The following is a 144,179-nucleotide window of genomic DNA, read 5'->3' as shown; positions in this document are numbered from 1 at the left end:
TATCTGACGTTTCTTTGAATTGTAACAGCATGGCTTTATAATTAGGGGGAGCACCCTTCTCCCCCTTCCCTTGGACAAATTTTTTCTAGAAAAATTTGCCTTTCTATCATGGTATAGTTACACGTCTCTGTTTCTTGTTCATGCTGGTCATCCGATGTTTCGGTGCAATGGATGGTGACAGGGAACACCTGGAATGGGAGTTTTCCTCTTCCCTGACTCATATGCTGCCACTTCCTGTTTAGGGTGTCCCAGTCAGCCTGGGTGGGGTCAAGGGATGATTTGCAACAGCAGCAAGAAATGCAGCAACATAGGAGGCACTTACCTCAGCGGCATTTGCCCGTTCAGGGTACCATGATGCCCCTGGTAGAGCTGCCTCTATCATCGGTTAGGGCTGTGTGGGGAACTCTTGGATGTATGTTTAGGGTATAGGATGGTTTGGGGTAATAGTAAAGCTGTGTAGAGACTGTGTATGTGTGATCTGGGGAGAGATGAGGGGCATGAGTGACTTTGTGAGTGTACGGTTGGTGTAGCATGGTGTGGCTGGGTGGTGGACTGCTTCTGGGTGTTTTGAGGCTATGTGTGCAGGCATTTGAGAAGAGGTAGGGGTATGCATTTTAATGCTTTGTGTGTTGGATCTGTGTGTATTCAGAGTGCAGGGGTTATACACATGCTCATCCTGTAGGGTAAGAGTTCAGGGAGTGTATTTTTGATGCGGAGGAATTTGCAGAGATTGGGGTTGTCAGTGTAAATTGGGGCTGCCAGCTGTGTGTGTATCATCAGGGGATATGACAGAGGCTGTTTATAGTATCTCAAGAGGGAGATGGGTGTATGTTTGTACTGGGGGTGTGAGGTCATGATGTGTTCTGGGGGGAGTATTTAGGAGAAGGTTGGAAACATTGTGTCTCTCTGATGGTATTTTGTGTTTGTCTCAGCTTCTGAGGCATTGTACATACGCGGATGTTGACAGCTGTGTGGGGACTGTATGTGTTCTATTTGGATTTTGGGGGTTGTGTCTTATATTAAGAAGTATGTGAGTTTGGTTTGAATATATTTGGCTATTGTTGAAAGGTTTGTGTGTTTGCATTGAGGGGTTATATGGGGTTGGGTGGATTTTTGTGGGGTATGAGGATTTAGGTGTTTGATTATCAGGGGCCGTTGGGGGTGTGTTTTTGTATTCAAGACCGTGGCTGTGATTTTATTGGGGTTTGTAGTGCATGTATATTGGAGCAGGAGGGTTCTGGGCACACAGTCAGGCATCTGCTTATACGTAGGGACTTTGTGTGTTTGAGGATGTTTGGAGCTCTGTGGGGCTGTGTGATGGTGGCACGGGCGACTGTGGGCAGGTGGAGTGTGTGTTGGGCTGGAAGGGAAACTCGAGGGCCTGTTGGGGACTGTGAGGCGCCCATGTGAACTCCCACGTGGACTGACCTTTGTTCCTTCTGATCTTCTATGGCTTGTACGCATCCTGATCTTCTGTGGCAGCTACTCCCCTGGAATGGTCAGTGATACTCTGCTCATTCTTAGCCAGATGAGTCAGGAAATGTCACTTCCTCTGGCAGCTGGGTGTGCCTCTTGGAAGTGAGTGGTCCTGGGTCCAGGGTGCAGGACTGGTGGACAGATGCAGAGTGAAGCTGATTCCCCCATGAGCCCTCTCCTCAGTGAGGTGGCCAGGAGGTCAGGGCTGTATCTCCAGAAGGTCAGACATGGCCAGTGCTCTCTAGAATGTGCTGGAGAGGCCAACTCGTTGAATGCACCCTGCCAGGACATAAACAGACCCCGAGGACAATTCCTAAGGGAGAAGTCTATACCTGCCCCTCTTCCACTTTCTCCTTTGGATGGCCTCTACCACAAGGTAAAAGCTAAGCCCCCTCACACGGCCTTTCTTGGCCTGGTCTTACTGACCGGCCAGTCTCTCCCCACATCCTGGCTCACTATGGGCCCTCTGGTGATACCAGCAAGAGGGCCCCCTGCATGTCAGTTCTCACCTCCTTCCCTTGGCCCATGCTGCCCTTGCTGTTTGTCCTGCTCTTACTCCCCCAAGGCTGTTAAGTCACCCTGTCCAGGTGGGAGGGATCCATTGGAAATGCACATTTGAGTAATTACTGCATCACCTGAGTCTCCAGCATGTGCCAGGCACTATGACGCTTGCCAAATCCATAAAAACCCCACAAAGCGGATATGCTATTAGTTGCACTTTGCAGGTGATGATGCTGAGGTTCAGAGGTGAGCAACCATGACCAAGTACCCTGTATGTACCAGAATATCAATCAGACTGGTCAACGTATCCAATAAAGCCAAACATTGGTCTGATCAGGACACCTAGATGCAAGGCTGTAAAGGCGCAAAATATGTCCCAGCACAAGAAAGAGCAGTGCCAAGTACCCCAGCAGAGAAGCAGTGTTCATATCTTGCTTTCTTAATTGAAATAACTGCACATCAACCCACAATTTCCTACTCTGTTAATAGGAGAAAAATACCAATGTGCGTTGTCCTGTAAAACTACCTTAAAAGAATATGTATGATCCCGAATGCTTTAGTAATGACCCCAAATCATCATCATGAAGTTGGGATACTTCTTAAAACACTGCAAGTCTTACACACTGGCATATAGAATCTGTAAAGTCAGTTCTTTGGGTAATGATGGTAGACAGAAGTGGCCCAGAAGGACAGAAGACAGAAAATAGAGCAGAAACTATTTGTCCAGAGGTGACCATGGGTCATAGCCAAGGTTCAAGCATTACGAGGGAGGTGGTGAAAATAGTAATGGGCATAGAGTGTAATAAGTCAAGGATATCTAATGTAGTTTCTAATGAATGTTTGTGAAAGACATATAACTAAAAAGATAATAGGCTGGGAGGTGAAATAATACAAAACATTTGATATATTTTTTACAAGGATAAGAGAAGATAGAAATGAACATTAAAGAAGTAGGTCTTTAGAAATAGAAAATAGAAAAACTATAAGATGGTTAATAACCTCACAACATGATGAGGCAACTTAGATTTATTTTGTTTAAATAAATTGGTAGACTATATTTACAGTAGTTTTAAGTTTAAAGAGAATTTTTGAGCAGAGTATAGAGTTCCCATACACCCCCTCACATCTATTCCCCAAACCACAGTTTCCCGTATTATTAACGTCTTGCATTAGTGTGGGGCATTTTTTTACAATTGATGAGCCAATGTTCATACATTATTATTAACTAATATCCATAGTTTACATTACAGTTTACTCTGTTGTATATCCTATGGGTTTTGACGAATGTATGACAAGCATTGACCATTACAGTATCATACAGAATAGGTTAAGTGCCCTACGTTTTCCAGGATGTCATATAGCCGAAATCATACAGTATGTATCCATTTCAGGTTGGCATCTTTCATTTAGCAATATGCGTTTAGGGTTCCTCCATGTCTCTTCCATTTAGTACTCTTATAGCTCAAGGTGCCATAACATAATACTATAGGCTTAGTGACTTTAACAACTCACAGTTCTAGAGGCTTGGAAGTCTAAGCTCATGGTGCTGGCCAATTCAGTGCCTGGTGAGGGCTCTCTTGCTGGCTTGCAGACAACTGTCTTTTCACTGTGTCCTCACATGTTGGAGAGAGACAGAAAACATTCTCTGGTTTCTTCTTATAGGGGCACTAATAGAGCCTAATCCTCAAGACATCATTTAATCTAATTACCTGCCAAAGGCCCCATCTCCAAATACCATCACTTTGTTAGAGCTTGAATGTATGAATTTTGGGGGGACAGAATTCAGTTGACAGTCTCATTCTTCTAACAGTATAAAATATGACTAATAAAGAAAGCTCATCATTAAATTATCTCTTTTCTAGCAATACATAGATATTTACTTGCTTTTTTAAACCATTTCTATTTTTTATTTTTACATCTTTATTGGAAAATAATTGCTTTACAATGGTGTGTTAGTCTCTGATTTATAACAAAGCGAATCAGTCATACATGTACATATGTTCCCATATCTCTTCCCTCTTGCGTCTCCCTCCCTCCCACCCTCCCTATCCCACCCCTCTAGGTGGTCACAAAGCACCGAGCTGATCTCCCTGTGCCATGTGGCTGCTTCCCACTAGCTAGCGACCTTATATTTGGTTGTGTATCACAGCTTACCCTTCCCCCTCCCCATATCCTCAAATCCATTCTCTAGTAGGTCTGTGTCTTTTTTTTTTTTTTTCGGTACGCGGGCCTCTCACTGTTGTGGCCTCTCCCGTTGCGGAGCACAGGCTCTGGACGCGCAGGCTCAGAGGCCATGGCTCACGGGCCCAGCCACTCCGCGGCATGTGGGATCTTCCTAGACCGGGGCACGAACCCGTGTCCCCTGCATCGGCAGGCAGACTCTCAACCACTACTTGCTTCCACTACTCGAAAGAAGCACTTGTCTTTGCATTGGCAATGGAGTCACTAGTACATTCAAGCTCAAAACCTCATTCCAGAGTCCCATCTTGAGCATCTTTTTCCTGGGATTACTCATGCAGGACAGGAAATCTGCTTCAGGAAGTTTAGAAAGTAGTTTTTAATAAAAGGAGCTTGTTTCAAAAGTTATAAAAGCTGGAGTCAAATGAAATAGGAAGGCAACCTAGAGTTTGGAAAGACTGAATCCCCTAAGCAGAACTGTAATGAATGTAGAGACTGCTGGTGGGTGCTGGGAACATGGAGGGAGAAGCCCTTGAGCAGGAGGAATTGGACGCATGAGGGAGACGAAGCCTCAGTTGTATGTACAACTCAAAGAAAGAGGTCGTTCTGGGTTCTCCCCTATCCCCTTCTTCCAAACTCTCACCAGTCCTTCCTTTACTCAAAATTAACTGGAAGCTAGTTGTCAGTGAATCCTGGGAAACCGAGATTTCAGGAGTCAGTCCTCTAAAATAAAAATCAGAGCTGGAAAAAGAGAAATAGTCTTTAAAAATTATTAACACAAATATGCCATCCCTTTTCAATAACTTCTCACATTCCAGTTCACTTGTTCAAATACCCCACCACTATGATAGTACTTTGAAGCAGGTCTGTTTACTCCCTTGCTCTCTCCTGATACTGCCTTTGTATCTCTCCTTACTCTCTTACATTCCGATGTCCATTATCTAATAGTGTGTTTGTCCCTACCCCGTTCCAGTGTCTTTTAATTATGCTGGACCAACCCAAACCATTGCTTTCTCTTTTCTTGATCTCCAGCTTTCAAAGTCTTCCCAAGTAAAGTGTATAATAGTTTAGATTGTTTCCTTTATAAATTCATGATCACTAACCTAAAAGATCCTTTAATATTGCCCTTTAATTCTGCTACATTAATCTGGACCCATCATTTCCCACTCTCTACAGTGCGTTCTCTCTCTCTGCACTATTCTTTTTTTTTAAACATCTTTATTGGAGTGTAATTGCTTTACAATGTTGTGTTAGTTTCTGCTGTATAACAAAGTGATTCAGCTATTGCACTGTTCTTAAATGGCCATGTCCCCACCATTTGCTATAATAGCGGGAGAGGCCACAACAGTGAGAGGCCCACATACCGCAAAAAGAAAAAAAAAAAAAAGAAGGAGGAGGTTCTACCATTGTGGCAACAGGGATGAGCCTGGAGGACAATACGCTGAGTAAATAAGCCAGTCACAGAAGGACAAATACTGCATAATTCCATTTATATGAGGTATCTAAAATAATCAGACTTCCTGGAAGCAGAGAATAGAATGTTGGTTGCCAGGGGCTGGGGAAAGGGAGAAATGGGGAGCTGTTGTTCAACAGGTATGAATTTTCAGCTATACGAGATGAATAAATTCGATAAATCTGCTGTACAAAGAGTGTCTGTAGTTAACAATAGTATTAAGCACTTAAAATTAGTTAAGAGGGTCGATTTCATGTTAAGTGTTCTTACCACACACAGAAAAAATGGGACACAAGGAAGCTTTTGGAGGGGACAGATATGTCTGTTACCTTGATTGTGTTAATTGTCTCATGGGTTTATGCATATGTCCAAACTCATCAAATAGTGTACATTAAACATGTGCCATTTTTTGTGCATCAGTTGTACCTCCATAAAGCTGTTTATAAATGTTTATCTATATTTGATATCTTCACTTTATTACTTCCTTCTCATGCTTCAACCCACTCCCAAATTACTCCAATAAAAAGTTACTTCATAACTTATTTCCAAATCCATGGATGCGATGTGAAAATTTTATCTCCCAGTTACTTGACCTGTAAGTAGGATTAGCTTCTGTCTTTGAGACTTGGTTTTCCTTGACCCAAAAACTCCTCTGGTTTTCCTCTAATCTCTGTGGCAGTTCATTCTCTATCTTCTTTGCAGGTACATATCCTTCTCCTCAGACATTAAATGTTGAAATTCTTCAAAATTCGGTTCTAGGCCATTATGTCCTCTCACTCTAGAACTCGTAATATGATTTCACAGAAACACACAGCTTCAGTTATCAACTCCATAAAGTTTGGACATTTGTGTACCTGAGACCTCTAATCTGAATTCTGTAAATCCAGTTGCCTATTTAACATCTAAATCTGTTCATTAAAAATATACATAAAGGGCCTCCCTGGTGGCGCAAGTGGTTAAGAGTCCGCCTGCCGATGCAGGGGATGCGGGTTCGTGCCCCGGTCTGGGAGGATCCCATATGCCGCAGAGCGGCTGGGCCCGTGAGCCATGGCCGCTGGGCCTGCGCATCCGGAGCCTGTGCTCCGCAACGGGAGAGGCCACATCAGTGAGAGGCCCACATACCGCAAAAAGGAAAAAAAAAAAAAATATATATATATATATATATATATATATACATAAAGCTAAATACTCATGGTCTCCCTAAACTGCCGAATCTCTCCTCCTTCATTTTCATTTGTCTTAGCGTGTAGTGACACCATTCACCCAGTTGTATAAACCAGGCACCTAACAATAATCCTTGAGTTCAACCTCTCACATCAGCCACTATATCCTATCCATTATCAGTCTTATCCATTTTACCTCCTAGATACTTCCTTAATCTATCTAATGTTCTCTATCTACTCATCATTGTAAGTGGTAAATTAATGCATGAATATAAATTTCCCTGATTGCTTTGCTTGGTACCTATAGTTTTTATGGCATAAAAATTTATATAAAAAAACCCCGTTCACCTTCCCAATATCTTCCCTTCTGTTCCTCCATCCTCCTGTCCCCATGTCAAGCAAGTATACAGGACTCCCTAGAAACCTCTTCCTCAGGAAATATGCCATTTCTAAGCATCCAGGTGTGAAGGAGGAGATTACAAGGCAGTTGGAGGATTAAAAGCCAGTGAGTACAACAAGCACTGCCTGACACTACCTTGTTACTGGATAGAGCCTTGGAGCTGCACCAACTCATTAGAGGGATGTAGTTGAGAGAGATATAGGGAAGGCATATAATACGCATGGTGTATCTATCTCATGAAATATTTCAGCATCCCAAACATTACACAGGACCATTTATAAATGGGACATGAAGGTACGGGTGTCCCGGTCTCAGAAGACCAGAAGGACCTCCACAACACTTTCATGTTACAGGGTTTTTATACCACTGTGGTTGTATAAGGTACATCTAATAATGGCTGAGTCTAAATTCTCTACCTGCTCAGTTATTTAAAGAATTAAATTCATTTAAATCAAGGGAAGAAACAGTAGGTTTATAGCAGCTCATAACTGCTTGCTTTTTAAAAAAATTTTATTTATTATTTTTGGCTGTGTGTTGGGTCTTCGTTGCTGCACGTGAGCTTTCTCTAGTTGCAGAGAGTGGGGGCTACTCTTCGTTGCAGTGTGCGGGCTTCTCATTGCGGTGGCTTCTCGTTGCGGAGCATGGGCTCTAGGTGCGCAGGCTTCAGTAGTTGTGGCGCATGGGCTCTAGAGCGCAGGCTCAATAGTTGTGGCACACGGACTCTAGATTGCAGGCTCAGTAGTTGTGGCGCATGGGCTTAGTTGCTACGCGGCATGTGGGATCTTCCGGAACCAGGGCTGGAACCCGTGTCCCCTGCATTGGCAGGTGGATTCTTAACCACTGTGCCACCAGGGAAGCCCCTTAACTGCTTACTTTATGTAGAAAAGCTGTCACCAGTATATGGCAAGAACTTTTCTTGTATAATTTTCACTAACTGGTATAATACACCTTCTACAAGAAAACTGAAAAAGAATGAATTAGGGAGCAAAACATTTTTATCCTTTGAGCCATTCTGTTTTTAAGGGTTCTTGTAAGTTCCGATGTTTTATCTCTGGGAGAAAGAAAAAAAATTTTTTAATTGGAAATTTAGAGATTTTTTTTTTAAACCTAAAATGAAAGATCTTGGTAGTAATTGAGTGTATAGTATTGTGTCATATGCTTTATCATTCAATTTATAGAACTAATTGCCCATGGGTTCCTATGATAAGGGAGGAAAAATAACGGTTTTAGTCCCATTATAGATATTGCATGATAAAAGGGGAATGATGACCATCTCCATTTCCAAAGGGAGAACAGGAATTCAAAACATGCTATGCCATAAAACGTTTAATTCAGCATTTTAAAATATTTTGAGCATTTTGAACTCAGTGTTTCTGTAGCTTCTAAAAAAAGTATAATGTATATACATAATTTCCACACATTTAAAATGAGTTGTTAAATTGTTAAGACCTGACTTCTTTCTCAAAATTAAGGTATGGTAGTCAGACCTGAGAATAGCCTCCAGAGGGCGACCAAGTTTCATCCCTGCAAACAACTGCATCAAAATTTAACATTGCTTCCAACAAAAGCAAGGACTTTCTAAAGTTAAAATTGGAAAAGCCAGTGATAATAGTTAATCCTTGAAAAAATACCATGACCCAAAGTCTGAATAGCTCTGCAAATATTGGTTGTTTAAGAAGGAGACCACCGGGGCCTCCCTGGTGGCGCAAGTGGTTGAGAGTCCGCCTGCCGATGCAGGGGATACGGGTTCGTGCCCCGGTCTGGGAGGATCCCATGTGCCGCGGAGCGGCTGGGCCCGTGAGCCATGGCCGCTGAGCCTGCGCGTCCGGAGCCTGCGCGTCCGGAGCCTGTGCTCCGCAACGGGGGAGGCCACAACAGTGAGAGGCCCGCATACCGCAAAAAAAAAAAAAAAAAAAAAAAAAAAAAAAAAGAAGGAGACCACCGATAATTTGATGGTTTAGGAGAGCAAGGGCCTTTGAATCTAGACAAATCTCACAAAGCTACTAGATCAGCAGAACTTGTCATCAGTTCACGCATGCTCTAATTTTCCTGCTCACTGAAGTCTACCTATTCTAAGCACCTTGTACTAGCAGGGTTTGGCTCTTGCATTTCAACAGACGTAAGGCCTTAAACTCAAGGGTCAGCTCTACAATTGGTTGATATATTACTTTGTAAACAGAGTTTCATCTATGGAATGGGATAAATATCTTCCTTATGTCTCATTGTTTTGTGAGTATTAAATTAGATAAATATATGAAAACACTTGACACAATGACTGGTAGGTCAACTTACTTTCTGCCCATTTCTTTTGCCCTTTCTTTTTTTCTCCTTAAATTGAGAAAGATAGGATCTTATTATGTCATTCACTTCAGTGTTTCAGTGCTATATCACTCTTCGGTTACTTTTCCCCAAAGTATATTTTTAAAAATCTCACAGAAATAAAGTAGTGATTAAGTTTAAAAAATTATTTCTCAATCCCTAGACAGAAGTATATCTAATAAAAGTAGGTTTGTTAATCCTTGACTGATAATGACTAGAAAATAAAGAAGTATTTCTAATTGGGCAATCCATCCAATTGGCTCTCTCTCTTATTAAAGCTACAACACAGAGAACATTAGTTGAGTTTACCTTGTAACTGCCCTTTCTCATTATTCCTGACCTGTATCTAACTAGCAGACAATTACTTTTGATTCTTCTGATAAAGTTTCTAAAGCATTGCTTTTCTTTACTCCTATAGATCATGCCTTTATAAAATAACCTTCCTGAAGGTAATGCTAATTTTTTTTTTTTTTTTTTTTTTTTTTTTTTTTTTTTTTTTTTTTTTTATGATTTAAAAGCCACCAATTTGTTTAAGGCAATTATAGCAATGACTAAATTACCATTTTCTTTTATTTCACAAAAGAAGGGAATTTTGGTGGACTTATTGGGGAAAAAATGAGAGATATTTTTGAATTATGTTTCAAACTCTTCCAATTATTTTTTTTTTTTTTTTTTTTTTTTTTTATTTTACAAATTTAATCAGTTATACATATACATATGTTCCCATATCCCCTCCCTTTTGCATCTCCCTCCCACCCTCCCTATCCCACCCCTCCAGGCGGTCACAAAGAACCGAGCTGATCTCCCTGTGCTATGCGGCTGCTTCCCACTAGCTATCTACCTTACATTTGGTAGTGTATATATGTCCATGCCGCTCTTTCACTTTGTCACAGCATACCCTTCCCCCTCCCCATATCCTCAAGTCCATGCTCTAGTAGGTCTGTGTCTTTATTCCTGTCTTACCCCTATGTTCTTGATGACATTTTTTTCTAAATTCCATATATATGTGTCAGCATACAGTATTTGTCTTTCTCTTTCTGACTTACTTCACTCTGTATGACAGACTCTAGGTCCATCCACCTCATTACAAATAGCTCAATTTCATTTCTTTTTATGGCTGAGTAATATTCCATTGTATATATGTGCCACATCTTCTTTATCCATTCATCCGATGATGGACACTTAGGTTGTTTCCATCTCCGGGCTATTGTAAATAGGGCTGCTATGAACATCTTGGTACATGTCTCTTTTTGAATTATGGTTTTCTCAGGGTATATGCCCAGTAGTGGGATTGCTGGGTCATATGGTAGTTCTATTTGTAGTTTTTTAAGGAACCTCCATACCGTTCTCCATAGTGGCTGTACCAATTCACATTCCCACCAGCAGTGCAAGAGTGTTCCCTTTTTTCCACACCCTCTCCAGCATTTATTGTCTCTAGATTTTTTGATGATGGCCATTCTGACTGGTGTGAGATGATATCTCATTGTAGTTTTGATTTGCATTTCTCTAATGAGTAAAGATGTTGAGCATCCTTTCATGTGTTTGTTGGCTGTCTGTATATCTTCTGTGGAGAAATGTCTATTTAGGTCTTCTGCCCATTTTTGGATTGGGTTGTTTGTTTTTTTGCTATTGAGCTGCATGAGCTGCTTATAAATTTTGGAGATTAATCCTTTGTCAGTTGCTTCATTTGCAAATATTTTCTCCCATTCTGAGGGTTGTCTTTTCGTCTTGTTTATGGTTTCCTTTGCTGTGCAAAAGCTTTGAAGTTTCATTAGGTCCCATGTGTTTATTTTTGTCTTTATTTCCATTTCTCTAGGAGGTGGGTCAAAAAGGATCTTGCTGTGATTTATGTCATAGAGTGTTCTGCCTATGTTTTCCTCTAGGAGTTTGATAGTGTCTGGCCTTACATTTAGGTCTTTAATCCATTTTGAGCTAATTTTTGTGTATGGTGTTAGGGAGTGATCTAATCTCATACTTTTACATGTCCCTGTCCAGTTTTCCCAGCACCACTTATTGAAGAGACTGTCCTTTCTCCACTGTACATTCCTGCCTCCTTTATCAAAGATAAGGTGACCATATGTCCGTGGGTTTATCTCTGGGCTTTCTATCCTGTTCCATTGATCTATCTTTCTGTTTTTGTGCCAGTACCATACTGTCTTGATTACTGTAGCTTTGTAGTATAGTCTGAAGTCAGGGAGCCTGATTCCTCCAGCTCCATTTTTTGTTCTCAAGATTGCTTTGGCTATTCGGGGTCTTTTGTGTTTCCATACAAATTGTGAAATTTTTTGTTCTAGTTCTGTGAAAAATGCCAGTGGTAGTTTGATAGGGATTGCATTGAATCTGTAGATTGCTTTGGGTAGTAGAGTCATTTTCACAATGTTGATTCTTCCAATCCAAGAACATGGTACATCTCTCCATCTATTTGTATCATCTTTAATTTCTTTCATCAGTGTCTTGTAATTTTCTGCATACAGGTCTTTTGTCTCCTTAGGTAGGTTTATTCCTAGATATTTTATTCTTTTTGTTGCAATGGTAAATGGGAGTGTTTCCTTGATTTCACTTTCAGATTTTTCATCATTAGTATATAGGAATGCCAGAGATTTCTGTGCATTAATTTTGTATCCTGCAACTTTACCAAATTCATTGATTAGCTCTAGTAGTTTTCTGGTAGCATCTTTAGGATTCTCTATGTATAGTATCATGTCATCTGCAAACAGTGACAGCTTTACTTCTTCTTTTCCCATTTGGATTCCTTTTATTTCCTTTTCTTCTCTGATTGCTGTGGCTAAAACTTCCAAAACTATGTTGAATAAGAGTGGTGAGAGTGGGCAACCTTGTCTTGTTCCTGATCTTAGTGGAAATGGTTTCAGTTTTTCACCATTGAGGACGATGCTGGCTGTGGGTTTGTCATATATGGCCTTTATTATGTTGAGGAAAGTTCCCTCTATGCCTACTTTCTGCAGGGTTTTTATCATAAATGGGTGTTGAATTTTGTCAAAAGCTTTCTCTGCATCTATTGAGATGATCATATGGTTTTTCTCCTTCAACTTGTTAATATGGTGTATCACATTGATTGATTTGCGTATATTGAAGAATCCTTGCATTCCTGGAATAAACCCCACTTGATCATGGTGTATGATCCTTTTAATGTGCTGTTGGATTCTGTTTGCTAGTATTTTGTTGAGGATTTTTGCATCTATGTTCATCAGTGATATTGGCCTGTAGTTTTCTTTCTTTGTGACATCCTTGTCTGGTTTTGGTATCAAGGTGATGGTGGCCTCGTAGAATGAGTTTGGGAGTGTTCCTCCCTCTGCTATATTTTGGAAGAGTTTGAGAAGGATAGGTGTTAGCTCTTCTCTAAATGCTTGATAGAATTCGCCTGTGAAGCCATCTGGTCCTGGGCTTTTGTTTGTTGGAAGATTTTTAATCACAGTTTCAATTTCAGTGCTTGTGATTGGTCTGTTCATATTTTCTATTTCTTCCTGATTCAGTCTTGGCAGGTTGTGCATTTCTAAGAATTTGTCCATTTCTTCCAGGTTGTCCATTTTATTGGCATAGAGTTGCTTATAGTAATCTCTCATGATCTTTTGTATTTCTGCAGTGTCAGTTGTTACTTCTCCTTTTTCATTTCTAATTCTATTGATTTGAGTCTTCTCCCTTTTTTTCTTGATGAGTCTGGCTAATGGTTTATCAATTTTGTTTATCTTCTCAAAGAACCAGCTTTTAGTTTTATTGATCTTTGCTATCGTTTCCTTCATTTCTTTTTCATTTATTTCTGATCTGATTTTTATGATTTCTTTCCTTCTGCTAACTTTGGGATGTTTTTGTTCTTCTTTCTCTAATTGCTTTAGGTGCAAGGTTAGGTTGTTTATTCGAGATATTTCCTGTTTCTTAAGGTGGGATTGTATTGCCATAAACTTCCCTCTTAGAACTGCTTTTGCTGCATCCCATAGGTTTTGGGTCGTCGTGTCTCCATTGTCATTTGTTTCTAGGTATTTTTTAATTTCCTCTTTGATTTCTTCAGTGATCACTTCGTTATTAAGTAGTGTATTGTTTAGCCTCCATGTGTTTGTATGTTTTACAGCTCTTTTCCTGTAATTGATATCTAGTCTCATAGCATTGTGGTCGGAAAAGATACTTGATACAACTTCAATTTTCTTAAATTTACCAAGGCTTGATTTGTGACCCAAGATATGATCTATCCTGGAGAATGTTCCATGAGCACTTGAGAAAAATGTGTATTCTGTTGTTTTTGGATGGAATGTCCTATAAATATCAATTAAGTCCATCTTGTTTAATGTATCATTTAAAGCTTGTGTTTCCTTATTTATTTTCATTTTGGATGACCTGTCCATTGGTGAAAGTGGGGTGTTAAAGTCCCCTACTATGATTGTGTTACTGTCGATTTCTCCTTTTATGGCTGTTAATATTTCCCTTATGTATTGAGGTGCTCCTATGTTTGGTGCATAAATATTTACAATTGTTATATCTTCTTCTTGGATTGATCCCTTGATCATTATGTAGTGTCCTTCTTTGTCTCTTCTAGTAGTCTTTATTTTAAAGTCTATTTTGTCTGATATGAGAATTGCTACTCCAGCTTTCTTTTGGTTTCCATTTGCATGGAATATCTTTTTCCATCCCCTTACTTTCAGTCTGTATGTATCTCTAGGTCTGAAGTGGGTCTCTTGTAGACAGCATATATATGGGTCTTGTTTTTGTATCCATTCAGCCAGTCTGTGTCTTTTGGTGGGAGCATTTAGTCCATTTACATTTAAGGTAATTATTGATATGTATGTTCCTATTCCCATTTTCTTAATTGTTTTGGGTTCGTTATTGTAGTTCTTTTCCTTCTGTTGTGTTTCTTGCCTAGAGAAGTTCCTTTAGCATTTGTTGTAAAGCTGGTTTGGTGGTGCTGAACTCTCTCAGCTTTTGCTTGTCTGTAAAGGTTTTAATTTCTCCATCAAATCTGAATGAGATCCTTGCTGGGTAGAGTAATCTTGGTTGCAGGTTTTTCTCCTTCATCACTTTAAGTATGTCCTGCCACTCCCTTCTGGCTTGTAGAGTTTCTGCTGAGAGATCAGCTGTTATCCTGATGGGGATTCCCTTGTGTGTTATTTGTTGTTTTTGCCTTGCTGCTTTTAATAGGATTTCTTTGTGTTTAATTTTTGACAGTTTGATTAATATGTGTCTTGGTGTATTTCTCCTTGGATTTATTCTGTATGGGACTCTCTGTGCCTCCTGGACTTGATTAACTATTTCCTTTCCCATATTAGGGAAGTTTTCAACTATAATCTCTTCAAATATTTTCTCAGTCCCTTTCTTTTTCTCTTCTTCTTCTGGAACCCCTATAATTCGAATGTTGGTGCGTTTAATGTTGTCCCAGAGGTCTCTGAGACTGTCCTCTGTTCTTTTCATTCTTTTTTCTTTATTTTGCTGTGCAGCAGTTATTTCCACTATTTTATCTTCCACCTCACTTATCCGTTCTTCTGCCTCAGTTATTCTGCTATTGATCCCATCTAGAGTATTTTTTATTTCATTTATTGTGTTTTTAATTGATGCTTGATTCGTCTTTAGTTCTTCTAGTTCCTTGTTAACTGTTTCTTGCATTTTGTCTATTCTATTTCCAAGATTTTGGATCATCTTTACCATCATTATTCTGAATTCTTTTTCAGATAGACTGCCTATTACCTCTTCATTTGTTAGGTCTGGTGGGTTTTTATCTTGCTCCTTCTCCTGCTGTGTGTTTTTCTGTCTTCTCATTTTGCTTATGTTACTGTGTTTGGGGTCTCCTCTTTGCAGGCTGCAGGTTCGTAGTTCCCGTTGTTTTTGGTGTCTGTCCCCAGTGGCTAAGGTTGGTTTAGTGGGTTGTGTAGGCTTCTTGGTGGAGGGGACTACTGCCTCTGTTCTGGTGGATGAGGCTGGATCTTGTCTTTCTGGTGGGCAGGTCCACGTCTGGTGGTGTGTTTTGGGGTGTTTGCGGACTTTTTATGATTTGAGGCAGCCTCTCTGCTAATGGGTGGTGTTGTGTTCCTGTCTTGCTAGTTGTTTGGCATAGGGTGTCCAGCACTGTAGCTTGCTGGTCGTTGAGTGAAGCTGGGTGCTGGTGTTGAGATGGAGATCTCTGGAAGATTTTCGCCGTTTGATATTATGTGGAGCTGGGAGGTCTCTTGTGGACCAGTGTCCTGAAGTTGGCTCTCCCACCTCAGAGGCACAGCACTGACTCCTGGCTCCTCAATTTGGGATGATTTGTTGTCTATTCATGTATTCCACAGATGCAGGGTACATGAAGTTGATTGTGGAGCTTTAATCCGCTGCTTCTGAGGCTGCTGGGAGGTTTCCCTTTCTCTTCTTTGTTCTCACAGCTCCTGGGTCTCAGCTTTGGATTTGGCCCCGCCTCTGCGTGTAGGTCGCCGGAGGGCGTCTGTTCTTCGCTCAGACAGGACAGGGTTAAAGGAGCAGCCTCTTCGGGGACTCTGGCTCACTCAGGCCGGGCGGGAGGGAGGGGCACAGAGTGCGGGGCGAGCCCACAGCGGCAGAGGTCGGCGTGACGTTGCACCAGCCCGAGGCGCGCCGTGCGTTCTCCCAGGGAAGCCGCCCCTGGATCCCGGGACCCCGGCAGTGGCAGGCTGCACAGGCTCCCGGAAGGGCGGCGTGGACAGCGTCCCGCGCTCGCACACAGGCTTCCTGGCGGCGGCAGCAGCAGCCCCAGCGTCCCACGCCCGTCTCTGGGCTCCGCGCCTTCAGCCGCGACTCGCGCCCGTCTCTGGAGCTCCTCCACGCGGCGCTCTTAATCCCCTCTCCTCGCGCACCAGGAAACCAAGAGGGAAGAAAAAGTCTCCTGCCTCTTCGGCAGCTCCAGAGTTTTCCCGGACTCCCTCCCGGCTAGCTGTGGCACATTAGCCCCCTTCAGGCTGAGTTCTCGCCGCCAGTCCCAGTCCTCTCCCTGCGCTCTGACCGAAGCCCGAGCCTCAGCTCCAGCGCCGCCCGCCCTGGCGGGGGAGCAGACAAGCCTCTCGGGCTGGTGAGTGCCGCTCGGCACCGCTCCTCTGTGCGGGAATCTCTCTGCTTTGCCCTACCCAGGTATGTGGGGAGTTTCTTGCCTTTTGGGAGGTCCGGGGTCCTCTGCCAGCGTTCAGTAGGTGTTCTGTAGGAGTTGTTGCACGTGTAGCTGTATTTCTGGTGTATCTGTGGGGAGGAAGGTGATCTCCGCGTCGGTAATGCTAATTTTAACTACTGATCAAGATGGCCTTAATGTTTCCCTCAGTTGGCTAAACTTCAGACAGGTTTTTTCTTTACCATAGGCCCTTAACCTCCCTTTTCTGAAAACATTCACTTTAAGAAACTTGAAATTGTAAATTCTTTCTCTGCCCCTTTGAGATGTAAATTTTCTCCTAGTCACTTGATAATTTTCCAACCCAGAAATGTCTTTCTCAAGGACCTGGGAGTCAGCTCTTTGAAATATAACCTTCAAGAAAGGTACTGCCCCTAGTTCCCAGTCTCTGTGGGGAGTATAGGAGCCTAACTTTGATAAGAGCCAAAGCAAACAGAGATGGTCTAATTATATTGACCAACCTCTTCCCCAGCATCCTCTACTATTTTTCCTACAGCTCATCCTGGCATCTAAAAACTTCCGTGCCTTCCGTGCCTTTTGTTTCAGCAGAACAGAGTTCAGTCTCTCTCCCCTATTACAGAATCATCTTGAGTAAAGTACTCCTTGCCTGTTTAACCATCTGGTGCAATTTTTCTTTGACATCACTCCATCACATACTCCAAACTGCCTACCACTTTCAGATTAATCTTATAAAACTTTGTATATGTGCTGCTGAAGTGAGCACAATCTTTATAGAACTTTGACTCACTCCCTATTTCCTGTGGCATGAAGCCCACCATTCAAACTTCTCCACAGTCTTATACCTTCCAAACTCATTAGTGTTATCTTCCAATTCCTGAATTCTCTCCTCCAATAATATTAGTACATTTTCTTCCTAAACGTGGCTAATATTTCCCCATTTTGAGATTTCATGTCTATTCTAATTTTTTTAATATTTGGAAATTTTATTATACTGTATTTGCCTATAACAAATAAAATAGAAATTGTTTCAAGTCTTTGCAAATAAATTTAATACAGGGTATTAAGAACACCAGTGATGAAACTTCTGAGAAGTAAAGAAGGGCCACCTAGATAATGGAGTGATTAGTAGGAACAGGAATTTACTTTTACCCCTATGCTGGAAAGGCAAAGTTAAGGAGAGGGTTGTAAAGGAGTCCAGGGCCAGTTAAATGATCATCAATGGCAGACCATACCAGTTCTGTCTCATTGGAGTTGGAGCCGTGGAAGTTACACAGTTGCTGCTGGAGAATCTTCACAAAGTAGAGGAAGAAAGGGAGAAATCTCGTAGCTTATCCCTAAACTCCCATATACCATCAGTTGCTTCTTTTTGGCTGTGCCTGATCAGAAGTAAGCTGCCTGTATGAGTCTGCTATCATGTGATACAAAACAGATTCAAGAAGGAACAATGACTACATTCAAGAAAAAGCAGTCCAAAAGTAGTATTTTTGCTTGAATGTTGCGCAACAGTCTGTTTTCTGTATTTTTTCTAACTTTATTGAGATGTAATTGACATACGGCATTGTGTAAGTTTAAGGTGTACAACTTGTTGGTATGTTACATGTTGTGAAATGATTACCACAGCGGAGCTAGTTAACACAACTCCATTACCTCACATAAATACCATTTCTTTTTTTCCATGAGAACATTTAAGATCTACTCTCTTAGCAACTTTAAAGTATATAATACAGTTCTGTTAACTGCAATCACCATGCTGTAGATTAGATTCCCAGAAATTCATCTGCTAACTGGATATTTTACCCTTTGGTCAACATCTCCCCATTTCCCCCAACCCCAACCCCTGGCAACAACCATTCTATTCTCTGTTTCTCTGGGTTTGGCTGTTTTAGAGTCTACAATTTAGTTATATCATACAGTATTTATTTTTCTCTCTCTCACTTATTTCACTCATCATAATGCCCCAAGGATCCATAAATGTTGCAAGTGGCAGGATTTTCTTCTTTTTCATGGCTGAATAATATTCCATCAATGTACATACCACATCTTCTATATCCATTTATCCATGTATGGACACTTTGGTTGTTTCCATTTCTTGGCAATTGTGAATAATGCTGCAATGAACGTGCAAGTGCAGATATCTCTTTGAAATAGTGATTTCATTTTCTTTGGATATATATATACCCAAAGCAGGATTGCTAATATATGCTAGTTTTCTTTTTAATTTTTTGAGGAGACTCCATATTGTTTACCATAGCGGCTGTACCAATTTACACGCCCACCAACAGTGCACAAGGGTTTCCTTTTCTGCATCCTTGTCAACATTTGTTACCTCTTAGTCTCTTTGAGGTGATATCTTGTTGTAGTTTTGATTTGCATTTCCCTGGTGATTAGTGATGTAGATCATCTTCTCATGAACCTGTTTGTGATTTGGATGTCTTCATTGGAAAAAATTTTATTCAGTTCTTCTGCCCAAGTTTTAATTGAATTGTTTGAAAATCTATCTATATCTATATCTATACATCTATATCTATCTATATATCTATATAGCCATTGTATGAGTTCCTTATATATTTTGGATATTAACACCTTATCACATACATGATTTGCAAATATTTTCTCCCATTCTGTAGCTTGCCCTTTCATTTTGTTGATTGTTTATTTTTCTGTGTAGAAGCTTTTTAGGTTGATGCCGTTATATAACAAGTTGTATAACAAGTTGTATATAACAGGTTATATAACAAGTTGTATTTCTCTTGGTGATTTTAAGATTCCCTTGTTATCTTTAACGTTGACATTTTAATTTTGATATTTCTTGGTATGGATCTCTTTAGGTTGATCTGCTTTGGAGCTCTCTGGGCTTCCTGTATCTGGATGTCTGTTTCTTTCCCCAGGTTAGGAAAAGTTTTCAGATATTATTTCTACGAATGTTTTCTGCCCCCTTTTCTCTTCTCCTTCTGGAGTCCCTATAAGGTGAATGTTATTCCATTTGATGTGCCATAAATCCCTTAAGCTATATTCATTATTTTCATTCTTTTTTCTTCCTTATTCTCTGATTGGATGAGTTCCTCTGACCTGTCTTTGAGTTCACCTATTCTTTCTTGTGCTTCATCTACTATATTTCTAAGTTGAGTTATTGCATTCTCCAGCTCTGTGACTTCTATTTGGACCTTTCTTATATCTTCTGTTTCTTCGTTGAAGTTCTCACTGTTTTCATCCATTTTCTTCTGAGTTCAGTGAGCATTTTTATGACCATAACTTTGAACTCTTTATCAAGTAAATTACTTATGTTCATTTCATTAAGATTTTTTCCTGAGGTTTTATTTTGTTCTTTTTTTGGAGTATAGCCCTCTCTTTCTTCATTTTGCTTGACTCTCTGTGTTGGTTTCTATGCATTAAGTGAAATAGCCACATCTCCCAGTCTTGAAGAGCTGTGTGACAGATGAACCTTGTCATTTAACCCTGTCTACTCTTGGTTGCCTTTCAAACCTTTGTGATTGTCTAAGCAGTTTATTTTTAATAGACATGGCACACCATCCCAGCAGTTGAGGGTGTGCCAAGACAAATAAGCATCCCAAAGGGGAGGATCTCAGGCAGCACCTAGATTCAGGTTGATAGGAAGCCAGAAAATTTGGTAACAGCTTTTAAAGAATGCAAACATATTCAGTCTTGTGAGATTGCAAGTGTAAGCCCTGCTGGGCCCCAGAAGCAAGCAACCTGAAGGTGTTCCCTGGGGAGCAGTCACAAGAAAACAGTGCTTCAGATAAGTGTACAAGCTCCATTCTGGGAGATACCAGTGAACTGTAGTAAGGCACAGTGAGGGTGGAAAGATGGTACCCCCAGGCTACCTTCCCTGAGAGCACATCCGTAGCCTCTAGATGTGTGCTGAACCTGAAGCCTGCTCTTAAGTCTTGTCCCTACTAGCAAATAGGCCTTTTTCATGTAAAGGCTGGGGCTGTGTCTCAGTCTAATTTGTAATGGTACATCCTGGGGTGGTATCCTGCAAAGAACTGTCTCTCCAATTGTTACAGTCCCATGGGACCCAGAAAAGAAATCCCTGCTGGCCTCCAGAGCCAGGTGATCAAGGAGCATCCCCTGAGTGGAGGCCACAAAAACGGGATCTCCCGTCTTGGAGATTCTGGCTCTCTGGAGCACATCAGAAGGAAAGTGTGAAGATGATGCTTACTGGCTGGAGTGAGGCGGTGGGAAGAGTGCAAAGATGACACCATTTGAATAAAGGGAAAGAGGGAAAAGAAAAAAAGAAAAAGAAGAAGGAAAAAATAATATACATAGCAAGACAGAGGAAGAGCAGGGAAGAAGGAGCCAGATGGCTGGAGCACAAAGTTGTCACCTGCAGGAAAGGAAAAAGGGGAAAAAAGATGGCACCTTTCAGTTTTATCAAGGCAGAGAGAGCGCAGGAAGATGGCACCCGCCAGCCTCTGTCCCTGGGGAGTATTCCAGCAGGCCCCTGTTTCTCAGATTAATGCTTTAAAATTGGGAAGTGAATCTCTTTCACAAAAAGTCAGAGTGCTTTTCAAAGGGCTGCTTCTGCACTTGGCCCTCGGGCAGGTGAGTCTGTGCACAGGCCCTTTAAGAGCTGTTCCTCAGTTCACCACAGTCCTGTGGGTCTCATGGGATGTGCCTTGTTGGTCTTCAAAGTCACATGTTTTGGCGGTCTATCTCTCAGGTGCCAGCCTTAAAATTTGGAGTGCCCAATGTGGGGTCCAAACCCTTCACCTCTCAGGAAGAAGCTCCAGGTTTTGAGTTCCTTCCTAATTGTGTGTCTCCACACCAAGGATGGGGTTTATGGCAAAATTGTGTCTCAGCCTTTCCTACCTGTTCTGATGTGGTTTCCCTCTGGTTTTCCTGCTGTGAAGGGGTTGCTCCACCATCTTTTAGTTTTCTTCAGAGGAAATTTTTCCATATGTAGCTGTAGATTTGGTGTGTTTGTGGGAGGAGGTGGGTTCAGGATCTTCGTCTGTTGCCATCTTGAACTGGAACCTATTTAATATGTTTTAAATTTTGGTTTTCAATCGTTCAGTTTGTTACTAGTATATGGAAATATGATCAATGTTGTGTATTAATGTTTATGTATTGATTTTATATTCTGAGATCCTGCTAAAGCAAGTTATTATAATTTATTATGAGTCTACTTATACATTCCTTGGAATTTTCTATGTAGACAATTATGTCATCTGTAAATAATGACAGTTATATTTCTTCTTTTCTAATATGTATGCCTCTTTTTTTCCTTTTCTTGCTGTACTACACTAACTAGAATCTAAAGTGCTAAGTTGAAAACTAAGATAAGAGTGGACATTCTAACCTTGTTTTTGAACTCAGGGAAAAGCATTCATTCTTTCACCATTTCATGTGATGTTAGAAGTAGGTTTTTTGTAGATGTTCTTTATTAGGTTGAGGTAGTGACCTTCTATTCCTAGTTTTCTGAGCATTTTTAATGTGAAGGGGTGTTGAATCTCGTTAAATGCCTGTTCTGTATTAATTGGTGTGACAGTATGTGTTTCTTCTTTAGACTCAATATGGTAGATTACATTGATGATTTTTTACCATTGAACAAGGCTTGCATCCCTGGAATAAATTCCACTTGGTCATAGTCTATTATTCATGTGGATTCTGATGGTAGGTATTCTTGTGGATTTCTTCTAGTAGGGTAAATTATGGTTCCTCAAAAACGTCCGTGTTTAACCCCTCCTATAACAATATGTGAATGTTACCTTGTATGGAAAAATGGACTTTGCAGCTGTGACTAAGTAAAAAATCTTGAGATGAAAAGATGATCATAAATTTTGGGGGTGGGCTATATATAAACACAAAGAGCTGTATAGGAGGGCCACAGGAAGAGTCAGAGTTGGAGAGACCATGTGATGAGGGAAGCAGAGATTAAAGTGATGCACTTTGAAGATGGAAGAAGGGACTAATTCCAAGGAATGCAGGCAGCTTCTAGAAGACAGAAAGGGAAAGGAAACAGATTCTCCTGTAGGGCTTCAAAAGGAACAAGCCCTGAGACACCTTGACTACTATCAGACTACTAAGCTGCAAAAACTTTCTTTCACAAAGGGTCAGGGAGGGCTGGGAGCACATATGTGCTGCCCACCTGGACAGAGAAGGACCTGTGAGGCTGACCTACAGATTCTGTGGAGGTGGAGAGACATGAGCCCCTTTCTTCTCCAGGCTCTTTGCAGGGTCCAGCAGAGAGTCAGGCCACCTGTGAAAGCCTGCGGCCCCAGTATTGCATGCTGGTGGTGTAGGGGTCATGTTCAGGGAGTCTCTGTTGTCCTAACACCCCTGGGTCCTGGGGAAGGAATCAGAACTCAGAAGCAGGAGAAGAGCCTTTGGCCAGCAGGGAAGGGGGGTGAGGCCCAGGGCCGGTCTATAAAAGATCAGAGCATCTCAGTGCTTTAGGAGGAAGGGGCTTCAGAGGTGGGCCAGCACAGGCTGTGACAGAGGCTAAGCAGACTGGGAGGGGAGGCACTTCTGGGAGACAGCAGGGGTCTACTCCCTGCCCCTCGTTGTTTGCTCCTCTCACTCTAATGAGCGGGTCATTTCCCCTGCTCTGATGATTCGAAGTCTCTGCCGGCACCCACAGGACGGTGACTGAGGCCTCCACACTCCTCAGCATGGATCCCAGCTCCCACTCAGATCTGGGGCCACAGACACCTCTCCCACCCCCTGCTGCCCCTGTGAGCAAGCTGTTCTTGTGAAACGTGGTCATAGTTTGTTAGGAGGATCTGTTTTCTATGGGGATACAAACCAGTGTTGATACCAATACACACACATGTCCAGCCATGGGTGGAAAGGGAAGGGACAGTAGTTCTGGGGTGTCTTTGCAGACCCGTAGGCCCCTAACGCCAGTCCCCACAGCCACAGCCAGATGGGTCCTCCTCCCTCAGTTGAACGAGATGCTGCTGCACAGAAATCCCACAAGTTCCACAAAGGGGCCCAACTGTCCTTTCCCTTATACACACCTTTAACGGGTGCCCCATGAATTTCCCCACACCCATTCCCCTTGTAGCACCCTCATTAGGATTAAGAGGTAGCGGCCTCCACCACTCTCCACATTGCAATAATCCCAGTGGGACTAGAGGATGCTCCCGCTACGATGAGGCAGACAGTCCTGTCCCCATGGCCAAGATTTTTCCTCTCTGGTCAGGCCACCCACACAGGAAACCCTGGATGAGCGGAGGGTCATCCCAGCGCCGTCGCCTGGCCACTTCAGGGAAGCAGAGAGAAGCTCCATAATGACAAGGGCTGTCTCCAGGCTCCATCCTAGAAACTGGTGAGTGTCCAGAGGGCGGAAAGGCACAAAAGCAGCTCTGCCTCCCCAGAAGGTTCAGGGATGCAGCAGATGGTACAGGTGCCCCAGAAGGGCCCTAGCCAAGCAGGCGTTAGAGAAGGGCATGATGAGGGGGTCCCTGGGGCAAGTGAGAGCTGTGCGTTCCCAGGAGCAGCCTGAGGAGTCCTTGTCTATGTGGAGGAAAGGTGTGGCCACCTGTAGATCCAGAGCTCCTGTGACCTCCCTCATCCTTCCTTCCTCTCAGGATCGCTCTCTGTGGAGCAGCTCAACACCAACAAGATGACAGTGGCCTGAGAGCATTTCCCACGAAAACGATCTTTGTTCACAATTTACATACATCACTCCAAAGGTCCTCCTCCCACCCACACCTGGCCACACCCACCTCCCCCACCTCCCTAACCCCCCACAATCCCGCTCCCCCTCCCCACCCTGGTGGTCCTGCCCACCCTCCCTTCCCCCCACATCATCCAGGATCAGCACTGGGAGGAGGAGGAGCCCTAGGCTCCCCTGGAGGGCTGGCCCAGCTGTTCCCTACTGGCTGCAGTGCTGCTTCTTCCTCCACCCACGCTTCTCTGTGACAAACGGGTCACGTTTTCTCTTTCTGGTCTGTGAGGGGTGAGCCAGCCCCAGAGCCAAGGCTGGCCTCCCAGAGACGCCGAGGCCAGCCCCGGGGATGGGCAGCTTCTCAGCAGCGGCTGGGCGTCCACACAGAGCCCACTTCCTCGACTTGGGAGCGGCTGGTGGAGCTGGGCTGAGGCCTCTTCTCTGAGAGGAGGGGGCCTAAGGAGCACTCTGGGCCCCCCAACCTCCAGGGGAGGCCAGGCCTGAGGCATGCACAGGACTCTGGGACAGCCAGAAAGGCGGCAGGCTCTGCAGAGAGCCAGAGAGGAAGGCCAGGCTGGAGAGCTCCTCCTCGTCCTCACTGGACCCGTCCCTGGGCCCTCGGGCCTCCCGAACAGGAGAGGCCTCTCTGAGAAGAGATGCATCCCTGGGTCCCAGGAGAGGGCCAGTGCGCCTTTGATCCTGGGGAGGGGAGGGCCGTCCGGCCCGGAATGGAGAGACCTCCTGATGTCCTCGACAGGGAACAAAGACTTTGGGCCTACACAGGTCAGTGTCTGTTTAGATGAGCCTATGAAGAGCCTCAGAATCAATCTCTGGTGGGCAGGCTTCATCACTGACCCCTAGATGGGGGTCTTGGTCGTGCCTGTGGGCACCTTGGCTGGCGTCAGACTCAGAAGGACCTGAGCGCATTCCGGGTGCACTGTTGACTCGGGGCTGCCCGCACACCGTCGTCCTCTTTCAAGGCCAGGAGTCGTTTCTGCACCAGCTGGTAGGAGGGAGGAGGACAGTGACGACTCCACACACACGTGTGAGAGGAGGAGCACTGGGCAGTGGGACAATGGCCCTGGGGGGGAGGAGGGGACGGGCGACCCCAGGACTCGAATCCAAATACAGACACTGTGGCAGTCCTGCCATCCTCCTGCACCTGATTCCCAGCTTTGTGTCTTTCCCACCCCTCCCGGATGCCCATCCTCTCCTTCCTTTCACCCTGCACTGCACCCACCCCAAAACGGGCCCTTCCCCATGCCAGGCGTCCCAGGCAGGGGAGGGATGGACAGTGCTATGTGGCCCTCCTGTTCTGGGGCCCTACCTCTCCCCTGTTCACTGGGGTCCCTCCGTGCCCTGGTCTTCCTGGGTGTCTCTTGTGTCCCCTGTTCTACCGGGGATCCCTCCCTCCTCTGGCTCCCCTGGGTCATCTGGGTTCCCCTGTTCCCTGGATCACCTGGGTTCCCCCTCCCGTGGGGTCCCCTGGCTCCCTGAGTGTCCCTCTCCCTCCCCTGACTCACTTCTTCGGGGGTGAGCCCTTCCTCCTGCTCCAGCTCCTTCTCCAGGGCCAAGAGATCCAGCTGTGGGTCTGGGGAAAGCAAATATGCCAGGAATCCAGGGTGAATGACTGCCTCCACCTAGAACAGAAAGAAGAGGCTGTGAGCATCCTTGGCCAGGAGTGGCCTGTGAGGCAAGAAGACCAGGAGGGAAAGTGAAAAGCAGAGACCCACCCCACTCTCCTCCACAAGGCAGGGATGGTCAGCACACACACACACACACACACGCACACGCACACGCACACATGCACATACACAGTCACACACAAAAGAGCACATATACAGAGGCACAAACACAGACACAAAGGCATACACACAGATAGACACAAACATATACACACAAACATCTGCGTAAACCTCCCCTAACACCAGGCTCAGGAACAAGGAGCTGAGCTTAAGTCCCAACGGCCTGAGCAGAACCCAGATCTTGGGTGCTGAGTGTTCCATGCCCTGGCATCTTGTAGACCCCAGCCTCCAGGCCTAGCCTACTTTGGTGACAAAGTCCTCCTGGGAACACAGCTTGTCAATGTAGCTTAAGAGATCCGGGTCCGAGTAGGTGCCGTCCTCTTCCTGCTGCATCTCATTTCCGTCCTCTCCCCTTTCTCCATCTGAGTCGCCTGTGGCTGAGTGGACGGGCCCCACCAGCGCCTCCATGATGTCCATATACTCCCTCACAGCCTCAGGTGGAATCTCCTCGGGTGCCTTGGGCTCCGGGGGTCGCTGGGACCTGTGTGGCTTCGGGTGGGAGGGCTGGGCGCTGGGGCCGGACATCCTGGGAGCACAGGCTGAGGCAGAGCAGGAGGAAGGGAAGGAAGGTGAGGGGCTCCCGGTCCACCTCCTGACCACCGAGCGCACGCTGGTGAGGGCATTGTTGGGGGACATTGATGTGGGTGTGGGGGTTCAGGGCCACCTGAAACCTCATGCACAGTTGGAGGGGGGAGGTAAGGGGGGCATCTAAGAGAGTCACATGTAAGGAAGTGGGGAACCTCCAATTTTCCAGGGGTGTCCCCATCAAGCCCACTTCTTAGGCAGACTTGGTGTGCAGTCCTTTGACAGGGAGGTGTGAGAGAAGTTACAAAACTGACCAAGTCAATACCCCGTAGTGACAAAGGGCATCTGACACCCCACCCCCGCACCCCCCGCCTCGGTGGCTGTTTTGCTTGAAAGACCAGTGCCCCTGTCTTGAAGGAAAATGATCCACATGGGAACAGTGGCCAACCCTAGGCCCCTGTTACCTGTGCGTTCAACTCCAGTGGGAACCTGGGTGGCTGGCTGAAGGCCCACTTTCGGGGCTGGGGGCCCCCGAGGATCCAGCTTCGGTGGGGCTGGAGGAGGCAGGCCCTGCGTGCACTGCATCCACTGCAACTGCTGAATCTGCATCTCCTCCTCGGCCTCAAATTCCGTGAACCTGGGGGGTGACGGAGGCACAGGCCACCCTGAGAAAATGGCCTGGGTTCTGGAGCCCAACAAAGGCAGCCAAGAATGAGGGATTGGGAGAGGATGTGCCTTGGCGCTGTCAAGGCCCTGCAAGGTGCTGTCCACAGCAGAGAGCTGCTCCTGGAACTGATACAAGATCTGGGACCCTTCCTGCCTCACCAGCACTGGAGAGCATTCAACAGCATAGAGCCAGGTCGCTGCATTGAACCAGGTCAACGGGACACGTGGCTGACCCAGGGGGCACCCTCCTCATGCCCCCCATCCAGAGCCACATGAAGGGCTGACAGCCAGAGTCTGGAACAGGCATGTGTTCCCCACAGGGGTCCTTGCCCGAATCCAGGACCCTGGGTTGCGACTGAGAGTCCTGGAACATAGACCTGGAGACAGGGCTCAGGACAAGCTGGACGATGTGGATGCTGAGCTTAGAGGACAGGCCTTCCTTTCCTCTGAGAGGCGCTTGTTTGTTTGGTTTTGTTTCTTAAACCAAGGGGATTACCGTGGAGCAAACACTGGAAGGTCCAGAGACCTTTGGGCTGACGACAGCTGGCTTCCCCAGCCCCTTCAGGGATGCCAGGGTACCCACTCAGGCCACTTTTCATGAGGAGAGGGGGTCCCAAATCTATGTCAGTGGCCGCCGTCAGCCACCATGAAGGAAGCAGCAGGCTGGCGGGTGGAGCTCTTTCCCCGGCCCAGCCCATATGGCCGGAGTTGGACCCCTACTGGACTCACAGCTTCACCCTGCCCCGTCCTGAGACCTTCATGTCAGGGGAGGGCAGAGCTCCTGGTGGAGGAAGGACAGAAGACCCAAACTCTCAAGGTGAGGGAGGGGTTTCTGGAGGACTGTAGGGCCTCTGGGCTGCGGGGTCCCTGTTCCGAGCGACAGCCCTTCTCCTTTGTCCTCTCTGATGAGCACCCCCACGGCCAGACCCTGCCCTCACCCACTCGCCTCACCCTCCACGCAGCCCCTGGGCCCAGGACGCTGACTCACTTTTGCGCCATCTCGTAGTAGATCATCCGGTCAGAGTTGCTAATGTGCTGCCATTCCTGCACGGCCCTGCACAGTCCCTCCTCCAGCTTCATGGTCGGCTTCAGGTGGGCCAGGGATCGAAGCGCTGGGCTGTAAGCACTCGGGGTCAGTCTCCGTGCCCAGGTCAGCCCCCACCTGCCTGACCCCACCCGCCAATGTGGACCACACATCACTCAACACAGCATGACTGAGCCACAGGAGGGTGAGAGGCAGGTGTCTGGGACGTGGCAGAGACAAGCCTTCCCGGCTACGGCCGTCACCGCCTCACACTCCCTCGAGGATGACCATCCACTCCCAGGCCAGAGCTGGGACACTGTGCCTTGGGGAGCTCTTTTCCTCTTCAAGGCTGCCTTTTCATAATAAAAATCACTATCATCAGTGAGGCGTGGCATGTGCCAGGCAATCTGCTCACACTTCATAGATTAGCCCAAGGAGTCTTCTGCACGGTCCTCTGAGTGAAGTGTGATTGTCCCCTTTTTACGAGGGACCGCAGGTTTAGGATGGAAATGCCTGCCAGGCTCACAAATCTAGCGGGAGAGAGCCCACGCCCTTAGGAGAGCTCTACCATCACCCTGTTCCTACTGGAAGTCTCCACAACAACGAAGTCCAGGCGTGCATTAAGCACACTCCGGGGCCCCGCCCTCCTCCCCCTCCTCCGAAGTGACCTCCCCCGGCCATGTACACTCAAGTCCTGTATGAAAGGAGACGGCAGCACAGGAGAGTGTGGCATCCACTCCTTGGCTCCTCAACGTACACCACGACCCTCTCTGACTGCAAGTCGTCAGGCCATATGACATTGAGAATCATGGAAGAACAAGCTGGCTAGACTCACAGGGGGGTGGGGTCAGTCGAGATAAGGCACATTTCAGTCATGATGTCAGGGACTGGCAGGCTCGCCCGTATGGCCGACAATGTGCCTTCCCATGGCATGGACATCGCCCTCACACCTTGCTTCCAGGATCCCTAGAAACCTAACCTGCGAGTCCATCCCCAGTTCCTCTTTATCTAAGAGCTCCGATAAGCTCACGACCCCCGGAGCGTTCACTCACATGAGAAAGCAGGAAAGAGCTTCCGCATCAGGACTCTGGGGAAGGTGTCTCCGGGCCAGTGGCTTGAGGCGCTGCCACCGTCGGAAGTTACTGTACACGCTCTGGTGGTTCGAGCAGTCCTCCTGCGAGGCGTAGGGCTGGTTGGTGTCCAGGCTGCCCTCCCTGGAAGTGCCGTGTGGCCATGGCCCAGAGTTCACCGGGCGAATGTTAGGGGCCATCTGGGCAGCTGGTGGTGGAGCTTGAGGAGGAAAGCCTGGGGTCCAGCCTCCCCTGCCAGCCTGAGTAACTCCAACAGCTGGAGCAGTCACAATGGTCTCCATCGCAGGGGTGGCTAAGAATATGGGTGCAGGACATGCAGCACTCCCGCTGAGGGCCCCTGGAGCGCTCCAGTTGAGGGGGCCCTGAGGAACGATAAAGGTCGGAGTCTGGGGGGCCTGCACTGGCCTCCCTTGTGACCTGACTCGGACAGTGAAGTTGCAAGCCCCAGGGGCACGGGGGCCACAGCCACCGTTAGCCACCAAAGGCATCCTGGGGAAAGCCGGCAGCAGCAGGCCGCTGCCAGGAGGGAATGCGGGGGCGATGAGAGGTGGCAGGTGCTGCTCCCAGGGGGGCCGGTGCTGGGCGCCAGGAATGGGTGGAGGAAAGGACACTGCCATGAAAGTAGACAAGGAGGCACCGGGGTTCATGGGGACATCCGTTCCCAGCACTGCAGATGCTGTTGAGGCAAAGGAAAGGAGTGAATGGAGGAGGAGAATGGGCAAGTGGGACTGAGGCTTTCTGCGGCATCAGAGTGTAAATCACAGATGAGAGACACTTGGACAGGGGAAACTGCAGCGTGCAAATGTCTTCAAGTGATTTTCATGCCCTGACCTCCAGTTGAGAATTATTCCACTGGTGACCCCACGCCCATCCACCAAGCTCCCTGACCCCTGCCTGCCAAGAAGAAATTGCCTCAGCAAGAACTCACTTGGAGAGCCTCCCTAAGGCACACCCTGGCACCTAAGCCTCACAGGCTGTCTCCCAAGACCTGGAGCTGTGTGGACATCCGCTCTGTGAGAAATGCCCCTCGGCCGGCGTACTAGCAGGTAGGGGCCTTCTGCAAGGTAAGTTCTAGGCCCCCAAAGGCCCTTTGTGGACAGGCACTGTGTGAAATATTAGGGCCCCACCTCCTCCTCAGTCCTCCTTTTCCTGATGCTCAGTATAAACCCCCTCTTTCTTTCCTAGCCTCACAAAACAAAACAAAATGCTGGAAAATATCTCTAATGGAATCCTGATACAAACCCATGACACTGGCCCAGAAAGCACCTGCATCTCAGAACAACCCACAGCAGATACGTAACATGGGCCAGGTCCTGCCACCCCCTCCCCAGTGCCCAGAGTCACTGTCATCAGTCAGGAGTTCTGTTCCTAGGGGCTTGGGGTGGTCTCAGAAGTAGGCACGTGTCCCTTAGATTCTGTCATTTCACAGCCAGTGATGGCTGCAGAGGATTAAACAAGGGCCAGGGAATTGTCATGTTACATTGGTCGTGGGAGTACAGACCGCCTGTGGTCCTTTCCCTTCCAGCTCCCAATAACGGAGAGACAATCTGAGATGCAGGCATAAGCCAGATGCCATGGTGATCAAGTTGTCTGAAACACATCCCCGTTCAGGAGAACAAGGTACACACCACGGTGCACCTAACGAACCAGAACAGATGTCATAGGACGTTTAACAGTAACACAGAAGATCATCTGCCTGATCCTGGGCTACACTCCTTCCCCCTTGAAAAGAGGAAGCAGCCTTCATAGACATTCCACCCGAACCAACCCCACTCCACATCTGTTCCCTGTCCATGAAGGAGTGACATGAAATAGGAACAAACTCTTCCTCTCAAGGCAGCCTGAGGGTCCACCATGAGATACTGGACAAGATGAAGTAGGTCTGAAGTACTGCCATTCCACAAAAGGAAGAACAATTCAGAGCAACTCAGAACCTGAGCCCTCTGTTGCCTGAAGTTACACGTAACGGTTGCCCATCCCCTGTTGAATCCAAGGCAACAGTTACCTGAACTGAGAAGTGAGCTCTGGGCTGGGAGGAGTGGACCAGGTGTGGGCTGCGGCAGTTAGAGTAACCCCCTGCCTAGCTCTCGGAGAGGACACTTCACTGCAGCTCTGGCCACACACAGCCCCATTGAATAGTTTTCTCACCAAGACCATCTCTCCCCACGGCCCCCTGAGATACAGTATGCTCCTGTTTAAATCCCTTTGAAAGATATGGTGAGGCAAGCTTCAGGTGCCTCAGGAACACAATACAGCTCTAGGCTTTCCTCATGACCCTCCCTGTGTCACCACCAGGACATCACACACATCCTTACACACACGTTTCAAAGTGGCTTGTCTCCCTTCTAGAAAGAATCAAACTGTCTGCTGCCATCCTTTCTCCATAGCCAGGGCAATTCCTCTTGATCCACCTCCAACGACCCCTCCTCCCCAGGGCAGTCTCAGGTTTCTTCAGGCTCCCCAGTCTCCCCAGGTGAAATGTCCTTTGTGCGTCCAGTGCTCTCTTCTCCCTCTACTTCAGTCCAACTATGTGCCCACAGTTAAGTGTAACGTGTGAACCCGAAGGATGTGAGGATGGCAGGGTCTCTGAGAACACACCCCCAGCCTATAGGCTTACCTCCTATTGAAGCCATCCTGCAGGCTTGGGCACGGACTACTGCTGCCTGGAAGCCTCAATGAGAAAAGTCAAGACCAGGAGCCAGAGAGCGACCTGCTTCAGCAAACGCTCGGGATCCAAGTCAACGAGGGACACGTTTGAAAGTAAACAGGAAGATGCGGGCTGAACCGTTCTGCGGTGGGGGAGGGGCAGAGGGCACGTGGGTCGGGGTGGCGTGCGCCGGGGGGACATTCCACGAGGGATCTGGCAGGTAGGCAAGAACCGGAAGTTCCTTCCACCTCCCACAGTGGCAACACAATTGGCGTGTGCCTCTTTAGGCAGTTTATAAACTGTTGTTTTGATACACGGCACCGAGGTTGACCATGACAGCCCCTTCCTTTCCTTTCACGTCTTTATCCATCAACCTAGGTTTTTTGTTTTTTGTTTTGGTTTTTTTTTGCGGTACGCGGGCCTCTCACTGTTGTGGCCTCTCCTGTTGCGGAGCACAGGCTCCGGACGCGCAGGCTCAGCGGCCATGGCTCACGGGCCCAGCCGCTCCGCGGCATGTGGGATCTTCCCAGACCGGGGCACGAACCCGTGTCCCCTGCATCGGCAGGCGGACTCTCAACCACTGCGCCACCAGGGAAGCCCTGGAGCTTTTATAATGAAGGAAAACTTAAATGATTTGCAACCAATAACTTCATACTAGAGGAATGGTGAGGCAAAATATTGTACCCAGGCACTCGAGAAAGGCAGGCTTCCTTGTTGCTTCCTCCCTTTGTTCAGTCATTCAACCAATTATTTACAAGATTCTCACTCATAATTCTGATACAGTATTTGAAGGACTCTTCTCAAGGCCACTGATACAAAAATTGCACTGTGCAAAAATTAGCCAGTCCCAATTCTGCAATCACTTTTGTAATACTTCAAAATCCTACACCCCACAGACAGAGATAAGCAAATTAGACCAAATCTAATTTGGGAAGACCAGTCACAGGAGGGAGTATCTAAAAGTCCTTTGGATCATGATCTCTGACTATTCCTGCACAGAATTTGGGGGCGGGCATTGACTACTGACAAAAAACATCTCTGGACATGCATCACAAAACTTAGAAGACAGTTCATTTCCACTCAGTCACGAAACATTAAAGAAACGAAGAGATACCATGTTTGTGTCTTGTGGAGTTTTCAAGTCTGCACTTGGAGGCGCTTAGTGCTGTTACAGGTGAGGGGTCTTCAGAGGCATCCTGTTGAGTGAGAAATGCTCTAATCTTGCATTTGACCAGAAAGCGGATCTGATGATTGAAGTTTCTTTGGGAAGTATTACAAAGTCAGGTCAGTAAGTTGATCCCGCTACTATTTTTGTTGTTGTTGTTTTTTTATTGTCAACTGAAATTCTGCAAGATATTATAAAAAAGGAGGGAGGGAAAGTCAAATTGTTCCCATACTACCTGTTGAAATTGGCCCAGATTGTCAACTCTTTCTCAAAATTATTAAAAAAAAAAAAAAAAACCAAAACCGTACAAAGGAAACACCTGTGAACACTGAGAAAAAATATTGCAGTAGAGTAAATGCGTTGGAAAAACTCTAGGAACGGAGTCAGGAGACAGTATCTTAAGAGTGTTTCCCAGGTCTGAAATTCTTTGCTAGCATTGTTCTTTAACGGAAACTTCAGGTGTGCTAGGAAAAAGGACCTACTGTTTTTTGAAAGGCATTAACAAGAACCAAGGAACTGCAGTCCAAAAGGCATGAAAGTACTTGCCCCAATTTGAGGCTACTGTGCTTACAGCGGAGCTCTCCAGAACTCTTTGTAGCTAAGTGCATGGGTTTCACGAGTGCAATATAAAACTCACGAGTGCACATTTCACAAGAGCTGGTCTTAAGAAGAGACCGTCACGAAGGTTCCCGGCGAGGAGCGTGGCCAGAGAAGTTCCGCAGCGTGCCCGAACCTCCATTTCTCTCCTCTCCTGCAGAGACCTCCGAGGCCCGCGCACCCCGCGCCTGCACGCCCGCGCATGCCTGCGCACGCCCACTGGGGCGGGTCTCTCGGGCAAGCGGACCGCCGTCCTCCAATGGCTCCCGGCGTCTGTTGGGGTAGTTTGCTCCGGAAGACAGGAGCGCATGCGCGAGCGCGGAGGGTGGGGCCCCAATGGCTGTCCGGCGGGGGAGGGGCGTGTCATGGCGGCCTCTAGAGTCAATTCTAGGAATCCTGAGGTAAGGGGTACGGGGACTTTTCACCCCTCAGGTGTCACCGCTCTGCGCTGTTGTTCACCCTGTGGGTTATTTGTGCCCTTGTCCCTGTAAGGAGACTCCCCACAATGTGGATTCACGCCCCCATAGAGCTCGATTCCCTTGAGATGTTTACCCCAGGATTATTGACACCACTGGGGAGCCGGCTGCATGAAGGGTTCAGTGATTGCGGGGCCTACAGTGGGGGGTAAATAGCGTGTGCGAGCTATTAAACAGGTGCCGTTCTAGTCTGCGCGTTGTGAAGAGTACAAAAGCTAGAGGGAAGTTCTTGCGAGTTGAAAACCCTCATCTGGTTCCGAAGGTGTAGCTCAGGTGATTGGAAAATGAGTGAAGATGGAAGGAACACACTCATCGTTTCACTAGTGTCTTCCTTCTTATCATAAAAACATCAGTCAACACTTATGTTCAAACTGCATTCTTTTGTCAGTGATGCGAGCAACTTTGCTGAATGTGGTAATAAACATGTATTTGTAGTCTGGTGTCAAATCATGATTGATTTGCAAGCATAGATGGGGTCTGTACATATTTAATTGGTTGGTGGGAATCTGATATGTAGTCAAATATGTGGGTTGGTTTTGTCCGTGGATATTTGTGTTTGAAGGGAGGTCATGCCTGTGTTTTTGTGAAAGTGTGTAAGAGTGAGTGTTGTATTTGGAGGGTGTTGAGATGTGACGCAGGCATACTCAAGGAGTTGGTGGTTAGGTGTTTGTAATTTGGTGTTTGGGGAATATGTTTACATGTGTTTTTTTCACCCATGAATTTGGGGATTTGTGTGTGTCTCATGGTGGATTTGGAAGGATTATCTGCATATGCATAAGGGCAATGTCAGGAAAAGTAATGGTGTATATTACTTTGGGTGTCCAGTCTGTTTATTTTGTATATTTGGGGAATGTAGGCTGATCATTTGTGTATTCAGGGCATGTTGTATGGTTATGGGGTGTTTGTGGGTGTGCATTTTCAGGAGCTGTCTATGTATATTTGGATGTGTAGAGGGCAAGTCTGTGACTCTTTTATGGGGCTGGTGGATGTTGAATGTGTAGGTATGTTGTGTTTGTATGATCCTGTATTCTGCAAGATGGCAGAGTTAATTCTGTGTGAGAGGTTGGGAATGTGGGGTTATGTATACGCCAGTAGTGTGGTACTGTGTGTGTATTTGGAACAAAGGGCGTATAGGGTGACATTATTGCCTATTTGTAGTGTACTGGGTAATTGTGGTTCTATTTGGGACTTGTGGAGAGTTGTGTGTTAAATGAGTTTGTGTGTGTGTTCAAGGGGCATGGCCACTTGGAGGAATATTTGCTGAGGCTGTGCATTTGTAATTTTCAGTAGGAGCCTCTTAGGCTTATGTATTTGGGGAAGTGAGTATATGTGTATCTGATAGAGAGGTGGGGGTTCTATGTTTCTACAGGGAAGATGGACAATTGCATTTATATGTATTAGAAATATGTGATACGGGTATTTGTTAGTACTTGCATATGTGTGAGCTGGCTCCTGATAGCTAGGGATAATTTGATATATGGAAGTTGTTTCATAAATGGTTTGCTGGAGATATTTCCATGTATCTTACTTGTGTATTCTAAGCCGTGTGCGTGTCCATCATCAGGTGCATGCATTATCAAAGTTTGATCATAAGGTATGGAGTTGTTAGGAGTATTCAAAGTGTATTTCTTTGGAGAACGCTAGGGTGTTTATACATGTGTTTGGTAGGAGTAAGAGGTGGTCTGTCTATATATTCAGGGTGAGGGTAGAAATATATATATACACACACACATATACAGTTTATATGTTGGGGTAGTGGTGGGGAGCTTGTATTCTGAAGAGGTAGCATAATGTATAGTGTTTGGGAGGGGATCCATATGATCAGGGGTTAGGAATATTTGCATGTGTGTGTCCATAGGTGTGTGAGAATTGTGTATGTATATTAGTAAGAGTGCAGAGGTTGCCGGTGTTTTTCTGTTTTGAGTGTGTCTGAGCATTTGGGGTGTATACTCATGAGTAGTTTGTGGGTGTGTGTATTTGTGATTTGTGAGTGTATCAGGAGGATTAGAGTCCTCTATGTGTCTATTTCAAAATGTAATGCCTGAAGAATTTAGTGGTGTTGCTTGTATGTGTGTTCTCAGTATTAGTGAGGTGGACTTATATGTACAGTTGACCCTTGAACAACACGGGTTTGAACCACACGGGTCCACTTATAGTGGATTTCTTTTTCGGTAAATACTACAGGACTACTACAGGATCCATGGATGCAGAGCCACTGCATGGAGGGTTGGCGCCCTAACCCCCAAGTTGTTCAAGGGTCAGCTGTATTTGATAAGTATAGGTTATTTGTGTCTGTGTGTGTTTTTGAGATCCTGGGGCTTTTTGGGTATGTATTCTGCGAGATGTGAGAGTTTAGTTTGTGTGTTTGGAAACAAGTAGACTGTGTAGGTTATGTGTGTGTGCAGGAATCCTGGAGTATATGTATTTTAGGGCTGTGGGATTGCATATGGGTCTTTTTTGGGGTTGCACATGAGACAGTTGTGTACTTGGTGAGCCTGTGTGTTTAGGTACTCAGTGTGTACATCTGGATGGCATATTGGTTGCACATGTTTGTTTTCAGGCCCATGTTGTGTGTGTATATATAGTTGTAAGAGTGGAATGTGAATATTCAGGGTGAGTAAGGTTTCATCTGTAAAAATTTAGGTAGTAAGAGGTGGTCTGTTTGTGTATTTATTCAGGGTGAGGGTAGAAATGCACGTGTGTGTTCAGGATATATATATATATATATATATATATATATATATATATGTATATGTACAAACACATATGTATATCTGGTATCTTTTTGGTTATATATCTGTGGTGGGAGTTGAGGGTTCTACTTGGGGTGTAAGTGGATTCTGTGCACATATTCACAGGAAAAGGTATGGGATGTGCTGGAACTGGTTCATAGTATCTTGGGAGAGTCAATGGTGCATATCTCTTCCCAGCTCTGTGTTTAGTGATGTCAGGTGGGTAGCTTGAAATTGGTCATGCTGGGAATATTTATACCATGTAGATACCATAAGTGAAGTCTTTCCCGCCTTTCTCGGAGAGCTTTTTATCAATCACTTGCCAGCGTACCACTGATATGCATGTTTGGATGTATGTATGTATGAAGCAAGAATATTTGGGCATCGGTGGGTATGTATGGGACACTTATGTGAATTGTGAGTGGGGCATCTGGGGCTATGGGCCTTTGTATATGTGCATTGACCCTGGTAATTGTGAATCATTGCATTGCTCCTATCAGGTTGGTCTGTTCTTTAGGGCCAGAGAATCCCCAGAAATGTTGTTGATTCCCAGTAGAAATCATGCATATGGATACAGGGGTGTCTGTACCTTAGTCAGGTGGACACTCCTTCAGCATTTGTGTGGTCCTAGCATCTGGGTCCCTAGAAGGAGGGGCCTGGTGGACAGATGGCCATGCAGAGCAGAACCTTCACAGGTGTGTTGTTGGCGTGACAGGCAGCAATCAGAAAGTCATGGGGCTTCCTGGCTAGGAGGTCAGATGACCAAGGGCTCTCCCAGGAAAACCCCCTGAGAATCAGTTGGACAGCTACAGGCGTTACTGGCTCTTCTGTGGCACAGCTGACGTACAAGGACACCCTCCACATGGGGTCCAGAGCCATGTGTCCCTGAGCCCAACTGCCCCAGGGTGGTGGGAACTGTTGCGTATCAGGCTGGTCAACTGTATCACTAGGTCTCAACCAACCTGTCTCATGGAAACCTAAGACCTCACGGATAGGCAGGACCTCTAGGGATCACTGAGCTTACAAGGACAGAGGTAGGGAGGCTTTGTCACTGAGGGAGAGTTGGGGACTGAGACCTGGAGAGCCTGGGGCGTCCCACTCTGAGGAGATATGGCTCTGATGTTCCCAAACCCTTTAGACATGTTCTCTGTTCTTTTCTGAAGGCTCAAGATGCTTCTAGCAGTGGGAAGCTTATCTCAGTTTCATGTTTCTCTGACAGGATGAACTGACCCTTTTATTCACTATTCTACATCAAGCTGCAAACCCATCAGAGGGAACCATGTGATCACTGTAGCCACCAGCTGACCCCACAGCCACCTTGTGCCTCCCTTGGAGCCACCCAAGCATTTCTGCGCCTTCTTTATGGTGAGTCTTGTGGCCTTTTCTCTCTCATTGTGACTCCTCCTGCCAATAAAACATGCTGTGAATGTTAACAAAAGGAAGCCTCCACTAGAATTGGAGTCTGGAAGGCCCATAGAGGGAGCTCTCATGCCGTGTCCCTCATCATCAATTACCCCCACAGGAAGAGGTCATTTACTGACCCCAAAGAGGAAGTGCAACCCCTTTACTACCCCAGCTGGAGGAGGGAAGACTTCCTTCCTGGCCAGCAACAAGATATAGAAAATAGAAATAGCTAATAGAAAATTCCGCAGTTTAGCCAATGAGACGCCATTGTCACCTGAAGTTTTACTTTCCTCCAGTGAACTTTCATTTTTTCCCTTGATGATGACTTTCTTTCCTTGTCCCACCCTCCTTACTATACAAGCCTTCTGGGACTTCCCTGGTGGTCCAGCAGCTAAGACTCCACGCTTCCAATGCACGGGGCATGGGTTCGATCCCTGGTCGGGGAACTAAGATTTCCACATGCCATGTGGCATGGCCAAAAAAAAAGAAAGCCTTCCATGTTGTGTAACCCGTTGGAGTATCTCCCTTTCTATCAGATGAGATGCTGCCTGATTCATGAATGGTTTAATAAAGCCAATTTATTCAAAATTCAAAGTAAATCTTCCAATTTACTCAGTTAAATTTTGTTTTTTAATACATTGGTGGCATGCAGAGGTGGCCACTAACAGTTTAATATGTATCCCTCCAGAAATGTTCTGTATAAAAATATGTGTGTGCACTTTTCTAAAATCCACTCTTATGATTGCTACTGCTAACAAGATGATTTTATGATTAAATGCTTATCTTTTTAAAAAGAAAAAGGTAAATATATTGGTGGCAGTGATGGGATCTGAAGCAAATTTCTGATAACATTTGGGACAAGGAGAAACAGGTGTGGTGCCCACAACTCCTTAGAGTTCACTGTCTTTCTGGCCATTCCTGAAGGTTGTTGGTAAGCTCCTCTTGGTTTGAGCTCCATTCTCTTTGCGTTTGTGCTCCCAATCTAATTGGCTTTCCTTTACAGGGCAGGTCAGTTTGGCTGGTAGAGGATTCTCCCTGAGGCCAAACCCCTAGCCTTTCAGATGGAAATTCCCAGGACACAGTAACATCTCTTGGTGATTGCCAGTGTATTTTTGAGTGGTAAACCACAGCCCCTAATTTGTTCCCCGGATTCCACACTGCGCACTGCTGACAGTGTAGTCTGCACTTGCCCATCTGTTTGGAATCAGCCCCCAGTTTCCATGCTTGGAGCTGTTGGTGGCGGCTATAGTTCTCCATTTTGTTTGGAATCAGTTTGCAGTCCCCCTTCCTTGGGTTTTGCCGGTTGGATCTTTGTCCTCAGTCCAAGGATCCCTGGGAATTGGTGGTGGTGCATACCAGGCCTTCTTTTGTCCAGGACATAGTAACATCTCTTTGTTACTGCTGATATATTAAGGCGCAGTTTTCTTGTGTGTTCTTTGGGGTTGACAAAGCTAAGGAAATGAGATCTTTTATCTCCAAAGAGTTGAGAATGCCAGCTTCTGGCACACCTGCTTATTTTATATTTAAGAACTATGGTCCTGGAGGTTGTAGATATTTAGAAAGATGACAAAATTATACTAATATTGATCTAGAATTACAGTGGTCATTGTGGGGCATGTTCCAGTTAGACAAGATTGTTCATTTAAGGAAAACACTAGAGAGCAAGGGTTCACAGATTGCACAGGGAGAATGAGATGCCTGCTTTACTCGGTATGTAAAAGTTTACAGAAGGTTTCAAGATTCCAAAATAGCTTCGTTTAGAGACTTAGAACAAAAAGCTAATGCAAAATTAAAGAGACAAAAGGTACCTGAAACAAAAGACCACTGGACGGATGTGACTGCAGATTTAACTCCTACTGTCCCCCCCTTTCCTTTTTCACCTGAGTACTCTTGTTTTACTCATTTTCTGTCTGAAATACTTTTCTATTCCAAAGAGAATATTTAACAATTGCCATTTAAAGTAAAACTACCTGAGGTTGCAGGTGAGCCCCCTCAGGTGTCCTTTACCTCTTGGTCAAAGATTGAACTGAGAACTGTAGTTAAAGAACTCTCTAAACCTAGGGAGGAACCCCCAACATTTTTTGAAGAATTTAGAGTCACTGTCAGGGCGTATGTCCCCAAACTGCTAGATCTTTATCCGCTTGTACACATGTTGGTAGGACTGGGTGAAATCCCAGAATGGATGTGGGAAGCAAAATGACATAATCCCTAGGATGATATTCAAGATCCTCAACCTAAAAAGGCTTGCAGAATAACAACTAACCTTTTATAAGCTATTCCTAAAATCTTCCCTGCTCACACTTGGTCTATTATTAATTGGCCTAATAATGATTGATCTATTATTCACTCGTACAAACAAAAGAGGGGTGAATCTGTGGAAGACTTTAGAGCCAGTTTGGCAGCTCTCTTTTTACAGCAGTTGGTGTTCCAAGGAATAAAAAGGCCACTCAGCCTGCTTTAACTGCCCTCTTTGTAAATGGATTATCTTCTGAGATTAGTGGATTGATAAAAGGGCAGAAAAGAGGGTGGGAGGCTCTAGGCCTCACTGAACTCGTGACTATAGCGGAGCATTTTGAAAGGACCCTGGAGTAAGATCACAAACAGAAATCCACCAAGCTCCTAGCCTTACAGTTACAATAGCTCTAAGGCAAGAGACACAAAATAACACCTGGGCCTCCCCCATTACAACCTCCTAGGGGTCCATGATCAATTCGATGACCCAAAGTTGATGTTTCATTTGTAATCAGTGAGGACACTGGAAAAAGAGGTGTCCTCAAAGGTCCTATGCAAACTCTTCACAAATGCTCTCATATCTGTCTCAAAGGGAGGGCCCCCCATGACCCTCTCCCCTAGTTGGCAGAACTCCAGAGGTTCTCTGGTCAACTATTACCAGCAATGACCTTAAACAGCCCAGAGGAAAATATAATGAAAAACTGCCAAATTTTAGTTGATACTGGAGCTATGCTTTCTACTTTAAACCCCACTCTCATATTTTACTTTGAAATCTACATTAAACTCTAACCCTAACTGTAGACATAATTACCTAACCCTTTAACACCCTACCCCTAGCCCTATCCAGAGCTGTGCTTTCTACTCTAAATCCCACCCTCAAAGAACAACAGGTCCCTCTGAGTAAAGAGGATGTTTCCATAGTGGGAGTACCTAATACAGTTCAGAGAGAATTTTTATCTCAACCAAGATTCCTTTTTCCTATGCAATATAGCCCCAGTTAATCTATTCGGTAGAGATCTCTTTTCTAACTTAAAAGGGTCGGTACATTTTGCCTCCAGTGGAGATCTCACCTTAAAATTTCCTGATCAGCCTGAACCTGATCATTTATGTTCCTTACAATCTGTCCTGGACATAAAAGCGGAAGTTCAACAAAAGTTCCCTAATTGGATGGAGATGCCTGCAATTTGGGGGGCTACTTCTGACAGTGTTAACATCAGAAGAATAAAAAAATGCAAACCTATAAAGATTCAGATAGATGTAGCTAAACCTCTCCCTAGGTTTCCTCAACAGCTATTAAAGCCTGCGGTCATACAAGGTCTCATAGCTATTGTAGAAGACTTAATTGCCCAGGAGGTAATCATTCCTGTACTCGTCCCTGCAGCATGCCAATCTTGCCTGGTTGGAAACCTGGCAGGATGGCGATTTGTCCAGGACTTGGGAGCTGTTAATAAAAATAGTTTTTCCCTGTTTTCCTGTTGTTCCAAACCTAGCCACCATTCTGTCACAAGCTTCAACTGACTTGCAATGGTTTACTGTTGGAGACCTTTGTTCACCTTTCTTCAGCATCCCGGAGGCCCAACAGCCAATATCTACATGCCTTTACTTGGAACAATCAACAGTATACCTGCACTTTTATGCCTCAAGGGTTCACTGGGACCCCTTCTTTTTTCCTCCCAAGTACTTCACCAAGATTTAAGTACCCTCTAGTTCCCTGAGAAATCAGCCTTTTTACCATATGGAGATAACCTCCTGCTGTACTCAGCTACTGTAAAGATTCCATAAGGCTTTCATAAAAGATTCCATTTATTTGCTGCAACAGTTAGCTGAGAAAGAACACAAAGGAAAAATTACAGTTATCCGTAGACGCTGTTCATTACCTAGGACGTAATCTAAGCACTGAAGGAATTCAGCTATCTCCAGAGAGAATTAGGCTGATACAGGAACTTCCTAGACTCACAACTAAGTGCTAGCATTGTGGATTTCTAGGTTTAGCTGGTTATTGCAAGCTCTGGGTTCCAAATTTTTCTGTTACCTCTTCCACTCTATGAACTTATTAAAGATTTAGTTCCTGAACCCTTTGCTTGGGAAGATAAACATAAGCAGGTTTTTACAAGGCTAAAACAAGCACTGCAAGAGCTGCCTGCCTTAGGGTTACCCAAATGATCAGGTTCAGGTTGATCCGGAAACTTTTTTTTTTTTTTTTTTTTTTTTGCGCTACGTGGGCCTCTCACTGTTGTGGCCTCTCCCGTTGCGGAGCACAGGCTCCGGACGCGCAGGCTCAGCGGCCATGGCTCACGGGCCCAGCCGCTCCGCGGCATGTGGGATCTTCCTGGACCGGGGCACGAACCCGTGTCCCCTGCATCGGCAGGCGGACTCTCAACCACTGCGCCACCAGGGAAGCCCCCCTCCATACTATTTTTCATAGCAACTGTACCATTTTACATTCTTACCAACAGTACCCACTAGTTCCAATTTCTCCACATCCTTACCAATACTTTATTTTATTTATTTTTATAATAGCCATCCTAACAGGTTCAGGATGATATCTCATTGTGTGTTTTCTTTTGTTGTTTTTTGGGGGGGGTTTTGGTCTGTGCTGTGTGGCATGTGGGATCTTAGTTCCCTGACCAGGGATTGAACCTGCACCCTCAGCAGTGAAAGCACAGAGTTTTAACCACTGGACCACCAGGGAATTCCCTCATTGTGGTTTTGATTTACATTTTCCTGATGATTAGTGATGTCAAGCACCTTTTCATATATCTGTTGACCATTTATATATCTTCTTTGGAAAAATGTCTGTTCAAGCCCATTGCCCATTTTTAAATTGGGTTATTTGGGGGGTTTTTTTGCTATTATGTCATAGGAGTTTCTTCTAAATTTTGAATATTAACCCCTTATCTGATACAGGGTTTGCAAGTATTTTCTTCTATTCCATAGGCTGCCTTTTCATTTTGTTGATTGTTTCCTTTGCTGTTCAGAGGGTTTTTAGTTTGATGTAGTTCTACTTGCCCATTTTTGCTTTGTTGCCTGTGCTTTTGGTGTCATATACATAGGACATCATTGCCAAAATTAGTGTCAAGGATCTTTTCCCTATGTTTTCTTCTAGGAGTTTTACAGTTTCAGAGCTTATCTTTAAGTCTTTAATCCATTTAGAGTTGATTTTTGTGTATGATACAAGAGTCCAGTTTCATTCTTTTGCATGTGGATATCCAATTTCACCAACACCATTTGTCAGTTCTGAGAAAGAACAAAGTTGGAGGCATAAGAGTTTCTGATTTCAAAAAATATATTACAAACCTACAGTACTCAAAACAGCATGGTACTGGCAAAAAGACAGACGAATGGAACAGAATAGAGAGACTAGAAATAAACATATGCATATACAGCCAACTGATCTTTGACGAGGGAGCTAAGAATACACAATTGGGAAAGAATGCTCTCCCAGTGCCCTTAGAAGTAACCATGACACCCTACAGATTTGGAATATTCAGGGCCTTCATACTTTTTTAAAAGATAAATTTATTTATTTATTTTTGGCTCCATTGGGTCTTCGTTGCTGCGCACGGGCTTTCTCTAGTTGTGGCGAGTGAGGGCTACTCTTCATTGCAGTGTGCGGGCTTCTCATTGCGGTGGCTTCTCTTGTTGCAGAGCCCAGGCTCTAGGCTCATAGGCTTCAGTAGTTGTGGCACGTGGGCTCAGTAGTTGTGGCTCGTGGGCTTAGATGCTTCCCGGACCAGGGCTCGAACCCGTGTCCCTTGCACTGTCAGGTGGATTCCTAACCACTGCACCACCAGGGAAGTCCCAGGACCTTCATACTTTCACATGTAAGTTACTACTTGATTTTCCCTAGTCAGGTCACTAGTAGGCTTTAAGTTCCAGGAGCCTCTAAGGATAATTTTTTCTCAATTTGTTTCTTATTGCCAACTAGGGATTTACTGTCTTCAGTGTCAACCAGGCTAGATAAGTGATGGCAATTTCCCCTATATCCTCAATGATCTGTTGTCTCTGATCTCTCCTGGTATCAATTTTTATGTTAGAGCAATCGATGACTCTGGGTTAATTAAGTAGAAAATAAACTATTAAAAAGATATTGGACAGTTTATGGAATCTCTAAATAAAAGATTCAAGAACCAGGATTGGTGTTTGGAAGTTTAAACTTATGCCTAGGAATCATGCTGTAGAATTGGTCCAGGGAACAACCTAGTGCAAGAGTCACTGGGCAGAGACACTTCAGCTAGAACTACAAATATCAATGATAGGGGATGCTAAATACAGTAATATGAATCACTGATACATTTGTTCTGGATACTGAAAACAGTTTGTGCTTTCCACTTCCAGAATATATTCTAAGCAGTCTTTTCTTCTTGTCAGTAGCTTCTAGTCCAGTCTCCAGAATGGATATAACTGATTGTCAGAGCTAAGGTCATATGCTAGCCTATGGCTTTAAAGGATACTCAGAGATTAAGTAGCTGGCATTTTCAATCTCTATAATGAGAGACCGATTCTTCCTCATAAGATGGGGATTTCCATAACTTATATATGGGTTGATACACTGGACAAAAACGAGGAGTAGAACTCTCCATTAGAGTTTATTCATGAATAAATACCACATAAGTCATAATTTTCTTTACAATAATATTTTGGAAACAAGAATAAGGAAGTTTTATATATATATATATATACACACACACACACACACATACATATATGTATATATGGGTGTGTGTGTTTATAAATTCTGACTTTATATAAAGTAGGCCTTTGTTTTTTACTGTTACTGTTCTGAATGCAGAATGGGAATTCTTTTTGTTACAAAGGGGAAAATGAAAACTTTTTTCTGAACTAAACTACATGAAATGTGAACGTGAAGATTAACATCATTTCTGAGGCAGGAACCTCAAAATTATACTCCTTCTCAATCAATGTTATTGTCAGTTCTTAGTTTAATTAATTATTAAAGGAAAATATATCTCTAAGACATTACTGCAAATAAATATTTTAGAGTATGTCTGGCTTTTCCTGTACAGTGAAAACATTTTTATAATATGAAATGTAAGAACAGATATTTTTCCAACGTAAGTTCTCGTTGCATATTCTCACATATTATAACCATATATAATTACTGTTAAGTGAAAAGCCTGAATTAGATGAGTAAATTGTTAGAGCCAGTGGTAAGAAAACTATTATATATATTTTTTAGCACAGTATTTAAATTTTATATTTAAGAAACTTTTGAGGGACTTTTCATCTAGCTAATAAGTGAGTTAATTAAAAACAGAGGAACGTTGTGAAGCGTGACACCATGGTGTTTTTAGAATCAGAGGGGTATGAATTCAAATTATTCAATGATAATTTTTGAGATCCTACCACAGCCAGGTACATGGCTTTTACATTTTCTCTAGGAATTTCATTTTCATCATCTAAACAATAGATATAAAACATTTAACTAATGAAGTTTTTGAGAGCAGAACAAATCTTAAAGGCAAGACACAAAAAGGTGAAAACCTTTCCAAGTAACTTGACTATGTTCCAGAGCAAAACTCAATAATATTTATAGAAATACAAAAATATTCATCACTACTACAAGGCAAAATTAATAAGTTATGGCATCCAACCAAAGATTACCAGGCATACAAAGGGACAGGGAAAGATGAACTATAATAAGAATAATCACTTGAAAGTGACCCAAAACTGGCACAGATGTTAGAATGAGAAGATAAGGAAGTCAAAATAGCTTTTATAATTGTACCGCACATGTTAAAAAAAGTTATGTAGAAATATAGAAGATATATAAAAGAACCAAATTTAACTTCTAGAGATGAAAACTACAGTTATTGAGATCAAAACAAAGCAACAAACAAATCATTTGATAGGTTTTGTGTGTTTGAAACTTTGTTGTTTGAAAATTTGTTTCATTTGTTCTACCAGTTAGACCTGGTAGAAGAAACAGTGTTTCTGGGTAAGAGATGATAAAAATACCAGTCCTCCAGTTAGTTCACTGTCACTCTCAGAGAGCTTAAAAGAGAACTCAGTGCGGTCAAACAGTAGCCCAGAGAATAAGTTGGAGGGGGTTATTGCTGGAAGTGACAGAAGTAAGACATGGTTTCCACTTTGGGGGGTTGTTCTGTTGTAAAAGAGGCAAGAATGAGGATGAACCATAAACTCTTCCCATGCTGAAGCCACAGAGTGAACCCATCCCATGTTATTAGAGGCCACTGATATCAGAGGCAGAAGACCGGGATCATAACTGCTAATGGGCAGCTAATTGTGCTTGTAGTCAGAGGAGGGTCTCCCTCTTTTCCCCTTTTTCTTTTAAATTCTAAACTCAGGGTCATAATTAAACAAAACAGGAATTTAGAGAAGAGCATGTGGGAAGCTTTTTGGCTATTTGGAGTTGTTGCTTTGAACAAATATCCCCCCAATAAAAATAATAACATAATAATAGTCGTACATGAAATGTCCATATATTTACTTAAATGAATTCTTTAAAATTAGATGTAGTTTTTGGTCTAGACTGCAAAAGCATTAAATTTCCCTTGTAGCAGTTACTGAAAAAAAATTAAACATTTAAATTTTTTTACTTCATCAAGATTGAATTTCTCAATCAAACCACATATGATTAACCTGGTTTTCCAATGTATCTTTTATAACAGACACATAATCTGATAATAAACATGGCATTGCTTTCTAAATTATTTTTAATGACATACATGATAGAACATGAGAGGATCTTGGCCCATTTAGCAACCCCCATACTTTTATTTTAATGGAACATATAGTTTAGGTAGGAAACATAGCCTAGTGGATTTAAAAAAAATTATCTTTGGAAATGAAAAATAATGGAACTGAAAGATTATGTATAAATTAGAGACTATAAGGATTTGATTTATTTGAAGTACAGAGTCCTTAAATTGTGCTTCTGGTTAATAAACTGGCTTTAGACATTGGAGAAAGGTCTGTAATTTCTTCTACTACAGTCTGGTATTTCAAGAGCTACCAAGCAAACACTGCTGAATGGCTTTAGGTCTCAGAAGTTAAGACACAAGAGAAGTCAGATATCACCACTATGGTGGTAAATTCCCTCTATGCAAAACAATTTTAAAAAATTCCACTTCTCTCATTAGAATACCACAGTGCAGAACTTCCCTGGTGGCGCAGTGGTTAAGAATCCGCCTGCCAAGGCAGGGGACATGGGTTCAAGCCCTGGTCCAGGAAGATCCCACATGCCCAGAGCAACTAAGCCCGTGTGCCATAACTACTGAGCCTGCATGGCACAACTACTGAAGCCCACGTGTCTAGAGCCCGTGCTCCGCAACAAGCGAAGACACCGCAATGAGAAACCCACACACCGCAATGAAGAGTAACCCCCACTCGCCGCAACTAGAGAAAGCCCACGCGCAGCAATGAAGACCCAACGCAGCCAAAAATAAATAAAAATTAATTAATTAAAGAAGAAAAAAAGAATACCACCGTGCAATGTCATCGTCTCCTCAAGAAAAAGTGCCATATAATTCTGTTCTCTGTCTTCAGTGTTATGCAGTAAGACAAGATGTGTTTTCTCCAAGTCCCCCCTCCCTTTTTTTGGTCATTTCCCCCTCCTAGAAGAGAGCCTTAGCTTAGATGAGAAAATAAAGTTTCTATTATCATAACACCAAATAAAGGCTATCAACATTTGCAAGAGAAATTTTGATTGTAGATGTTTAACTGAAAGATTAAAACATATTTCCGTAGGACCTTCAAGGTACGTGACCTCTCCCACAGCCTATCTTGCTGAGAAGATGAAAGGAGCCTATTGACTGCTAATCAAGCCTTGCAGAGTAAGAAGAAAGCTAAAAAATACCAAGGTCATGGTGAAGAGGAGAAAAGTTAGGGAGAACCTACAGAGATGCAGCTTTAAGCTGAAACCTGTATAGACTTTAAATGGAAAAGAGGAAAACACTATCCACGCTATCCACTGTTCTCTATGTGTTTTGTATTGTAAAGTAGGCTCTTCTTCTAGTAACAGACCCACTTTCATGCTCTTCCAGATATTCAAGTCTACATAAATAAGGATTTATATACTTGTGGGCTTGTCTGAGATTACTGTACTGTGACATAACATATGGCTGTGCCTCCATCTAAGACTACCATAGAAATTAGCCAAGAAATACTCCACCGTTTATCTAAATTAACAGATTGTTGCTGAGGAAGGGGAGTGCTCACAGCTTTTGTAAATTGATGTAATGAATACTCTTTCAGCAGGGGAGTAACTTGAGAAAAGTAGTAATCTTGGCCTGGAAGCACTGGCCGAGTGTCAAGTTTGAGAATGCATGGTTTAACATGAATGCCTAGGGCTTCCCTGGTGGCGCAGTGGTTGAGAGTCCGCCTGCCGATGCAGGGGACACGGGTTCGTGCCCCGGTCTGGGAGGATCCCACATGCCGCGGAGCGGCTGGGCCCGTGAGCCATGGCCGTTGAGCCTGCGCGTCCGGAGCTCTGCAATGGGAGAGGCCACAACAGTGAGAGGCCCACATACCGCAAAAAAAAAAACAAAAAAGCAAAACAAACAAACAAAAAACATGAATGCCTAGGTTAATGCTTTCTTGTGAGTTTATTAGTTTCCCATAGGAAAATTTCACAAGCTGTTAATCAGGCTATGAAGAGAGGGAAGAAGTCTGGGGAAGGTCATTTGTGTACCTGCATCATCCAAAATGGATGATAGAAGGGAAATTAGATTGTTTATGAAGACGGAGGAAAAGTCCCTGAATGATATGGCAATATTAATGGGGGCAATGCAGTTGATACAGTATTGGCTCCAGCTACATTTGAAACAGGGCTTGAAACTAGTGAAAAGACAGCCAGTAGGTACGTGAGAAGAATACATTATTTAGGAATTCATGATTCTCTGCCATTCTCAAATAATTCATTGAATAATTAATTGAGAGGATGGGTAAGGGAAATTGATTAAATAAGCTTTAGAGAAACTGATATAAATTATTTAGTGGACAGTGTATATTATGATTGATGAAGAGATTTTCAAGGGTAATTTTGACTTTACTCCCTTAAACAATATTTTCCACTGATTTTAGCACCTAATCAAATATCAGAGTAATATTTGACTCCAATTTATGGACAGATTTGAATATACAAAATCTTAAGTAACCTAAGAATGGAAGGCAAGTTTAAAGAGAAGTTATAAGGTATGAATACAAATTTATCCTCTCCATAAGCAGTGCAAAAGGAGAACTACAGCTGTAGAACCCTAGAGTTTGTAGAGCTTTTCAGTGTGATTGAGCCATCAGAGATCAATGTTTTATGGTACCATAGTAGGAAATCCTATATTATGATATCTTAGTATCGAAGTTAGTAATCTTGTTCAATTGTGATGGTATTTTAAAAGATTAAAAATATTAGGATGTGTGTGTGTTTGTACTAAAGTACGTTGAAGAAGAAACTATTAATCATTAATTTACTACATCCCAAATTCAGAATTCAGAAGTCGGCATGGTATAGGCTCAGGAATTTTTTTGTCTGTGTTAGGTTTAAGGGAGGAGTGAATATTATTTGATACCCATAGGAAGACTAAACCTAAAGAGAATATAAATACTTTTTTCTAGTGAGATTTTTTTTTCCTTTGAAAAAAATGCTTCAGGGCAACACTGGAGTCTAAACTCTTTGGGGACAGTGACTATTGGTGAGAGTATTTGGAAATGTAGGTATAGTTAAATAATAAACTTGATTCTTGGAGTTAAGGACTCTGAAAAAGCAAGAAGAGTTACTTCTCTAAGGGCAAGATCACCTTAAGGAAGTTAATTTGAAAATGTCATTTAACAGGTGTGAGTTTTGATACACTTCAGTGAATATGTGCACCATGTTGTTTATTGACAAGGGGAAAAAGAATTACTTATCTCATTAACAAGACCACTTCTTACCAATTTTAAAGAACTAAAGATATTTGGAGAGTTCAGATGGTATTATAATTGATTAATTCAAGATTACTCCTAGAGTGAAATAAGTGGATTGGCATTCAGCATCTATTTGATCTATAGTCATTTCCCTTTATTCGAGATTTCATTTTCTGCTGTTTCAGTTTCCCACGGTCAACCAAAGTCCAAAAATATGAAATAGAAACTTCCAGAAATAAACAATTCATAAATTTCTGAGTAGTGTGATGAAATCTTGTATCATCCATCCACCCACCGGGGTATGGACCATCCCTTTGTCTGCCGTATCTCACCCCTTAGTCACTTAGTAGCCATCTTGGTTATAGAACTGACTGTCTCAGTATCACAGTGCTTGTGTCCAAGTCATCCTTATTTTACTTAATAATGGTCCCAAAGGAAAAGAGGAGTGATGCTGGCAATTTGGATATGCCAAAGAGAAGCTGTAAAGTACTTTCTTTGGGTGAAAAGGTGAAAGTTCTTGGTTTGATAGGAAAGAAAAAATCATATGCTGGGTTGCTAAGATCTATGGTAAGAATGAATCTTCTGTATGTGAAATTGTGAAGAAGGAAAAGTAAATTCATGCTAGTTTTGCGGTCACACCTCAAATTGCAAAAGTTATGGCCACAGTGCATGATAAGTGCTTAGTTAAGATGGAAAAGGCATTAAATTTGTACAATAAGATATTTTGAGAGAGGAAGGGACCACATTCACATCACTTTTATTATAGTATAGTGCTATAATTTTTACATTTTATTATTAGTTGTTGTTACCCTCTTACTGTGCCTATCTTATAAATTTTATCATAGGTATGTAAGTATAGGAAAAAAACACAGTATATATAGGATTCGATGCTATCTGCTGTTTCATGCAACCACTGGGGTCTTGGAACTTATACCCTGAGGATAAGGGGGCTACTACATTTTCTAGTATACCTTCCTAAGGCAGAGGTTAGAAGTTAAGAAAAAAAAATCCCAGACCCTCTTTCAGGTTGGGATCTTTATGTAAAAGAAATTCCACAAACTCAGTGCATTTATGTGAGACTTGGAATTTGAAAATAAGGAAAGGCAGTTATCCTGGTGCTTTAGCTTTTGTGGCCAGCAAGCATCGCTGTGGAGACATAAGTATTCATCTGTAGCATCATTCCTGTGTACTTAACTCCCTAGGTAGTAAGCACAATAGCTGTTTTTCGTTGTGAGTTTAGATGGAAAATCTATAGACTCTATGTACATTTAATAAAAATTATGAAGCAATAACAATTGTTACAATCACACGGGTCAAGAAATGGAACATTGGCAACAACCAAGAATCTCCTCCATGCCTTGCATCATCACAAAACCCTCCCATAGCACAAACAATAACCACTTACCTAACTTTTATGTTAATTCATTCATTGTTTTTCTTTGTAGATTTATTACTTACGTGCACATTCCTATAATACTGTTGATAGATATTTGTGTTGTTTTCTATTTATGGCTGTCATGAACAATGCTGAACAACATACATGTTTATATATGTATCCTAGTACACAGGAGAACACATTTCTCTAGGGAGTGAAATACTGGGTTACAGGGAAGTTTCAGGAATGAGATGCTGAGTCACAGAGAAAATATGTCCTTAAACCACAAGATAATGACAAGTGGTCAAATCAACTTACACTTCCAACAGTGGCGGTGATTCATATTTAAATTCCTTGACATTAGTTGTTATCATTTATTTTAATATTTCCTATCTAATCTGTGTGTAGTGGTACCTCATTATGGTGTGAATTTTAGTTTTCATGATTACTAGTGAAAATACAAATATTTTACAATTTTAAATATAGTTATTGGCTTTTGGGATTTGCTGTTTTTTTGAAGGGTCTGTTGAATTTTTGGCCTATTTTTCTATTGGGTTATTTGCCTTTTTATTCTTGCTTTTAAGAGTTTATTTCATTTTTGTAATTGAAGTATAGTTGATTTACAATATTATATTACTTTCAGGTGTAGAACATAGTGTTCAATATTTTTATAGATTATACTCCATTTAAAGTTATTATAAAATATTGACCATATTTCCTGAACTGTAAATATATCTTTGTAGCTAATTTATTTTACACATTTTATACCTCTTTATCTCCTACCCCTTGCCCCTTCCTCCTTCTCTTTCCCCTCTGGTAACCACTAGTCTGTTCTCTATAACTGTGAGTCTATTTCAGTTTTGTTATATTCATTCATTTTATTTTTTAGATTCCACATATAAATGATAACATACAGTATTTGTCTTTCTCTGTCTGACTTATTTCACTAAGCATAATACCCTCCATGTCCATCCATGTTGTTGCAAATGGCAGGATTTCTTTCTTTTTCGTGGCTGAGTAATACTTCTCTCTCTCTGTCTGTGTGTGTGTGTGTGTATGTATCATACCACATGTTATTTATTCATTTGGCTGTTAGCAGGCACTTAGGTTTCTTCCATATGTTGGCTATTATAAATACTGTACATAATGCTGCTGTGAACATTGGGTGCATTCATCTTTTTGGATTAGTATTTTCGTTTTCTTTGCATATATACCCAGGAGTGGAATTGCTGGATCTTATGGTAGTTCTAAGTTTAGTTTTTGAGAAACCTTCATACTGTTTTCCATAGTGGCTGCACCAATTCATATTCCTACCAACAGTGTACTAGGGTTTCCTTTTCTCCACATCCTTGCCAACATTTGTTATTTGTAGTCTTTTTGATGATAGCCATTCTGACAGGTATGAAGTGATATCTCATTGTGGTTTTGATTTGCATTTCTTTGTTGATTAGTGATGTGCATCTTTTCATGTGCCTATTGGCCACCTGTATGTATTCTTTGGAAACATGTCTATTCAGGTCTTCTGCCTGTTTTTAATTTTTTTTTAATATTGAGTTTAATGAGCTTTTTTATATTTTAGATATTAACCCCTTATAGGTCATATCATTTGCAAATATTTTCTGCCATTTAGTAGGTTGTCTTCTCATTTTGTCAGTGGTTTCCTTTTCAGTGCAAAAGCTTTTAAGTTTATTTAGGTCCCATTTGTTTATTTTTGCTTTGGTTTCCTTTGTCTTAGGAGACAGATCCAAAATAATATTGCTATTATTTATGTCAGTGTTTTGCCTATGTTTTCTTCAAGGAGTTTTATGGTTTCTGATCTTGTATTTAGGTCTTTAATCCATTTTGAATTTATTTTTGTATATGATGTGAGAAAGTGTTCTAATTTAATTGTTTCACAAGTAGCTGTCCAGTTTTCCCAGCACCACTTAGTGAAGAGACCTTTTTCCTATTGAACATTCTTGCCTCCTTTGTCTTAGATTAATTGACCATAAGTGTATAGGTTTATTTCTGGTCTCTCTATTCTGTTCCATATGTCTGTTTTGGTGTCAGTACCATACTGTTTTGATTACTGTAGGTTTGTACTATAGTCTGAAGTCAGGGCGTGAGATACCTCCAGCTTTATTCTTTTTAAGTTCTTTTCATATTTCGAATAGTAGTCTCTCTATTGGTTTTATATGTTGCAGTGATCTTTTCAAACTCTGTGGCATGACCTCTCTTTTAACTATCTTTGTGTTTTCTTTTGTTGGAAAATATTTCTTAATTTAATGTGGGTAAATACATCAATCTTTTCCTTTAAAGCTTATACTTTTTTCCATCTTTCTACTTTGTGGCTTAAAGATAGCCTCCTATATTGTCTTTTAAAATATATTTGGTACCGTTTCACATTTAGGTCATTAATCCATCTGGAAATAATTTTGTTTACAATGTGATACAATTTTAATTATTTTTTCTTTATGGATACCCTAGTGCTCAGCATTTTTTAATCGAAAAGTTTGTTATGTCTTTGTTGAGGTGCTGTGATACCTCTGTTATACAGAGGTGCCATATGTATGTGTGTGTGTGTGTGTGTGTACATATATATATATGATTTTGTTTTAATAATATATGTTTTGGTTTGTTTTTCTGTGTCTCTATTAAGTCTTCTTTTGGTTCATTTGTTTGTCTCTATATCAAAACTGCACCCTCTTTGTTACTAGAGCTTTATAAGAACACTAAATATTCAGTAGAACAAGTTTTCCCACATTTATATTATTCTTCAAGTGTGTGGTGGGCTTTTGTAATCCGTATAAATTTTTAAAGAAGTTTTTCAGGTCCAAAACAAAATCTTTGGCATTTTCACTTAGATTTTGCTTACTCTGTAACTTAATTTTTAGAGACTTAACATCTTTTCACTATTAAGATATCCAACTTATAAACACAAAATATATCTCTATTCATTTCTGATTTCTTCAAGCTCTTTGAAAAAGTATTATAATGTTGTCTGTAAAGGCTTTGTATATCTTATTGGATTTATTGCTACTTCAGCTTTTTGGTGCTATCTAAAAGGATTTCTTTCTTTTTAATATCACTTTCTGTTTGATGCTATTATATAAAAATACAATTTATTTTTATTGATTTTTATCTAGAAATCTTATGAAACTCTCTTACAAATCCTAGCAATTTCCTGTACATCATTTTGTATTTTCTCTGTACACAACAATATCATATATATATAGAACAAGTTGTGTGTTTTCTAATCCTTAGACATTTTCATTCTCTTTCTTGACTTTCTCCACTGGCTAAACTCTCAAGTACAATACTGAATAGAAGTGGTGACGGGGCATCCTTGTCTTGTTCCTGATCTTTAAATCTTTAATCATCTCACCTGTATCTATAATGTTACTCTATGGTAGATAGCTAATTTTCATTTGAGAAAGTTTCTGTTTCTACTTTGATAAATCAGATTAGCTGTGGGTTTTTGTAAAATCATACATGACTGCTGAAATTATAAGAAACTTTTGATTTAATTTTTTTGTTGTTAATTTTGTTGTGTAAAATAATTTTGGTTGTCTGTCATGAAATTAGCTTTTTATGGTGGACTCAGTTTGCTTATATTATATTTATCATCTGTTTTCCTGGGTAAGGTCACCTCTAATTATCCTTTCTTATACTGTCCTTTCCTGTCTTGAAATGAAGAAAATATTAAAAAGTAGTTGAATAGTGTTCCCTCTTTCTATTCTCAAAGAGTTTGTGTACTACTGGAATTCTTCCTTTCTTTAGAACACACTAGTGAAAAATCTTGGATTTCAGCTTTCTTCATGGTGAGAGTAGTGAGTGCTGATTCAGTGTCTGTAATGTATAAACATATGTATAAACTTCTATTCCTGTTTGAATCTATTTTGATGTTATATTTTTCTAGGGGCCTGTGATTTTTATAAAATTTAAAATTTATTTGAAAACACTTTGTTCATTCTTTCCTTTGTAAAGTCTGTAACATGTATGTGATATATGACCCTTTTACCTTTCTGATATTGGTTTCTTGTGCTTTCTATCTTTATTTTTCTTTTTTGTCTTGAGAAGACTCTCAGGTAGATAGCCATTTTTATTAGTATTTTAAAAGGGCCAAATGTTAGCTTTTGAATTTGTATTGTTTATTTTCTATGTCATTAATTTCTGCTCTTGCATTTATTATTTACTTCTTCCACTTTCTTTGGGTATGTCTCTTGAAGATAGCACATACTTACATGTAATTTTATACAATCTGACACTTACTTTCTTCTTATTTGGAGAAGCCAATCCATTTGCATTAAATGTACTTACTAATTTGGTTTAAATCTTCCTTCTTTTCCTACTTGTCTACATTCTTTCATATTTTTCTTTTTCTTCTGGAATCATGAAATATTTATAGCAGTCTACTTTTACTCTATTAAGTTTGAAACTGTAAGCTCTATTTTATTATTTAATGACAATTTCTGTCAGAATTTACTAAATACTTAGAGATGAAAAAAAAACCCTTGCTGGGAACCTGTAAATCAATACTTGTAATCTGTGTCACACACACACACACACACATATTTGAAAGGAAACTTATTAGAAATTAATTAGCTAAGTTTTCAACATAAGAATTAAATAGATTGGGCCATAGAAGAAGAGATAATTAATAAAACAAGTAGAACAAACAGAAAACAAACTATAGAGGGTATCAATAATCTCCAACTTGTAGGAGGACTCACACTTCACACTATTTAAAAAAATAGTGGTAGGACAGTAAAATGGCGTCACTCAATTGAAAACCATCTAAGCAGTTCCTCCAACAATTAAACATGAAATTACCATATGACCCAGCAATTCTACTCCTAGATGTATACCCAAGAGAAATGAAAACATATGTTCACACCAATTGAACAAGAATGTTTATAGCAACATTTTTCATAGTAGCAAACAGGTGGAAACAGCCAAAATGTCCATCAACTGATAAATGGATGAACAGAAGTGGTATGTCCATACAATGAAATATTACTTGGCTATAAAAAGGAATGAAGGGCTTCCCTGGTGGCGCAGTGGTTGAGAGTCCGCCTGCCGATGCAGGGGACACGGGTTCGTGCCCTGATCCCGGAAGATCCCACATGCCGCGGAGCGGCTGGGCCCGCGAGCCATGGCCGCGGGGCCTGTGTGTCCGGAGCCTGTGCTCCGCAACGGGAGAGGCCACAGCAGTGAGAGGCCCGCGTACAGCAAAAAAAAAAAAAAAAAAAAAAAAGGAATGAAATACTGATGCATGCTATCATATAGATGAACCTTCAAAATATTATGCTAAGTAAAAAAGTCAGTCACAAAAGACCTTATATTGTATGATTCTCTTTCTATGAAATGTCCAGAATAGTGAAATCTACAGAGACAGAAGATAGATTAGTGGTTGCTTAGAGCTTGTGGGAAGTAGGGTGGGAATAGAGGGAGGTGATGCCTAAAGAATATTAGATTTGTTTTTTGAAGTGATAAAAATGTTCAAAATTGACTGTAATGATGGTTGCACTTATATGTGAATATACTCAAAATCACTGAAATATATAAATAGGTGAATTCTATGGTATGTGAATTATATGTCAGTAAGAAATGGGATCTAAACAGACAATAGAGAGGATCAGTAAACTTCAATTTTGTTTCTTTGAAAATATAAAGAATGGTATTTTTTTATGTTCATAGAAGAGGAAGGCACAAACAAAACTATGAAAGAAAAGGGGTTTTACTTACATATATTTGAAGTTTTACTAATTATAGGAATAAAGTAAAGAGTATTATGCCATTAATATGAAAATTTATAAAAACTTGAATTAAAAAATAAAATTAGCAAAATTGTCTTAAGAGGAAATAGAGAAACATAGTATACTAACAACTTTTACATGAATAGGATAGTCTGGTCAAATGTCTACAAATCAGCAAACAAAAACACCAGGAGCAGACATTTTAAAAGTGACTTTGCAAATCCTTCAGGGATCAAATTAACCTTTATCTTATATAAAATTTTTCAGAGAGTGAAACAAGAGGGTATACTCACTTTTTCAATATACAATAAATACTCAAACCAAAATAAATAGATAAATTAAATATACAACACATCCATTTATAGAGATCAATAAAACTATTCCAAATAAAATATTAACACAAGATTAATTTATATGTACAGAAGCAAAAGCCAGTGGAAAATATATTTGAAAACAAAAAAGAGGTGGAAAATGTCTGCATACAAAATACAAGAAAATCTGTAATCTCTGAACTTGCTGGATACAAGACTGACGCACAAAAACCAATAAGAATTTGAAGTATTAGCAACAGCCGGTAAGAAAATGTACTACTATTAGTAAATACTATTTCATTAATACTTTTGCTATTAAGTAAAAATCCCATTCACAATAAAATAATACATATCAGGTATTTGAGAATAAATATAATAATGTGAGTCAAATATTCATGGAGGGGCCTCCCTGGTGGCGCAAGTGGTTGAGAGTCCGCCTGCCGATGCAGGGGATATGGGTTCGTGCCCCGGTCTGGGAGGATCCCATATGCCGCGGAGCGGCTGGGCCCGTGAGCCATGGCCGCTGAGCCTGCGCGTCCGGAGCCTGCGCGTCCGGAGCCTGTGCTCCGCAACGGGGGAGGCCACAACAGTGAGAGGCCCGCATACCGCAAAAAAAAAAAAAAAAAAAATTCATGGAGAAAATGATGCTTTCTTAAAGGATGTAAAAAACTAAATGGAACACTATAATATTCTTTGAAAAATGAATCAATATCTTATAATTGACCATGCCACTAACTTGTGTATGCATTGCTATTACAATGAAAATTACAATAGATATTGTCATAAGCCATGACAAGCTAAATCTAAAGTTTATATGGGAGAGAAGTGTATTAGGCAGAGTTCTCCAGAGAAACAGAAGCAGAACCAATAGGAGATGTGTATGTGCAAAAAATCTGCAGGGCAGGGCAACAGGCTGGAGACCCAGGGAAGAGCTGATATTGCAGTGTGAGTCCAAAGGCAGTCTGCTGGCAGAATTCCCTCTTTTTGAGGGGACGTCAGTCTTTTTTCTATTAAGACTTTCAACTGATTGGGTTAAATGTTAATCTCATCTAAAAGAAATTCTTCACACAAATATCATGAATAATGTTTGACCAAATGTCTGGTTACCGTGTCTTAGCCAAGGTGACCATTAAGTGTAAGTAGGGAGTTGAAAGTAGCCAAAATTTTTTGAAGAAGATATGAAGACATTAAGAAACATGAAGAAAGGGCAACCTATACTACCTGATATAAACATTTAAAGTCACATTAATTAAAACAGTGTGGTACTGGCACAGCAAAGGTATAGACAAACAGAATTGAATAGAATATAAGGCCCAGGAACATAGATAGATTAAAAAAAGACTACTGTGGTAACATTACAGATTTGTGGAGAAAGGATGAACCTTTTAATAAATGGTGTTGAGATCATTGGAAATTCATATGGACAAAGGGTTAGACCCCTATCTTAAAGAAAAGAGAAAATAAATTCCAGTTCAAATCAAAAATTAAATATGAAAGAAAAAGCATTAATACTTTGAAAGCAAAATATAGATATAGCTTTATGAAATCAGGTTAGGGAAAGGTTTCTTAAACACAATATTTAAACAATCACAAAGTATGAAGAAAAGCTGAACAGATTATATGACATTCATATTGAAACATTTCCACAGCAGTATAGACAAATGGACAAATAAAAACACAAAAGAATAAATCTGGGTGGCCACGAAACTTATAAAAGAAAGGTCAGCCTCTCTGTCATTAAGGAAATTCTTATTTATCTACATTAGAAGCTATGTGCATTGGAATCTTAATGTAGTGCTGTTTATAATAAGGTGGATGTTACCTAAATTCCCCCCTTAAAGGTAATTGATAAATAAATTATGGTTTGTTCTCAAAAGTAATATTATACAATAGGTAAATTGAATGAAATGTTTTTGTGTGTATTAACATGGGTGGATCATAAAAACATAATGTGGATTTAAAAAATTGCAGTTATGGGGCTTCCCTGGTGGCGCAGTGGTTGAGAGTCCGCCTGCCGATGTGGGGGACGCGAGTTCGTGCCCCAGTCCGGGAGGATCCCACATGCCGCGGAGCGGCTGGGCCCGTGAGCCATGGCCCCTGGGCCTGCGCGTCTGGAGCCCGTGCTCTGCAACGGGAGAGGCCACAACAGTGAGAGGCCCGTGTACCGAAAAAAAAAAAAAAAATTCAGTTACAAAAGGAGTATGTAGGTTTACAAATATATGAACTGAAGGGATGGGTGTGTGTGTGTTTGTGTATGTATGTGAGAGAGAGAGCGAGAGACAGTGTGTGCATGAGTTTTTGTGTGTGTTAAATAAGTATATATATGTAGTCAGATATGGCAACATGAACATAGAAGATCCACATACCTTTTGGATAGAGATCTCTCTAATGATTGGGGATGATCTGAAGCGAAATGCAGGAATCAGATCTTTGGAAATACCGTCAGGCTCCACGTGAAGTTTTGAAAAATATACCACTTTAAATAAACATTTTCTTCTCTGAGTCTGTTAAGATTTATTGCAAGTTAGATCTAATGAGCTGTATAGTAGAATGAACTTTTCAAAGTATGCTTGGTAAGGGATAGATTTCAGATCATTGATTGTTCCCCTAAAGACTAAGGCTGTTTGGTGAGGAGGCTCCAAAACAAGGATTTTGTTGATATATAAATCTGTTTTCTTGAAGAGCTAATTATTTGTAGTTATGGCAGTATAATTTATTGAAGCTTTAATTTGTGTTTGTTTTCCCCAACAACTCTATTACCACCACTTCAAGATGGTAGTCAACATTTGCTGTTAATTACTTCAGGGGAGATTTGTGTTAGGGTGAAAAGCTGGTGTTTCCTGGAATTGACAGATTTTCCTTTGTTCTTTGAAAAGCACAAATACTTTGAAAGAATAATGTTAGGTGAGAGAGAGAGAGAGGAAAAAGAGGAGAGCCATTGAGACTCCAAAGGAAGAGGGATAGATGTCCCTGAGGCTGGAGAGAGGGACATATCTTCATGTAGCAGAAAACTTAAACATTCACTATGGCAATGTGAAAATAGGGCATGTCTCCAGAGATACAGAAAGATTTCAGAAACAGTGGTTATGCACTTCATGCAAGTAATAGGGTTCAGCTACCAACTTCCCTGTTATTCCAGTTTACCAGTGAAGCAGTAGAGTCAGCAGATTTAAAGCCACCATTAAAGTTCAACAAGATATATATTTTGTTTAAGGCCCAGATGCAGAGCCTCTACCACACTTTCTAGGGTTATTTTAAGCCTCTAGAATGTTCATGTGATCTAACAAAAGAAATGGATTCCTGAATGATGACAAACTGGTAGAGTTTCTTCTTTGCCTGATGGATGAGGGCTTACATTATTATTAAATTTGAAATAAAAGAAGTAAATAAATGAGCCTCTTCTTGACCAAACACTTGAAATTCACTTTAATGAGAATACCAATATGGTGTAGTAGAATAACAAAATCTCATGGGAGAAGGGAGCCTAGTGATCACTCCATCCAGCTTACCATTTTATAAATAAGGAACCTGAAATTGATCAAATCTGGACAACTTGCCCGAACTTAATATTCTGGTAATTAATCAAGCTGCAATTCAAACTCAGATCTTTGGATTCCAGGTCTAGTTTATTTTTCCCATTATATTAGGCTTTGTTTAAATAGATATAATTTTAAAAGTACATGATACCTTTACTCATTATGGGACAGTATTCCAACATGAAGGTTTTATTTCTATTTGCCTTTCCTTGAACCTAGGACAGTTGAGGACTACACACACACACACACACACCCTCAGTAAGTCTTCATTGCTTGGATTATGAATCCATTGGTATTTTAGCATTTCCTTCAGAGATATGATGCATCCTAAGAAGCTATATTTTCAAATAGCATATTTCAGATAAATTATCTAAATGTGTGGGGGTTAGTTCCTGAAAATCTATTTCTCAGTTAATTGCTAGTTAATGTATTTCTATTTTTACCATCTTAGTCTGCTATTCTTTACCTGGACTCTTAAAAAGAGCCTTCTAAAGTTTCTTCTTGAATCCTTGTTTGTCTATAGGAAACTCCCCATAGATAATCTTTTTATTATTATCTTTTCTGTGGTACGCGGGCCTCTCACTGCTGTGGCCTCTCCCGTTGCAGAGCACAGGCTCCAGATGCACAGGCTCAGCGGCCATGGCTCGCGGGCCCAGCCACTCCGCAGCATGTGGGATCTTCCCGGACCGGGACACAAACCCGTGTCCCCTGCATCGGCAGGCGGACTCTCAACCACTGCGCCACCAGGGAAGCCCCCCCATAGATAATCTTAAAAAAATAAATTAGATCATTTTTCTCCCATGTTTAAGCCTCCAAACCCAACTCTGCATTGCACTATCCTATTGTAATTGAGTAAAATCAATATTTCTCACCATTGACTAGAAAGCTTACATGATATGGCATCTTCCAAATACTTCATTGTTTGGTCTGCTGTGACAAAAATACCATAGACTGTCTTTTTCTGTCTTGTATCACTTATATATGGAATCTAAAAAAGCCAAAGTCATAAAAGCAAAGAGTAGAATGGTGGTTACCAGGGGCTGGGGATGAGGAAATTGGAAAAATGTTGGTCAAGTGATATAAACTTGCAACTGGTATTGATAGATAAATAAGCCCTGGAGATTTAATGCACAGCATAGTGATTACAGTCAACAATACTGTACTATAAACTTCAAAGTTGCTAAGAGACTAGATCATAATTATTCTCACCACAAAAAAAGAAATGATAATTGCGTGACATGATAGAGGTGTTAGCTAATGCTACTGGTGGTAATCATACTGCAATATATAAATATATCAAACCAACAAGTGTACACCTTCCACATACATAATGTTATATTTCAATTATATCTCAATAAAAAATAATATAGGCTGGGTGTCTTAAACAACAAACATTTATTTCTTATAATTCTGAAGGCTGGGAAGTCCAAGATCAAGGTGCTGGCTAATTCAGTTTCTTTTTCTTTTTTTTTTTTTTTTTTAACATGGATCATCATAGCATCTTTATTCTAATAGAATTGTAACAACCTCGAGCACCCATCAACAGGCGAATGAATAAACATGCTGTGGTATACTCATACAGTGAAACACTACTAAGCAAAACAAAGTAATAAACTATTGATAACCACAAAAATATGAATTACTCTCATAGTAATTACATTGAGTGAAAGAAGCCAGACAAAAGAGTCCTCACTGTGTGAATCTATTTATATAAATTTCTAGAAAAATGCGAACACATCTATAATGATAGAAAGCATATCAGTGGTCACCTGGGGATGTGGAGGAGTGGAATGTGGGGGAAAAAAGGGTTTAATTCATTTACATTTAAGGTAGTTATTGATATGTATGTTCCTATTACCATTTTCTTAATTGCTTTGCATTTGTTATTGCAGGTCTTTTCCTTCTCTTGTGTTTCCTGCCTAGAGAAGTTCCTTTAGCATTTGTTGTAAAGCTGGTTTGGTGGTGCTGAATTCTCTTAGCTTTTGCTTGTCTGTAAAGGTTTTAATTTCTCCATCAAATCTGAATGAGATCCTTGCTGGGTAGAGTAATCTTGGTTGTAGGTTTTTCTCCTTCGTCACTTTAAATATGTCCTGCCACTCCCTTCTGGTTTCTGCTGAAAGATCAGCTGTTAACCTTTTGGGGATTCCCTTGTATGTTATTTGTTGTTTTTCCCTTGTTGCTTTTAATATTTTTTCTTTGTATTTAATTTTTGATAGTTTGATTAATATGTGTCATTGCGTGTTTCTCCTTGGATTTATCCTGTATGGGAATCTCTGTGCTTCCCAATCTTGATTAACTATTTCCTTTCCCATATTAGGGAAGTTTACAACTATAATCTCTTTAAATATTTTCTGAGTCCCTTTCTTTTTTTCTTCTTCTTCTGGGACCCCTATAATTCGAATGTTCATGCATTTAATATTGTCCCAGAGATCTCTGAGACTGTCCTCAATTCTTTTCAGTCTTTTTTCTTTATTCTGTTCTGCAGTAGTTATTTCCACTATTTTATCTTCCAGGTCACTTATCCATTCTTCTGCCTCAGTTATTCTGCTATTGATCCCTTCTAGAGAATTTTGAATTTCATTTATTGTGTTGTTCATGATTGTTTGCTCTTTAGTTCTTCTAAGTCCTTGTTAAACATTTCTTGTATTTTCTCCATTCTATTTCAAAGATTTTGGATCATCTTTACTATCATTATTCTGAATTCGTTTTCAGGTTGACTGCCTATTTCCTCTTCATTTGTTAGGTCTGGTGGATTTTTACCTTGCTCCTTCATCTGCTGTGTGTTTCTTTGTCTTCTCATTTTGCTTAACTTACTGTGTTTGGGGTTTCCTTTTCGCAGGCTGCAGGTTCGTAGTTCCCGTTGTTTTTGGTGTCTGCCCCCAGTGGCTAAGGTTGGTTCAGTGGATTGTGTAGGCTTCCTGGTGGAGGGGACTAGTGCCTGTGTTGTGGTGGATGAGGCTGGATCTTGTCTTTCTGGTGGGCAGGTCCACGTCTGGTGGTGTGTTTTGGGGTGTCTGTGGCCATATTATGATTTTAGGCAGCCTCTCTGCTAATGGGTGGGGTTGTGTTCCTGTCTTGCTAGTTGTTTGGCATAGGGTGTCCAGCACTTTAACTTGCTGGTCGTTGAGTGAAGCTGGGTGTTGGTGTTGAGTTGGAGATCTCTGGGAGATTTTTGCCATTTGATATTACGTGGAGGTGGGAGGTCTCTGGTGGACCAATATCCTGAAGTTGGCTCTCCCACCTCAGAGGCACAGCCCTGATGCTTGGCTGGAGCACCAAGAGCCTGTGATCCACACGGCTCAGGGTAAAAGGGAGAAAAGAAAGAAAGAATGAAAGAAAGAGAGAGAGAGAGAGAGAGAGAGAGGGAGGGAGGAAGGGAGGAAGGAAGAAAGAGAAAATAAATAAATAAAAAGTTATTAAAATAAAAAACAAACAATAATTATTAAAAAATAATTTTAAAGTAATTTTAAAAAAGAAAGAAAGAGCAACCAAACCAAAAAACAAATTCACCAATGATAACAAGCGCTGAAAAGTATACTAAAAAAAAAAAAAAAAACAAAAGAACGGACAGACAGACCCTAGGACAAATGGTAAAAGCAAAGCTGTACAGACAAGATCACACACAGAAGCATATGCATACACACTCACAAAAAGAGAAAAAGGGAAAAAATATATATCGTTGCTCCCAAAGTCCGTCTCCTCAATTTGGGATGATTGGTTGTCCTTTCAGGTATTCCACAGATGCAGGTTACATCAAGTTGATTGTGGAGCTTTAATCTGCTGCTTCTGAGGCTGCTGGGAGAGATTTCCCTTTCTCTTCTTTGTTTGCACAGCTGCTGGGGTTCAGCTTTGGATTTGGCCCGCCTCTGTGTGTAGGTCGCCTGAGGGCGTCTGTTCTTTGCTCAGACAGGACGGGGTTAAAGGAGCAGCTGATTCAGGGGCTCTGGCTCACTCAGGCCAGAGGGAGGGAGGGGCACGGAGTGCGGGGCGAGCCTGCGGCGGCAGAGGCCGTCGTGACGTTGCACCAGCCTGAGGCGCGCCATGTGTTCTCCCGGGAAGTTGTCCCTGGATCACGGGACCCTGGCAGTGGCCGGCTGCACAGGCTCCTGGGAGGGGAGGTGTGGATAGTGAGCTGTGCTTTCACACAGGCTTCTTGGAGGCTGCAGCAGCGGCCTTAGCGTCTCATGCCCGTCTCTGGGGTCCGCGCTGATAGCCGCAGCTGGTGCCCTCTGGAGCTCCATTAAGCAGCGCTCTTAATCCCCTCTCCTCCTGCACCAGGAAACAAAGAGGCAAGAAAAAGTCTCTTGTCCCTTCGGCAGGTCCAGACTTTTCCCCGGACTCCCTCCCGGCTAGCCGTGGTGCGCTAACCCTTTCAGGCTGTGTGCACGCCGCCAACCCCAGTCCTCTCCCTGGGATCCGACCTCCAACGCCCGAACCTCAGCTCCCAGCCCCCGCCCGCCCCGGCGGGTGAGCAGACAAGCCTCACGGGCTGGTGAGTGCCGGTCGGCACCGATCCTCTGTGCGGGAATCTCTCCACTTTGCCCTCCGCACCCCTGTTGCTGTGCTCTCCTCCGTGGCTCTGAAGCTTCCCTCCTCCACCACCCGCAGTCTCCGCCCACGAAGGGGCTTCCTAGTCTGTGGAAACCTTTCCTCCTTCACGGCTCCCTCCCACTGGTGCAGGTCCCATCCCTATTCTTTTGTCTCTGTTTTTTCTTTTTTCTTTTGCCCTACCCAGGTACATGGGGAGTTTCTTGCCTTTTGGGAGGTCTGAGGTCTTCTGCCAGCATTCAGTAGGTGTTCTACAGGAGTTGTTCCACATGTAGATGTGTTTCTGATGTATTTGTGGGGAGGAAGGTGACCTCCACATCTTACTCTTCCGCCATCTTGAAGCTCCTCAGCCCAATTCAGTTTCTGATCAGAGTCACATTCTTTTTTTTTAATAGTTTTTTTTTTAGATTTTATTCCAACCACTTTAATAATAACATTAATTAAAAACAATCTATACAAGCCAGTTACAACACAGATATCAGGTTCGTTTTAAAAGCAAAATTCAATCACATGTTTTCTACAAAAATGCACACTAAATATAAAGATATAGGTTCAAAGCAAAAGGATGAAAATATTTACACAGTGAAAACACTAACCAAAATAAGGTGAAAGAAATATTAATAAATGTTTTATAGAAAGGGGGAAAACTATACAAAAGATTAAATATTTTTACAATAGTAGTATCTTATAGTTTGGTTGATTACATGTGTAGGTAATTCATTAATTACCTGAAAAGTAATGAAGTAGAAAAAACCAAAAAACTACTTGAGCAATAATAAAGAGAGATATATAAAATGCAGTCTAAGAATTTTGAAGTGCCTAATTCTGTTTACAATATGTTTTTTTTGACATCTTTATTGGAGTATAATTGCATACAATGGTGTGTTAGTTTCTGCTTTATAGCAAAGTGAATCAGCTATACGTGTACATATATCCCCATATCTCCTCCCTGTTGTGTCTCCCTCCCACCCTCCCTATCCCACCCCTCTAGGTGGTCACAAAGCACTGAGCTGATCTCCCTGTGCTATGCGGCTGCTTCCCACTAGCTATCTGTTTTACATTTGGTAGTATATATAAGTCCATGACACTCTCTCACTTTGTCCCAGCTTACAGTTCCCCCTCCCCGTGTCCTCAAGTCCATTCTCTATGTCTGCGTCTCTATTCCTGTCCTGCCCCTAGGTTCTTCATAACTGTTTTTTGTTGTTGTATTTTAGATTCCATATATGTGTGTGTTAGCATATGGTATTTGTTTTTCTCTTTCTGAGTTACTTCACTCTGTAGGACAAACTCTAGGTCCATCCACCTCACTAGAAATAACTCAATTTCGTTTCTTTTTATGGCTGAGTAATATTCCATTATATATATGTGCCACATCTTCTTTATCCATTCATCTGTCAATGGACACTTAGGTTGCTTCCATGTCCTGGCTATTGTAAACAGAGCTGCAATGAACATTATGGTACATGATTCTTTTTGAATTATGGTTTTCTCAGGGTATATGCCCAGGAGTGGGATTTCTGGATCATATGGTAGTTCTATTTTTAGTTTTTTAAGGATCCTTTATACTGTTCTCCATAGTGACTGTATCAATTTACATACCCACCAACAGTGCCAGAGGGTTCCCTTTTCTCCACACCCTCTGCAGCATTTATTGTTTGTAGATTTTTTGATGATAGCCATTCTGACTGGTGTGAGGTGATACCTCATTGTAGTTTTGATTTGCATTTCTCTAATGATTAGTGATATTGAGCATCCTTTCATGTGTTTTTTTTTTTTTTTTTTTTTTTTTTTTTTGCGGTATGCGGGCCTCTCACTGCTGTGGCCTCCCCCGTTGCGGAGCACAGGCTCCGGACGCGCAGGCTCCGGACGCGCAGGCTCAGCGGCCATGGCCCACGGGCCCAGCCGCTCCGCAGCATATGGGATCCTCCCAGACCGGGGCACGAACCCGTATCCCCTGCATCGGCAGGCGGACTCTCAACCACTTGCGCCACCAGGGAGGCCCCCTTTCATGTGTTTGTTGGCAATCTGTATATCTTCTTTGGAGAAATGTCTATTTAGGTCTTCTGCCCATTTTTGGATTGGGTTTTTTGTTTGAGTTTGAGCTGCATGAGCTGGTTGTATATTTTGGAGATTAATCCTTTGTCAGTTGCTTCATTTTCAAATATTTTCTCCCATTCTGAGGGTTGTCTTTTCGTCGTGTTTGTCATTTCCTTTGCTGTGCAAAAGCTTTGAAGTTTCATTAGGTCCCATTTGTTTATTTGTATTTTTATTTCCATTTCTGTAGGAGTTGGGTCAAAAAAGATCTTGCAGTGATTTATGTCATAGAGTGTTCTGCCTATGTTTTCCTCTAAGAGTTTGATAGTGTCTCGCCTTACATTTAGATCTTTAATCCATTTTGACTTTATTTTTGTGTATGGAGTTAGGTAGGGAGTGTTCTAATTTCATTGTTTTACATGTAGCTGTCCAGTTTTCCCAGCACCACTTATTATTTTTTTACATGCTTGGCTTTTGTTTGTTTGTTTATTTATTTATTTATGGCTGTGCTGGGTCTTCGCTTCTGTGGGAGGGCTTTCTCTAGTTGTGGCAAGCGGGGGCCACTCCTCATCATGGTGCGTGGGCCTCTCACTATCGTGGCCTCTCTTTTTGCGGAGCACAGGCTCCAGACGCACAGGCTCAGTAGTTGTGGCTCACAGGCCCAGCTGCTCTGTGGCATGTGGGATCCTCCCAGACCAGGGCTCGAACCCGTGTCCCCTGCATTAGCAGGCAGACTCTCAACCACTGCGCCACCAGGGAAGCCCAGCACCACTTACTGAAAATGCTTTTCTCCATTGTATATTCTTGCATCCTTTATCACAAATACGGTGACTGTATGTGCGTGGGCTTATCTCTGGGCTTTCGATCCTGTTCCATTGATCTATATTTCTGTTTTTGTGCCAGGACCATACTGTCTTGATTACTGTAGCTTTGTAGTATAGTCTGAAGTAAGGGAGCCTGATTCCTCCAGCTCCATTTTTCTTTCTCAAGATTGCTTTGGCTATTCAGGGTTTTTTGTGTTTCCATACAAATTGTGAAATTTTTTGTTCTAGTTCTGTGAAAAATGCCATTGGTAGTTTGATAGGGATTTCATTGAATCTGTAGATTGCTTTGGGCAGTATTGCTTTTGGGCATTTACACAATGTTGATTCTTCCAATCCAGGAACATGATATATCTCTCCATCTCTTTGTATCATCTTTAATTTCTTTCATCCGCGTCCTGTAGTTTTCTGCATACAGGTCTTTTGTCTCCTCAGGTAGGTTTATTCCTAGGTATTTTATTCTTTTTGTTGCAGTGGTAAATGGGAGTGTTTCCTTAATTTCTCTTTCAGATTTTTCATCGTTAGTGTATAGGAATGCAAGAGATTTCTGTGCTTCAATTTCTCATCCTGCTACTTTACCAAACTCATTGTTTAGCTCTAGTAGTTTTCTGGTAGAGTCTTTAGGATTCTCTATGTATAGTATCATGTCATCTGCAAACAGTGACAGCTTTACTTCTTCTTTTCCAATTCGGATTCCTTTTATTTCTTTTTCTCTGATTGCTGTGGCTAAAACTTCCAAACCTGTTTTGAATAATAGTTCTGAGAGTGCAGAGCCCACATTCTTGTTCATAGACAGCCATCTTATCGCTCATATGGTGGAAGGGGAGAGAGAGCTCTTTGAGGTCTCTTTTATAAGTGTACTATTCCCATTCATGAAGGCTCCATGGTCATGACCTAATCACCCTCCAAAGGCCCCACCTCCTAATACCATCACATTGGATATCAACATATGAATTTTGGGGGGATACACTCATTCAGTCTAATTCTATTCTCAGTTTGTACTACTTTCCTGTTATTTGCTCCATTCTAGCCCCATTAATTTTCTGTCAATTCTTGGAACTTGAATATTCCAACCAACCTCATTCTCACCTCCGTACCTTTACAGTTGCTATTTCCCCTGTCTGGTTTGTTCTTCATATAGATCTTCATATGGCTGGATCCTACTTATTAAGTATTCAAAAACACTTTCCTTAGAGTGATCTTTCCTGATCATACTATCTGTAATACCACATCCCCTAGTCCATGCTGCTCTATAATGTGTATTCTGTTTTGTTAGATTTATGACTCATCACTGTCTGTAACTTTTGTTTAATTTATCCAAACTAGACAATAATAGTAAATTCTATAAGAACAGGGATCATGTCTATATTTACTCATTGCTCTGTCCTTACTACCCAACAGGTCCATGATGCATGGCTGTATATTCGTGTACTATACAACTCTAAGGCCACCATTGACATAGATGATGATATTAAGAAGGACATTTGTAATAACTTTAAATGGAGTATAATCTATAAAAATACTGAATCACTATATTGTACAGCTGAAACTAATATTGTAAATCAACTATACTTCAATAAAAATCAACTATACTTCACTGAAATGGAGAAAAAAAAGGGTGACAGTTGAACCTGGCAATGACTCGAACAAATGCTCACTTATTTCTTGAGTGCTTAGTACAATGTTGGACACTTTGTAATTAACTAGAAACATTTTTGGAATTAATTCCAAATTAATTTTAATTAATTAATTAATTCTAGTGGTCTGTGTGAGAGCAGATCTTGAGGATTCAAGGTAGGGGAGACTGCTTCTGCCAGTTACTTCTTTTTTTCTCCTGTTCTACAGTGTGAATACTCTTTATGATGAGTTTACATGGCAGGAGTCTTTAAGCAAGATAAGAATTCTCAGAATTTTATTATTATGATAAGCGCCAGCTCTGCCACAAAGAAAAACTGGCAGAATTAATTTTTTTCCAGTTGGACTCATCCTTTTCAGAGCAGACACTGCCCCTTTAATGAATTCCTTTTTCCCAGCAAGACTTCCCTTGAGGTTTATTTTCACAAGCTTTCACCCATAAGAATATGGACTCAATAGCCAGGAAGCTCAGAATCCTTAGCATCAAATAGCTATGTACAAGCATCAGGCACTGGCACTGTACATAACCACAATGATTTCACAACAGGAAATATATTTGTTTTTCCATGGGGCTTTCTAAATTGGTGATTTGCAGCTCTGTTGGAAATATTAACTCTTCTCGCAATGGCTTAACAACTACATCACTAGCATATAATAGAAAGGTTTTTATAGGTCATGGTAGATTACCTTTCTGTCAAACAGCCTCAACTATGGATGAAGAATCAAAACAACTGTCCTTTATTCTCTTATAGGGGGCACTGATCTGACTCTGGCCATATACCATCTGGTTCTAGAAACCCATTTTTTTCGCCCTCTGGTTCATTTAATCCATCTTTCCCATTTATATTTCTCCTTGGTTCTACTTTACAGTCCTTGGTTCTTTCTCTTTCTTTTCTTATTTTCTTTTATGAGAATTTGGTTAAACGACAGCATTTGATACCCTGAAGATACTGAGTTTCAACACAAACATAAAAACACATTACTCATGGATAAAATCTTGCTGACCTTTTTTTTTCCCATTTCTGAAGAGGGAAAGTTTGATAGGAAAAACATTTGCCCTTTTAAAGTCCCACTCTTATTGATCTGGGTTGCAAAATATAGGAAGCAAATGTTAATTTCTGTGGAAACAGTGATGTATTTATATATTTTCTCTATTAAAATGTTATCTTACTGTGCCCCACAGAGAAGAAGATACATTCTTTGTAGAAATGTCATCTCCATGATGTCTGCAACTTGCCTTGGAGCCTTCCAAAGGAGGTGGACAGGTAGACAATGTTTTTAATATGTGATTTAAAGATGAACCGTTGTTAAAAATCTCCCCCCAGAGTCATTTCAAGGGTAAGAAGAGGGAAAACAAACTTTCAAATAGATTTTACCAAGTAGAGGTCAGGGTAGGATCTGTTCTGTCTGAAGATGCTCATTACATATTTTAGAAAATCCAGAAGTCACTCACCCATTTTTTAAAAAAAGATACAGTAACAATATCCTATTGCTTCATATTTAGTTTGTGAAGTGCAGTCTGAAAACCAGTTATGTGCATTTGATGAAAAGCTGTACTTCCAACTATTTATTATGGAAAATTTTAAATATATAGCAAAGTTGAAATAATTTTATAGTGAATACTCATATGCCTATCACATACATGCTATGATTAATGTTTTTCTTTATTATGTATTTACCTATCTATCCATCTCTCTATCTTTCCATCAATCCATCTAATGTTTTTGATACATTTCAAAGTCAATTACAGATTTCAGTACACTTTCCCCCAAATACTACTTCACTATTGAGTTGTAAGATCATCTTACACATCCTGGATGCCAGTCTCTGTTATGTATATATCTATATCTATATCTATATATATCTCATGAATATTTTCTCCAATCTGTGGCTTTCCCTTTCATTTTCTAATGGTGTCTTTAAAAGTGCAGAAATTTAAAATTTTGATGTAGTTATAATTTTTTCTTTTATAATTATCAAAATGCTATTTTTAAAATTCTGCGGTAACATGGTTTTTTTGGTTTTTTGGTTTTTTGGGTGTTTTTTTTGCGGTATGTGGGCCTCTCATTGTTGTGGCCTCTCCCGTTGCGAAGCACAGGCTCCGGACGTGCAGGCTCAGCAGCCATGGCTCACGGGCCCAGCCGCTCCGCGGCATGTGGGATCTTCCCAGACCGGGGCACGAACCCGTGTCCCCTGCATCGGCAGGCGGACTCTCAACCGCTGCGCCACCAGGGAAGCCCCGTGGTTTTAATTATAAATTGAAAAGCAGATAGTATGGGTATGTGATTTTGTATCTCATGCAGAATTTGGCAGTCTGGTAGCTTGGAAGTCTTTTCTATTTGTACTATTATTGCATGTATGAATTTATTTACGATAAATATACTTATGTGATACACAGAGAATATTTAAATTGTCAGGATTTGCTATTTCCCCATAACCTTTCTCCTCTCAATACTCTGAAGACTTGAAATGTTTACTTTCTTAATTGGTACAAGACCTTTGTTGAGGTGGGGGGTGGACGGGAGAGAGATATAAAGAATGTAAAGAATACAAATAATAGCCCAGGCTATTCTCTATGAGGAAGAATGAAAGAGGGCAGAGGGGTAAGAAGGATAGGGAACAATAAAGGAAGGGTGAGGACAGGAGAGAAGAGGTCAAAGGAAAGAGCAGTCACTATCAGGAATGGGATTTAGGAAAGGGAGTGTGTAACAAATCGTTCGGAATCCTAGCTGTGTGCTGCCTCCATCTTTAAAACAAATCAACATGATCTTCAGTGCTTTCTGGAGGTTGGTTTCTGTTTGTGTGCATTATCATACCTAAGCTGTGATATATTTGACATCCTAAATTTTCATGGAGTTTACTTCCCACTCTTTGACATCTATGTATCTTACTGACACAACTTGAGTACTTCCTACTTTTTCTCATGTCCAATCACCATAAACTCATCAATACAATGGACTATCATAATGCTTTTGTGATATCCAGATGACTAATCTCCCTATGGACTATAATATTATAGACATCAGGAGACTTGGCATAGCACTCAAGTAAGACAAAGTTTGAGTGTACTTCTGTCTCTGTCAGATAGAAGTGAACTGCTCCATTATCTTTGCTGTTTGATGTGGAGACAACTATTCGCCAGATCAATAGCTGTATATCAGGAGTTAGAGATGTTTTGATTTGTTCCAGGAGAAAAAGGCCCATAAAATCCAGCAGCTTTGATTAGAATTAGTACCTCATTATCTTATGATAATCAACAATCATTATCCATGACTTATTTGCCTTTTTTACAGGCCAAACAGACTATTTAAATGGGGCAGGTGATGGAGATTACCATCTGCATGGTTATTTTAGTCTCTGCAAATTCCCCAGATATGTGCTATTGCTATTTTTTGGTATTGTTTTCATGTAGGGACAGTTCCAGGAGCTTCCACTTGGCCCTTCCTATGTATTTTTTTCCAGTTGTGGCAAAATATGCATGACATAAAAGTTACCATCTTAACCATGTTTAGGTGTACCATTTAGTGGCATTAAGTACATTCACGTTGTTGTGCAACCATCATTACCACTCATCTCCAGGACTTTTTTTTATCTTCCCAAACTGAAACTCTGTACCCATTAAACAACACCTCTCCATTCATCACTGCACCCAGACCCTGGCAATCACCATTCTATTATCTGTCTATATAAATTTGACTACTCTAGTACCTCATATGACTGGAATCACAGTATTTGTGTTTTCGGTTCTGGCTTATTTCATTTAGCATAATGTCTTCAAAGTCCATCCGTATCGTAGTGTGTGTCAGAATTTTTTACCTTTTAAGGGTCATTAATATTCCATTGTATGTATATACTACATTTTGTTGTTCCATTCCTCTGTTGATGGACATTTAGGTTGTTTCCATCTTTTGGCTATTGTGAGTAATGCTGCTAAGAACATGAAATTACAAACATCTGTTCAAATCCCTGCTTTTAATTCCTTTGGATATATACTCTGAAGTAGAATAGCTAGATCGTATGGTAATTCTGTTTAATTTTTTGAGGAACTGCAATGGAGAAGGGTTCAGATTTCTACACATCCATGCCAATACTTGTTATTTATTATTGTTTTTAATAATAGCTATCCTAATGGATGTCAGGCAGTAGCAGTTCTTAATAGCACTTACCTGGGTTGAGAGTTCTGTCTTTTTCCAAGTATGTGTACTCCAAAAATACATTCAGATATGGGGAAATGTAGTGTAAGTCACTGCACAGGATTTCTAGTGAGGTGAACTTGTGTCAAAATTCCAATTATCACATGGCTTCCATAAGCCCTATTATGACCTGAAGACCACAGTGATGTTTTGGAACCTCAGGTGTGTAAATTTATCTTAATAATCTCTGAAAAATTCTGAGTTTTCCACTTTTCTTTCTAAACATTCCCCCTGGAAAATTGTAAACCCCTTTGAGGTAGACCTGGAGAAAAAAAAAAAATCACACTCTACACTTTTGACAGTGTTGCGGCAAAGTTTCTGAAGCTATTGTAGCCACCTGATCTCTGGTTTAGCTCTGGGCGAGGCTGTAATTTTCATTCCTGGAAAATCAATGCAGGTTTCTACTCATTGTGCTTGAATTTTATTTTCATTTATACAGTTCAAGCCTGCTCATCAGTGTAATTCCCAGTGTAAATGTGATTTAATCTGTTACTGCTGGAAATCACTTTGGGTCAAAATACTGCCACTCTGCCCTGCTGACCTTTATGATAATTGCACTCACCTTGTTTCTCATATTAAATGCTACCACTTAACCTCTGCTACTCTGTAACCCCATATTCCTGTTAAAAGCACAGGGGCCATTTCATTGGTGCTATCCCGCATTGTCATCTTTAGCCCACAGAAGACAGATGCCACAGAGGTTTTCAAGGATGCTTGTATTTGTCTCATCAAAGAATGTCTTGAAGAAGAATGTTATCGGGGACCTCTGTGGGGGCATAAATGTGGGATAGTTGAGTGGGTTTTACATAATTAATCCACTCCAACATTCTCATTTTAAGTACATGGATTCCTTTGTCTACATTCCGTCAGATAAATTATGGCATCTTGCCCTCTTTGAATGTTGCTGACTATTGAATCTATGTTTCAGTCAGCCAAACAAGCCAAAGATTAGAGTCAATTCCATCAGCTAGAGCTAATACTTTGAATCTCAGGTAAGTTCTTCATAATAAATTCAACCCCTTCCAACTTCATATTCCATCTTCCTCAGTCTAACACTTATAAAACATATGCCAGGGCTTCCCTGGTGGCGCAGTGGTTGAGAGTCCACCTGCCGATGCAGGGGACACGGGTTCGTGCCCTGGTTCGGGAGGATCCCACATGCCGCGGAGCAGCTGGGCCCGTGAGCCATGGCTGCTGAGCCTGCGCGTCCAGAGCCTGTGCTCTGCAACAGGAGAAGCCACAACAGTGAGAGGCCCGCATACCACAAAAAAAAAAAAAAAAAAAGCAAACAAAAAAAACATACGCCACACACACATTCTACAGGTTTCTGCTGATACACATTAGCAGGATATAGCATTCCTTTTTATGTATATGCTAACTCCTACCAGGGTGGACATTATACTTGCCTCCTGGGCCCTGGTGGAATCTGACTGTAGTTATAGGTTAGGATGCAGTAAGTGCTGATGTGGGTGGGTCTTGAGAAAAGTAGAAATTTCCTTGAAAACTAACCTATTTAAATGAGGTCTTTAGAGATGTGTTAAGCAAGGGAAGGTTAGTTTCCTCAAATGGGGAGGAAGAAGGGTGGCTTCCATTGGTGAGGAAACCACAGGAAGATTGGGGTTAAAAATTTTCATATTGGGCTTCCCTGGTGGCGCAGTGGTTGGGAATCTGCCTGCCGATGCAGGGGACGCAGGTTCGTGCCCCGGTCCGGGAAGATCCCACATGCCGCGGAGCGGTTGGACCCGTGAGCCATGGCCGCTGAGCCTGCGCGTCCGGAGCCTGTGCTCTGCAGCGGGAGAGGCCACAACAGTGAGAGGCCCGTGTACCGCAAAAAAAAAAAAAAAAAAAAAAAATTTCATATTAATCTGAGTCTGCTTACCTGAACTTACCCTAAATACTCAATATATCCTTATCTTAATACCCAACTCTTCCTGATCAATGTCCTGATATTAATCTGTGAGACTTAGCACAGATGTACATTGAACTTGCATTTTAATTCTGCAACCCACACTTTTAGATTTGAAACTTGATCCTCAGCCATGTCTGCTGTATGGCTATAAGACATGAGAAAATTTTAAGGCCCTCAGTGTGGCTCTCTGTGTCTTCCCATGCCTCGATCTGAGAGTTTAAACACCTATCACCTTTTAACATTAAGTTTAAACATTTTCATTTTGTAAGCTCTCTGGTGCCATAAGAAGCAGCTAATGGTCCCCGTAGTGCTTGTAGTTATTACTGCCATAATAGACAAAATCAGCTGCCACTTGACATGTAAAAGTATTGTCTTCAATTGGCAATATGTTCAAAGCAAATATTGCTGGCAATTTATTGCTGGTAATTTCTTTATTGCTTCCACTACTCGAAAGAAGCACTTGTCTTTGCATTGGCAATGGAGTCACTAGTACATTCAAGCTCAAAACCTCATTCCAGAGTCCCATCTTGAGCATCTTTTTCCTGGGATTACTCATGCAGGACAGGAAATCTGCTTCAGGAAGTTTAGAAAGTAGTTTTTAATAAAAGGAGCTTGTTTCAAAAGTTATAAAAGCTGGAGTCAAATGAAATAGGAAAGCAACCTAGAGTTTGGAAAGACTGAATCCCCTAAGCAGAACTGTAATGAATGTAGAGACTGCTGGTGGGTGCTGGGAACATGGAGGGAGAAGCCCTTGAGCAGGAGGAATTGGACGCATGAGGGAGACGAAGCCTCAGTTGTATGTACAACTCAAAGAAAGAGGTCGTTCTGGGTTCTCCCCTATCCCCTTCTTCCAAACTCTCACCAGTCCTTCCTTTACTCAAAATTAACTGGAAGCTAGTTGTCAGTGAATCCTGGGAAACCGAGATTTCAGGAGTCAGTCCTCTAAAATAAAAATCAGAGCTGGAAAAAGAGAAATAGTCTTTAAAAATTATTAACACAAATATGCCATCCCTTTTCAATAACTTCTCACATTCCAGTTCACTTGTTCAAATACCCCACCACTATGATAGTACTTTGAAGCAGGTCTGTTTACTCCCTTGCTCTCTCCTGATACTGCCTTTGTATCTCTCCTTACTCTCTTACATTCCGATGTCCATTATCTAATAGTGTGTTTGTCCCTACCCCGTTCCAGTGTCTTTTAATTATGCTGGACCAACCCAAACCATTGCTTTCTCTTTTCTTGATCTCCAGCTTTCAAAGTCTTCCCAAGTAAAGTGTATAATAGTTTAGATTGTTTCCTTTATAAATTCATGATCACTAACCTAAAAGATCCTTTAATATTGCCCTTTAATTCTGCTACATTAATCTGGACCCATCATTTCCCACTCTCTACAGTGCGTTCTCTCTCTCTGCACTATTCTTTTTTTTTAAACATCTTTATTGGAGTGTAATTGCTTTACAATGTTGTGTTAGTTTCTGCTGTATAACAAAGTGATTCAGCTATTGCACTGTTCTTAAATGGCCATGTCCCCACCATTTGCTATAATAGCAGGAGATAATCTCTTTTAATTCACAGAAAAGAAAAGAAAAGACATTAGGAGAACTTTCCTCTTAATGAATATAATAGAATTACTACATCTGCTCCCATCTTTGTCTCCTTTGGTAATTTAACAGAACAGAAGCTCTATTCCTACTAAACCCAATTCCCTTACTCGTGATTTGGATTGTGTCACCTTCCACTCTCTAAGGATCCTTATTTTGTTCAATACCTTCTCTAATCTGGATCTTTTCCACTATCTTTTTTAAACATTCTAAAATCTTCCAAATTGGGAAAAATAATAAAGAAGAGTAAAGCAAAAAAGAAAAGCAAAACCAAACTCACCTTTCTCCACCTGACTTCTGTTACTAATTACCACACTATCTCTTCTTCAAAGGCACAGTTTTTAAAATAATTCTTGAAAATGTTTTTCTATATCTTGGCAATTGTGAATAATGCTTCAGTGAACATGAGAGTGCAATCCTTTTGAGATCCTGATTTCAGTTCCCTTATACATATATATATACACACACACATGCATATATATACATAAATCCATTCAGAGGTAGGATTGCTAAATCATATGATAGTTCTATTTTTAATTTTTCGAGAAGCCTCCATACTGTTTTCCATAGTGACTATATACCATTTTGTATTCCCACCAACAGTGTACAAGAAATCCAATTTCTCCATATTCTCCCCAGTACTTGTTACCTTTATATTTTTGAAACTAAGCATCCTAACAGGTGTGAGGTGATATCTCTTCGTGATTTTGATTTGCATTGCCCTGATGATTAGCGATGCTGAGTACCTTTTCATATACATTTTGGCCGTTCATATGTGTTCTTCGGAAAAATGTATATTCAAGTTCTTTGCCCATTTCTTGATCGAGTTATTTGGTTTATTTGCTACTTAGTTGTGGGAATTCCTTATAAATTTTGGATATTTACCCCTTACCAGATATATGATTTGCAAATATTTTCTCCCATTCCATTGGTTACCTTTCCATTCTGCTGGTTGTTTCCTTTGCTGTGCAGGAGCTTTTTATTTTGATGTAGTTCTGCTTGTCTATTTTTGCTTCTGTGGTCTGTGCTTTTGGTGTCATAGCCAATAAATCGTTGCCAAGATCAATGTCAAGAAGCTTTTCCCAAAATGTCCATCGACAGAGGCATGGTTCAAAAAATGTAGTATATATTTACAACGGAATATTTTCAACTTTAAAAGAAGAAGGAAGGGGCCTCCCTGGTGGCGCAGTGGTTAAGAGTCCGCCTGCCGATGCAGGGGATACGGGTTCGTGCCCCGGTCTGGGAGGATCCCATATGCCGCGGAGCGGCTGGGCCCGTGAGCCATGGCTGCTGGGCCTGCGCATCCGGAGCCTGTGCTCCACAACGGGAGAGGCCACAACAGTGAGAGGCCCACATACCGCAAAAAGAAAAAAAAAAAAAAAGAAGAAGGAGGTTCTACCATTGTGGCAACAGGGATGAGCCTGGAGGACAATACGCTGAGTAAATAAGCCAGTCACAGAAGGACAAATACTGCATAATTCCATTTATATGAGGTATCTAAAATAATCAGACTTCCTGGAAGCAGAGAATAGAATGTTGGTTGCCAGGGGCTGGGGAAAGGGAGAAATGGGGAGCTGTTGTTCAACAGGTATGAATTTTCAGCTATACAAGATGAATAAATTCGATAAATCTGCTGTACAAAGAGTGTCTGTAGTTAACAATAGTATTAAGCACTTAAAATTAGTTAAGAGGGTCGATTTCATGTTAAGTGTTCTTACCACACACAGAAAAAATGGGACACAAGGAAGCTTTTGGAGGGGACAGATATGTCTATTACCTTGATTGTGTTAATTGTCTCATGGGTTTATGCATATGTCCAAACTCATCAAATAGTGTACATTAAACATGTGCCATTTTTTGTGCATCAGCTGTACCTCCATAAAGCTGTTTATAAATGTTTATCTATATTTGATATCTTCACTTTATTACTTCCTTCTCATGCTTCAACCCACTCCCAAATTACTCCAATAAAAAGTTACTTCATAACTTATTTCCAAATCCATGGATGCGATGTAAAAATTTTATCTCCCAGTTACTTGACCTGTAAGTAGGATTAGCTTCTGTCTTTGAGACTTGGTTTTCCTTGACCCAAAAACTCCTCTGGTTTTCCTCTAATCTCTGTGGCAGTTCATTCTCTATCTTCTTTGCAGGTACATATCCTTCTCCTCACACATTAAATGTTGAAATTCTTCAAAATTCGGTTCTAGGCCATTATGTCCTCTCACTCTAGAACTCGTAATATGATTTCACAGAAACACACAGCTTCAGTTACCAACTCCATAAAGTTTGGACATTTGTGTACCTGAGACCTCTAATCTGAATTCTGTAAATCCAGTTGCCTATTTAACATCTAAATCTGTTCATTAAAAATATACATAAAGGGCCTCCCTGGTGGCGCAAGTGGTTAAGAGTCCGCCTGCCGATGCAGGGGATGCGGGTTCGTGCCCCGGTCTGGGAGGATCCCATATGCCGCGGAGCGGCTGGGCCCGTGAGCCATGGCCGCTGGGCCTGCGCATCCGGAGCCTGTGCTCCGCAACGGGAGAGGCCACATCAGTGAGAGGCCCACATACCGCAAAAAGGAAAAAAAAAAAAAAAAAATATATATATATATATATACATAAAGCTAAATACTCATGGTCTCCCTAAACTGCCGAATCTCTCCTCCTTCATTTTCATTTGTCTTAGCGTGTAGTGACACCATTCACCCAGTTGTATAAACCAGGCACCTAACAATAATCCTTGAGTTCAACCTCTCACATCAGCCACTATATCCTATCCATTATCAGTCTTATCCATTTTACCTCCTAGATACTTCCTTAATCTATCTAATGTTCTCTATCTACTCATCATTGTAAGTGGTAAATTAATGCATGAATATAAATTTCCCTGATTGCTTTGCTTGGTACCTATAGTTTTTATGGCATAAAAATTTATATAAAAAAACCCCGTTCACCTTCCCAATATCTTCCCTTCTGTTCCTCCATCCTCCTGTCCCCATGTCAAGCAAGTATACAGGACTCCCTAGAAACCTCTTCCTCAGGAAATATGCCATTTCTAAGCATCCAGGTGTGAAGGAGGAGATTACAAGGCAGTTGGAGGATTAAAAGCCAGTGAGTACAACAAGCACTGCCTGACACTACCTTGTTACTGGATAGAGCCTTGGAGCTGCACCAACTCATTAGAGGGATGTAGTTGAGAGAGATATAGGGAAGGCATATAATACGCATGGTGTATCTATCTCATGAAATATTTCAGCATCCCAAACATTATACAGGACCATTTATAAATGGGACATGAAGGTACGGGTGTCGCGGTCTCAGAAGACCAGAAGGACCTCCACAACACTTTCATGTTACAGGGTTTTTATACCACTGTGGTTGTATAAGGTACATCTAATAATGGCTGAGTCTAAATTCTCTACCTGCTCAGTTATTTAAAGAATTAAATTCATTTAAATCAAGGGAAGAAACAGTAGGTTTATAGCAGCTCATAACTGCTTGCTTTTAAAAAATTTTTTATTTATTATTTTTGGCTGTGTGTTGGGTCTTCGTTGCTGCACGTGAGCTTTCTCTAGTTGCGGAGAGTGGGGGCTACTCTTCGTTGCAGTGTGCGGGCTTCTCATTGCGGTGGCTTCTCGTTGCGGAGCATGGGCTCTAGGTGCGCAGGCTTCAGTAGTTGTGGCGCATGGGCTCTAGAGCGCAGGCTCAATAGTTGTGGCACACGGACTCTAGATTGCAGGCTCAGTAGTTGTGGCGCATGGGCTTAGTTGCTACGCGGCATGTGGGATCTTCCGGAACCAGGGCTGGAACCCGTGTCCCCTGCATTGGCAGGTGGATTCTTAACCACTGCGCCACCAGGGAAGCCCCTTAACTGCTTACTTTATGTAGAAAAGCTGTCACCAGTATATGGCAAGAACTTTCCTTGTATAATTTTCACTAACTGGTATAATACACCTTCTACAAGAAAACTGAAAAAGAATGAATTAGGGAGCAAAACATTTTTTATCCTTTGAGCCATTCTGTTTTTAAGGGTTCTTGTAAGTTCCGATGTTTTATCTCTGGGAGAAAGAAAAAAAATTTTTTAATTGGAAATTTAGAGATTTTTTTTTAAACCTAAAATGAAAGATCTTGGTAGTAATTGAGTGTATAGTATTGTGTCATATGCTTTATCATTCAATTTATAGAACTAATTGCCCATGGGTTCCTATGATAAGGGAGGAAAAATAACGGTTTTAGTCCCATTATAGATATTGCATGATAAAAGGGGAATGATGACCATCTCCATTTCCAAAGGGAGAACAGGAATTCAAAACATGCTATGCCATAAAACGTTTAATTCAGCATTTTAAAATATTTTGAGCATTTTGAACTCAGTGTTTCTGTAGCTTCTAAAAAAGTATAATGTATATACATAATTTCCACACATTTAAAATGAGTTGTTAAATTGTTAAGACCTGACTTCTTTCTCACAATTAAGGTATGGTAGTCAGACCTGAGAATAGCCTCCAGAGGGCGACCAAGTTTCATCCCTGCAAACAACTGCATCAAAATTTAACATTGCTTCCAACAAAAGCAAGGACTTTCTAAAGTTAAAATTGGAAAAGCCAGTGATAATAGTTAATCCTTGAAAAAATACCATGACCCAAAGTCTGAATAGCTCTGCAAATATTGGTTGTTTAAGAAGGAGACCACCGATAATTTGATGGTTTAGGAGAGCAAGGGCCTTTGAATCTAGACAAATCTCACAAAGCTACTAGATCAGCAGAACTTGTCATCAGTTCACGCATGCTCTAATTTTCCTGCTCACTGAAGTCTACCTATTCTAAGCACCTTGTACTAGCAGGGTTTGGCTCTTGCATTTCAACAGACGTAAGGCCTTAAACTCAAGGGTCAGCTCTACAATTGGTTGATATATTACTTTGTAAACAGAGTTTCATCTACGGAATGGGATAAATATCTTCCTTATGTCTCATTGTTTTGTGAGTATTAAATTAGATAAATATATGAAAACACTTGACACAATGACTGGTAGGTCAACTTACTTTCTGCCCATTTCTTTTGCCCTTTCTTTTTTTCTCCTTAAATTGAGAAAGATAGGATCTTATTATGTCATTCACTTCAATGTTTCAGTGCTATATCACTCTTCGGTTACTTTTCCCCAAAGTATATTTTTAAAAATCTCACAGAAATAAAGTAGTGATTAAGTTTAAAAAATTATTTCTCAATCCCTAGACAGAAGTATATCTAATAAAAGTAGGTTTGTTAATCCTTGACTGATAATGACTAGAAAATAAAGAAGTATTTCTAATTGGGCAATCCATCCAATTGGCTCTCACCGTGTACCAATGGATTATTTTTTTTCTACGTGTTTCATCTTTATTAAAGCTACAACACAGAGAACATTAGTTGAGTTTACCTTGTAACTGCCCTTTCTCATCATTCCTGACCTGTATCTAACTAGCAGACAATTACTTTTGATTCTTCTGATAAAGTTTCTAAAGCATTGCTTTTCTTTACTCCTATAGATCATGCCTTTATAAAATAACCTTCCTGAAGGTAATGCTAATTTTAACTACTGATCAAGATGGCCTTAATGTTTCCCTCAGTTTGGCTAAACTTCAGACAGGTTTTTTCTTTACCATAGGCCCTTAACCTCCCTTTTCTGAAAACATTCACTTTAAGAAACTTGAAATTGTAAATTCTTTCTCTGCCCCTTTGAGATGTAAATTTTCTCCTAGTCACTTGATAATTTTCCAACCCAGAAATGTCTTTCTCAAGGACCTGGGAGTCAGCTCTTTGAAATATAACCTTCAAGAAAGGTACTGCCCCTAGTTCCCAGTCTCTGTGGGGAGTATAGGAGCCTAACTTTGATAAGAGCCAAAGCAAACAGAGATGGTCTAATTATATTGACCAACCTCTTCCCCAGCATCCTCTACTATTTTTCCTACAGCTCATCCTGGCATCTAAAAACTTCCGTGCCTTTTGTTTCAGCAGAACGGAGTTCAGTCTCTCTCCCCTATTACAGAATCATCTTGAGTAAAGTACTCCTTGCCTGTTTAACCATCTGGTGCAATTTTTCTTTGACATCACTCCATCACATACTCCAAACTGCCTACCACTTTCAGATTAATCTTATAAAACTTTGTATATGTGCTGCTGAAGTGAGCACAATCTTTATAGAACTTTGACTCACTCCCTATTTCCTGTGGCATGAAGCCCACCATTCAAACTTCTCCACAGTCTTATACCTTCCAAACTCATTAGTGTTATCTTCCAATTCCTGAATTCTCTCCTCCAATAATATTAGTACATTTTCTTCCTAAACGTGGCTAATATTTCCCCATTTTGAGATTTCATGTCTATTCTAATTTTTTTAATACTTGGAAATTTTATTATACTGTATTTGCCTATAACAAATAAAATAGAAATTGTTTCAAATCTTAGCAAATAAATTTAGTACAGGGTATTAAGAACACCAGTGATGAAACTTCTGAGAAGTAAAGAAGGGCCACCTAGATAATGGAGTGATTAGTAGGAACAGGAATTTACTTTTACCCCTATGCTGGAAAGGCAAAGTTAAGGAGAGGGTTGTAAAGGAGTCCAGGGCCAGGTTAAATGATCATCAATGGCAGACCATACCAGTTCTGTCTCATTGGAGTTGGAGCCGTGGAAGTTACACAGTTGCTGCTGGAGAATCTTCACAAAGTAGAGGAAGAAAGGGAGAAATCTCGTAGCTTATCCCTAAACTCCCATATACCATCAGTTGCTTCTTTTTGGCTGTGCCTGATCAGAAGTAAGCTGCCTGTATGAGTCTGCTATCATGTGATACAAAACAGATTCAAGAAGGAACAATGACTACATTCAAGAAAAAGCAGTCCAAAAGTAGTATTTTTGCTTGAATGTTGCGCAACAGTCTGTTTTCTGTATTTTTTCTAACTTTATTGAGATGTAATTGACATACGGCATTGTGTAAGTTTAAGGTGTACAACTTGTTGGTATGTTACATGTTGTGAAATGATTACCACAGCGGAGCTAGTTAACACAACTCCATTACCTCACATAAATACCATTTCTTTTTTTCCATGAGAACATTTAAGATCTACTCTCTTAGCAACTTTAAAGTATATAATACAGTTCTGTTAACTGCAATCACCATGCTGTAGATTAGATTCCCAGAAATTCATCTGCTAACTGGATATTTTACCCTTTGGTCAACATCTCCCCATTTCCTCCAACCCCAACCCCTGGCAACAACCATTCTATTCTGTTTCTCAGGGTTTGGCTGTTTTAGAGTCTACAATTTAGTTATATCATACAGTATTTATTTTTCTCTCTCTCACTTATTTCACTCATCATAATGCCCCAAGGATCCATAAATGTTGCAAGTGGCAGGATTTTCTTCTTTTTCATGGCTGAATAATATTCCATCTATGTACATACCACATCTTCTATATCCATTTATCCATGTATGGACACTTTGGTTGTTTCCATTTCTTGGCAATTGTGAATAATGCTGCAATGAACGTGCAAGTGCAGATATCTCTTTGAAATAGTGATTTCATTTTCTTTGGATATATATATACCCAAAGCAGGATTGCTAATATATGCTAGTTTTCTTTTTAATTTTTTGAGGAGACTCCATATTGTTTACCATAGCGGCTGTACCAATTTACATGCCCACCAACAGTGCACAAGGGTTTCCTCTTCTGCATCCTTGTCAACATTTGTTACCTCTTAGTCTCTTTGAGGTGATATCTTGTTGTAGTTTTGATTTGCATTTCCCTGGTGATTAGTGATGTAGATCATCTTTTCATGAACCTGTTTGTGATTTGGATGTCTTCATTGGAAAAAATTTTATTCAGTTCTTCTGCCCAAGTTTTAATTGAATTGTTTGAAAATCTATCTATATCTATATCTATATCTATATATATATATCTATATATATATATATATATATAGCCATTTTATGAGTTCCTTATATATTTTGGATATTAACACCTTATCACATACATGATTTGCAAATATTTTCTCCCATTCTGTAGCTTGCCCTTTCATTTTGTTGATTGTTTATTTTTCTGTGTAGAAGCTTTTTAGGTTGATGCCGTTATATAACAAGTTGTATAACAAGTTGTATATAACAGGTTATATAACAAGTTGTATTTCTCTTGGTGATTTTAAGATTCCCTTGTTATCTTTAACGTTGACATTTTAATTTTGATATTTCTTGGTATGGATCTCTTTAGGTTGATCTGCTTTGGAGCTCTCTGGGCTTCCTGTATCTGGATGTCTGTTTCTTTCCCCAGGTTAGGAAAAGTTTTCAGATATTATTTCTATGAATGTTTTCTGCCCCCTTTTCTCTTCTCCTTCTGGAGTCCCTATAAGGTGAATGTTATTCCATTTGATGTGCCATAAATCCCTTAAGCTATATTCATTATTTTCATTCTTTTTTCTTCCTTATTCTCTGATTGGATGAGTTCCTCTGACCTGTCTTTGAGTTCACCTATTCTTTCTTGTGCTTCATCTACTATATTTCTAAGTTGAGTTATTGCATTCTCCAGCTCTGTGACTTCTATTTGGACCTTTCTTATATCTTCTGTTTCTTCGTTGAAGTTCTCACTGTTTTCATCCATTTTCTTCTGAGTTCAGTGAGCATTTTTATGACCATAACTTTGAACTCTTTATCAAGTAAATTACTTATGTTCATTTCATTAAGATTTTTTCCTGAGGTTTTATTTTGTTCTTTTTTTGGAGTATAGTCCTCTCTTTCTTCATTTTGCTTGACTCTCTGTGTTGGTTTCTATGCATTAAGTGAAATAGCCACATCTCCCAGTCTTGAAGAGCTGTGTGACAGATGAACCTTGTCATTTAACCCTGTCTACTCTTGGTTGCCTTTCAAACCTTTGTGATTGTCTAAGCAGTTTATTTTTAATAGACATGGCACACCATCCCAGCAGTTGAGGGTGTGCCAAGACAAATAAGCATCCCAAAGGGGAGGATCTCAGGCAGCACCTAGATTCAGGTTGATAGGAAGCCAGAAAATTTGGTAACAGCTTTTAAAGAATGCAAACATATTCAGTCTTGTGAGATTGCAAGTGTAAGCCCTGCTGGGCCCCAGAAGCAAGCAACCTGAAGGTGTTCCCTGGGGAGCAGTCACAAGAAAACAGTGCTTCAGATAAGTGTACAAGCTCCATTCTGGGAGATACCAGTGAACTGTAGTAAGGCACAGTGAGGGTGGAAAGATGGTACCCCCAGGCTACCTTCCCTGAGAGCACATCCGTAGCCTCTAGATGTGTGCTGAACCTGAAGCCTGCTCTTAAGTCTTGTCCCTACTAGCAAATAGGCCTTTTTCATGTAAAGGCTGGGGCTGTGTCTCAGTCTAATTTGTAATGGTACATCCTGGGGTGGTATCCTGCAAAGAACTGTCTCTCCAATTGTTACAGTCCCATGGGACCCAGAAAAGAAATCCCTGCTGGCCTCCAGAGCCAGGTGATCAAGGAGCATCCCCTGAGTGGAGGCCACAAAAACGGGATCTCCCGTCTTGGAGATTCTGGCTCTCTGGAGCACATCAGAAGGAAAGTGTGAAGATGATGCTTACTGGCTGGAGTGAGGCGGTGGGAAGAGTGCAAAGATGACACCATTTGAATAAAGGGAAAGAGGGAAAAGAAAAAAAGAAAAAGAAGAAGGAAAAAATATATACATAGCAAGACAGAGGAAGAGCAGGGAAGAAGGAGCCAGATGGCTGGAGCACAAAGTTGTCACCTGCAGGAAAGGAAAAAGGGGAAAAAAGATGGCACCTTTCAGTTTTATCAAGGCAGAGAGAGCGCAGGAAGATGGCACCCGCCAGCCTCTGTCCCTGGGGAGTATTCCAGCAGGCCCCTGTTTCTCAGATTAATGCTTTAAAATTGGGAAGTGAATCTCTTTCACAAAAAGTCAGAGTGCTTTTCAAAGGGCTGCTTCTGCACTTGGCCCTCGGGCAGGTGAGTCTGTGCACAGGCCCTTTAAGAGCTGTTCCTCAGTTCACCACAGTCCTGTGGGTCTCATGGGATGTGCCTTGTTGGTCTTCAAAGTCACATGTTTTGGCGGTCTATCTCTCAGGTGCCAGCCTTAAAATTTGGAGTGCCCAATGTGGGGTCCAAACCCTTCACCTCTCAGGAAGAAGCTCCAGGTTTTGAGTTCCTTCCTAATTGTGTGTCTCCACACCAAGGATGGGGTTTATGGCAAAATTGTGTCTCAGCCTTTCCTACCTGTTCTGATGTGGTTTCCCTCTGGTTTTCCTGCTGTGAAGGGGTTGCTCCACCATCTTTTAGTTTTCTTCAGAGGAAATTTTTCCATATGTAGCTGTAGATTTGGTGTGTTTGTGGGAGGAGGTGGGTTCAGGATCTTCGTCTGTTGCCATCTTGAACTGGAACCTATTTAATATGTTTTAAATTTTGGTTTTCAATCGTTCAGTTTGTTACTAGTATATGGAAATATGATCAATGTTGTGTATTAATGTTTATGTATTGATTTTATATTCTGAGATCCTGCTAAAGCAAGTTATTATAATTTATTATGAGTCTACTTATACATTCCTTGGAATTTTCTATGTAGACAATTATGTCATCTGTAAATAATGACAGTTATATTTCTTCTTTTCTAATATGTATGCCTCTTTTTTTCCTTTTCTTGCTGTACTACACTAACTAGAATCTAAAGTGCTAAGTTGAAAACTAAGATAAGAGTGGACATTCTAACCTTGTTTTTGAACTCAGGGAAAAGCATTCATTCTTTCACCATTTCATGTGATGTTAGAAGTAGGTTTTTTGTAGATGTTCTTTATTAGGTTGAGGTAGTGACCTTCTATTCCTAGTTTTCTGAGCATTTTTAATGTGAAGGGGTGTTGAATTTCATTAAATGCCTGTTCTGTATTAATTGGTGTGACAGTATGTGTTTCTTCTTTAGACTCAATATGGTAGATTACATTGATGATTTTTTACCATTGAACAAGGCTTGCATCCCTGGAATAAATTCCACCTGGTCATAGTCTATTATTCATGTGGATTCTGATGGTAGGTATTCTTGTGGATTTCTTCTAGTAGGGTAAATTATGGTTCCTCAAAAACGTCCGTGTTTAACCCCTCCTATAACAATATGTGAATGTTACCTTGTATGGAAAAATGGACTTTGCAGCTGTGACTAAGTAAAAAATCTTGAGATGAAGAGATGATCATAAATTTTTGGGGTGGGCTATATATAAACACAAAGAGCTGTATAGGAGGGCCACAGGAAGAGTCAGAGTTGGAGAGACCATGTGATGAGGGGAGCAGAGATTAAAGTGATGCACTTTGAAGATGGAAGAAGGGACTAATTCCAAGGAATGCAGGCAGCTTCTAGAAGACAGAAAGGGAAAGGAAACAGATTCTCCTGTAGGGCTTCAAAAGGAACAAGCCCTGAGACACCTTGACTACTATCAGACTACTAAGCTGCAAAAACTTTCTTTCACAAAGGGTCAGGGAGGGCTGGGAGCACATATGTGCTGCCCACCTGGACAGAGAAGGACCTGTGAGGCTGACCTACAGATTCTGTGGAGGTGGAGAGACATGAGCCCCTTTCTTCTCCAGGCTCTTTGCAGGGTCCAGCAGAGAGTCAGGCCACCTGTGAAAGCCTGCGGCCCCAGTATTGCATGCTGGTGGTGTAGGGGTCATGTTCAGGGAGTCTCTGTTGTCCTAACACCTGCCTGGGTCCTGGGGAAGGAATCAGAACTCAGAAGCAGGAGAAGAGCCTTTGGCCAGCAGGGAAGGGGGGTGAGGCCCAGGGCAGGTCCATAAAAGGTCAGAGCATCTCAGTGCTTTAGGAGGAAGGGGCTTCAGAGGTGGGCCAGCACAGGCTGTGACAGAGGCTAAGCAGACTGGGAGGGGAGGCACTTCTGGGAGACAGCAGGGGTCTACTCCCTGCCCCTCGTTGTTTGCTCCTCTCACTCTAATGAGCGGGTCATTTCCCCTGCTCTGATGATTCGAAGTCTCTGCCGGCACCCACAGGACGGTGACTGAGGCCTCCACACTCCTCAGCATGGATCCCAGCTCCCACTCAGATCTGGGGCCACAGACACCTCTCCCACCCCCTGCTGCCCCTGTGAGCAAGCTGTTCTTGTGAAACGTGGTCATAGTTTGTTAGGAGGATCTGTTTTCTATGGGGATACAAACCAGTGTTGATACCAATACACACACATGTCCAGCCATGGGTGGAAAGGGAAGGGACAGTAGTTCTGGGGTGTCTTTGCAGACCCGTAGGCCCCTAACGCCAGTCCCCACAGCCACAGCCAGATGGGTCCTCCTCCCTCAGTTGAACGAGATGCTGCTGCACAGAAATCCCACAAGTTCCACAAAGGGGCCCAACTGTCCTTTCCCTTATACACACCTTTAACGGGTGCCCCATGAATTTCCCCACACCCATTCCCCTTGTAGCACCCTCATTAGGATTAAGAGGTAGCGGCCTCCACCACTCTCCACATTGCAATAATCCCAGTGGGACTAGAGGATGCTCCCGCTACGATGAGGCAGACAGTCCTGTCCCCATGGCCAAGATTTTTCCTCTCTGGTCAGGCCACCCACACAGGAAACCCTGGATGAGCGGAGGGTCATCCCAGCGCCGTCGCCTGGCCACTTCAGGGAAGCAGAGAGAAGCTCCATAATGACAAGGGCTGTCTCCAGGCTCCATCCTAGAAACTGGTGAGTGTCCAGAGGGCGGAAAGGCACAAAAGCAGCTCTGCCTCCCCAGAAGGTTCAGGGATGCAGCAGATGGTACAGGTGCCCCAGAAGGGCCCTAGCCAAGCAGGCGTTAGAGAAGGGCATGATGAGGGGGTCCCTGGGGCAAGTGAGAGCTGTGCGTTCCCAGGAGCAGCCTGAGGAGTCCTTGTCTATGTGGAGGAAAGGTGTGGCCACCTGTAGATCCAGAGCTCCTGTGACCTCCCTCATCCTTCCTTCCTCTCAGGATCGCTCTCTGTGGAGCAGCTCAACACCAACAAGATGACAGTGGCCTGAGAGCATTTCCCACGAAAACGATCTTTGTTCACAATTTACATACATCACTCCAAAGGTCCTCCTCCCACCCACACCTGGCCACACCCACCTCCCCCACCTCCCTAACCCCCCACAATCCCGCTCCCCCTCCCCACCCTGGTGGTCCTGCCCACCCTCCCTTCCCCGCACATCATCCAGGATCAGCACTGGGAGGAGGAGGAGCCCTAGGCTCCCCTGGAGGGCTGGCCCAGCTGTTCCCTACTGGCTGCAGTGCTGCTTCTTCCTCCACCCACGCTTCTCTGTGACAAACGGGTCACGTTTTCTCTTTCTGGTCTGTGAGGGGTGAGCCAGACCCAGAGCCAAGGCTGGCCTCCCAGAGACGCCGAGGCCAGCCCCGGGGATGGGCAGCTTCTCAGCAGCGGCTGGGCGTCCACACAGAGCCCACTTCCTCGACTTGGGAGCGGCTGGTGGAGCTGGGCTGAGGCCTCTTCTCTGAGAGGAGGGGGCCTAAGGAGCACTCTGGGCCCCCCAACCTCCAGGGGAGGCCAGGCCTGAGGCATGCACAGGACTCTGGGACAGCCAGAAAGGCAGCAGGCTCTGCAGAGAGCCAGAGAGGAAGGCCAGGCTGGAGAGCTCCTCCTCGTCCTCACTGGACCCGTCCCTGGGCCCTCGGGCCTCCCGAACAGGAGAGGCCTCTCTGAGAAGAGATGCATCCCTGGGTCCCAGGAGAGGGCCAGTGCGCCTTTGATCCTGGGGAGGGGAGGGCCGTCCGGCCCGGAATGGAGAGACCTCCTGATGTCCTCGACAGGGAACAAAGACTTTGGGCCTACACAGGTCAGTGTCTGTTTGGATGAGCCTATGAAGAGCCTCAGAATCAATCTCTGGTGGGCAGGCTTCATCACTGACCCCTAGATGGGGGTCTTGGTCGTGCCTGTGGGCACCTTGGCTGGCGTCAGACTCAGAAGGACCTGAGCGCATTCCGGGTGCACTGTTGACTCGGGGCTGCCCGCACACCGTCGTCCTCTTTCAAGGCCAGGAGTCGTTTCTGCACCAGCTGGTAGGAGGGAGGAGGACAGTGACGACTCCACACACACGTGTGAGAGGAGGAGCACTGGGCAGTGGGACAATGGCCCTGGGGGGGAGGAGGGGACGGGCGACCCCAGGACTCGAATCCAAATACAGACACTGTGGCAGTCCTGCCATCCTCCTGCACCTGATTCCCAGCTTTGTGTCTTTCCCACCCCTCCCGGATGCCCATCCTCTCCTTCCTTTCACCCTGCACTGCACCCACCCCAAAACGGGCCCTTCCCCATGCCAGGCGTCCCAGGCAGGGGAGGGATGGACAGTGCTATGTGGCCCTCCTGTTCTGGGGCCCTACCTCTCCCCTGTTCACTGGGGTCCCTCCGTGCCCTGGTCTTCCTGGGTGTCTCTTGTGTCCCCTGTTCTACCGGGGATCCCTCCCTCCTCTGGCTCCCCTGGGTCATCTGGGTTCCCCTGTTCCCTGGATCACCTGGGTTCCCCCTCCCGTGGGGTCCCCTGGCTCCCTGAGTGTCCCTCTCCCTCCCCTGACTCACTTCTTCGGGGGTGAGCCCTTCCTCCTGCTCCAGCTCCTTCTCCAGGGCCAAGAGATCCAGCTGTGGGTCTGGGGAAAGCAAATATGCCAGGAATCCAGGGTGAATGACTGCCTCCACCTAGAACAGAAAGAAGAGGCTGTGAGCATCCTTGGCCAGGAGTGGCCTGTGAGGCAAGAAGACCAGGAGGGAAAGTGAAAAGCAGAGACCCACCCCACTCTCCTCCACAAGGCAGGGATGGTCAGCACACACACACACACACACACACGCACACGCACACATGCACATACACAGTCACACACAAAAGAGCACATATACAGAGGCACAAACACAGACACAAAGGCATACACACAGATAGACACAAACATATACACACAAACATCTGCGTAAACCTCCCCTAACACCAGGCTCAGGAACAAGGAGCTGAGCTTAAGTCCCAACGGCCTGAGCAGAACCCAGATCTTGGGTGCTGAGTGTTCCATGCCCTGGCATCTTGTAGACCCCAGTCTCCGGGCCTAGCCTACTTTGGTGACAAAGTCCTCCTGGGAACACAGCTTGTCAATGTAGTTTAAGAGATCCGGGTCCGAGTAGGTGCCGTCCTCTTCCTGCTGCATCTCATTTCCGTCCTCTCCCCTTTCTCCATCTGAGTCGCCTGTGGCTGAGTGGACGGGCCCCACCAGCGCCTCCATGATGTCCATATACTCCCTCACAGCCTCAGGTGGAATCTCCTCGGGTGCCTTGGGCTCCGGGGGTCGCTGGGACCTGTGTGGCTTCGGGTGGGAGGGCTGGGCGCTGGGGCCGGACATCCTGGGAGCACAGGCTGAGGCAGAGCAGGAGGAAGGGAAGGAAGGTGAGGGGCTCCCGGTCCACCTCCTGACCACCGAGCGCACGCTGGTGAGGGCATTGTTGGGGGACATTGATGTGGGTGTGGGGGTTCAGGGCCACCTGAAACCTCATGCACAGTTGGAGGGGGGAGGTAAGGGGGGCATCTAAGAGAGTCACATGTAAGGAAGTGGGGAACCTCCAATTTTCCAGGGGTGTCCCCATCAAGCCCACTTCTTAGGCAGACTTGGTGTGCAGTCCTTTGACAGGGAGGTGTGAGAGAAGTTACAAAACTGACCAAGTCAATACCCCGTAGTGACAAAGGGCATCTGACACCCCACCCCCGCACCCCCCGCCTCGGTGGCTGTTTTGCTTGAAAGACCAGTGCCCCTGTCTTGAAGGAAAATGATCCACATGGGAACAGTGGCCAACCCTAGGCCCCTGTTACCTGTGCGTTCAACTCCAGTGGGAACCTGGGTGGCTGGCTGAAGGCCCACTTTCGGGGCTGGGGGCCCCCGAGGATCCAGCTTCGGTGGGGCTGGAGGAGGCAGGCCCTGCGTGCAGTGCATCCACTGCAACTGCTGAATCTGCATCTCCTCCTCGGCCTCAAATTCCGTGAACCTGGGGGGTGACGGAGGCACAGGCCACCCTGAGAAAATGGCCTGGGTTCTGGAGCCCAACAAAGGCAGCCAAGAATGAGGGATTGGGAGAGGATGTGCCTTGGCGCTGTCAAGGCCCTGCAAGGTGCTGTCCACAGCAGAGAGCTGCTCCTGGAACTGATACAAGATCTGGGACCCTTCCTGCCTCACCAGCACTGGAGAGCATTCAACAGCATAGAGCCAGGTCGCTGCATTGAACCAGGTCAACGGGACACGTGGCTGACCCAGGGGGCACCCTCCTCATGCCCCCCATCCAGAGCCACATGAAGGGCTGACAGCCAGAGTCTGGAACAGGCATGTGTTCCCCACAGGGGTCCTTGCCCGAATCCAGGACCCTGGGTTGGGACTGAGAGTCCTGGAACATAGACCTGGAGACAGGGCTCAGGACAAGCTGGACGATGTGGATGCTGAGCTTAGAGGACAGGCCTTCCTTTCCTCTGAGAGGCGCTTGTTTGTTTGGTTTTGTTTCTTAAACCAAGGGGATTACCGTGGAGCAAACACTGGAAGGGCCAGAGACCTTTGGGCTGACGACAGCTGGCTTCCCCAGCCCCTTCAGGGATGCCAGGGTACCCACTCAGGCCACTTTTCATGAGGAGAGGGGGTCCCAAATCTGTCAGTGGCCGCCGTCAGCCACCATTAAGGAAGCAGCAGGCTGGCGGGTGGAGCTCTTTCCCCGGCCCAGCCCATATGGCCGGAGTTGGACCCCTACTGGACTCACAGCTTCACCCTGCCCCGTCCTGAGACCTTCATGTCAGGGGAGGGCAGAGCTCCTGGTGGAGGAAGGACAGAAGACCCAAACTCTCAAGGTGAGGGAGGGGTTTCTGGAGGACTGTAGGGCCTCTGGGCTGCGGGGTCCCTGTTCCGAGCGACAGCCCTTCTCCTTTGTCCTCTCTGATGAGCACCCCCACGGCCAGACCCTGCCCTCACCCACTCGCCTCACCCTCCACGCAGCCCCTGGGCCCAGGACGCTGACTCACTTTTGCGCCATCTCGTAGTAGATCATCCGGTCAGAGTTGCTAATGTGCTGCCATTCCTGCACGGCCCTGCACAGTCCCTCCTCCAGCTTCATGGTCGGCTTCAGGTGGGCCAGGGATCGAAGCGCTGGGCTGTAAGCACTCGGGGTCAGTCTCCGTGCCCAGGCCAGCCCCCACCTGCCTGACCCCACCCGCCAACGTGGACCACACATCACTCAACACAGCATGACTGAGCCACAGGAGGGTGAGAGGCAGGTGTCTGGGACGTGGCAGAGACAAGCCTTCCCGGCTACCGCTGTCACCGCCTCACACTCCCTCGAGGATGACCATCCACTCCCAGGCCAGAGCTGGGACACTGTGCCTTGGGGAGCTCTTTTCCTCTTCAAGGCTGCCTTTTCATAATAAAAATCACTATCATCAGTGAGGCGTGGCATGTGCCAGGCAATCTGCTCACACTTCATAGATTAGCCCAAGGAGTCTTCTGCACGGTCCTCTGAGTGAAGTGTGATTGTCCCCTTTTTACGAGGGACCGCAGGTTTAGGATGGAAATGCCTGCCAGGCTCACAAATCTAGCGGGAGAGAGCCCACGCCCTTAGGAGAGCTCTACCATCACCCTGTTCCTACTGGAAGTCTCCACAACAACGAAGTCCAGGCGTGCATTAAGCACACTCCTGGGCCCCGCCCTCCTCCCCCTCCTCCGAAGTGACCTCCCCCGGCCATGTACACTCAAGTCCTGTATGAAAGGAGACGGCAGCACAGGAGAGTGTGGCATCCACTCCTTGGCTCCTCAACGTACACCACGACCCTCTCTGACTGCAAGTCGTCAGGCCATATGACATTGAGAATCATGGAAGAACAAGCTGGCTAGACTCACAGGGGGGTGGGGTCAGTTGAGATAAGGCACATTTCAGTCATGATGTCAGGGACTGGCAGGCTCGCCCGTATGGCCGACAATGTGCCTTCCCATGGCATGGACATCGCCCTCACACCTTGCTTCCAGGATCCCTAGAAACCTAACCTGCGAGTCCATCCCCAGTTCCTCTTTATCTAAGAGCTCCGATAAGCTCACGACCCCCGGAGCGTTCACTCACATGAGAAAGCAGGAAAGAGCTTCCGCATCAGGACTCTGGGGAAGGTGTCTCCGGGCCAGTGGCTTGAGGCGCTGCCACCGTCGGAAGTTACTGTACACGCTCTGGTGGTTCGAGCAGTCCTCCTGCGAGGCGTAGGGCTGGTTGGTGTCCAGGCTGCCCTCCCTGGAAGTGCCGTGTGGCCATGGCCCAGAGTTCACCGGGCGAATGTTAGGGGCCATCTGGGCAGCTGGTGGTGGAGCTTGAGGAGGAAAGCCTGGGGTCCAGCCTCCCCTGCCAGCCTGAGTAACTCCAACAGCTGGAGCAGTCACAATGGTCTCCATCGCAGGGGTGGCTAAGAATATGGGTGCAGGACATGCAGCACTCCCGCTGAGGGCCCCTGGAGCGCTCCAGTTGAGGGGGCCCTGAGGAACGATAAACGTCGGAGTCTGGGGGGCCTGCACTGGCCTCCCTTGTGACCTGACTCGGACAGTGAAGTTGCAAGCCCCAGGGGCACGGGGGCCACAGCCACCGTTAGCCACCAAACGCATCCTGGGGAAAGCCGGCAGCAGCAGGCCGCTGCCAGGAGGGAATGCGGGGGCGATGAGAGGTGGCAGGTGCTGCTCCCAGGGGGGCCGGTGCTGGGCGCCAGGAATGGGTGGAGGAAAGGACACTGCCGTGAAAGTAGACAAGGAGGCACCGGGGTTCATGGGGACATCCGTTCCCAGCACTGCAGATGCTGTTGAGGCAAAGGAAAGGAGTGAATGGAGGAGGAGAATGGGCAAGTGGGACTGAGGCTTTCTGCGGCATCAGAGTGTAAATCACAGATGAGAGACACTTGGACAGGGGAAACTGCAGCGGGCAAATATCTTCAAGTGATTTTCATGCCCTGACCTCCAGTTGAGAATTATTCCACTGGTGACCCCACGCCCATCCACCAAGCTCCCTGACCCCTGCCTGCCAAGAAGAAATTGCCTCAGCAAGAACTCACTTGGAGAGCCTCCCTAAGGCACACCCTGGCACCTAAGCCTCACAGGCTGTCTCCCAAGACCTGGAGCTGTGTGGACATCCGCTCTGTGAGAAATGCCCCTCGGCCGGCGTACTAGCAGGTAGGGGCCTTCTGCAAGGTAAGTTCTAGGCCCCCAAAGGCCCTTTGTGGACAGGCACTGTGTGAAATATTAGGGCCCCACCTCCTCCTCAGTCCTCCTTTTCCTGATGCTCAGTATAAACCCCCTCTTTCTTTCCTAGCCTCACAAAACAAAACAAAATGCTGGAAAATATCTCTAATGGAATCCTGATACAAACCCATGACACTGGCCCAGAAAGCACCTGCATCTCAGAACAACCCACAGCAGATACGTAACATGGGCCAGGTCCTGCCACCCCCTCCCCAGTGCCCAGAGTCACTGTCATCAGTCAGGAGTTCTGTTCCTAGGGGCTTGGGGTGGTCTCAGAAGTAGGCACGTGTCCCTTAGATTCTGTCATTTCACAGCCAGTGATGGCTGCAGAGGATTAAACAAGGGCCAGGGAATTGTCATGTTACATTGGTCGTGGGAGTACAGACCGCCTGTGGTCCTTTCCCTTCCAGCTCCCAATAACGGAGAGACAATCTGAGATGCAGGCATAAGCCAGATGCCATGGTGATCAAGTTGTCTGAAACACATCCCCGTTCAGGAGAACAAGGTACACACCACGGTGCACCTAACGAACCAGAACAGATGTCATAGGACGTTTAACAGTAACACAGAAGATCATCTGCCTGATCCTGGGCTACACTCCTTCCCCCTTGAAAAGAGGAAGCAGCCTTCATAGACATTCCACCCGAACCAACCCCACTCCACATCTGTTCCCTGTCCATGAAGGAGTGACATGAAATAGGAACAAACTCTTCCTCTCAAGGCAGCCTGAGGGTCCACCATGAGATACTGGACAAGATGAAGTAGGTCTGAAGTACTGCCATTCCACAAAAGGAAGAACAATTCAGAGCAACTCAGAACCTGAGCCCTCTGTTGCCTGAAGTTACACGTAACGGTTGCCCATCCCCTGTTGAATCCAAGGCAACAGTTACCTGAACTGAGAAGTGAGCTCTGGGCTGGGAGGAGTGGACCAGGTGTGGGCTGCGGCAGTTAGAGTAACCCCCTGCCTAGCTCTCGGAGAGGACACTTCACTGCAGCTCTGGCCACACACAGCCCCATTGAATAGTTTTCTCACCAAGACCATCTCTCCCCACGGCCCCCTGAGATACAGTATGCTCCTGTTTAAATCCCTTTGAAAGATATGGTGAGGCAAGCTTCAGGTGCCTCAGGAACACAATACAGCTCTAGGCTTTCCTCATGACCCTCCCTGTGTCACCACCAGGACATCACACACATCCTTACACACACGTTTCAAAGTGGCTTGTCTCCCTTCTAGAAAGAATCAAACTGTCTGCTGCCATCCTTTCTCCATAGCCAGGGCAATTCCTCTTGATCCACCTCCAACGACCCCTCCTCCCCAGGGCAGTCTCAGGTTTCTTCAGGCTCCCCAGTCTCCCCAGGTGAAATGTCCTTTGTGCGTCCAGTGCTCTCTTCTCCCTCTACTTCAGTCCAACTATGTGCCCACAGTTAAGTGTAACGTGTGAACCCGAAGGATGTGAGGATGGCAGGGTCTCTGAGAACACACCCCCAGCCTATAGGCTTACCTCCTATTGAAGCCATCCTGCAGGCTTGGGCACGGACTACTGCTGCCTGGAAGCCTCAATGAGAAAAGTCAAGACCAGGAGCCAGAGAGCGACCTGCTTCAGCAAACGCTCGGGATCCAAGTCAACGAGGGACACGTTTGAAAGTAAACAGGAAGATGCGGGCTGAACCGTTCTGCGGTGGGGGAGGGGCAGAGGGCACGTGGGTCGGGGTGGCGTGCGCCGGGGGGACATTCCACGAGGGATCTGGCAGGTAGGCAAGAACCGGAAGTTCCTTCCACCTCCCACAGTGGCAACACAATTGGCGTGTGCCTCTTTAGGCAGTTTATAAACTGTTGTTTTGATACACGGCACCGAGGTTGACCATGACAGCCCCTTCCTTTCCTTTCACGTCTTTATCCATCAACCTAGGTTTTTTGTTTTTTGTTTTGGTTTTTTTTTTGCGGTACGCGGGCCTCTCACTGTTGTGGCCTCTCCTGTTGCGGAGCACAGGCTCCGGACGCGCAGGCTCAGCGGCCATGGCTCACGGGCCCAGCCGCTCCGCGGCATGTGGGATCTTCCCAGACCGGGGCACGAACCCGTGTCCCCTGCATCGGCAGGCGGACTCTCAACCACTGCGCCACCAGGGAAGCCCTGGAGCTTTTATAATGAAGGAAAACTTAAATGATTTGCAACCAATAACTTCATACTAGAGGAATGGTGAGGCAAAATATTGTACCCAGGCACTCGAGAAAGGCAGGCTTCCTTGTTGCTTCCTCCCTTTGTTCAGTCATTCAACCAATTATTTACAAGATTCTCACTCATAATTCTGATACAGTATTTGAAGGACTCTTCTCAAGGCCACTGATACAAAAATTGCACTGTGCAAAAATTAGCCAGTCCCAATTCTGCAATCACTTTTGTAATACTTCAAAATCCTACACCCCACAGACAGAGATAATCAAATTAGACCAAATCTAATTTGGGAAGACCAGTCACAGGAGGGAGTATCTAAAAGTCCTTTGGATCATGATCTCTGACTATTCCTGCACAGAATTTGGGGGCGGGCATTGACTACTGACAAAAAAACATCTCTGGACATGCATCACAAAACTTAGAAGACAGTTCATTTCCACTCAATCACGAAACATTAAAGAAACGAAGAGATACCATGTTTGTGTCTTGTGGAGTTTTCAAGTCTGCACTTGGAGGCGCTTAGTGCTGTTACAGGTGAGGGGTCTTCAGAGGCATCCTGTTGAGTGAGAAATGCTCTAATCTTGCATTTGACCAGAAAGCGGATCTGATGATTGAAGTTTCTTTGGGAAGTATTACAAAGTCAGGTCAGTAAGTTGATCCCGCTACTATTTTTGTTGTTGTTGTTTTTTTATTGTCAACTGAAATTCTGCAAGATATTATAAAAAAGGAGGGAGGGAAAGTCAAATTGTTCCCATACTACCTGTTGAAATTGGCCCAGATTGTCAACTCTTTCTCAAAATTATTAAAAAAAAAAAAACCCAAAACCGTACAAAGGAAACACCTGTGAACACTGAGAAAAAATATTGCAGTAGAGTAAATGCGTTGGAAAAACTCTAGGAACGGAGTCAGGAGACAGTATCTTAAGAGTGTTTCCCAGGTCTGAAATTCTTTGCTAGCATTGTTCTTTAACGGAAACTTCAGGTGTGCTAGGAAAAAGGACCTACTGTTTTTTGAAAGGCATTAACAAGAACCAAGGAACTGCAGTCCAAAAGGCATGAAAGTACTTGCCCCAATTTGAGGCTACTGTGCTTACAGCGGAGCTCTCCAGAACTCTTTGTAGCTAAGTGCATGGGTTTCACGAGTGCAATATAAAACTCACGAGTGCACATTTCACAAGAGCTGGTCTTAAGAAGAGACCGTCACGAAGGTTCCCGGCGAGGAGCGTGGCCAGAGAAGTTCCGCAGCGTGCCCGAACCTCCATTTCTCTCCTCTCCTGCAGAGACCTCCGAGGCCCGCGCACCCCGCGCCTGCACGCCCGCGCATGCCTGCGCACGCCCACTGGGGCGGGTCTCTCGGGCAAGCGGACCGCCGTCCTCCAATGGCTCCCGGCGTCTGTTGGGGTAGTTTGCTCCGGAAGACAGGAGCGCATGCGCGAGCGCGGAGGGTGGGGCCCCAATGGCTGTCCGGCGGGGGAGGGGCGTGTCATGGCGGCCTCTAGAGTCAATTCTAGGAATCCTGAGGTAAGGGGTACGGGGACTTTTCACCCCTCAGGTGTCACCGCTCTGCGCTGTTGTTCACCTTGTGGGTTATTTGTGCCCTTGTCCCTGTAAGGAGACTCCCCACAATGTGGATTCACGCCCCCATAGAGCTCGATTCCCTTGAGATGTTTACCCCAGGATTATTGGCACCACTGGGGAGCCGGCTGCATGAAGGGTTCAGTGATTGCGGGGCCTACAGTGGGGGGTAAATAGCGTGTGCGAGCTATTAAACAGGTGCCGTTCTAGTCTGCGCGTTGTGAAGAGTACAAAAGCTAGAGGGAAGTTCTTGCGAGTTGAAAACCCTCATCTGGTTCCGAAGGTGTAGCTCAGGTGATTGGAAAATGAGTGAAGATGGAAGGAACACACTCATCGTTTCACTAGTGTCTTCCTTCTTATCATAAAAACATCAGTCAACACTTATGTTCAAACTGCATTCTTTTGTCAGTGATGCGAGCAACTTTGCTGAATGTGGTAATAAACATGTATTTGTAGTCTGGTGTCAAATCATGATTGATTTGCAAGCATAGATGGGGTCTGTACATATTTAATTGGTTGGTGGGAATCTGATATGTAGTCAAATATGTGGGTTGGTTTTGTCCGTGGATATTTGTGTTTGAAGGGAGGTCATGCCTGTGCTTTTGTGAAAGTGTGTAAGAGTGAGTGTTGTATTTGGAGGGTGTTGAGATGTGACGCAGGCATACTCAAGGAGTTGGTGGTTAGGTGTTTGTAATTTGGTGTTTGGGGAATATGTTTACATGTGTTTTTTTCACCCATGAATTTGGGGATTTGTGTGTGTCTCATGGTGGATTTGGAAGGATTATCTGCATATGCATAAGGGCAATGTCAGGAAAAGTAATGGTGTATATTACTTTGGGTGTCCAGTCTGTTTATTTTGTATATTTGGGGAATGTAGGCTGATCATTTGTGTATTCAGGGCATGTTGTATGGTTATGGGGTGTTTGTGGGTGTGCATTTTCAGGAGCTGTCTATGTATATTTGGATGTGTAGAGGGCAAGTCTGTGACTCTTTTATGGGGCTGGTGGATGTTGAATGTGTAGGTATGTTGTGTTTGTATGATCCTGTATTCTGCAAGATGGCAGAGTTAATTCTGTGTGAGAGGTTGGGAATGTGGGGTTATGTATACGCCAGTAGTGTGGTACTGTGTGTGTATTTGGAACAAAGGGCGTATAGGGTGACATTATTGCCTATTTGTAGTGTACTGGGTAATTGTGGTTCTATTTGGGACTTGTGGAGAGTTGTGTGTTAAATGAGTTTGTGTGTGTGTTCAAGGGGCATGGCCACTTGGAGGAATATTTGCTGAGGCTGTGCATTTGTAATTTTCAGTAGGAGCCTCTTAGGCTTATGTATTTGGGGAAGTGAGTATATGTGTATCTGATAGAGAGGTGGGGGTTCTATGTTTCTACAGGGAAGATGGACAATTGCATTTATATGTATTAGAAATATGTGATACGGGTATTTGTTAGTACTTGCATATGTGTGAGCTGGCTCCTGATAGCTAGGGATAATTTGATATATGGAAGTTGTTTCATAAATGGTTTGCTGGAGATATTTCCATGTATCTTACTTGTGTATTCTAAGCCGTGTGCGTGTCCATCATCAGGTGCATGCATTATCAAAGTTTGATCATAAGGTATGGAGTTGTTAGGAGTATTCAAAGTGTATTTCTTTGGAGAACGCTAGGGTGTTTATACATGTGTTTGGTAGGAGTAAGAGGTGGTCTGTCTATATATTCAGGGTGAGGGTAGAAATATATATATACACACACACATATACAGTTTATATGTTGGGGTAGTGGTGGGGAGCTTGTATTCTGAAGAGGTAGCATAATGTATAGTGTTTGGGAGGGGATCCGTATGATCAGGGGTTAGGAATATTTGCATGTGTGTGTCCATAGGTGTGTGAGAATTGTGTATGTATATTAGTAAGAGTGCAGAGGTTGCCGGTGTTTTTCTGTTTTGAGTGTGTCTGAGCATTTGGGGTGTATACTCATGAGTAGTTTGTGGGTGTGTGTATTTGTGATTTGTGAGTGTATCAGGAGGATTAGAGTCCTCTATGTGTCTATTTCAAAATGTAATGCCTGAAGAATTTAGTGGTGTTGCTTGTATGTGTGTTCTCAGTATTAGTGAGGTGGACTTATATGTACAGTTGACCCTTGAACAACACGGGTTTGAACCACACGGGTCCACTTATAGTGGATTTCTTTTTCGGTAAATACTACAGGACTACTACAGGATCCATGGATGCAGAGCCACTGCATGGAGGGTTGGCGCCCTAACCCCCAAGTTGTTCAAGGGTCAGCTGTATTTGATAAGTATAGGTTATTTGTGTCTGTGTGTGTTTTTGAGATCCTGGGGCTTTTTGGGTATGTATTCTGCGAGATGTGAGAGTTTAGTTTGTGTGTTTGGAAACAAGTAGACTGTGTAGGTTATGTGTGTGTGCAGGAATCCTGGAGTATATGTATTTTAGGGCTGTGGGATTGCATATGGGTCTTTTTTGGGGTTGCACATGAGACAGTTGTGTACTTGGTGAGCCTGTGTGTTTAGGTACTCAGTGTGTACATCTGGATGGCATATTGGTTGCACATGTTTGTTTTCAGGCCCATGTTGTGTGTGTATATATAGTTGTAAGAGTGGAATGTGAATATTCAGGGTGAGTAAGGTTTCATCTGTAAAAATTTAGGTAGTAAGAGGTGGTCTGTTTGTGTATTTATTCAGGGTGAGGGTAGAAATGCACGTGTGTGTTCAGGATATATATATATATATATATATATATATATATATATATGTATATGTACAAACACATATGTATATCTGGTATCTTTTTGGTTATATATCTGTGGTGGGAGTTGAGGGTTCTACTTGGGGTGTAAGTGGATTCTGTGCACATATTCACAGGAAAAGGTATGGGATGTGCTGGAACTGGTTCATAGTATCTTGGGAGAGTCAATGGTGCATATCTCTTCCCAGCTCTGTGTTTAGTGATGTCAGGTGGGTAGCTTGAAATTGGTCATGCTGGGAATATTTATACCATGTAGATACCATAAGTGAAGTCTTTCCCGCCTTTCTCGGAGAGCTTTTTATCAATCACTTGCCAGCGTACCACTGATATGCATGTTTGGATGTATGTATGTATGAAGCAAGAATATTTGGGCATCGGTGGGTATGTATGGGACACTTATGTGAATTGTGAGTGGGGCATCTGGGGCTATGGGCCTTTGTATATGTGCATTGACCCTGGTAATTGTGAATCATTGCATTGCTCCTATCAGGTTGGTCTGTTCTTTAGGGCCAGAGAATCCCCAGAAATGTTGTTGATTCCCAGTAGAAATCATGCATATGGATACAGGGGTGTCTGTACCTTAGTCAGGTGGACACTCCTTCAGCATTTGTGTGGTCCTAGCATCTGGGTCCCTAGAAGGAGGGGCCTGGTGGACAGATGGCCATGCAGAGCAGAACCTTCACAGGTGTGTTGTTGGCGTGACAGGCAGCAATCAGAAAGTCATGGGGCTTCCCGGCTAGGAGGTCAGATGACCAAGGGCTCTCCCAGGAAAACCCCCTGAGAATCAGTTGGACAGCTACAGGCGTTACTGGCTCTTCTGTGGCACAGCTGACGTACAAGGACACCCTCCACATGGGGTCCAGAGCCACGTGTCCCTGAGCCCAACTGCCCCAGGGTGGTGGGAACTGTTGCGTATCAGGCTGGTCAACTGTATCACTAGGTCTCAACCAACCTGTCTCATGGAAACCTAAGACCTCACGGATAGGCAGGACCTCTAGGGATCACTGAGCTTACAAGGACAGAGGTAGGGAGGCTTTGTCACTGAGGGAGAGTTGGGGACTGAGACCTGGAGAGCCTGGGGCGTCCCACTCTGAGGAGATATGGCTCTGATGTTCCCAAACCCTTTAGACATGTTCTCTGTTCTTTTCTGAAGGCTCAAGATGCTTCTAGCAGTGGGAAGCTTATCTCAGTTTCATGTTTCTCTGACAGGATGAACTGACCCTTTTATTCACTATTCTACATCAAGCTGCAAACCCATCAGAGGGAACCATGTGATCACTGTAGCCACCAGCTGACCCCACAGCCACCTTGTGCCTCCCTTGGAGCCACCCAAGCATTTCTGCGCCTTCTTTATGGTGAGTCTTGTGGCCTTTTCTCTCTCATTGTGACTCCTCCTGCCAATAAAACATGCTGTGAATGTTAACAAAAGGAAGCCTCCACTAGAATTGGAGACTGGAAGGCCCATAGAGGGAGCTCTCATGCCGTGTCCCTCATCATCAATTACCCCCACAGGAAGAGGTCATTTACTGACCCCAAAGAGGAAGTGCAACCCCTTTACTACCCCAGCTGGAGGAGGGAAGACTTCCTTCCTGGCCAGCAACAAGATATAGAAAATAGAAATAGCTAATAGAAAATTCCGCAGTTTAGCCAATGAGACGCCATTGTCACCTGAAGTTTTACTTTCCTCCAGTGAACTTTCATTTTTTCCCTTGATGATGACTTTCTTTCCTTGTCCCACCCTCCTTACTATACAAGCCTTCTGGGACTTCCCTGGTGGTCCAGCAGCTAAGACTCCACGCTTCCAATGCACGGGGCATGGGTTCGATCCCTGGTCGGGGAACTAAGATTTCCACATGCCATGTGGCATGGCCAAAAAAAAAGAAAGCCTTCCATGTTGTGTAACCCGTTGGAGTATCTCCCTTTCTATCAGATGAGATGCTGCCTGATTCATGAATGGTTTAATAAAGCCAATTTATTCAAAATTCAAAGTAAATCTTCCAATTTACTCAGTTAAATTTTGTTTTTTAATACATTGGTGGCATGCAGAGGTGGCCACTAACAGTTTAATATGTATCCCTCCAGAAATGTTCTGTATAAAAATATGTGTGTGCACTTTTCTAAAATCCACTCTTATGATTGCTACTGCTAACAAGATGATTTTATGATTAAATGCTTATCTTTTAAAAAAGAAAAAGGTAAATATATTGGTGGCAGTGATGGGATCTGAAGCAAATTTCTGATAACATTTGGGACAAGGAGAAACAGGTGTGGTGCCCACAACTCCTTAGAGTTCACTGTCTTTCTGGCCATTCCTGAAGGTTGTTGGTAAGCTCCTCTTGGTTTGAGCTCCATTCTCTTTGCGTTTGTGCTCCCAATCTAATTGGCTTTCCTTTACAGGGCAGGTCAGTTTGGCTGGTAGAGGATTCTCCCTGAGGCCAAACCCCTAGCCTTTCAGATGGACATTCCCAGGACACAGTAACATCTCTTGGTGATTGCCAGTGTATTTTTGAGTGGTAAACCACAGCCCCTAATTTGTTCCCTGGACTCCACACTGCGCACTGCTGACAGTGTAGTCTGCACTCGCCCATCTGTTTGGAATCAGCCCCCAGTTTCCATGCTTGGAGCTGTTGGTGGCGGCTATAGTTCTCCATTTTGTTTGGAATCAGTTTGCAGTCCCCCTTCCTTGGGTTTTGCCGGTTGGATCTTTTTCCTCAGTCCAAGGATCCCTGGGAATTGGTGGTGGTGCATACCAGGCCTTCTTTTGTCCAGGACATAGTAACATCTCTTTGTTACTGCTGATATATTAAGGCGCAGTTTTCTTGTGTGTTCTTTTGGGTTGACAAAGCTAAGGAAATGAGATCTTTTATCACCAAAGAGTTGAGAATGCCAGCTTCTGGCACACCTGCTTATTTTATATTTAAGAACTATGGTCCTGGAGGTTGTAGATATTTAGAAAGATGACAAAATTATACTAATATTGATCTAGAATTACAGTGGTCATTGTGGGGCATGTTCCAGTTAGACAAGATTGTTCATTTAAGGAAAACACTAGAGAGCAAGGGTTCACAGATTGCACAGGGAGAATGAGATGCCTGCTTTACTCGGTATGTAAAAGTTTACAGAAGGTTTCAAGATTCCAAAATAGCTTCGTTTAGAGACTTAGAACAAAAAGCTAATGCAAAATTAAAGAGACAAAAGGTACCTGAAACAAAAGACCACTGGACGGATGTGACTGCAGATTTAACTCCTACTGTCCCCCCCTTTCCTTTTTCACCTGAGTACTCTTGTTTTACTCATTTTCTGTCTGAAATACTTTTCTATTCCAAAGAGAATATTTAACAATTGCCATTTAAAGTAAAACTACCTGAGGTTGCAGGTGAGCCCCCTCAGGTGTCCTTTACCTCTTGGTCAAAGATTGAACTGAGAACTGTAGTTAAAGAACTCTCTAAACCTAGGGAGGAAACCCCAACATTTTTTGAAGAATTTAGAGTCACTGTCAGGGCGTATGTCCCCAAACTGCTAGATCTTTATCCGCTTGTACACATGTTGGTAGGACTGGGTGAAATCCCAGAATGGATGTGGGAAGCAAAATGACATAATCCCTAGGATGATATTCAAGATCCTCAACCTAAAAAGGCTTGCAGAATAACAACTAACCTTTTATAAGCTATTCCTAAAATCTTCCCTGCTCACACTTGGTCTATTATTAATTGGCCTAATAATGATTGATCTATTATTCACTCGTACAAACAAAAGAGGGGTGAATCTGTGGAAGACTTTAGAGCCAGTTTGGCAGCTCTCTTTTTACAGCAGTTGGTGTTCCAAGGAATAAAAAGGCCACTCAGCCTGCTTTAACTGCCCTCTTTGTAAATGGATTATCTTCTGAGATTAGTGGATTGATAAAAGGGCAGAAAAGAGGGTGGGAGGCTCTAGGCCTCACTGAACTCGTGACTATAGCGGAGCATTTTGAAAGGACCCTGGAGTAAGACCACAAACAGAAATCCACCAAGCTCCTAGCCTTACAGTTACAATAGCTCTAAGGCAAGAGACACAAAATAACACCTGGGCCTCCCCCATTACAACCTCCTAGGGGTCCATGATCAATTCGATGACCCAAAGTTGATGTTTCATTTGTAATCAGTGAGGACACTGGAAAAAGAGGTGTCCTCAAAGGTCCTATGCAAACTCTTCACAAATGCTCTCATATCTGTCTCAAAGGGAGGGCCCCCCATGACCCTCTCCCCTAGTTGGCAGAACTCCAGAGGTTCTCTGGTCAACTATTACCAGCAATGACCTTAAACAGCCCAGAGGAAAATATAATGAAAAACTGCCAAATTTTAGTTGATACTGGAGCTATGCTTTCTACTTTAAACCCCACTCTCATATTTTACTTTGAAATCTACATTAAACTCTAACCCTAACTGTAAACATAATTACCTAACCCTTTAACACCCTACCCCTAGCCCTATCCAGAGCTGTGCTTTCTACTCTAAATCCCACCCTCAAAGAACAACAGGTCCCTCTGAGTAAAGAGGATGTTTCCATAGTGGGAGTACCTAATACAGTTCAGAGAGAATTTTTATCTCAACCAAGATTCCTTTTTGCTATGCAATATAGCCCCAGTTAATCTACTCGGTAGAGATCTCTTTTCTAACTTAAAAGGGTCGGTACATTTCGCCTCCAGTGGAGATCTCACCTTAAAATTTCCTGATCAGCCTGAACCTGATCATTTATGTTCCTTACAATCTGTCCTGGACATAAAAGCGGAAGTTCAACAAAAGTTCCCTAATTGGATGGAGATGCCTGCAATTTGGGGGGCTACTTCTGACAGTGTTAACATCAGAAGAATAAAAAAATGCAAACCTATAAAGATTCAGATAGATGTAGCTAAACCTCTCCCTAGGTTTCCTCAACAGCTATTAAAGCCTGCGGTCATACAAGGTCTCATAGCTATTGTAGAAGACTTAATTGCCCAGGAGGTAATCATTCCTGTACTCGTCCCGGCAGCATGCCAATCTTGCCTGGTTGGAAACCTGGCAGGATGGCGATTTGTCCAGGACTTGGGAGCTGTTAATAAAAATAGTTTTTCCCTGTTTTCCTGTTGTTCCAAACCTAGCCACCGTTCTGTCACAAGCTTCAACTGACTTGCAATGGTTTACTGTTGGAGACCTTTGTTCACCTTTCTTCAGCATCCCGGAGGCCCAACAGCCAATATCTACATGCCTTTACTTGGAACAATCAACAGTATACCTGCACTTTTATGCCTCAAGGGTTCACTGGGACCCCTTCTTTTTTCCTCCCAAGTACTTCACCAAGATTTAAGTACCCTCTAGTTCCCTGAGAAATCAGCCTTTTTACCATATGGAGATAACCTCCTGCTGTACTCAGCTACTGTAAAGATTCCATAAGGCTTTCATAAAAGATTCCATTTATTTGCTGCAACAGTTAGCTGAGAAAGAACACAAAGGAAAAATTACAGTTATCCGTAGACGCTGTTCATTACCTAGGACGTAATCTAAGCACTGAAGGAATTCAGCTATCTCCAGAGAGAATTAGGCTGATACAGGAACTTCCTAGACTCACAACTAAGTGCTAGCATTGTGGATTTCTAGGTTTAGCTGGTTATTGCAAGCTCTGGGTTCCAAATTTTTCTGTTACCTCTTCCACTCTATGAACTTATTAAAGATTTAGTTCCTGAACCCTTTGCTTGGGAAGATAAACATAAGCAGGTTTTTATAAGGCTAAAACAAGCACTGCAAGAGCTGCCTGCCTTAGGGTTACCCAAATGATCAGGTTCAGGTTGATCCGGAAACTTTTTTTTTTTTTTTTTTTTTTTTTTCCTGCGGTACGCGGGCCTCTCACTGTTGTGGCCTCTCCCGTTGCGGAGCACAGGCTCCAGACACGCAGGCTCAGCGGCCATGGCTCACGGGCCCAGCCACTCTGCGGCATGTGGGACCCTCCCGGACCCGGGCACGAACCCGTGTCCCCTGCATCGGCAGGTGAACTGTCAACCACTGCGCCACCAGGGAAGCCCGATCCGGATACTTTAAGGTGAGATCTCCACTGGAGGCAAAGTATATTAGCCCTTTTAAGTGCGAAAAGAGATCTCTACTTAATAGATTAACTTTAGGTTATTCAGAACCTTTTACTTTATTTGTGCATGAAAGGCATAATCAGGCCGCGCAGAACTGTGTGAGCATGGTAGTAAACATAGACCTATTGCCTGTTATAGCATACAACTTGATTCAGTTGCTTTTGCCTGTCTCGGTTGTCTTAAGGTTATAGCCACAACTGCAAATTTAGTGGCAGCCTTGGCAGATTTGACTCTAGAAAATGAAGTTTATTTGCAAACTCCTCACAGTGTCCACAGTCTTCTTAACGCTGAATTGACAACATTTCTCTGCAAGTATCACTAGATGAACTTCCTGTGAAATCCTGCTTTCACCACCTAATCTTTAAACGTTACAACGTTCTCAATCCTGCTACACTACTACCTCTGTTTCACAAAGGTGAGGGCCGTGACTGCCAGGTAACAGTGTCCCATGGGAATTCCCTGGAAGTCCATTGGTTAGGACTCCGAGCTTCCACTGCAGGGAGCGCGGGTTGGATCTCTGGTCGAGGAACTAAGATCCCACGAGCCACATGGCGCGGCCCAAAACAAAAACAAAACAAACAAACAGAAAACAGTGTCCCATTTTGTGATACCGTGTCCTGAGTAAAGATGTTACCAAGTCCAAGCTTGCTCTGCTTGCCGCACGACAGGCCATAAATCGGAGATGAGGTGTTGAGGCAAGGAATATGACTTTATTCGGAAAGCCAGCAGACCGACAAGATGGCAGAGTAAAGTCTCAAAATAACCATCTTATCGGGGTTTGGGTGCCCGTTTCTTTTATAATACAGAGACGGGGAGGAGATGAGGAGGTAAAGTAAGAAGGCCATAGGTTTTGTGAATAGCCCCTGGAATGGCCAGCCTCGGGGAGGAGATGTGTTAATTTCTTCTTAATTGTAGCCACCCACAGGTGGAAGGAGTCCATATGTTTCCCTGAACAAAGGCACTTTGGTTTAACATTCAGACAGAGCGACAGGGTTCCCCGAGGCAGGCCATTATGTACAGGTACAGACAGTATCCTTTTAGTGAACAAAAGCAGCGGAAGGCAAAGGTTAAAGTAAAAGGAACAGATCCCATGTGGAGTCCGATTTGGCTCTTCCCTGTTACAATTCCCTACTGTCAATGTCCATCCCACAGTCTTGTGGATAAAAGGGGGTGACGGCCCTTCTAATTGCTTCGTCAGATGGATCTTTCCGGGAGTGTCCACCATTGGTGCCAATGTTCCAAACGTTGGGTTTTTGTTTTTTTTGTTCCTCTCTGGAAAGTGTCTCCTTTACACCTGTAGCCTTAAAAAAATATTCTCAGCCTAAAAGTTGAGAGTTACGATCTCTTTGATGGGAATTTTGAGGGCTTCAAGCCTGGGAGGCAGCATCTCAAGTTAAGGAATTTAGCAGTTTTCTGTGTACGGGAAGATGCAAGAGTCTGGGCTCACCGAAGTCAGTCATTTGATATGTACCTCAGCTCTCCCGGGCCTGTATCCTATATTCTCATATCCTGAGTTTCGTCAGGGCTCACCGGCTCACGTTGGGGGGCTGTAGTCGCTAATGACTGATGTGTGAGGAAATATTCCATTTCTCAGATCCTCTCCTCTTGGTCAGGATTTTGACCAATATTTGGGAGACATTTCAGGATCAAATTTTGTCCCACGGCGCTGGGAGGCTCATCCCAGGTCAGGGGAGAATTCTTCTTTTTTTTTTTTTTTTTTAAATAAATTTATTTATTTATTTTTGGCTGTGTTGGGTCTTCGTTTCTGTGCGAGGGCTTTCTCCAGTTGCAGAGAGCGGAGGCCACTCTTCATCGCGGTGCGCGGACCTCTCACTGTCACGGCCTCTCCCGTTGTGGAGCACAGGCTCCAGACGCGCAGGCTCAGTTGTTGTGGCTCACGGGCTTAGTTGCTCCGCGGCATGTGGGATCTTCCCAGACCAGGGCTCGAACTTGTGTCCCCTGCATTGGCAGGCAGATTCTTAACCACTGCGCCACCAGGGAAGCCCAGGGGGAGAATTCTTGATATGCCACTCCAGGTGCTAGTTTTTGCATTAGGCCCTATTGATAATTAAAGATCTTCTGGATCCTCTATCTAATTATGATCCAGGAGACATTTTCCCTTGTTGCTTTCTCTTGTACCTAGAATCACACTATTACAATTATTTCATGTTATAAATGTGGTCTATTTCCTCAAGATGTTTAGCCATTGAAGTATTGTTGGAGGCCTGGTTACATACTGGGTAAGAGACTGTAAGAGACACCAATCTTATAAAGTAGACAGGATATAAGTAATGCAGCTAGTACCATTAACGAAGACACAGTACAGCAGGGAGACACAAAGAGCAAACAATCTGGAAACAAAGAACAATGATCAGTATAACTACTTGTAATCCAATTGCAATAGCGAGCGACCAGAGGTACCATAACTGATTTAGTGAGCCATCCGCTGTTTCAGTGTACCAGCAGTGCGTACTTAGACATGCATGGCTTAATCTTCGAGACAAGCATATGCTACTGGCAGGACCACCCATGTAGAGAGAAAAAGATAAATGTTTCAATTCTGCTTACAAGGGTATAACTTAACAAGTTACTGTAGGTCATAATTAGTTTAAGGAGAGCGTTTTGCTTACACCTGGAAAACACAGATTTAAAACAGTCATTTTTCAGATAGAAACCATAAAAATTATAACCAAAATTATAACCGTAATTATAACCCTTTTACCCAGGCATGTGCAACTAACCGTTTTTGTTAACAGCTTTATGAAGCCATCAGGTTTCCCATTAGAATTCTTCAAGTTCTTACCCAGTTCACCTTTATGGTTTGAAAATCAGAAACTTGTATTTATCCAAAGGTCCTTTCTATAAATCTTCTTGAAGAGGAAGCATTTTTGCAAAGGCATCAGAGTGAAACCATACCTGTGTACAATGGCGAAAGACTTAAGAAGGCACGTTTAAATCTGATGACAGTGCAACTGACAAAGTAACGTGGTTACTGCGGTGACATGCAACACTTTCAGATAATAAAGAGAATTCTGACTGGTAACATTTTACCAGGACATACCAAATTTTAGGAACTCCATATAATCTGTAGAATACCTGTGTCATTTGGCATACAATAGAACCTAAGAAGATTTATTGCTTACTTGACAACACTTCCCGTGTAATTCAACCTAATTAGTTAATATCTCTCTTTGGGGTGTTTCAGGGGCCCTTTGAAGCACCCCAAAGTTAGCTAGAGGTCAAAGGAACTTCATTATAATTTGATTTGGGAAGTTTTGTCAAAAAATAAGAAAAGAGTTTAAAACAGTCAGATAGGGTCACATGTCACTGTGAAACAATAGTTATTCACTTAGCCAAAGTAACAATAAAAGATTTCAAAGGCAAGTACAGAACAGATCTCTTAAAAGGTAGAAAAACTTAAAATCTGGTATCAAAGGCAGTCTAAAATCTTAAGAAACCTTGTCTTCTTAACAGAGAGAAAAGCGAAATTGAAGTTGTGCACCAGCTTACTTTTAAAATGTATTTACTCAATTAAACTTATTTTAAACTTAGTCCTGACCACATACAGAACTCTTTTTTTCAGGGTCCACTTTCCATAAACGTTCTGTCACTTACTTTAGCACAATTCTGACTTTCAAGTGGTCAAATATCTGGAGAGATTAATTTTAGATAGATCTTCCTAAAAGAGAAGTATTTTTAAAAGTTCACCTAAAGCTCTTATCTCATTTGCATTTTCTTTCCTTAAAAGTTTCTTCACATCAAGTTATTTCCTTGCTGACAAATTTGCAACAAATATAACAAGATTTTATTTAGCTTATACTAAAGCTAGGCACAATAAAAGTATTGTACTTAATGTTGATGACTCTGACAGTATGTCTATATTAATTAGATCAACAAATGAACGTTAATACCAGGTCTTAATTAATATTGAATATTTCCCAGTTCACATGAACCTGAAGCTCATTTAGCTCAGTTTCTCTTGTATTTAGAATAGTTTGGTGTGTAAGTGCTTACTTTTCTTTAAGCCAATTAAATAGAGCTCATCCACAAATCAACCTCAGCAATGTTATCCAAAGACAAAGACACATACAAGGACACAAACCTACAGAGACGTCATGGTTGTCATTTCAGAATTTCAGCAGAGTCAGGTACAGCCATGTGAAGCCCACCAGTTTACAAAAAGAGGTTGGATTCAAATTAGGTTTCTGGCAGATGGAACAAGTCAAACTCACTTGTCTAGATGGCTGAATTTTTACAGAAAAGACACTTAGGTTTTTTATTTATCCTTGATAAGTCAGTTTCTAAATTACTTTACCGTCTTTCAAAAAGGTGCATTTTAAAAAGATGGCAGAGATGAGAGTTCCTGAGAAGACCAGAAAGGACATTTGCATCTCAAAGATACAGGCAAGTTTTTCCTAGGATGACTTTGTTTCCCCTTTGTTTAATATTTACAAGCCTCTTAAGATAAACAGGGAGGGTTTGGGGAGTGGTATCTATTGGAGAGTCAATCAACTCGTTCCCCACTGTCAAAGTTCCCTGGGGCTCCTGTGGGGCAATTAGAATCGGAGGCCTCAAGTCCAAGGGAGTCCCCTGGCCTCTTATAGGATGTCCGCACAAGGGAACTTGCCCTGCTGTGGATGTGGCTCCCGGTTCAAATTGGGTGGCCTGTGGAGTCTTAGATGGTGATACTAAATCAGGCTCCTGTGCTCTGGAGGTTAACACAGAAACTTCTATTTGATCCCCGTGGGTAGGGGAAACAGGAGGTGGTGAATATGATGGCGGCATGGGGGGAGGGTGGGCAGTTGGAAGAACTGCCTGTGCAGCTCGCTGTTTTGCAAAACACTTCTAACTTTAGCGAGATCCTATAAAAATTGAGTGAGCCATTTAGGGGCTACCGCCCTTCTGATCCTACATTTTGGGTCCGCACCCTATTACAATGGTATACCATGTCTTTCTTAGTCTTAGGCTCGGGGCTATGTTACACCCATTTATCTACTATAGGCCCCAAAGGGCTCTCCTTCAGGGTAGATGGAGTATTTCCCATTTTGTACTTCCCATTTTGTACACCAAAACGCAAAAGACGCAAACAAATTCTGGCATCAGTGCACACAAAACCAAGACCAAAACCAACGAACCAGTTCCCAAATCGGTTCTGAGCGGGGGTAGTGGTGTAGAGAGCAGCCGTCTGGTGCAGAAGCCCACAGGCAGCTAGGAGGAGCTGTGTTAGTCCAAAGGCTTCGGGACACATAGTCCATTCTCAGCCCAGAAGGAGCAGCCAGGGGGAACCAGGGGGAGAGCTTGACTAATTGAGCTTTGTGCCTGCTATAAAGCTTATTGTTTAGCTCTCCGCCAGTAAACTATGGAGGGTTTGTACGTGGCTGCATAAATGGGTCTAAGAATGATGGACAAGTGTGGTATTTGTTGCCTCCAAAGTGTGGAGAGACCTAAGTAAGCCGTGTTGGGCTTGCTATAGTGTGTTGGGGGGCTGAATAGTTAACAGCTGAGGTTTAGCTGCAAGAGGAATTTCCTGGCTTTTAGAGGATCAGTTAATGCCCAGAAATTTAATAGTTGTGGACAGCCCTTGAATTTTATGTGGTGCAATAAATAGCCCACCTGTATGTTATAGATGGGTCACCAACCATGTTAGGGCCTTGTGTACCAGTCTCCTGAGGGGCTCTGGATTAGAACATCCGTATAGTGCCAGACGGTGCAAGGGGACACCAGGTCTTGCCAGCAAAGACTGTGGGCAATAGCTGGGCTGTTAAGATAGCCAGTAGGCAGACAGGTTAAAACATACTGGGTGCCTTCTGAAGTAAAAGTAGACTGCAGCTGGGACTCCTTAATAACTGGTACTGAATAGAACATAGTAGCTAGATTGTCACAGCAAAGTAATTCCCTGGAGCCCTTTGGATATCCTTAATGAACTGGACAATGTTGGAAATGGGAGCCTTAAGAGTGGGGATCAGCATTTATATTTCAGTAGTTGATTATAAGGCACCACTGATTAATAGCAGGCTTTAATAGCAGCCAAATGGGGAAATTGAAAAGGAGAAATGGTGTGTTTAATGACTTCTTTTTTTCATAAATTCTGAATTATGGGCTGCAATCCCACAGCCCCCTGTCATACATGTTATTGGGGGATATTTACTGTCTTAGGTGGCAGTCTTATGGGCTCCCAATTTCAGCTTCCACCAGGAAGGCCAGGAATTTGGGTTTGTTCCAAATGGCGTTGCAGTATATCAAGGCATCCATAGCTGTAACGGGAAAGGGTAGGGCCAGAGGGGCTACCACCCCTAAAAGATTTTTAATAAAGATGGTTTCAGTAGTGACATTCAATGGAAGTTGAATGCTTTCTACTCCCCTGACTACTATGCCTTGTAATCTAAAGTGTGGCCCTTGCTTATAATTGGAGGGGTTCCCAGGAGGCACTGTAATTTGAGCTCCAGTTGCCAATGAGAGCCATAAGAAAAGTTGTTTATGTGTGTCCCACGGATAATTAGAGAAGTATATGGGCAAGTGTCCCAGAGGAGGGCCACGCTCCAGGGATCTGCCAGGTCCCTAAGGCACAGGCCTTGGCAGAGGTCAGGGTACAGGATTCGGAGAGGTGACAGCTGCCCATCACTCCAGTCTCCTGAAGAGTCTGCAGCGCCTGAGCAAAAATTTCTAACGTGTGCTTGGGCGGTCTCGAGTTTACGTCATTAGGGACCCCCGATCTCCAGAGCTGCCAATACAGCGAGGTCTGTTAGTCATCTCATGAAGGATGGAGCTGTGTGATGGCACCACCCCTTGGTGGAGACCGGTAAGGGTCCCAGAAGTCCCTATATCCCTTAAGCGTCCTCTGCTGGGTTCCTGGCCAATGGGGCAGCGGGGCCCACGTGCGAGATTTGGGGCTTCAGAAAAATTATCTTTTTCATATCCAGCTACAACATGGATGCAGCCCCACGCCTGTTGGACTGTATCTGACGTTTCTTTGAATTGTAACAGCATGGCTTTATAATTAGGGGGAGCACCCTTCTCCCCCTTCCCTTGGACAAATTTTTTCTAGAAAAATTTGCCTTTCTATCATGGTATAGTTACACGTCTCTGTTTCTTGTTCATGCTGGTCATCCGATGTTTCGGTGCAATGGATGGTGACAGGGAACACCTGGAATGGGAGTTTTCCTCTTCCCTGACTCATATGCTGCCACTTCCTGTTTAGGGTGTCCCAGTCAGCCTGGGTGGGGTCAAGGGATGATTTGCAACAGCAGCAAGAAATGCAGCAACATAGGAGGCACTTACCTCAGCGGCATTTGCCCGTTCAGGGTACCATGATGCCCCTGGTAGAGCTGCCTCTATCATCGGTTAGGGCTGTGTGGGGAACTCTTGGATGTATGTTTAGGGTATAGGATGGTTTGGGGTAATAGTAAAGCTGTGTAGAGACTGTGTATGTGTGATCTGGGGAGAGATGAGGGGCATGAGTGACTTTGTGAGTGTACGGTTGGTGTAGCATGGTGTGGCTGGGTGGTGGACTGCTTCTGGGTGTTTTGAGGCTATGTGTGCAGGCATTTGAGAAGAGGTAGGGGTATGCATTTTAATGCTTTGTGTGTTGGATCTGTGTGTATTCAGAGTGCAGGGGTTATACACATGCTCATCCTGTAGGGTAAGAGTTCAGGGAGTGTATTTTTGATGCGGAGGAATTTGCAGAGATTGGGGTTGTCAGTGTAAATTGGGGCTGCCAGCTGTGTGTGTATCATCAGGGGATATGACAGAGGCTGTTTATAGTATCTCAAGAGGGAGATGGGTGTATGTTTGTACTGGGGGTGTGAGGTCATGATGTGTTCTGGGGGGAGTATTTAGGAGAAGGTTGGAAACATTGTGTCTCTCTGATGGTATTTTGTGTTTGTCTCAGCTTCTGAGGCATTGTACATACGCGGATGTTGACAGCTGTGTGGGGACTGTATGTGTTCTATTTGGATTTTGGGGGTTGTGTCTTATATTAAGAAGTATGTGAGTTTGGTTTGAATATATTTGGCTATTGTTGAAAGGTTTGTGTGTTTGCATTGAGGGGTTATATGGGGTTGGGTGGATTTTTGTGGGGTATGAGGATTTAGGTGTTTGATTATCAGGGGCCGTTGGGGGTGTGTTTTTGTATTCAAGACCGTGGCTGTGATTTTATTGGGGTTTGTAGTGCATGTATATTGGAGCAGGAGGGTTCTGGGCACACAGTCAGGCATCTGCTTATACGTAGGGAGTTTGTGTGTTTGAGGATGTTTGGAGCTCTGTGGGGCTGTGTGATGGTGGCACGGGCGACTGTGGGCAGGTGGAGTGTGTGTTGGGCTGGAAGGGAAACTCGAGGGCCTGTTGGGGACTGTGAGGCGCCCATGTGAACTCCCACGTGGACTGACCTTTGTTCCTTCTGATCTTCTATGGCTTGTACGCATCCTGATCTTCTGTGGCAGCTACTCCCCTGGAATGGTCAGTGATACTCTGCTCATTCTTAGCCAGATGAGTCAGGAAATGTCACTTCCTCTGGCAGCTGGGTGTGCCTCTTGGAAGTGAGTGGTCCTGGGTCCAGGGTGCAGGACTGGTGGACAGATGCAGAGTGAAGCTGATTCCCCCCTGAGCCCTCTCCTCAGTGAGGTGGCCAGGAGGTCAGGGCTGTATCTCCAGAAGGTCAGACATGGCCAGTGCTCTCTAGAATGTGCTGGAGAGGCCAACTCGTTGAATGCACCCTGCCAGGACATAAACAGACCCCGAGGACAATTCCTAAGGGAGAAGTCTATACCTGCCCCTCTTCCACTTTCTCCTTTGGATGGCCTCTACCACAAGGTAAAAGCTAAGCCCCCTCACACGGCCTTTCTTGGCCTGGTCTTACTGACCGGCCAGTCTCTCCCCACATCCTGGCTCACTATGGGCCCTCTGGTGATACCAGCAAGAGGGCCCCCTGCATGTCAGTTCTCACCTCCTTCCCTTGGCCCATGCTGCCCTTGCTGTTTGTCCTGCTCTTACTCCCCCAAGGCTGTTAAGTCACCCTGTCCAGGTGGGAGGGATCCATTGGAAATGCACATTTGAGTAATTACTGCATCACCTGAGTCTCCAGCATGTGCCAGGCACTATGACGCTTGCCAAATCCATAAAAACCCCACAAAGCGGATATGCTATTAGTTGCACTTTGCAGGTGATGATGCTGAGGTTCAGAGGTGAGCAACCATGACCAAGTACCCTGTATGTACCAGAATATCAATCAGACTGGTCAACGTATCCAATAAAGCCAAACATTGGTCTGATCAGGACACCTAGATGCAAGGCTGTAAAGGCGCAAAATATGTCCCAGCACGAGAAAGAGCAGTGCCAAGTACCCCAGCAGAGAAGCAGTGTTCATATCTTGCTTTCTTAATTGAAATAACTGCACATCAACCCACAACTTCCTACTCTGTTAATAGGAGAAAAATACCAATGTGCGTTGTCCTGTAAAACTACCTTAAAAGAATATGTATGATCCCGAATGCTTTAGTAATGACCCCAAATCATCATCATGAAGTTGGGATACTTCTTAAAACACTGCAAGTCTTACACACTGGCATATAGAATCTGTAAAGTCAGTTCTTTGGGTAATGATGGTAGACAGAAGTGGCCCAGAAGGACAGAAGACAGAAAATAGAGCAGAAACTATTTGTCCAGAGGTGACCATGGGTCATAGCCAAGGTTCAAGCATTACGAGGGAGGTGGTGAAAATAGTAATGGGCATAGAGTGTAATAAGTCAAGGATATCTAATGTAGTTTCTAATGAATGTTTGTGAAAGACATATAACTAAAAAGATAATAGGCTGGGAGGTGAAATAATACAAAACATTTGATATATTTTTTACAAGGATAAGAGAAGATAGAAATGAACATTAAAGAAGTAGGTCTTTAGAAATAGAAAATAGAAAAACTATAAGATGGTTAATAACCTCACAACATGATGAGGCAACTTAGATTTATTTTGTTTAAATAAATTGGTAGACTATATTTACAGTAGTTTTAAGTTTAAAGAGAATTTTTGAGCAGAGTATAGAGTTCCCATACACCCCCTCACATCTATTCCCCAAACCACAGTTTCCCGTATTATTAACGTCTTGCATTAGTGTGGGGCATTTTTTTACAATTGATGAGCCAATGTTCATACATTATTATTAACTAATATCCATAGTTTACATTACAGTTTACTCTGTTGTATATCCTATGGGTTTTGACGAATGTATGACAAGCATTGACCATTACAGTATCATACAGAATAGGTTAAGTGCCCTACGTTTTCCAGGATGTCATATAGCCGAAATCATACAGTATGTATCCATTTCAGGTTGGCATCTTTCATTTAGCAATATGCGTTTAGGGTTCCTCCATGTCTCTTCCATTTAGTACTCTTATAGCTCAAGGTGCCATAACATAATACTATAGGCTTAGTGACTTTAACAACTCACAGTTCTAGAGGCTTGGAAGTCTAAGCTCATGGTGCTGGCCAATTCAGTGCCTGGTGAGGGCTCTCTTGCTGGCTTGCAGACAACTGTCTTTTCACTGTGTCCTCACATGTTGGAGAGAGACAGAAAACATTCTCTGGTTTCTTCTTATAGGGGCACTAATAGAGCCTAATCCTCAAGACATCATTTAATCTAATTACCTGCCAAAGGCCCCATCTCCAAATACCATCACTTTGTTAGAGCTTGAATGTATGAATTTTGGGGGGACAGAATTCAGTTGACAGTCTCATTCTTCTAACAGTATAAAATATGACTAATAAAGAAAGCTCATCATTAAATTATCTCTTTTCTAGCAATACATAGATATTTACTTGCTTTTTTAAACCATTTCTATTTTTTATTTTTACATCTTTATTGGAAAATAATTGCTTTACAATGGTGTGTTAGTCTCTGATTTATAACAAAGCGAATCAGTCATACATGTACATATGTTCCCATATCTCTTCCCTCTTGCGTCTCCCTCCCTCCCACCCTCCCTATCCCACCCCTCTAGGTGGTCACAAAGCACCGAGCTGATCTCCCTGTGCCATGTGGCTGCTTCCCACTAGCTAGTGACCTTATATTTGGTTGTGTATCACAGCTTACCCTTCCCCCTCCCCATATCCTCAAGTCCATTCTCTAGTAGGTCTGTGTCTTTTTTTTTTTTTTTCGGTACGCGGGCCTCTCACTATTGTGGCCTCTCCCGTTGCGGAGCACAGGCTCCGGACGCGCAGGCTCAGAGGCCATGGCTCACGGGCCCAGCCACTCCGCGGCATGTGGGATCTTCCTAGACCGGGGCACGAACCCGTGTCCCCTGCATCGGGAGGCAGACTCTCAACCGCTGCACCACCAGGGAATCCCCAGGTCTGTGTCTTTATTCCTGTCTTACCCCTAGGTTCTTCATGACATTTTTTTTCTTAAATTCCATATATATGTATTAGCATACGGTATTTGTCTTTCTCTTTCTGACTTACTTCACTCTGTATGACAGGCTCTAGGTCCATCCACCTCACTACAAATAACTCAATTTCATTTCTTTTTATGGTTGAGTAATATTCCATTGTATATATGTGCCACATCTTCTTTATCCATTCATCTGATGATGGACACTTAGGTTGTTTCCATCTCCGGGCTATTGTAAATAGAGCTGCAATGAACATTTTGGTACATGACTCTTTTTGAATTATGGTTTCCTCAGGGTATATGCCCAGTAGTGGGATTGCTGGGTCATATGGTAGTTCTATTTGTAGTTTTTTAAGGAACCTCCATACTGTTCTCCATAGTGGCTGTACCAATTCACATTCCCACCAGCAGTGCAAGAGTGTTCCCTTTTCTCCACACCCTCTCCAGCATTTATTGTTTCTAGATTTTTTGATGATGGCCATTCTGACTGGTGTGAGATGATATCTCATTGTTGTTTTCAGTTGCATTTCTCTAATGATTAATGGTGTTGAGCATTCTTTCATGTGTTTGTTGGCAGTCTATATATCTTCTTTGGAGAAACGTCTATTTAGGTCTTCTGCCCATTTTTGGATTGGGTTGTTTGTTTTTTTCTTATTGAGCTGCATGGGCTGCTTATAAATTTTGGAGATTAATCCTTTGTCCGTTGCTTCATTTGCAAATATTTTCTCCCATTCTGAGGGTTGTCTTTTGGTCTTGTTTATGGCTTCCTTTGCTGTGCAAAAGCTTTGAAGTTTCATTAGGTCCCATTTGTTTATTTTTGTTTTTATTTCCATTTCTCTAGGAGGTGGGTCCAAAAGGATCTTGCTGTGATTTGTGTCATGGAGTGTTCTGCCTATGTTTTCCTCTAAGAGTTTGATAGTTTCTGGCCTTACATTTAGGTCTTTAATCCATTTTGAGCTTATTTTTGTGTATGGTGTTAGGGAGTGATCGAATCTCATACTTTTACATGTCCCTGTCCAGTTTTCTCAGCACCACTTATTGAAGAGACTGTCCTTTCTCCACTGTACATTCCTGCCTCCTTTATCAAGTATAAGGGGACCATATGTGCGTGGGTTTATCTCTGGGCTTTCTATCCTGTTCCATTGATCTATCTTTCTGTTTTTGTGCCAGTACCATACTGTCTTGATTACTGTAGCTTTGTCGTATAGTCTGAAGTCTGGGAGCCTGATTCCTCCAGCTCCATTTTACGTTCTCAAGATTGCTTTGGCTGTTCAGGGTCTTTTGTGTTTCCATACAAATTGTGAAATTTTTTGTTCTAGTTCTGTGAAAAATGCCAGTGGTAGTTTGCTAGGGATTGCATTGAATCTGTAGATTGCTTTGGTAGTAGAGTCATTTTCACAATGTTGATTCTTCCCATCCAAGAACATGGTATATCTCTCCATCTATTTGTATCATCTTTAATTTCTTTCATCAGTGTCTTATAATTTTTTGCATACAGGTCTTTTGTCTCCTTGGGTAGGTTTATTCCTAGAAATATTATTCTTTTTGTTGCAGTGGTAAATGGGAGTGTTTTCTTGATTTCACTTTCAGCTTTTTCATCACTAGTGTATAGGAATGCCAGAGATTTCTGTGCCTTAATTTTGTATCCTGCTACTTTACCAAATTCATTGATTAGCTCTAGTAGTTTTCTGGTAGCATCTTTAGGATTCTCTATTTATAGTATCATGTCATCTGCAAACAGTAACAGCTTTACTTCTTCTTTTCCGATTTGGATTCCTTTTATTTCCTTTTCTTCTCTGATTGCTGTGGCTAAAACTTCCAAAACTGTGTTGAATAAGAGTGGTGAGAATGGGCAACCTTGTTTTGTTCCTGATCTTATTGGAAATGCTTTCAGGTTTTCACCATTGAGGATGATGTTGGCTGTGGGTTTGTCATATATGGCCTTTATTATGTTGAGGAAAGTTCCCTCTATGCCTACTTTCTGCAGGTTTTTTATCATAAAGGGGTGTTGAGTTTTGTCAAAAGCTTTCTCTGCATCGATTGAGATGATCATATGGTTTTTCTCCTTCAATTTGTTAATGTGGTGTATCACGTTGATTGATTTGCGTATATTGAAGAATGCTTGCATTCCTGGAATAAACCCCACTTGATCATGGTGTATGATCCTTTTAATGTGCTGTTGGATTCTGTTTGCTAGTATTTTGTTGAAGATTTTTGCATCCATGTTCATCAGCGATATTGGCCTGTAGTATTCTTTCTTTGTGACATCCTTGTCTGGTTTTGGTATCAGGGTGATGGTGGCCTTGTAGAATGAGTTTGGGAGTGTTCCTCCTTCTGCTATATTTTGGAAGAGTTTGAGAAGGATAGGTGTTAGCTTTTCTCTAAATGTTTGATAGAATTCACTTGTGAAGCCATCTGGTCCTGGGTTTTTGTTTGTTGGAAGATTTTTAATCACAGTTTCAATTTCAGTGCTTGTGATTGGTCTGTTCATATTTTCTATTTCTTCCTGATTCAGTCTTGGCAGGTTGTGCATTTCTAAGAATTTGTCCATTTCTTCCAGGTTGTCCATTTTATTGGCATAGAGTTGCTTGTAGTAATCTCTCCTGATCTTTTGTATTTCTGCAGTGTCAGTTGTTACTTCTCCTTTTTCATTTCTAATTCTATTGATTTGAGTCTTCTCCCTTTTTTTCTTGATGAGTCTGGCTAATGGTTTATCAATTTTGTTTATCTTCTCAAAGAACCAGCTTTTAGTTTTATTGATCTTTGCTATCGTTTCCTTCATTTCTTTTTCACTTATTTCTGATCTGATTTTTATGATTTCTTTCCTTCTGCTAACTTTGGGGTTTTTTTGTTCTTCTTTCTCTAATTGCTTTAGGTGCAAGGTTAGGTTGTTTATTCGACATGTTTCCTGTTTCTTAAGGTAGGATTGTATTGCTATAAACTTCCCTCTTAGAACTGCTTTTGCTGCCTCTCCTAGGTTTTGGGTTGTCGTGTCTCCATTGTCATTTGTTTCTAGGTATTTTTTGATTTCCTCTTTGATTTCTTCAGTGATCACTTCGTTATTAAGTAGTGTATTGTTTGGCCTCCATGTGTTTGTATGTTTTACAGCTCTTTTCCTGTAATTGATATCTAGTCTCATAGCATTGTGGTCGGAAAAGATACTTGATACAATTTCAATTTTCTTAAATTTACCAAGGCTTGATTTGTGACCCAAGATATGATCTATCCTGGAGAATGTTCCATGAGCACTTGAGAAAAATGTGTATTCTTTTGTTTTTGGATGGAATGTCCTATAAATATCAGTTAAGTCCATCTTGTTTAATGTATCATTTAAAGCTTGTGTTTCCTTATTTATTTTCATTTTGGATGATCTGTCCATTGGTGAAAGTGGGGTGTTAAAGTTCCCTACTATGAATGTGCTACTGTCGATTTCCCCTTTTATGGCTGTTAGTATTTGCCTTATGTATTGAGGTGCTCCTATGTTGGGTGCCTAAATATTTACAATTGTTATATCTTCTTCTTGGATCGATCCCTTGATCATTAGGTAGTGTCCTTCTTTGTCTCTTCTAATAGTCTTTATTTTAAAGTCTATTTTGACTGATATGAGAACTGCTACTCCAGCTTTCTTTTGGTTTCCATTTGCATGGAATATCTTTTTCCATCCCCTTACTTTCAGTCTGTATGTGTCTCTAGGTCTGAAGTGGGTCTCTTGTCGACAGCATATATATGGGTCTTGGTTTTGTATCCATTCAGCCAATCTGTGTCTTTTGGTGGGAGCATTTAGTCCATTTACATTTAAGGTAATTATCGATATGTGTGTTCCTATTCCCATTTTCTTAATTGTTTTGGGTTCGTTATTGTAGGTCTTTTCCTTCTCTTGTGTTTCTTGCCTAGAGAAATTCCTTTAGCATTTGTTGTAAAGCTGGTTTGGTGGTGCTGAACCCTCTCAGCTTTTGCTTGTCTGTAAAGGTTTTAATTTCTCCATCAAATCTGAATGAGATCCTTGCTGGGTAGAGTAATCTTGGTTGCAGGTTTTTCTCCTTTATCACTTTAAAAATGTCCTGCCAGTCCCTTCTTGCTTGCAGAGTTTCTGCTGAAAGATCAGCTGTTAACCTTATGGGGATTCCCTTGTGTGTCATTTGTTGTTTTTCCCTTGCTGCTTTTAATATGTTTTCTTTGTATTTAATTTTTGACAGTTTGATTAATATGTGTCTTGACATGTTTCTCCTTGGATTTTTCCTGTATGGGACGCTCTGTGCTTCCTGGACTTGATTAACTATTTCCTTTCCCATATTAGGGAAGTTTTCAACTATAATCTCTTCAAATATTTTCTCAGTCCCTTTCTTTTTCTCTTCTTCTTCTGGAACCCCTATAATTCGAATGTTGGTGCGTTTAATGTTGTCCCAGGGGTCTCTGAGACTGTCCTCAGTTCTTTTCATTCTTTTTTCTTTATTCTGCGCTGCAGTAGTTATTTCCACTATTTTATCTTCCAGGTCACTTATCCGTTCTTCTGCCTCAGTTATTCTGCTATTGATCCAATCTAGAGTATTTTTAATTTCACTTATTGTGTTGTTCAAAAAGAGGAAAAGGGGAAAAAATCACAAATCTTGCTCTCAAAGTCCACCTCCTCAAGTTGGGATGATTCCTTGTCTATCCATGTATTCCACAGATGCAGGGTACAAGTTGATTGTGGAGCTTTAATCCACTGCTTCTGAGGCTGCTGGGAGGGATTTTCCTTTCTGTTCTTTGTTCTCACAGCTCCCGGGTCTCAGCTTTGGATTTGGCCCCGCCTCTGCGTGTAGGTCGCTGGAGGGCGGCTGTTCTTCGCTCAGACAGGACGGGGTTAAAGGAACAGCTGCTTTGGGGACTCTGACTCACTCAGGCCTGGGGGAGGGAGGGGTACAGAGTGCGGGGTGAGCCTGCGGCAGCAGAAGCCGGCGTGACGTTGCACCAGCCCGAGGCGCGCCGTGCACTCTCCCGGGGAAGCCGTCCCTGGATCCCGGGACCCCGGCAGTGGCAGGTTGCACAGGCTCCCCGGAAAGGGGGCATGGACAGTGGCCTGCGCTCGCACACAGGCCTCTTGGCGGTGGCAGCAGCAGCCCTAGCGTCCCACGCCTGCGCCCGTCTCTGGAGCTCCTTTAAGCGGTGCTCTTAATCCCCTCTCCTCGCGCACCAGGAAACAAAGAGGGAAGAAAAAGTCTCTTGCCTCTTTGGCAGGTCCAGACTTTTTCCAGGACTCCCTCCCGGCCAGCTGTTGTGCACTAACCCGTTCAGGCTGTGTTCAGGCCGCCAACCCCAGTCCTCTCCCTGCGCGCTCCCGACCGAAACCCGAAACCCGAGCCTTAGCCCCCAGCCCCGCCCTCCCCGGCGGCCGAGCAGACAAGCCTCTCCGGCTGGTGAGTGCTGGTCGGCACCAATCCTCTGTGCGGGAATCTCTCTGCTTTGCCCCCCGCTCCCCTGTTGCTGTGCTCTCCTCCGCTACTCCCAAGCTTTCCCCCTCCGCCACCTGCAGTCTCCGCCCTCGAAGGGGCTTCCTAGTGTGTGGAAAGCTTTCCTGCCTCCCAGCTCCCTCCCACTGGCGCAGGTCCCGTCCCTATCCTTTTGTCTCTGTTTATTCTTTTTTCTTTTGCCCTACCCAGGTACATGGGGAGTTTCTTGCCTTTTGGGAGGTCTGAGGTCTTCTGCCAGCGTTCAGTAGGTGTTCTGTAGGAGTTGTTCCACGTGTAGATGAATTTCTGGTGTATCTGTGGGGAGGAAGGTGATCTCCGCGTCTTACTCTTCCGCCATCTTCCCCCAGGCCCCTAAAGAGTTTTATTAGCAACTAATCAAGATGTTTTTTCACAAGGCTCCCGATTAGCTGTTGGTATACTAAGAGTGAATCAGAGTTAGCGTAGTTTCTGATTTCTTTTACATTGTCAATGTGGATGATCATATTTTTACTGCTGGGGGTGGTGGTGGTGGGGAGTGAGGGAATGTTCCTTTCCTGCTCCTGATGTTTCAGTCCTGTCAAGAGAGCTCGTAGGGTCCTATCAGCGCTGCTTCTTTACTGACTCAGGGTGATCAAGTGACTTATACAGAAAGCTTGAAAAGAATTAAGCGTGCATGCTTGCCTTGACTAATTCTGTTCTCTCCCTTGAGAGTGTGAGTGAGTGTCTTCTGTTTCTCTCATTCTGTGTATTACTAGTTAGTAAATCTGCCCCACTCTGGGGTTCAGTTATGTGATCATTTCATTCCAACTGGATTCTCAAGCCAGGGTTATCAACAGTAACAGGAATATTCGGCCCTCCATCTTTTCTCTTTTATCTTATTTCCTAATTTATTCCAAACCAAATGGAATTAAGGCATTGTACTTGCTGGAAGGTAATTAGAAGTCCCTAACACTTGGTGCATTACCTGGGAACACTGAGAAATCAAAAGAAAGGAGCTGACATTTTGGAGAGGAAAATGTCCATGTGGAAAATCTTTTGTTACTGCCAAGGAAGGTAGTCTACTGCCTTGGTCTTTAATGTATGGTGGGATGTTGAGGCCTTTGACTGTTTGAAAATATTTAGGTTTGTGCAGTAAACTGCTGAAGCTTAGAAAACGTTTAATGCATGCTGTATAAATGTGCCGTGCTTGCTGGGAGACTAATAAACTTGGAGGCTGAACACAATAGAAATTTACTGTCTCACAGTTGTAGAGGCCAGAAGGGTGCTGTCAAGGTGTCAGCAAGGCTGCTCTCCCTACTGATGCTCTAGGGAAGATTCTATCCCTTGCCTCTTTCAGCTTCTGGTGGTTGCCAGCTTCCTTGGCTTGAGGCCACGTCACTCAGTTTTGGTCTGTGTCTTCACATCACCCCCTTTCTGTGTCTGTATCTTCTCTTTTGTGTGTCTCAAATATCCCTCTGCCCTTCTTGTATATTAAGGACAATTGTCATTGTATTTAGGACCCATCCAGCTAACATAGGATGGAAATCCCATCTCAAGATCCTTAATGATATTTGCAAAACCTTTTTTTTCAAATGAGGTAACCGTCAAGGATTAGGACATGGATATATCCTTTTGGGGGCCACCATCCAACCCACTACACCAGCCATAAGCTACTTTGATTTTGGCTGATGGCTGCAGCTTATGGTGTGGGAGAGTGGCTGTTTCTTTCGAGCCACTTAAGTAAAGGTCTGGCATAAAGAAAAGGGGCGTTAGGGAGTTGCAGGTGACTGAGCAATACCTGGTGTGGAATGAATAAGGCACCTGGAGGGTCTTTAGTATACAGAGACCTTTACCTGGCACTTGACTTGAGAGTGTGCTGGAGTTTACAGGGCAGGAAAGTCTCAGGCAGCCGTCCACCTTGCCTTACTCTTCAGGTACGGTTTTTCCCAAGCAGGCTTGACTGAGACAAAGACTCAATTGTAAGGAAAACATGTTTCATAGAACTTGTCGGCATTGACACATATGGTCTACCGTAGGCTCAAGTGACTCCCTTTACATGTGGACCCAAGCTGACACTGGATTTGTCAATTATATTGGAGAAAGAAATGTTCTGCTAAAGGCAGCCGCCTTTGGTCTATGTAGTTCCATAGCAGGAGGCAGTGAAAATGGCCATGGCGGCATAGGACTGTCAAATCTACGCCTCAGACCTGGAGGTGTAATGTTACTCGACAGAACCCATAATCAGTTCAGTACTGCAGTGTAAACAACAAGGTCATCAAAGAGGAAGGATAACTCAAGAGTCCATGTGTGACAGATGCTCAGGGCTGTGCACTGCACATGGCAAATTCATAGTGACAAATCAAGGTCAAGCTAAAAGTTTCCTCCTGGTTCGAAGTTCGCAGGTCAGAAATTTCAGTTAAATGGCATAGACTAATGGACATTCTAGTGAGGCTAAAACCAAAGAGACTTTCTCTTTCTCTCAAATGCCATTGAGTTTCTGCTATGTTCTTTGGTCAAAGTCTTTACTGGCCCCGGGAACAAAAATGTGCCTAGTTTCACTCTTCTAGGAGTGGGGGATTGGCTTGCTTTTGAGATTGTTTTTAAATTTGGGGGCTAGTGCTGTAAAATCAAATTGTATCTTAGCAACTCTTTAGACTCTTTAAAAGCATGGTTCATGAGAGGGTTGATAAACTGATAAAACAGCCAAGGCCCTGAGAGACCCACACCTGTGTCAGTGACAGAAGTCCAAGCTACAGATACTGAAGGAGCCCTCAGTCCCATTCAGGCAATGAAAGCCCTGTCACTGAGAATGAACCAAATGTACATTTGGGAGGATTGTTTATGGACGTTTAGGACTTTGGATTTTTAACCCACAGTAACAAGGAAACTTGATTTCAAAATTGGGATTTAATACTTTGGAACCTTAATTCATAAGAGCATGTAATGTGTGCCCTTTTAATTTCTCTGTGAAGAATTTGATACTGGCAAAGGTGTACTTACAAATTTGCAACATTTCTATGATTTCTGAATTGTATTACTGGATGCTTTTATGTATTTAATCTTAGTTTGTCATTTGACCTCATCAAAGGTCTATGGTTAGCTGTGTTGTGGGTGGCTGGTAGAACAAAAAGTTGTTTCTGATCATTGGATATGAGTAGCCTTGGAGTTCATTTGAATTAATGCAATTTCTCACCCATATCAGAGACTTCTGGGTTGAAACTCTAAGGCATCCACCAGCAGTTCCTGGAGGCCACTCAAATGAGTAGCCCCATAAAAGTGTGAGCAGGACTGTCCTGATAAAGGTCTATTCTTTTTCCTGAAGGGAGAGCCATATTCCATTAATTATAGGCTTAAAAGCATAGTTGAGTGGGTTAAGAGATTGAAAAAAACAGGGGAGCATTAGTGACAGTTTCCCTTCTTGTTCCTAGGGGTACCAGCATGTGAAGGGAATTTGATTAGTATAACTTTTAACCTCCCTGCTCTTATGTTCACTGACACTGGCTAGTTGAGGTGACCTACCTGATGGGCAAAGTTGGGAAGAATAACTGGCCATGCTTTGCTCAGCTCTTCTTTCCTTCATCTTGGGAGTGAGTCTGGTGATAGAGAGTCAAAAGTTCTCTGCTCCACTGTGGACATGCCCCTCTCACCTGGGTTTGCCTGGAACCAACTTGCTGCAACAAAGTGGGTAAGTCTGGATAATTCTAGAATTCAGTTGACAGACTCACTTGGCTATGTCATGAAGCCCCATTTTCCAACATGGGCTCTAACAGTAACAAGTGACATAATGTGTGGGCTCCAGTGCAAAATGAAAATATAGTGCCTCTTGTTCAAACTGCAAAGAAAAAGTCTTGTTGAAAGTATTTGCACTGGGGTGCATAGTGTCCTCCCCAAATTCATGTTCACCTGGAACCTGTGAATGTGCCCAAGTAAATTCTTTTTTCAGATAGAATCGAGATAAGATGACATCATACTAGATTAGGATGAGCCCTAAATGGGTTCTGTGGGTTGTTCTCTCTTCTCTTTTTCATACATGTCATCTTTTTCAGCAGAATGTTTGGCTAATATTGGGAAGTAACACGAGTAAGAAAGGATATGATAAGATTCCTTAGACATTCTTGTTTCTTAAAAAACAATGCTTTCTTTCTGTGTTAGAAGTAAGTTCAGATGCAAATGGAAAGCATGGCCTCCGGAGCTGTTAACACCTTCACTTAGTCTTGGATGTGACCAGTAGCACAGAATTCTGGTTGGAACACAGTAAGACTCCAAATGGGTACCAAATAAGCATGTCCTGGAAAGCACACCATAAGCAGGGTGAAAACTAGATGTGAGTGGGGCAGCAGGAATGGTGGCAGACACACATATTGCACGTGTCTCCTCTGCTCATTCGTATATTTTATTGTCCCATAAACTTTACTTACAGAACGTAAGTTCAAAGATAAAATCATTAAGAATATTAAGACAGCAATATCAGAGCATGAAACCAAGCAAGCGTGGGGCCCTTCTGAGCATGGTTCATCTGGGACTTGATAAACTGGTAAAACAGCCAAGGCTGTGAGATACCCACACCATGTCAGTGACAGGAGTCCAAGCTACAGATATTGAAGGGGCCCTCAATGCCACTCAGGCACTGAAAGCCCTGTCACTGAGAATGAACCAAAATATAAATTTAGGAGGATAATTTATGGACACTTAGGACTTTGGATTTTTAACCCACAATAACAAGAAAACTTCATTTCAAAAGAAGGTGTAGGGTCTTCAAGTTTGCTTTCGTTATTGAGGGTCCTTTGTGGTTACATATCAATTTTGGAGTCGTTTCTTCTATTTCTGCAAAAATTGGGGATTTTGATAGGCATTGCATTAAATCTGTAGATAGCTTTGTGTAACATGGACATTTTAACAATAGTTCATGAACGTGGGATGTCTTTCCATTTATTTATGTCTTCCTTAATTTCTTTCAATACTGCTGTAGTTTTCAGTGTACAAGTGTTTCATGTCTTTGGTTAAGCTTATTCCTAATATTTTATCCTTTTAGATGGTATTGTAAATGGAATTGTTCTCCTAATTTCTTTTTCAGATTGTTCATTGTTAATGTACAGAAATGCAAGTGATGTGTGTATGTTGATTTCGTATTCTGCAAACAAACTTTGCTAAGTTGGTTTATTCTAATACGTTTTTTGTTCTAATAAATTTTTTGTGAAATATTTAGCATTTTCTACATCTTTTTCAATAGTTTCCCTTTCAGCCTAAATGTATCCTTAAATCTAGGGGACATTTTGACCTCCATCTTAGGCTTTCATCTTATTTCTCAACTTATTCAGTCTTAGTTATTTAGTGTTCTCCCTATTGTTTGCCACTTTGGAGAATCCAACAAAATGTTCTACTCAAGGTGAGACGCCTTTTCTCTTCCGCCTCTGAACCTGAATATCACTTCTTACTTACTTCATTCTCTTAGCACTTAGCATTCGAAGTTTAACGGGTGATCTTTCTTAAAGGAGGCCAATATGCTCACCGAATTCAAGACTTCTGGTGTGTTGTGTCAAGTGTATAGGAATCATATTAACTTGTTGGCTGTTAGCACCCCTGGAAACATTTCTAAAGTGGCCTTTGACATTGATATTCAGGTATATTGGGCACCACATTAAAGAGTTTAAGAGAATAAGAGTAGGCTGGTCTTTCCTAAAGCAGAGTTTATTCAAGGGTGACCTTTTAGTAACCTGCATCAGGCTCATCCGCGTTGAATCATTGAGTGCCCTCAACCCCCCTAAACTGTAAACTTTTTTTTTCTTTTTTTTTTTTTTTGCGGTACGCGGGCCTCTCACTGTTGTGGCCTCTCCTGTTGTGGAGCACAGGCTCCAGACATGCAGCACAGGCTCCAGGCGTGCAGGCTCAGCGGCCATGGCTCGCGGGCCCAGCCGCTCCGCAGCATGTGGGATCCTCCCGGCCCGGGGCACAGACCCGTGTCCCCTGCATCAGCAGGCGGACTCTCAACCACTGCGCCACCAGGGAAGCCCCTGTAAACTTCTTATACACAAGAATTATGTTTTATAGCTCTTGTTCCCCTTCCCTATACCTAAACATGCCTGGAATAGAAGGTGCCTCTACGAACAGGTGTTGCTTTAGTTTAAACTACATTAAGTACATGTATATGTTCATTTCCCTCTGGGAAAGGAGGCTACTTTCCACAGGATTCAAATATCAAGCCTTTAAACTTCCTTGAACCCATAGATATATAAATAGTTGCATAACTATCCTCCCTCTATACAACTCTAAGATGATCATATCAAAGTATGGTCATTAATTGTTTTTAATTGCAAACAGATAATAAGCAAAGTGTAAGGAATTTCTTCCACCAAAGTAAAGGCCAAAGTTCAAAAAGTCAAATTAATATGCGATTTGTTACTATTCTAAATAGTAAAGAACACTGACAAGAAATATCACAGTGCTGGTTGCTATTATCATCTTTTCATTTTCCATTACTGTTGTTTATATTATCTTCATGGGATTTCACTGAAGTTATCAAGGTTTTTTAATAGTCCAATTAAAAAACAAAATGCCTTGAAATGCCAATGCAAAGAAAAATGAGTCAGAACATGAAAAAATGTTTTAGACAAGTTGACGACATATATTCTTTGCTCATTTCTCTTTTTGAGACAACTTTCATCTTATTCACAGCCACATGTACAATACACTGAATAAAATACAACCCCATCACTCGATGGTGATAAAAAAAGGAAAGATAAGCTGGTTCCAGAAAATCCCTCTATTCCTAGTATCTTGTTGCATCTGGCAAAAAAAAGCATTTTGAAATATTCTCTAAAGTTTTGTATTTTATTTTATAATAATTTGCTTATTTATGTCAATGTAAATATTAAAAACGCATGAGAAATATGTTAACATTTGGCATTTGACTATTCTTATCTATTTCCTTAATGTTTCCTTTGCCTCCTGTGATGATCTTTTGGGATAGACAGCACATACCACTCTCATACTCCCCAGACTCTACAGCCCCATACACATGCAAAATAGCTTGTGTGGGGATGTGTTAACATACCCTTGGTTGAGGCAGCAAGGCTGTAGAGTACATCGTTCTTACACCTCAACATTTTAAGAGTTTTTGGAAAGTAACCCTAGTTTGAGTGCAAGTTCCATCGATTTATCAAATGCATTTCAGGTATACCTAGGTATGTCCAGTCAAATGGTAAGGCTATATTACTGGGAGACTATTTACATGAGCAAGTGAAAAGAAATCAGTGAAAGAATATATTATAACCAAGAGTCAGATATAATAGGTCAATCAAATAGAATGTAGATCCAAGAAACATATCCACACATATAAGGACAATTGATTTTTCAACAGAGGTGCAAAGCCAATTTTGAGGAGAAAGGATAGTCTTCTTGACAAATGGTGCTGGAAGCATGTAGTACATGGATGTAGTGCCTAGGTAGCCATATGCAAAAGTATGACCTTTGATCCCTACTTCACACCATATAAAGAATTAACTAAATGTAGATCAAAACATAAATCTCTAAAACTTGGACAAAATCTTTTTGACCTTGGGTTAAGCAAAGATTTCCTAGAGATGACACCAAAAACAAGATCCATAAAAGAAAAAAAGTAACAAATTGGGTTTCATCTTTGGAAGCCATTATTAATAAAAGAAAAGCCACAGGTTGGAAGAAAATATTTACAAATTATATACCTGAAAAGACTTGTGTCTCTAACATGTATAGAACTCTCAAAACTCAGTAATTAGAAAAAAAATTTAAATTAACAATATGTGTAAGAATATTTAAAAAGAGATCCTGCCAAGGAGGTGTACGGATGCAAATAAGCACATGAAGCTGCTCAATGTAATCAATTATTAGCTATATGGAAATGAAAGCCCCAGGAGATACCACTACACACCTATTGAATAGCTAAAATTAGAAAAGTCCAACCACACCAAGTATTGGTGAGGCAGTTTAGGAACTGCAAGTCTTTTACACTGCTAGTGGGAAGGAAAATAGTACAGTCACTTCAGAAAGTCAACAGTTTGGCTGTTTCTTTATAAGTTGAACGTATACCTACCGTATGATCCAGCCTTTCTGCACCTAGATATTTATGCAAGAAAAATGAAAGCATATGTTCATACAAAGACTTGTACATGGATCATCATAGCATGTTTATTTTTAATAGACAGAATTGAAACAACCTCGAGCACCCATCAACAAGAGAATGAATAAATATACTGTGGTATACCCATACAGTGAAACACTATTCAGCAAAACACCCACCAAAATATGAATTACTCTCAAAATATTTACACTGAGTGAAAGAAGCCAGATAAAAGAGTCCTCAGTGTGTGAATCCCTTTATATAAATTTCTAGAAAAATGCAAACACAGCTATAACGAAAGAAAGCATATCAGTGCTCACTTGGGGATATGGAGGGGTGGAATGTGAGGGGGGAAAAGGGGCCTTATGAATGGGGCATAAACACTTGCAAGTGATGAATATGTTCCTTTTCTTGATTGTGTTGGCAGTTCCATGGGTATATGCATATTTCAGAATTTAAATTGTGTTTTGAAGTATGTGCAGTGTACTGTGTCCGTTCTATTTAACAGAGCCATTAAAAAAAGGCTAAGAACAGACGTTTGTCTCAACAAATAAATGTAACAAAGAACAGAAAAGTCAACTACAGAATGATCTCTGTCAGTTGAATTTTCCTGTAGTTTATTTCCTCAAAAAATATATCCCAGTTCTTAAAAGAGATGGGACTCTTAATAAATGGTTAAAAAACCCAGCAAAGCCATCAGCAGGGTGAGCTCCGGCTACTTTTCAACTGTGAGACACTAGGTGCACGGTGCAGACATGCTAGGATGTTTGTTCTTCCTGCCCAATATGTTAGAGAGGATATGAAACACCCCGTTAAATGCCTGCAAGTGATGCCCAGAGTGGAGTTTGGAGAATGATGGCTGTGATCTTTAATATGGTTGTGCCTTTGTAAAGAATCTCACTCAGAATTTCCAGGGTAATTTTGGAGTCAAATTTTTTTTGTCTTTTGGATGATATATATGTAACTCACCTGAAGAATATAGCCACGTAGACTTGAAGTTAGGGACCAGCTGGTGTAAATTTGTGTGGTTATCTCCTGACCTAACCTTTTAGCTTCTTTTTGTTCCTTGATTGTAGTTAAGCTTCATCTTGCCTCAGGGACTTTGTATTCGCTGTTCCCATGTTTTGGAAATATTATTTCCAGAAAAATTTTCCATAACTGATTCCTTTCTATTCTTTGGCACTCATCTCTTAAAGATATTTTTTCCTTGATTGTCCTACTAGCCTAACTCAGTCCCAATTTAACAGATTACCTTACTTCTTTTACAGAATAATAATCAAACCAAATATTATCTTTGGTGTCTCTTTGTATTTAGATGAACTTCTTCCCAAAAAACTCAAGCCTCACAGTGACAGAGGTTGTTACCTTTCTTATCCCTTATTCTGGGTCTTAGAACTGTGTCTGGCATGTAGTAATCACTCGAGGTCTGTTGACTGTGTAAAGAATATGTGAGTAGATGAACAGATTTGGAGTTATTTGAGGTCGCTCTTAATGATGGCTGGTGTTGGTGATTAAATTAAAATTGTAGGTTTTAGAGTTGGAAGTGATCTTGCTGAGTCTCACAGTTACGGCAAAACTCTCCCTACTGTAGCATCCCTGACAGATGATCAAGTCTGAGCTTGAATAACTGTACATGAAAGACCCTAACCAGGGCACCCTCCTAGCTCTGCTAGGTCAGATAGAATTTTGGACTATTCTCTTTCTCTCTCTTGTAGACAGCCACTGTCATTTGGTAAGCCATAAGCCTCCCTTTGCTTTGACTGTGGTTAGTGTGTTTGCTGGATTTCTAAAATATATTTTTAGTGTTTACTTGTTTAGATTGAAAAGATTGGGCTATATTTTTAAAATTTATCCCTCCATTTTGGAAGGCCTTTTAAGTTGTGATATTGCATGCAAGAGAGCTAACCGAATTCTGGACTCCATATTTTCGTTTTTACCTTTTTTTTTTTTTCTCAGAATTTGAACTAACAATGGCTAAGAATGAGAGGAACTCAGATCCGAATATTTTTTCCCTTGTCAAGCACAGAGAATATGGGAAAGAATGAAATTGGGAAGTTGTTTTGCTCCTCTTCCTTTCCTCCTTTTTGGTCAGTTCCCTTAGTCGTCCACCTCACTTTGTATTTCTAGCCTGGCTTCAGCAGACCTGAATTTGATGAACTACACACTGTTGGAGTAGTAGATTGCTAGAAGGAATGGCGGCTTCACGGAATTATATTCAATAAGGATGGTCCAGACAATTTCCTCACTTCCACTGTGAAAGGAGTTCCCTATTCCTAAGAAAATGTACCTATGTCCTACTGACACAGAAGATGGAGATTTATCCCAGTGCATTTATATATGTATATCTATTAAATTTATGTATATATATATAATGCCTAATGGAAACATCTCAGATGTTCTATTTTGTATTTTTCTTTAATTTTACTTATAAAATTGTGACCATTTTTTAACTCAAAAGAGGAAAACCTTAAAAATTAATTAAGAAGACATCCTCAGTAGTCTAAGGTTCAGAGTGACTTGGCAGAGAAAATTGCTGAATGGTTATATAATAGTGCTGGTATGCTTGGCTATTGTAACACTTTACATTTGAGTTTCTCTTTCTTGAAATTACAAGAACTATATGACTCAAGAGAAAGATTGGTAAGTAGGAATATTCTGCTTGCTTTTTATATAGCCTATTGAAGAACATTTTAATTATTTGGAGGTCATAGGAAGGAACCTTCATGATCTAAGTTTTGAACAAGTAGTGTTGCAACACAAAGCTATGACTTAAAAAGGAAATTTGAAATGACCTATTTCTTTTGGCATCTCAATCCAGATATCTGTCAGTAAAATGAGTCACTTTTCAGTCAAATGGGTGGTCAGCAATATAATTTTTTATTGGGAAGCTGAAAGACACCATTGCCAAGCAGAGCAGCTGCAGTGTTAACATCTATATTTGAGCATCTTTCGTTTTCCCAAGGGGTGCAAGTGAAGAGAAGGAAGGCAGAGAAATGCACTTGAATAAAGTTTTTCAAGATGGATAGAACAGAGAGCATTCCCAGAGGCAGGTCAAGTTCAACCCAAGAACAACTCTCTCAGTGCTTTCACGACTAGGTAAAATACAAGACCAGTAGTAACTCAGCTCTCAAATCAGTGCTGAAATCCAGCAGAAGGTTGTTAATATTGATACGGTTAACATACATCAAATAGGATTACTGAATTTTCTGAATCCAAAAGTTCTCCACAGTGTTGACATTTCCTTACTGAACTCCCAGGATTGTTTGGTTTCAAAGGCTGTTGGGCTCAAGACGCATTTGGTTTTAAATAGTCCTTCATAAAAAGTTCAGCTTTCAGTCTAATATGATTGAAACCCAGCTTGAGTGTGTCTTATAATGCACTGGACTGGAAAGACTATGAGCATTGAATTATTCAAAACATGGCAGGCAAAGGAGTGATATGTGGGGAGGAGGTGATCAGAGAAATCAGTGAGACTTGATATGTCTTGTTATCTCATTGGATTTACCTTTTAGAACTCTTCCAAATATTAGAGGAAAGAAATCAATATCAATTTTCACCTGTCACGTTCCACACTTCAATGATCAATGAATGTCAAATTTGACCACAGTTTTCTGTACCACCTGCTCTGCAATAATATTTCTGAGCCTTTATTTAAAATGTAAAATTGTCATTGAATTTCCAAATATGATTCTGCAGTGGCTAATTCAGCTTGTTTTATTAATAAGCAAGTTCTGATGAGTAATACTAATTTAATGAGCCTGCATGTGAAGTTAAAGTGTAAACTATTCCCACTGAAGGTGATGAGATATGACTGCGATGTGGTGGTAGGGCACTCACCTTCCTGAACGAACCCTGCGAGCCACAGTTCTTGGGAGAAACCAGTACTTCATAGAGTAGCAAATCTGATATTATTTTGCATGTCTCCTATAGCAGTGGAATGCACACACACACACACACACACACACACACACACGATCAAGGGTGAAAAAACACACATGCGCACCTTAGATGCTTACATTAATTTCTGAATATACTTCTCCAGAAAGAAAAAGCTTTACTGATGATTTGTATTTTTATAGTTTATTATTTTATCCATACTAAAACACTTCATGAAATCACTTCCTGTTTTGTTGTCCATGGAATCCTTTCCATTTTGAGATGCTAAATATAAATCGAAATAATGATTATAGTCCTTGGCCATGAAAGACTAAGTTACAGAGAACCCGGTGACTGGAGGTCAGAGCTGCCACGGAATTATCCTCTGCTCCAGAGACCATTAGAATATCACTGTATACCCACTTAAGGGTAGAATGACGCTACTGAGAAACTAGCTCTCTTTTATTTCTACTAAAAGGAGAGAACAGTAGGGGACCTTGGCTGCGTGAGTGTATGAGACTTTCTCTGTTCTGTACAATGAGCCAAAAACAATACATGAAATAGCCTCACGCCTTTTGTCTTTTGTACCCAGCTCTTTCCTGTATTGCTCCTGATCAATCATACTTAAATCAACAAGAGTTGCTTGAACATTTTGACAGTTATGTTCCCCATACCCTGAAGCATTTTTAAAGGGTTACTGAGATAAAGCTATTTCAAAAAATACTCCCTCCAAATTTTTTCAGGGTGGCATCAATGAAAGTAACTTAGAGGAAAAAAACTCCACCTTGGGTTCCTGGCCTACCACTCTAAGGCCAGGCAAGCATAAACCTTCATAGCAAAAACTAAGTTTGCTCCCAGTTGAGAATTTGGTTTCCATGGTCTTATATAAAACGTATATGGAGACTTTAATTCACTATAAGCCCTTTCCAAAGAGGAAATACAGTTCATCATTCATAAGGGATGATGAAAGTTACAATTTTGTTGAATAGGTGAAATATATATTATATTATATATATATATATATTTATTTAAATATATTTATATAAAATATATAAAGTTACTATTCAGTGTCCTAAAACATGGATTTTTCTTACTTACCAGGAATGAACAGTAACTTGATCTCTAAACACAATAAAGCACCTGGTCATAGCAAAATCATAACAAATATTTGATACCAGAATGAATTCACTGTTCAGGTGTAAAGAGGGAATAGCTTCAGTTTTCCCCTTTCTGGCACCCCATTATTGCATCCTGGACAGAGGGGATTTTCTTGACTTTAATCTAAAGGAGAAATGTTCACTTTTGTTAGGATGGAAATGGACAACCTCAGTAGGCAGAGGCACTGTTTTTATTTGGCTGAATTCATGTTTCTAGTGATAATTCAAGGTGTAATAGGGTTTTCTCTGCCACTCCAAAATCTGAAAATGATAAGCATCTCACCAGAGTTTCAGGACGGTCCATTACCTATTCTGTGGAAAGGATATTCAAAATACCATGCTTCATCAATGTCTTCTTTGACTTATTAATCAATGGACAACTACTGAGTTATCTTATCCTTGCTTCAACAAAAAGAAAAAAAGAAAAAAAAGAAAAGGAAAGAAAACCACAAACACAAAAAAACTGTTAACGATGAAAACGTATTATGCCAGGCCTTACTATGGCCTGACTTGGAAATTTAGTTTCAGAGCCTTTTGTGACTATACCAAGGAAAGAAGACCTAGGTGTAACTTATTCCCACAGGCCGCCAATAAATATTTGCTTAATGGAGAAAAAATTAATATATAGTGTAGGAGAGAACCTGACAGATGGTTAACATTATTTAGTGATAGCAATGCCCAAACTCATCTGTGATCAAACACTATGAAAGTATCCTCCTAAGGATAAACTTAAGACAAATAAGAAGTGAACATTCAATTATGGAGATACTTTCAGTTTCAGCTCTGATAGGCAAAAGGCTTGGAAGTTGTCACTGTATCTTGTCCTTACAAGATAATGTTGTAGAAAATGAAAATCAATGACTTTTCTCAGACGTGATTAATAAAATATGTAACTATGAAAGAATTTTAAAACTGTAATTATGTATGTGTATATATGTCTCTGAAAAATCTGGGTCAAAGAAAACTGGGGCTATCAGTATAAACTCATTTACCTCTATCTCTTCTTACCTTTATTTCCTCCCAAACTTACCAGTATCCATCCAACTTGAAGGATACAAGTGATTTTTATATACTGTGCAAGGTTTTTTTCTTATTCATATGTCCGTGTTTCCCCAGTTATCTAAATTATTGTCTATATCTTCAGGATCTCCTTTATCAGTTCCTCCATTTCAACATATAAAATATAAGTCCTGCTCATTCTAAACAATTCTTTTTTGCTAATTATGTTCTCTTTTCATCCAAACTCCTTCAGAGCAGCCTATTCCCACTGTCTTCAGTAGCCCCGCCTGGCCCCGACAGGCAGCCCTATGCCCTCAATTTATTGCAGTCTGGCTTTCTTGTCCACCACTTCACTGAACTGCTCTAAGGTCACTGGGGACCTAACTGCCCAAATCCAATGGACACTTACATTCTCTGAAGGATGACACTGTCATCTACGTCCCCCTTCTTGAAACTCTATCACCTCTCTCCTTCCCAGAATTCTTTCTCTGCTTATTAAACATTGTCAGTACTCACAATTCTCTGAAATCTCATCCATTTTCATGATGTTAATGACTGCAAAGTGCTGGTGACATTCACATTTTTATCTTTCCATGTCTTCACGTGCATGTCCAGTTACCTACCTGTTTGTCTCCTGAATTCTACAGGTGCTTTCAAATTCTACATGTCCAGAACTAAAGTCTTCTCCCCAATTCAGTTATTTATCCCCTATGTCCAAACTCAATGATACCACCACCCAAACTTAGTCACACAGATGGGGGTTCAGCCTCCGCCCCCTACTTCTTCCTTACTTCCCAAGATCAAGTCTTGCTTGTAATTTCCTAAATAAAATTAGAACTTATTTCTTCCCTCCATCTATACCTTATTTCAGACCCCTTTCTATTACCTGGTCTAGAAGTTACCAAATTGCTGTTTGGCGGAACCAGTTGTTAGACACTTCTATTAAAAGAGGACTCTACAGACAAATAGATTTGCGGATGGCTGTGTACCATACGCCTGCTGTGACGATCCAGAATGAACATTAGCCTACAGCAGCCCAGAGAATCTGTACAGTAAAGAAACCTGATTAACTTTACTTAAGCCAGGTTCTCCCTTCTGCCGGCCTATAAACCTTTCAGTAGGGACAGGAGAGGAGGTGGCAGCGTGAAAGGTCCCCCTCGAAAATAAAAAACATTGCTCCTCAGAAGAGTGGGGCATAATTATCTCCAGGCTTCTTCAGATTCCTCATCCTTACTGACGTCAGTGGTCTAAAATGCCACCTGAACTTGTCCCTTCCATTCTTAGCTATATTCTGAGGAAACCAGCTCCCCGCACATGGGTGGTTAAGACCCGCTCTCCTCCTCCTCGCTGCCTCCTTTAGGGGTACTTGCCGCTGCCTGGGGACACTGCACTGATCCTCCAGAGCCTGTGCCTGTGGCTCCGTAACACACCCCTCGCACACTCACGGCTCTGGACTTCCGCTGTCCACTCTGCCTTGAGTATCCTTGCCTTTCACCGGCTGACTCACCAGTTTCTCACGAGTCCTTTAAGACTTAGCTTAGGGACTGCCTCTTTCGATGACTTTTCTTTGCCTCACAGCTCCCCCTCTTCTTCCACAAACACTGACTCAATGACCTGAATATGCCCGTCATAGCACGTCACGTGCAGGATGAGACATCTGCTGTGCGTCTTCCCCTCTCACTCCACTGCTAAAGGGCCAACACTACATCTTGCTCATTGTTTCACTCCTCTAATACTCAATCCATGACTAATGAACTAACTAGTACTGTAGTAGCCCTCTTAGTAACAATCAGGCAGGACCTTCTACCAGAAATCTGACACTCCAGCTTTTCTCTGATCTCATCTTTCAGTCTGACTGAACTGAAGACTTATCTGTGCATGTTTTACCAGGGAGACATAACTTAATCCAGAGATGTGTCATCACATACTCTTACATACTCTGCCGTTTAAAAATTCTGCTCAGATCGGGGAAGGAGACAGGTGTGCTTTCTGACAGCCCCACTGTTTTGCACTTCCAGTGCTCACTGGCTTCTCCCTCGGTGCCTTCCTTAAACCCTTCTTCTCTTAACAACAAGGAAACAGAATAACAAAGTACTTAAGAGCCTGGGTTCTGCCTATCTGTGAAACTGAAACATAACCAAGGACATAGAGATAGACTGGTGGTTGCCAAGGGGGAGGGGGTGGGAGAGGGTTGGATTGGGAGTTTAGGATTAGCAGATGCAAAGTGGTGTATATACAGGATGGATAAACAAAAAGGTCCCACGTGGGACTTCGCTGGTGGTGCAGTGGTTACGAATATGCCTGCCAATGCAGGGGACACGGGTTTGAGCCCTGGTCCAGGAAGATCCCACATGCCGCGGAGCAGCTAAGCCCATGCGCCACAACTACTGGGCCTGCTCTCTAGAGCCTGCGAGTCACAACTACTGAAGCCTGTATGCCACAGCTACTGAAGTCCATGCACCTAGAGCCCGTGCTCTGCAACAAGAGAAGCCACCACAGTGAGAAGCCTGCACACCGCAAAGAAGAGTAGCCCCCGCTCACCACAACTACAGAAAGCCCGCGTGTAGCAAGAAAGACCCAATGCAGCCAAAAATAAAATAAATAAATACATTTATTTTTTAAAAAGTGGATGTATTTTTAAAAGGTCCTACTGTATACCACAGGGAACTATATTCAATATCCTGTGATAAACCATAATGGAAAAGAATATGAAAAAGAATGTATATAAATGTGTAACTGAGTCACTTTCCTGTGCAGTAGTTAACACAACACTGTAATTCTCCTATACGTCAATAAAAAAATAAAATTTAAAAACACTGCCATAAAAATCATCACATAAGGGGGACTTCCCTGGTGGTCCAGTGGTTAAGACTTTGCCTTCCAATGGAGGGGGTGAGGGTTCGATCCCTGGTCGGGGAGCTAAGATCCCACATGCCTTGCGGCCAAAAAAACCAAAACATAAAACAGAAGCAATACTGTAACAAATTCCATAAAGACTTTAAAAATAGTCGACATCAAAAAAAGTCTTAAAAAAATCACATAAATCAGAAACAAATGAAACATAATAAAGTCCATACATTAAAAAAAAAAAAAAAAGAGCATGGGTTCTGTTTCTGGTCACATCCCAGCTTCCCACTTAGTTATAGCTGTGTAATTCTGGGCAACTCACATAATGTCTCCTCAGACTCCTCATCTGTAAAATAGGGATGGCAATAGTTCCCTACCTCAGTGTTGCTGTAATCCA

The 144,179-nt window shown here is 42.7% G+C and overlaps 1 protein-coding gene, 3 long non-coding RNA genes and 2 pseudogenes across 6 annotated transcripts; 3 read left to right on the top strand and 3 right to left on the bottom strand.

Annotated features, from left to right (window-relative positions):
* Positions 1-24,402: 24,402 nt before the first annotated feature.
* LOC132476320 (NUT family member 2G-like) lies at positions 24,403-27,889 on the bottom strand (annotated as a pseudogene).
* Positions 27,890-29,263: 1,374 nt separating this feature from the next.
* Positions 29,264-29,923, bottom strand: LOC132476313 (NUT family member 2G-like). Its single transcript, XM_060078184.1, has one exon. The coding sequence runs from the start codon at positions 29,921-29,923 to the stop codon at positions 29,264-29,266; it is 660 nt and encodes a 219-aa protein (XP_059934167.1).
* Positions 29,924-29,935: 12 nt separating this feature from the next.
* LOC132484440 (uncharacterized) lies at positions 29,936-38,285 on the top strand. The gene is made up of 3 exons (XR_009531201.1): positions 29,936-30,370; positions 30,832-32,066; positions 38,143-38,285. It is a non-coding gene; the product is annotated as an uncharacterized LOC132484440 (long non-coding RNA).
* Positions 38,286-71,621: 33,336 nt separating this feature from the next.
* Positions 71,622-91,319, top strand: LOC132484438 (uncharacterized). Its single transcript, XR_009531197.1, has 3 exons — positions 71,622-71,704; positions 90,724-90,849; positions 91,112-91,319. It is a non-coding gene; the product is annotated as an uncharacterized LOC132484438 (long non-coding RNA).
* A 79-nt stretch (positions 91,320-91,398) lies between these two features.
* LOC132476306 (NUT family member 2G-like) lies at positions 91,399-95,261 on the bottom strand (annotated as a pseudogene).
* A 1,533-nt stretch (positions 95,262-96,794) lies between these two features.
* LOC132484439 (uncharacterized) lies at positions 96,795-114,423 on the top strand. 3 transcript variants are annotated; one of them, XR_009531198.1, is made up of 4 exons: positions 96,795-97,360; positions 97,822-99,056; positions 105,132-105,277; positions 114,346-114,423. It is a non-coding gene; the product is annotated as an uncharacterized LOC132484439 (long non-coding RNA). The 3 variants fall into 3 exon arrangements; XR_009531200.1 differs by lacking the exon at positions 97,822-99,056 and having other exon boundaries at positions 96,795-97,342; XR_009531199.1 differs by lacking the exon at positions 97,822-99,056.
* Positions 114,424-144,179: the final 29,756 nt, after the last annotated feature.

The sequence above is a fragment of the Mesoplodon densirostris genome, chromosome 2, assembly GCF_025265405.1.
Source record: "Mesoplodon densirostris isolate mMesDen1 chromosome 2, mMesDen1 primary haplotype, whole genome shotgun sequence".
In the NCBI taxonomy this organism is placed as follows: domain Eukaryota; kingdom Metazoa; phylum Chordata; class Mammalia; order Artiodactyla; family Ziphiidae; genus Mesoplodon; species Mesoplodon densirostris.
This window is presented reverse-complemented; position numbering and strand designations above follow the sequence as displayed.

Bases quoted from the DNA above. Each gene is read 5' to 3' on its own strand.
- LOC132476313 (XM_060078184.1), bottom strand. From the start codon at position 29,923: ATGGCAGTGTCCTTTCCTCCACCCATTCCTGGCGCCCAGCACCGGCCC.